Source organism: Canis lupus, chromosome 34 (genome assembly GCF_003254725.2).
Source record: "Canis lupus dingo isolate Sandy chromosome 34, ASM325472v2, whole genome shotgun sequence".
Taxonomy (NCBI): domain Eukaryota; kingdom Metazoa; phylum Chordata; class Mammalia; order Carnivora; family Canidae; genus Canis; species Canis lupus.
In genome coordinates, this window is record NC_064276.1 from 19,237,481 (window position 1) to 19,378,305 (window position 140,825).

A 140,825-nucleotide genomic window follows, 5' to 3' on the forward strand; every position below is an offset into this window, starting at 1 on the left:
CTGTATATAACATGTATATGTGCATAGAAGAAAGTCTAGAAAGATATCTATCAACTATTAACATGCAGTGGCATATTGTCATCTTTTTCACTTTCTGTCTTTTTTATTTTTCTATAATGCACATGAATTGCTTTCATCATATTCTTTAAATGAGAAAAAAGTTTAACCCGCAGTGAGTTCTCTAAGCCCTTCACCCAACACCGTTAATAGGCATAAATGCTTTTGAGTCAAAAAGAAAAAGAAGGAGGTGGAGGAAAATATTACCAAGTACTAAGACTTAAAATCGACAGAACATGCATCACATGCATGATCTCATTTTGTCCTAGAAAACATACATATTGTCCCCATTTTTATTGAAGAGAACTGAGTGTTGGAGAAAATAAATTCTCCTGTGCCTGAAATCACACAGCTAGTGACAGATTGCATTCAACAGGCCTATCCAACTAGAAGTCTTGGGCCTTTCTACTTACTCGCCAGCACAGCAGAGGCCCTGAGGCCAGTGCCCGCACTGAGAAGGGTAGAAACAAATTAGCTCCTGAGGTCATTGTCCTCTGATGTAAGCCTACAGAGGCCAGGGACCCTTGCAGTAGTAGAAATTGGTTCAAAGCTATGGGGGTGTATATTGGTTTTTCCCTGTAGTTAATGTATTATTATTTGTCTATCTATCTGAGTATTTACGTAGCCAGATCCATGATAAAGGAGAACAACAAACACTACCCACTCACTGAGGAAAGCACTGGTGTGGAGGGTTTGGGGTTCAATCCCTGGCTGGATGCATGGTCTTGGGCAAGTCACCTAAGTTCTCAGGATTGTGGTAGATCATTTGAAGAAAGTGAAGGATGGCTTGCTTGATCTCTAAGGACACTTCTATACTGTGATAAAATGTGTATCACACAACATATAGGAAAGGCATCTTCTTGCAGGAAGGAGAACAGGAGCAAACATTTCCAGGGTCTCAAAGACCCTAGTTTCACCAAATCTCAGAGGGGGATTTTCCAATTCTTATTTTCTTCTTTTTCCTAAGATTTATTAATTTATTAGAGAGAGCATGCGCATGCTCCCCAAGTGGGGAAAGGGCAGAAGGAGCAGGGGCTGGCGGGGAGAGAAAGAAAGAGAGAGAGAGAGAGAGAGAGAGTGAAAGTAGACTCCCCTCTAAGCATAGAGCCCAACTCAGGGCTCCATCTCATGACCCTGATATCATGGCCTGAGCTGAAGCCCAGAGTTCGACATTTAATCAACTGAGCCACCCAAATGCTCCCCCTATTCTTATTTTCAAGATGAGAAAACTGGTTCTTTAAAAAGTTACAGGGACAATTTCTCAAGCTTTTGAGCATCTTCCCCTATAGAACTTCATACTCTTTCTTCCTCCCTCCACCCTTCCTTTTTCTTTTTAAGAATCTCTGATTGTGACAACTTCCAAGTGTTCTAGAAAATGTGAAGGACAAGTTAACACTTTTGCCAACAAGTAGCGAAGGGCCGACACATCTTTTTCCTCTAATGGTCCCATGAAGTCTCTGCCGAGCCCAGCAACACATCCTTTGGCCTGGCTCAGGGCATGCAAGACCAAATCTTCAAAGAGACACTCCTCAAAGCTGATTTATCATTTATTTATTTATTTCCCAGAAATAAACTCTGAGTGCTGCAGACTATTGTCTCCACCCAGGAATATCTAACAGCCTCATTTTCTCTGAATGCTTTGAGGACCTGGATCCCAGGAACTCACATCCAGTACCACCAATGGCACAGCTCAGAATCTCCCAAGACTTTATGACTGCATTTTGAAGGTGAAGGAAATTTAACAAAGTTTTTGAACACTAAACCGTGGCAAGGTAACGCTCATAACTCAGAGAAAAGAAAATGATTTCAGAACTTTTGTCTGTTCACTTCCTTTTTTAAAAAACAAGATTTTATTTATTTATTCATGAGAGACACACAGAGAGAGGCAGAGACACAGGCAGAGGGAGAAGCAGGGTCCCTGGGGGGAGCCCCATATGTGACTCCATCCCAGGACCCTGGGATCACAACTTGAGCCAAAGGCAGACACTCAACCACTGAGCCACCCAGGTGCCCCCTCTGTTCACTTCCTAACTGGAAGATACTGGGGCGGTGGGAAAGGGGCAGGAAATGCAGAAAGTTCACCCACTGTCTCCAGATCCAGGGTCGGAGTTTTCAGTCTTCCCTCCTCTGCTAGCCCACCCTTGTATTCTCATCCCTCTTCACACTTCTCCACTCTCTCCCTCCACCCCCTTACTCTTCCAGCACCAACAGGAACTGCTCAGTTCAGCAAGTACAGGCTAATTACCAGCAACAGGCATAACTGACGTGTTCCATCCTGGAGGACATAACCCTCCTCCTGCCTCCAAAGCAGTGCAGACAGGGTTTACTGCCTTCTCTCCTCTGTGCTCCCATAACATTGTGTCAGTGTGTGTGTGTGTGTGTGTGTGTGTGTGTGTGTGTGTGAGAGAGAGAGACAGAGACAGAGAGAGTGAGAGTGAGAAAGGGAGTCTTCATTAGCTGAGGATTTTGTATTTGTGAGTTCACCTACTTGCTCATACTCCTTTGTAACCCCCAAATCCATATCCTTATTATTTTTGCAGTCATTCCTAGACGTGTGCACATGGCCAACGTGTTGAGTCCCCTGAGGCAGCCTGAGTTCCCAGCTGAAGTCAAACCAGGTGACCTGCTCCTTGGTTCAACTCTCATGCTATAAGCAAGTGTACTTTTCACCGTCTGTTTAGTGCCACATTTTTCACAGTTTTGTGCTTGTTGTTGATTTTGCTGCTTGAAATGCCCCCCTGCCAAGCACTGTGCCAAAGTGCTGTGTAGTGTTTCTAAGAACAAGAAGGCTGAAAATGTGTGTGTTTAGAGACGTGCCATTCGGACGTGAGTTACAGTGTCGGTGAGTAAGTGTTAAAGAACTAATGGTGTAGATTAAATATATCTTTGAATAGAAACATAAAACAAGGTTATGTATTATTGATCAGTTGATGAAAATGTGACCAGATTGGTCACACACACACACACTCACACACACATATAACAAGGTACCATCTTTTCTCCCTACAAATACCTCTTCTGTTTAAGAGAGTCAGGCCTCTGTCTTATTCACATCTCAACCACCCCTGCAACTTAGTAGTGGTACTTAGAGGTCTGCAGGAGGAGTTTGAGGAGTGAAGCATGAATGACCATCTTCTAAGGCCCTTCAAACCACACCGGAAAATCCCCAGTTCCCTGAACACTTCCCACAGGCCTGACTCCCCATGTGGATAGTTTCCTCAAGGTGATTAGTGTGGGAGGTGTCTAGAGAAAGTCATTTGTAATGACATGGACTGAATAAAACCAAAGGCAGCTTCATTGCTTTAATGTTATTCCCTGTGCACTGCCATAAAACATACTAGTTATAATATGACAAAGCCCTGGGTCTCTTGGGCTTACTGGTCCTGGGAGATAGATGATAGATGATTGATAGATAGATAATAATAATAATAATAATAATAATAATGATGATGATGATAGATATAGATATGATGGAAAGGCATATTGTAAAGGACACGTCCATCTTACAAAAGAATGAGTCTTTTTCCTTAGAAAATTACGGAAATGTATAGAACTCTGACATCCAGTCTGGAAAATCCAGACAAGGGTAGTACAAAAATTTTGTCCTTGACTCTTTCCCTAAACTCTGCCCTGGTAGCCTTATCGATCCTTGTGGCTTCTACTATTAACTCCAAGGGGTTATCTTTCAGCCCTCCCACTCGGTCTGCAAACACCGAGCAGCTGCTGTCTGGTAAACATCACCTGGATATCCTGCTGCAATATTTAACCCAATACTTATTCCAAAATTCAGCTCCTCATTGCTTTCCTGTCTTTCCCACCGAGCTATTTATTCCCGCTCTGGTACATCTCTTCCATGGTACTCCTTCCCTATGTTCTCTCCAGATCTCAACTCTGCAGCCATTTCTGGCCCTTCTCTCTTGTTCCCCATCGGCTGCTTGCCGAGGCCCTTCCCAGGCCCCGAGTGCTGAATGAATGCACAAACTAATGAGATCAGTGACTCAGTCCTGGGTGCAAACTGTTGAAACGTTTCCTCCTTGATGGTATCAGTATCTAAAGAGCATTAGGCAGAGAAGATCAGATGTAGTGGTAAGGAAGGAGGCTCAGGGCTTCCTGATCCAGGGCTCCAGGGACGGTGTGGGATCCTCTGTTCAGTGAGTCTCTTTGTAGAAACGTGGATGCATGAACACATGCAGTGCTGGTGGGAGTGGGAATTGGGCACTTTGGGAAGCCATGTGTAATGCTGTTGGAAATTTTGTCTCAAGGGATAAGACTATATCTTCCCTTTGGGAGACCACTTGGGTTTCCTGCTATTTAGTGCTTAGTCAACTAGGGTTGCTAGAACAAATATCATAGACTCACTGTCTTAAACAGTGGGAATTCATTTCTTACAGTCCTACATGCTACAGGTCCAAGATCAGTGTGCCAATATGGTTGGATTCTTTTTTTTAATTTAAATTCAATTAGCCAACATATTCCATCATTGGTTTCATATGTAGTGTTCAATAATTCATCAGTTGCATATAACACCCAGTGCTAATCACATCGCTGTCCTCCTTAATGCATAGTTGGATTCTTGATGAGGACTCTCCGTGGCTTGTAGACAGTCACCTCTATGTTGCATCCTCCCATAACTGAGAGAGTGAGAGAGCTCTAGTCTCTTAATCCTTTAGAAGGGCACCAATCCCATCTTGAGGGCTCTACCCAATGTCATCCAAACCCAATCACCTCCACAGTTCCTATCTCCAAATATCAACACATCAAGGATTATGGTCACAGGATATGGATTTTGAAGGACATACACCTTCAGTCCATAGCATTTGGGGATTTATGGTAAATAATTACATTAATAATTTCCTGCTTCTTTTTTTTTTAATTTCCTGCTTCTTAATCAATACTTGGTATTTACGTAACTAGCACATTTTAATCTTTATAGTATTCCCAATTTTTTATTTTGGTTATCTTCAAAACTGCAGAAGAGTTACAAAGAACCATATGCCCTTTGTCCAGATTCACCAACTATTGATATTTTGTTACTTTGATATTTTCTGATTTCTCTCTCTCCCTCCCTGCCTACACACACACACACACACACACACACACACACAATCTTAAAACCTCATGTCTGTTTCATAAGAACAAACACAGTTTCTCACATAAGCACATTGTAGTTCTCAAATTCAGAAAACTTAACTCATGTGGTATGATATAATTTACATTTCATATGAAAAATTTGCTGTCTCAATGGAGTTCTATAAAGCAATCTTTCCTCCTTATTCCATGATCCAGTCCAGAGTCACATTGGAATCACACATTGCATTTCATTATAAATTCTTTTTATTACTATTTTAAAATTTTTTTATTAAGTAACCTCTATGCCTAACATGGGGCTTGAACTCATGACCCTAAGATCAAGAGTTTCATGCTCCACCAACTGAGCCAGACAGGCACTCCAGTTATAAGTTCTTTTTAATGTCCTTTAGAACAGTTCTTGAGGCTTTCTTTGTCTTTCACAAATCTCCATTTTGGAAGAGTGTTAAATTAGTTGTTCTATAGAATGCCCTTCTAATTTGGGTTTGTCTAATCTTTGCTCATGATAGATTTAGTTCATGTTTTCCGCCTTCCCCCAGGAATACCACAGAAGAGACATTGTGTCCTCAGTGTATCACATCATGGAAACACTTGGTATCTGTTTGTCCCATTATTGGGGATGTCAATTCTAATCCCTTAGTTAAGGTGATGTCTTCCAGGTTTCTCTGCTATATAATTTCCCCCTTATAATTAATAAGTGGCTTATGTTAATTAGTTACAATTAATTATTAAGTAGTCTGTAGAGAGATACTTTAAGAGTATACAGATAACCTATTCCATATAAAATTTTCACTCACTAGTTAATATACATTGATGATTCTTGCCTCAGTTCATTATTACAACAATGGTTACAAGGTTGGTTTTCTATTGTTTCATCTATATTCTTAGTCATTGGCATTTTATTGTGTGAAAAGTTTTGCCTTTTTCCTTCTTTAGTTAGTACTAGTATGGGATCTCTATTTTATTCAACAGATGGTAATTCACTACTCTCATTATTTGTTGTAATGCCCAGGTTGTGCCAGATTTCCAAATGGCTTTTTTTGGCAGCCGCTCATCATTCTTTGAGTGACACAAGGTCATGTTGTACTTCCCTATCCTTGGGATCAACCATTTCTTCCAGGAGCTCTGGTTGCTTGTAGGAGGGAATACTACCTAGAAAGTGAGACCTGGGTGCTAGATGAGCTAAGAGCTCTCTGGCCTCTAAGCCTCCACAGTGGACGAAGTTGGAAAGAATAGTCATTTCACGTGGCCCCACTCTCATTCCTGCCATCTATGTAAAATTACGAATTCATACTGCTCCCTCAAACACCAATCCAAAGTCAGAATTTTCCTTGTCTTTCCCTGTTCCCATTCTCCTCCTTGGTGAGAACCCTGGTTCCCAAAGGACAATACAACAGTATCATTTGTTCAATATTGCAACGCAAAAATAGTTTCAGGACTGCTGCATCCATTCCACTACAAAAAAACAAACCTAGTAGGTAGAGTTCAACATTTGTTTGTGTTTCTTTTTTCTTTAGGCTGAGGCTATACAATCAAAAAATTGTATTCAAAAATTACTTGGATTAGCCCACTTTTCCCCCTTTCACTGTGTCTGATATTCATTTAGAAATACAGGCTCATTTGTTTCTGTAATCAATTTTCATTTTCTTTCCCCAGCTTTATTGAATTAATTTTATTGTTCTGAATAATTATAACATTAACATGATTCCAAAAGTCAAAATTCTATAAGAAGGATGATTTAGAAAATAGTACTGGCAATTTTGAGTAATTTATTTGCCTCTTATTTATATTTAAAATTCTCTTTTAATTATTACCAATTATGTCTCCTTTCTTTTATATATATATATATATATATATATATATATATATATATATATATATAATGTCTCCTTTCAATAGGATTTAGTGAGAGATTCCCCTTTGAACATGCCTCCTCCTTGCTCCATTCAGCCTTGGCTGTCCCATATCTCTTTTCTTTCCAGCTTTATGGAAATATAATGACATGTAACATTATGTAAGTTTAAGGTGTACAGTGTGATGACTTGATACTCATATATATTTAGAAATAATTACCACAATAAGGTTAGTTAACACACTCATCACCTCACATACTTACCATTTATTTCCTTTTTGGGGAGGCAGGCATTGTGTTGGTGAGAACATTCTAGATCTACCCTCTTTATTTGGAAGTATACAATTCAGTATTGTTGGCTGTAGTCACCATGCTGTACATTAGATCCTCAGACTTTACTCATCTTACAGCTGCAAGTTTGTACCCTTTGACCACCATCACCCATCTGGCCCACCCTCAAGGCCATCTCCTTTTATTTCTTCATCAGTATCTCCTTAACCTCCAACAATGAAGCCAAATCCAGAAGAGGAGTAACTGAATCATAGCTGGGCTTCCACTAAAAGAAAATGTGCCAGAGATGCCAGCCCTCCATGAGAATGTGTCCTGCAGTCAAGTTCTGTGAATCTGCCAGAAGTTAGCACACATGGGGTATTGGAAAGGGCACATGCTTTGGGATGACATAGTCATCAGATAGGGGTGAAAACACCTTCCAACAAAGTCTGAGGCCTGAGTGTAAGACCTTCCACTTGGCAGTGCTGGCATGCAGTAGGCACTCAGTAGTGTACTTACCCTTCCCTTCTTTGGTCAGTGTGTGGGCAGCCTGGGTGAGCGTGGAATACTGCAATAGAGCCATCCCCTGGGAGTGATGGCCACAAGCACCAGCGCTTCTGGGCCAATGGAGCTATTTGCAGAGCAGCACCCTCCAAGTTGGCTTGTACAGGTGTGAGTGAGGTAACTTGGGAAGTCCCGGGTCTGAGCAAGGTGCTGGGCGGATCCTCAGAAAGAAACTGCACCTAATGAAAGATTAGCCTTCTGCCACCAGCTCTAATTTGGAAACCAGTGGAAACCAGCTAGTGAAGGCTGCAGCTCAGCCAAGTGCATTGTTGCCTGGCATTCTAAAGTGACAATACAGTCTGTTTGCAGGATATAAAAGGGTGCTCAGAGGGGAAGAACTTGTCAGTATTTGTCCAGCCTGCTGGGGAGATGCTGGCATCCCGCTCCAGTGTAAATTAACCAGCAGGATTCCAGGTTATACATCATTTGCTTGTGTATAGGGTCACCGTGAGTCAGCCCCCCAGGGCTCAGTGATTCTGTGTCCTTAGGAAAGCCTGAATGTATGACCTGCACAGCTGACACAGGCTTGACATCTCTCCATAGACCAGCACTTCTCCCTCCAACCTCATTCACAACGGTGAGTAGGAGATGTGGGTTTGGAGATTCTAATCCCTTTTCCTTAGGGTGCCTTCTTACCCTTTAGAATCTCTTTGGTGAGGTATTGAGGGAAAGCTGTGTGCCAGGCCCTTTATTTGTGTGTGGGAACCCACCTGACCCTCACATCCAACCGTGGATTAATTGCAGCCTCAGTTTATCAATGAGGAAGCTAAGATTCAGAGAGGGTGAGGACCCATCTTTGGTCACACAACTGATGAATGGTAGAGCTGGAATTCCGACCCAGGCTTGTTCGAGCCCAGAGTCTGTTCTCTTGGCTACGACACCATAGGGGTTCTTAGAAGAAATCCCACTCGTGATACTGTCAGGGAGTTTTGCCCTAAGAATTTTTGACACTGAAAAATATGCCCTAAACCTTCTGAATTTTCTCAAACATTGCCTAAATATGATTGATAAAAGTAAGGGAGAGAAAAGGGCTCCAGATGTAGGGTACTTTAGGAGATAGACTGTCAAAGGTAACCCGAACCCAGTGGGTAGGACAAACACCATTCAGTTTATAGAGAAGACAGCTTGAAGGACATGGAAGACAAACTATGTAATTCACATTTTTAAATGTTTACTGATTCCTGCTCCCACTTCCTTGGGCTTGTCTATCAGGAATACTTCTACTCATCCTTCAAGCTCCAGGCATAATGTCACCTCCTCCGAGGAGCCTTTCTTGACTTCCCCAGCAGAGCTAGTTTCTCCTCTGGTGGCTTTCCTAGTACCCACTGAAGAGGGCCTTCCTTTCTGACACCATATAGGCTAGATGCAAACCCCAGCTGTAAGACTTCAGGCAACATACTTCACCTCTCTGTTCCTCAGTTTCCCTTGTCTGGACAATGAAGATAATAGTAGCACCTACAGCCCTGGGTTGGTTGTGGACTTTAAATGAGAAAAGGAACACGCAGCCTTTAGCACAGGGCTGGACACATACTAGGAACTCCTTAGAGTTGTTTATTATTTATAATGCTGGGCGTTGGCAGCATATGAAATAAATGCTCATTCAGTATTTGTGGAAGGAAGAAAATATACAAGGAAGGAAAGAGAAGAGAGAGAAGAGACCAAGCAGCCACAGAGGCTCTCTTCAACCAGGGTTGTGCCAGCCTGGCATTTGGAGCTGCAAGTGCCACCTAATTCCTCTCTGTATGCACCCTACCCTCGCAGGTCAAAATTTGGTACCTGCATCTCTAACTCCCCAGAGACCTAATCCCATGCACTGCGCCTCTCCCAGCTTTGCAGCAACAGTGCCTCACCTGTCTGACCAGTTCCTACTCTATCTAGAACAATCACCAATCACACCTGTGTTGCGGTGGGCAGACGGGAAGGCCTGGGACCAGCCCCTCTGGCTCAGGGAAAACCAGCCTTGTTTCTCCTAACCTGGCTCACCTGTTTCTTCTAACTCCACCTACTTGGTGGTGACTGCATTCAAGTGGACCTGGAAAAGGTGACCAGCAGAGTGGCACGAGATCTGCAGTATTTGTGACAAGGTGAGAACCACAAGGAACAGCACAGCACTAACAGCAGACACTGTCTCTGTGCTTCCGATGCACCAGGGCTGTGCCAAGCACCCTGCGAGCACTGCCCCTGCATCCGGTCCTGACCACGGCCTCAGGAGGTGGGTGCTCCTGCCACCTTCCTTTGCCAGGGAGAAGCCCAAACGGCCTAGTCAAGCGGCCACATCTGACCGTTGAGCACCTTAACCGAAGTCTGCTGCAATGTGAAACAGAGTGGAAACGTGCCCATTCCCAGCTTCTAGATGAATCACAGATTGAAATGATAGTGTTTTGAGTACATTGGGCTGACCAAAATATTACGATAAATTGCATCTGTTCCTTTTTACTTTTTAAATGTGGCTACTAGAAAATGGAGGCATGTGAGTGGCGTTGTGTCTTCGAGGAAGCACCGGGTTAGGTGATTACCCTAAGCCAAGGCCAAGATGCCAACCCAGGTTGAATGTTTCCACAGCCTCGCTCTTCACTCTGATGCTGAAGCCAAACTTCTACGTGACACACACATCGTCCCCACATGTGATGGGGACCAAACAGAAGTGTACCTGGGGTGTGGCTCCTGAGGAGATGAAATACATTCATTCCTCTCTTCCCCCAAGCTGGTGTACGTGTGTGTGTGCGTGTGCGTGCGCTGCTGTTTCATGGAGAAAGCAGGGAAATGCTGGGGCACACCCACGGCCTCTCAGGCCCTCAGCCGTGCAAACAGCAGAAGCAGAATCTGTCTACTTCCAGGTCTGTCTGCTTCTAGAAACTGGCCTCCTCCCTGCAGCCTCTCCCAGGCCTCCTCTACTCCACAACCTAGAAGGAGGCCAGGCCCAGGTTGTTTGATACAGGGTTGAAACCCAGATGCCGTGGAAATGGAACGATGTCGGGTAAAGAGAAAGGCAGAGAGGCCTTCACGCAGCTGGAAGGGCTCTAGGAAATTGTGTGGCCCCAAACCCAATGTCACAGATGAGGAGACCGGGCTTCAGGAAGCTGTGCCCTCCGTCTTGGTCACACAGCTGAGGTCCGAACCAGGACATCTGGGTCAGAGTCTGCTTTACTCTCTGGCAGTATGTCATTAGATTTTAATCTGGTTTGCAGAGCCCTGCCTTTCATTCCGGGTGCAGTAACGGCCTTCAGCTGTGCACAGGGCTGCACTTCCTCAGGCCACACACTGCCTCCTCCTGTCCTACGTCCTCAGTCCTTCCCAACCTCTTTCCACACATTGCTCAAGCCCTGTGAATATTCACTCGCTGACCATAAACCTTTGTTGGACCCCAGAACTTGAGTATCTAGTTTCCATGCCCATTTTCTGGCTTCCGTGCCCATTTTCCTAGTGTTGCTCCTATTTGAAAACAATGCCCAATGCCCATCTCTAAGGAGCTGGGATCCTTAGATTTGGGTTTGTAAATCAAGCCTCAGAAACTTTACTTGCTTGCAGAAATCAGCTAGGGGCTGTATTTTATTAATCTAATTAGTCTGATTAACCCTTGATTCCAGAAAGCCTACCACAGTCCCTGGCATTATAGAGGTGCTCAATAAGGGTTTGTGGAATTTCAAGTAATTATCATGATTATAGTGACAGCAATAGCTACCACTGTGTGCCAAGTCTGGGTCTAGCCCATTTCATAGATTTGGCTACTGAGGCTAATAGTGGTTAATTGGCTTTTCAAGAACTTATTAAACTCAACAGCAAAGAAACAAACAATCCAATCATGAAATGGGCAAAAGACATGAACAGAAATCTCACAGAGGATGACATAGACATGGCCAACATGCACATGAGAAAATGCTCCGCGTCACTTGCCATCAGGGAAATATAAATCAACACCACAATGAGATACCACCTCACACCAGTGAGAATGGGGAAAATTAACAAGGCAGGAAACCACAAATGTTGGAGAGGATGTGGAGAAAAGGGAACCCTCTTGCACTGTTGGTGGGAATGTGAACTGGTGCAGCCACTCTGGAAAACTGTGTGGAGGCTCCTCAAAGAGTTAAAAATAGACCTGCCCTACGACCCAGCAATTGCACTGCTGGGGATTTACCCCAAAGATACAGATGCAGTGAAACGCCGGGACACCTGCACCCCGATGTTTCTAGCAGCAATGTCCACAATAGCCAAACTGTGGAAGGAGCCTCGGTGTCCATCGACAGATGAATGGATAAAGAAGCTGTGGTCTATGTATACAGTGGAATATTCCTCAGCCATTAGAAACGACAAATGCCCACCATTTGCTTCAACGTGGATGGAACTGGAGGGTATTATGCAATTGGAGAAGGACAAACTTTATCTGGTCTCATTCGCTTGGGGAATATAAAAAATAGTGAAAGGGATAAAAGGGGAAAGGAGAGAAAATGAGTGAAAATATCAGTGAGAGTGACAAAACAGTGAGAGTTTCCCATAACTCTGGGAAACGAACAAAGGGTAGTGGAAAGGGAGGTGGGCAGGGGTTTGGGGTGACTGGGTGATGGGCACTGAGGGGGGCACTTGATGGGATGAGCACTGGGTGTTATTGTTATGCAATATGTTGGCAAATTGAACTCCAATTAAAAAATTTATTTAGGGGATCCCTGGGTGGCGCAGCGGTTTGGCGCCTGCCTTTGGCCCAGGGCGCGGTCCTGGAGACCCGGGATCGAATCCCACGTCGGGCTCCCGGTGCATGGAGCCTGCTTCTCCCTCTGCCTGTGTCTCTGCCTCTCTCTCTCTCTCACTGTGTGCCTATCATAAATAAATAAAAGTTTAAAAAAAAAATTTATTTAGTTGATAATCAAAAGAGTTACATTAGACTATTGCTATATTTGGTATGATGAAAAGGATTCTAAACTAGAAGGTTTCTTACTGGTTCTACCACCAATTCGTTTATGATTTTTCTTTCGGCACTCCACCTTCCTAATCCTCAGTTGTCTCACCTGAGAAACATGCTGGTTAGATTCACTCAATTTCCGTTAGGGGCACTTTTCAATGAGGCTGTACACTACCACCAGGTGACCTACAGTGCCATGATTTAGCTAAAAGCATGGTTATCAAATAAGAAAAAAAAAACTAGTTTCTACTCAACTTTTAAATAAACATTTAGATTTTTATCACAATAGCTAATTTTTACAATAATCTTAACCAGCAACACAAATCATATTTAAGATTTGTGTGAAATTAAACCTAGATCATGTTAAATGCCTTGCTCACATTTAGTTTGCTGTTATCAGCCATGACTGACCATATCCTGAATTTTGGTTCAGGTCAGAGGGACATTCTATCAATCCATTTGATATATCTCCCCTTCCACTCGAAATCTTCACACCTCTCACCAGTTTCTTATCAGAAAACCTCAGAGATAGCTATTCTTACCACTCGTACAGCAATTCCAAAAGTATTTTTTTGTGACTTAATACTAAAGACTACAAATACCTCTCTTCTAGTCATGTAAGTATAGGAAATTGTGGTATAAATACGTTTCTACTTTGGAGAGGTTTTCACAGTTCAATGTGTGTTGAGACCCTACAAGATTGAGCTGCTGTGGATGTAGCGGTTCCTAAAGATGTCTGAGCACAGAACACTGAGGACAAGGGTCAGGGGTGGGGACACATTTCACAGGGACTAGCGAACTACGGAATAGCTTCTTGTGAAATCCTAATCTAGAAGCTTCCTTCCAGTCTTTCCTATTTTCTCCTAGAGCAAACTACCTCTGATGTGCATGGTAGGTTTTTCTAATGGAAAGTTTAAAATGATATTTGTGTTTTGTACAGTTTCAATCAGTAGAACCTTCCTGAACTTCCTGAACCCCAAGCAGAAGCTGCAAGAAACAAAATAAGAAACAGAGTATTACTGGCTTTCTAGCCCATCTATCAATCACTAGCTTTCTCTTTTTTATTGTTTTATGCTTGTACACATAAGTTTATTTTTTTCATTTATTTGGTTTTTATTTTAATTCCAGTTAGTTGACATACAGTGTTATATTAGTTTTAGGTGTACAGTATAGTGATTCAATAATTCCGTACATCACCTAGTGCTCATCCGGACAAGTGCACTCCTTAATCCTTGTCCCATTTCACCCATCCCCTGATCCACATCCCCTCTGGGAACCACCAGTTTGTTCTCTGTAATTAAGAGTCTGTTTCTTGGTTGATCTCTGTCTCTTATTTTTTCCCCCATTGCTTGTTTGTTTTGTTTCTTAAGTTCCACATGTGAATGAAATCATATGGTATTTGTCTTTCTCTGACTGACTTATTTCACTTAGCATTATATTATATACCTCCATCCATGTTGCAAATGGCAAGATTTCATTCTTTTTTATGGCTGAATAATATTCCACTGTGTGTGCATATATACATATAATATTTTTCCTTTTTTTAAGATTTATTTATTTATTTATGATAGAGAGGCAGAGACACAGGCAGAGGGAGACGCAAGCTCCATGCAGGGAGCCCGACGCAGGACTCGATCCCAGGACTCCAGGATCGTGCCCTGGGCCAAAGGCAGGCGCCAAACTGCTGAGCCACCCAGGGATCCCCTCCTTTTATATATATATATATATATACACACACACACATATATAATATTTTTCCATTCAGTAGTCCATGGACACTTAGGCTGCTTCCATATCTTGTCTGGCTGTAAATAATGCTGCTATAAACACAGTGGAGCATGTATTTCTTTGAATTAGTGTTCTTGTATTCCAGTAGTGTGATTGCTGGGTCACAAGGTACTTCTACTATTAACTTTTTTTTTAATATTTTATTTATTTATTCATGAGAGACAGAGAGTGAAAGCAGGAGACATAGGCAGAGGGAGAAGCAGACTCCCCGCAGGAGCCTGTTGTGGGACTTGATCCCGGAACTCCAGGATCACACCATGGGCCAAAGGCAGATGCTCAACCGCTGAGCCACCCAGGCGTCCCTACTATTAACTTTTTGAGGAAGCTCCACACTGCTTTCCACAGTAGCTGCACAAGTTTGCATTCCCAGCAACAGTGCAAGAGGGTTCCTTTTGCTCCACAGCCTCGCCAACACCTGTTGTTTCTTGTGTTATTGATTTTAGCCATTCTGACAGATGTGAGATGATGTGTCATTGTAGTTTTGATTTGCATTTCCCTGGTGATAAGTGATATTGAGCATCTTTTCATGAGTCTGCTAGCCCTCCATATGTCTTCTTTGGAGAAATGTCTGTTCGTGTCTTCTGCCTGCTTTTTAATTGGATTATTTTTTGGGTGTTGAGTTTTTTAAGCTCTTTATTTTGGATACTTAGCCTTCATTATCCAATGATACTGTTATGTCATTGCAAATATCTCCCCCCACACTGTAGGTTGCCTTTTAGTTTTGTTGATTATTTCCTTTGCCCTGCAGAAGCTTTGTATTTTGATGAAGGTTCAATAGCTTAGTTATGCTTTTGTTTCCCTTGCCTCAGGAGACAAATGTAGAAAGAAGTTGCTATGGCCGGTGTCAAAGAAGTTACTGCCTCTGCTCTCCTCTAGGATTTTTATGGTTTCAGGTGTCACATTTAGGTCTTCCATCCATTTTGAATTTATGTTTGCATGTAGTGTAATAAAGTTGTCTAGTTTCATTCTTTTGCACATTGTTGTCCAGTTTTCCCAACACCATTTGTTGAAGAGGTTGTCCTTTTCTCATTAAATATTCTTTCCTGATTTTTTGAAGATTAATTGACCATATAATTGTGGGTTTGTTTCTAGGTTTTCTATTCTGCTCCATTGATCTGTGTCTATTTTTGTGCCAGTATCCTACTGTTTTGATTGCTACAGTTTTAGCTTTGTAATAGAACTTGAAGTCCAGAATTGTGATGCCTCCAGCCTCACTTTTCTTTTTCAAGATTGCTTTGACTGTTCAGTCTTTTGTGGTTCCATACAAATTTCAGGATTGTTCTAGCTCTGTGAAAAATGTTGTTGGTATTTTAACAGAGATTGCATTAAATGTGTAGATTGGTGTGAGTGGTATGGAAATTTTAACAATATTTTTCTCTTCCAATCCAGAAACCAGTGAAATAGAAACCAAAAGAACAGTAGAACAGATCAGCAAGTGATGCCTGGGTGGCTCAGTGGTTGAGCATCTACCTTCAGCTCAGGGCTTGATCCCGGCATCTGGGATTGAGTCCCACATCAGATTCCCCACAGGGAACCTGCTTCTCTCTCTGCCTGTGTCTCTGCCTTTGTCTCTGTGTCTCTCATGAATAAATAAAACTTTTTTAAAAAAGAACAGATCAACAAAACTAAGAGCTGGTTCTTTGAAAGAATTAAGAGTGATAAAGCCCTAGCCGGACTTACCAAAAAGAAAAGAGAAAGGACCCAAATAAATAAAATCATGAATGAAAGAGGAGAGATCACAACCAACACCAAAGAAATACAATTATAAAAACGTATTATGAGCAACTATATGCCAACAAATTAGGCAATCTGGAAAATATCCCTAAAGATGTATAAACTACCAATACTGAAGCAGGAAGAAATAGAAAATCTGAACAGACCCATAATCAGCAAGGAAACTGAAGCAGTAATTAAAAATCTCCCAACAAACAAGAGTCTGAGGCCTGATAGCTTCACAGGGGAATTCTATCGAACATGTAAAGAATTAATACTTATTCTTCTGAAGCTGTTTCAAAAAATAGAATGGAAGGAAAACTTCCAAACCCCTCCAAGAGGCCAGTATTACCTTGATCCCAAAACCAGACAAAGACACCACCAAAAAGGAGAATTACGGACCAATATCCCTGATGAACATGGATGCCAAAATTCTCACCTAACGACTAGCCAATAGGATCAAACAGTACACTAAAACATTATTCACCATGACCACGTGGGATTTATTCCTGGGCTGTAAGGGTAGTTCAACATCTACAAATCAATCAACATGATACACTACATTAATAAAAGAAAGGACAAGAACCATATGATCCTCTCAATAGATGCAGAAAAGGCATTTAACACTTTCTTGATTAAAACTCTTCGCAGTATAGGATAGAGGGACCATATCCTGATATCATAGAAGCATTCTAGAAAAATCCCATAGCAAATATCATTCTCAATGGGGAAAAACTGAGAGCTTTTCCCCTCAGGTCAGGAACACAGGGATGTCCACTATCACCACTGCTTTCAACTTAGTACCAGAAGTCCTAGCCTCAGCAATCAGAAAACAAAAAGAAACAAAAGGCATTCAGTCGGCAAAGAAGTCAAACTCTCACTCTTTGCAGATGACATGATCCTCTATATGGAAAACCCAAAAGACTCAACCCCACAATTGCTAGACCTCATACAGGAATTCAGCAAAGTGGCAGGATATAAAATCCATACACAGACATCAGTTGCAGTTCTATACACTAACAATGAGACAGAAGAAAGAGAAATTAGGGACTCGATCCCATTTATAATTCCACCCAAAACCATAAGATACCTAGGAATAAGCCTAACCAAAGACGTAAAGGATCTGTAGTCAGAAAGCTAAAGAACACTCATGAAAGAAATTGAGGAAACACAAAGAAATGGAAAAATATTCCATGCTCATGGATTGGAAGAACAAACATTGTTAAAACGTCTATGCTACCTAGAGCAATCTATACATTCAATGCAATCCCTATCAAAATACCATCAACTTATTTCAGAGTTGGAACAAATAATCCTAAAGTTTGTATGGAACCAGAAAAGACCCCCAAATAGCTAAAGGATCATTGAAAAAGGAAACCAAAACTGGTGACATCATAATTCCAGACTTCAAGCTCTATTACAAAGCTGTAATCATCAAGACAATATGATACCAGCAATGTCCACAATAGCCAAGCTATGGAAAGAGCCCAGATGTCCATCAACAGATGAATGGATAAGGAAGATGTAACATATATATATATACAACGAACTACTATTCAGCTATCAAAAAAATGAAATCTTGCCATTTGCAACAAAGTAGATGGAACCAGAGGATATTATGCTAAGTGAAATAAGTCAGAGAAAGACAATTATCATATGATCTCACTCATATGTGGAATTTAAGAAACAAAACAGAGGATCATAGGGAAATAGAGGAAAAAATAAAACAAAACAAAATCAGAGAGGGAGACAAACCATAAGAGACTCTTAATCATAGGAAACAAACTGAGGGTCGTTGGAGGGGAGGGGTTGGGGGCAGATGGGGTAACTGGGTGATGGACATTATGGAGGGCACCTGATGTAATGAGCACTGGGTATTATATAAGACTGATGAATCACTGAGCTCTACCTCTGAAATCAATAATATATTACATGTTAACTGAATTTAAATAAAAATTTTTAAAATAAGAAATAAGGTCCATTTTATCTAATGTCAGTATTGCTACCCCAGCTTTGACAGACATCTATTTGCATGATAAATGTTTCTCCATCCCCTCACTTTCATCCTGCATGTCTTTAGTTCTAAAATGAGTCTGTTAGGCATCATATAGATGGGTCTTGTTTTTTTAATCCATTCTGTCATCCAATTTCTTTTGATTAGAGCATTTAACACATTTACATTAAAACTATTATTGATAGATATGTATTTATTGCCATTTTATTCCTTGTTTTGTGGTTGTTTCTGAAGATTTTTACTGATCCCTTCTTGTCTTTCTCTCACATCTTGCTGATTTTATTTAGTGATGTATTTGGATTTCATTCTCTCTATTTTTGCGTGTTTATTGGTAGTTTTTAATATGTGGTTACCATTACGTTTGTATATAATCTCTTCTGCAAATAGTAGTATATATTAAGTTGATGGTTGTTCAAGTTTAAACCCATTCTTTTCTCCCCCTCAATTTTAGACATACATTATTATATTTTATATCCTTTTTGTAGTGTGAGTTCTTTGATTTTTTTTACAGAAATACTCATTTTACTGCTTTTGTGTTTCCTACTTTTATACTGTCATTTTTAAGCTCTCCTTTCCACTCAAAGGGTCCCCTTTAATATTTCTTCCAGGGGATCCCTGGGTGGCTCAGTGGTTTAGCGCCTGCTTTCGGCCCAGGGTGTGATCCTGGAGTCCTGGGATCGAGTCCCGCATCAGGCTCCCTGCATGGAGCCTGCTTCTCCCTCTGCCTGTGTCTCTCATGAATAAATAAAATCTTTAAAAAATAAAATAAAATCCGCAGTGGTTTAGCGCCTGCCTTTGGCCCAGGGCGCGATCCTGGAGACCCGGGATCGAATCCCATGTCAGGCTCCCAGTGCATGGAGCCTGCTTCTCCCTCTGCCTGTGTCTCTGCCTCTCTCTCTCTCTCTCTGTGACTATCATAAATAAATAAAAAAAAAAAAAAAAAAAAAAAAATAAAATAAAATAAAATCTTAAAAAAAATATTTCTTTCAGGGCTGGTTTAGTGGTCACGAACTCCTTCAGTTTTGTTTTTTCTTTTTTTTTTTTTGTCTGAGAAACCCTTTTTCTCTCCTATTCTGCATGATTAGCTTTCTTAACCATAGTGTTTAATGAGTTTGCTTCCATATAGATCCACAGAAAGAGAGATAGACTTGAAGTATGATGCAAGAACTATTGATGTACCATTCACTTCTTTTTTTTTTCTTTTTTTCTTTATTTAAATGATGTCTTAGTTTTAAGAAACTTAAATAAGGCTAAATAAACACTTTCTAGCCACATCCCAAAGTGTGTTAGGCATGACACTGGTGCTTTATGTAGGTAATATGGGTGGGGATAGAGCCATTTTCCTGATCTAACAAGAATGGTAAACACGGGAGGTCAGGCAGGAAATCTGAACTCACTGAGCACCATTGGGACTGAACCCGGGGTTCCATGCCTGGAATAACTATTTGTGTGGACCAGGACATCGACTGGAGGTCGGGTGCCAGGGGAGAAGGGAGAAAGTGACAGCCCACATATTCTGATTCAAGTGGAGCCCTGGACATGAACCAGAATCCAGTCATGACCTGCTAGGAACCTTGACCCAGTGTTTATTATGGTTTCTTAGGAAAAGGTTAGGAAACAAATTTGTTTGCATGACACATGAATATAAGATCGCTCAGGGGTCCAAGGTTAGAAACATTTGCAAATCCCATCCAAAGTACTGACCTTGGGAAATCCACACTTAGAATTCAAGGAGCTAAAATGGGACATTGTATTTCAAATCCTGGTTACTGTTTAGATTGTGATTGCAAAACTGCTCAAACTGGCTTTACAGAGAGAATGCTTTAAGCAGCCCCATCCTTGTAGCTCTACATCCTGACCCATCCTGGGCCTTGTTCCTCACAGAATGGATCTGCTCCTATCCCTCGTGCTCTGCACGCTGGCGGCATGCTGCTGGGCTACATCTGTACCCATGCCAGTCCTCCCCTTACCTGTCCTCTCCCGTGACTGCAATAACTCGGGTATTCTGGAAGTCGCAGGCTTTGCCCTGCAGGACATTAACAGAGACCGAAAGGATGGCTATGTACTGAGCCTCAACCGAGTGAGCGATGTCCGTGAACACAGACAGGCAAGTAATGGTCCCCTATCCAGGACAGGTGCTTGCTGAAGTTGAGGAGGCCAACCAGGGGATGGGAACCCAAAGACACATGTTGGCAGGTGCTTTCCAAATCGGAAACCCTGCTAAGAACGTTCCTCTATTCTCTGCCAGTGTGTTCTATGTGTTTTTACTGTTTTTTGTGCTAATAGTTCTCCTACTCTGACACTTGTCTAGTATCCCACAGGTTATCAGAAATCTTCACAAACATCACAGAGTTTGGCTTTGTCATAAAAGAGAGACTTTTTGGCCAGTCTTTAAGGGTTTCTGCTTCATGTGGGATGCGATGCATTTCTCAACCCCCTTCCACAGGTTGCTATGGGATCTCTGTTCTATCTCACACTGGATGTGTTAGAGACTGATTGCCATGTACTCAGCAGGAAGCCGTGGAAGGACTGTGGGGTGAGGCACCTACATGAATCGGTAAGTGCTTATGTCTAGGTGCTCCAGAAAAGCTAGGTGTGTTCTGGGTTGGGTGAGGATTGCTCAATATGTGTCATTTCTTTAATGTCCTTCATTATAATCTCGGCCCAGGTGGTTATTCCAATGCTGTAGGTCAGAGTTTAATCCAAGGAGTTTCTGAGAGTCCCACTGGGAGTCATAACCCCAGAAGTGAAAAGTTGCTCCCAAATTATTTCCTACCTTTAAGACCCTCTTGTAGGCTCTGAGCTAGTGTTTGAATTATGAGAAAAAAAGATTTGAGATGTAATGCTCTTGTTGTGTATCTAAGGAAGACTGTAGAAGCAATGGAGGGAGAGCTGCTTTATTGGTTTTATTTTGCCTTATTTTGTTTCAGTGAACACTGATATGAGATGCGAGGTTGGGGAGAAGGTAGGCTTACAGTATGGGAGCTCCCAGAGGTGCCATGGAAGGATTTCCTGGAATCGTAGAACCTAAGGGGCCTCAGCATTCAACATTTTAAAGGCAACTATTAAAGAAGCTTGAAAAAAAAAATGAAAAAAAAAATAAAGAAGCTTGAAAATAACCTAGCTTTCTTTTGCATCTCAATTATCCTGAGGTTATTTCCATTAATTGATATGCAACTTTATATTTTGAGTGCAGGACTATGTTTAGAAGTAAAGTATTTGATTAAGATATCTTTTCTAATCATTTAACTGAATTTGTCAAATTGCACCTATCTAGTTTTGAAGAGCAAAGAATGTTCTTACCCTGTTGTGAATTATATTTGTTAAGGTGATACTAGCTGCGATAATACATACCCTAAAAAGTGTTTACTAATTCCAACGTGGTAGAAGTTTATTTAAAGTTCAAAAGAGAAATTCCAATCAAGAGGGGGGTTTCTTCCAGGAGTGACTTAGAGACCCAATTCCTTCCATGCTGTGGTTTTAGACTCTGTCCCCTTCAAGCCATGGTGTCTATGACTACCGTGCTCATCTGCATCAGGCTATGGAAAGAGAAAAAGCATGGTAGACAGGTGACATGTGGGAGAACTTCATGGGCCACATGGAAATGGTTCCAATCACTTCTCACATTCCTGTGGTTGCAATTCAATTATACACAGTCACATCTGATCTGGAAGGAGGCTGAGAAATGTAGACTAGCTGGGTCTCAGAAGAAAGTTGAACTGTTTAATTTGCTTGCAATTTCTCACACCCCAAACTGCCAAAATTGGCCTTAGCTTTTCATTATTTAAAAATAAAATGTCTAGTCTAACTTCGGGGGTATTTTTAAAAGCCAGAGTTGGTTCCATCCTTTCATAAAATGTGTGTTTCTTCCAGGTTTATGGTCAATGCAAAGCACTATTTTATGTTAATAAGCCAGGAAGAGTTCTCTATCTACCTGCTTATAATTGTACTCTTCGCCCAGGTAAGAAGGCACTCTGATTTTGTTTCTTTTAATAAAAGATGGAAAAAAAATAAAAAATAAAAGATGGAAAAAGAGCATTAAATAGGGCTATGCCTAGAGTATGCAGTGTTCTCCCATCCTATTCATACCAAGGCCATGTTCTTATATCTAGTATTTGCCTCTCCTGTGAAGTTTAACTTGCACCATTCCTTTTCCCCACAAGGAATCTTCTTAAATCACTTCTTAAATCATTTATGATAGAGGGTTGCATTAAATCCTAAATTTTCAGTCTGATAGAAATTGCTTAATCTCTGGTCCCTAGGCTCCCTTTCTAGCTCTCTCTAACATTATTTTCCTGACTATACTAACACTCCACTTCCTACAACTGGATGGATATTTCACTATTTTCCAGACACACATTGCACTTTCCAATCTCCACATCTACTTGTGTGCCTCCTTCTCCACTGAGAATGCCCTCACCTGACACCCTCTGCCCTTAGAACTTACATTCCTTGAGGACCCCCCCAATGCTGCTGTTTCTACCATGTTCTCTATTCCAGAAAGGAAAGGTGCTCTCCCGTGCTCATCCCTATAAAGCTTAAGCCTAACCACTCATGGAACAACAGAGACAATATGCTGCCTTGATTTGGGTCTCCTATCTTATATCATGTAGAACATATATTCCTTCCTCCCTGTCAAAAGCCCTCCTTCCGTTCCTATTAAGTGTAAGGAGGCCATAGTATTGTTGAATAAGTGAACTAAGAATGCACTGAAACTAATGACACTTCAAATATGCACATGTATTTGTTCTGGATCCTTCTTTGGAAAGCAAGCATCCAAGGCATGGGGAAACAGGATATGGCTACTTGTCAAACTATTATGTGCATGTGACTCCCCTAGTGGAACTTGTTCAAGTGCAGATTCTGAATCTAGAGGTGTGGGGTTTGGCCTAAAAGTCTGCATATCTAATAAGCTTCAGGAGATAACAATGCTTTGGGAGATAAAGCAACAGAGCAAGTATTTTATTAGCCACAGTTTAAGCTTCCTGGTTGTGAAGATGAGTCTTACTTAAAAAATCAGAGAACAACCAACAAGACAGACTGGGATTGTTGTTAGTGGTACCAGAGTTATAGAAGGCCAGGAAGTGACCCTTGGGGGCAACGGTGCAGGAGTGACAACCTATGGAAACTGCCTCATGATATGCCCAAATTTGTGCAAATAGACATGCAGTTGATCAAAACAATGCATTTGCTCTATAAAAAGAACCTCTGGGGATCCCTGGGTGGCGCAGCGGTTTGGCGCCTGCCTTTGGCCCAGGGCGCGATCCTGGAGACGCGGGATCGAATCCCACATCAGGCTCCCAGTGCATGGAGCCTGCTTCTCCCTCTGCCTGTGTCTCTGCCTCTCTCTCTCTCTCTCTGTGTGACTATCATAAATAAATAAAAATTAAAAAAAACATTCAAAAAAAAAATAATAATAAAAATAAAAATAAAAAGAACCTCTGGAAATGCTCCCTGGCCTGACGTTCACACAAGTTTTGCCACCCCCAGCTCCTCCCAATCAGAAATTCTCGCTATATATTTGGCATAATTATTCTATCCAGTAACACAGTGATTTGACCAATATTTGTTTTCTGGCTCACTTATATGGTGTGCAATGACCTTCCATAGGTCATTCACACATCCGTCATTCACACATCTGTTCACTCAACAAGCATTTGCTAAGCACTTATAATGCATTAGACATTATATTAGGTGTTGGGGGCTAAAAGGTGAATAAGACACGACACTAATGAAATCCCAACATTTTAAGACATTCAGTCTGCCTGACAGAGGCAATGATGGTGAAAAGTATTGAGCTAACTGGGAAAAAGTTTTTTATATCAATATAAACACACATATTATGTATTTTTGAGCAAAATTCCTCTGGTAAATAACTTTGTGTGAGGTATAACAAAAATCTTGCTTTTTTGGATTATGAAAATAGTACACACTCACTGCAGAAAGCTTGCTGCTGACAGTTTTCTTTCCAGATAATGCCTTTTTCACTCCATCCTTGCTGAAATGATTTTTTAAAAATTTCTGCCTCTGCTGTGGTCATATGATTTATGGGATTAAAAATCATTAAGGAGTTTTATTTTTAAACTTCTCTCTTTGGTGTCAACAGTTTCTCGAAGAAGGATTCACAATAGGTGCCCTGATTGCCCCAGCCCCAGAGCCACTGACTTGTCAGATCCCAGGGTTCTAGAAGCTGCCCTGGAATCTCTCGCAAAATACAACAGTGAGAGCACCTCAAAGCAGTATTCTCTCGTCCAAGTCACCAGGGCTTCTAGTCAGGTGAGGCTGAAGTGTCGTTACACCAACAATGTGTCTCATAACTGTTACTGTCAATTCCTAAGCTGAGAGGAGTTTTGATTCCAGCTGAAAAGCCTTTTCTTTGTTCCCTACTCGGGTAGACCTCATGTACATTCAATCATGTTTCAGTTTCTGAGTTATGCCATGGGATTTCCATCAGAGTTGTGGGACTCCATTTTACTTCATTGGCCTTAAGGTGAGAAGGGAACTAGACTCATAGTCTCCTTGGTTATTCTACTTAGGTTCACTATTTGCTGCTACAGTCTCATATTTGATTGACCATGGATCATTTAGCAAGCCAATTTCTGCTTCATCTTAAGGTGTGGAGTAGATTAGAGAGGTTTACAGATTAGGGAAAATGGAGGCTCACTTTTATTTGGATTATGTTGAATCTATTTATATAGAGAAAGACTAAGCTAAAAACAAATCTGCAGGAGAAAAAAGCAGCTCACCCAAGGGAAGGTTTTTAGAGCTCTTTCAAATCCTTAAGAGGGGAAGAAAAGTATGATGATTATATTTTTAAATAACAGAATCACAATATATGCTTTGATCTTGGGGGAGTACAGGGACAGCAGGAGACCTGTGTTGACAATGACTCTGAGGACATTTGGTTCTCGAAAATAAAATGCTGTCAAACCTGAATCATTTCTCCACATGGTAAGATTTAATTTTTATTTCTCAACTTCCCTCTCATACCAGTGGGTGTATGGCCCTGCGTACTTCGTGGAATACTTAATCAAAGAGTCACCATGTACCAAATCCCAGGTCAGCAGCTGTGCACTTCAGCCCCCTGACTCTGAGGTAAGTATTCCTGAATGTCTTCATAATTTAAGATTTGGGTTCACGAGTCATCTATACATACTTATGATCATAAATTATTACATGAGGTGTTATAATGCATGAGATGCTTTTCTTCCCCTCAAGGAACAACTAAGTAGAGATTGTGTTGGCTCAGATGCAATAATAAAGGATTTTATTTTATTGTAATTGCAATTTTCATCAGCAATATGATGCCTTCACATACACAAAAAAAATTGATCATAGGGCACTATAAAACACAGACAGATTTTCTCAGTGGTTTGTGATAGTCCTGCTTCTATCTAAATAAATCCAGTTATATTTGGAATACAGCATGGTGCTCCTTTCCTTGGACCACTCCGTAAGAAGGAAAAGAAGTCAAATAGGGTTTCTTTCAAAGAATGTGGCCAAGATAGGCAGGGCACCTTGAAACCATCTGAAACATACCTGGTGAGAAATGTTGATTGACACAATGTGTTATAGCACAATTGGGTAAAATGAGTCAAAAGGCTTTTTCCTCCTTATTTACTTATACTAACAACTTTATTACGATATAATTTACACATCATAAAATTCACCCTTTAAGGTATATTCACAGAGTTGTGCCACTATCACTACTATCTAATATTAAAATATTTTCATCATCCCATAAAGAAACCCCATACCCATTAGCAACTGTTTCCTCACCCCAGCCCCTGGAGATTGCTTGGCTACTTGTTATCTCTATGACTTAGTCTTTTTCTGAACATTTTGTATAATGGTATCATGTTGCGTATGACCTTTGGTGTCTGCTTTTTTTCACTTAACATAATGTTTTCAAGGTTTATCTGTGTTGTAGCATGTATCAGCACTTCATCCCTTTTTATGACCAAATAACATTTCATTGCATGGATGCACCATGTACTGTTTATTCATTCATTAGTCTGGATATTTGGGTTGCTTCCCCATTTGAGCTATTATAAGTAATGATGCTATGAGCCTTTGTATACCAGTTTTCACGCATACTATGTTTTGTTTCTCCTGAGTATGTAGTTTGAAGTGGGATTGCTGGGTCACACTTTATGTTTCACCTTTTGACTAACTGCTGAACTGTTTTCCAAGGTGACTGCACCAGTTTCACAATCCCATCTGCAATGTATGAGGGATACAATTTCTCCATATATTTGCTCATACTAATCATTACCTGTCTTTTTAATTGTAGCTATCTTATTGAGTATGAAGTGATATCTCATTTTGGTTGTTACTTGCATTTTCCTCATGGCTAATGATATTAAGCATCTTTTAATGTACTTATTGGCCATTATTATATATATGTTCTTTGGACATCTCTCCAATTTAAAATTGGATTCTTTATTTTCTTATTGATGAATTGTAATAGTTTTTTACATATTCTAGATACAATCCCTTTATCACATACATGATTTCAAATATTTTCACTCATTCTCTGGGTTGTCTATTCATTTTTTTAAAGATTTCATTTATTTATTCACAAGAGACACAGAGAGAGGCAGAGACATAGGCAGAGGGAGAAGCAGGCTCCCTGCGGGGAGCCCAATGTGGGACTTGATCCCAGGGCCCCGGGATCATGCCTGAGCCAAAGGCAGACACTCAACCACTGAGACACCCAGGTGTCCTGGTTTTCTTGATGATATTCTTTGAAGTGCAAAAGTTTTTAATTTCCATGAAGTCCTATTTATTTATTTTTATTGTCATTGAACGTTCTTTTGGAGTCATCTTTAAGAAATCATTGCCTGATCCAAGATCACTAAAATTTACTCCTTTGCATTTTTCAAAAATTCTTGTAGTCTTAGTTCTGATGTATAGGTTTGTGACCCATATTAAGTTAATTTTTGTATATTGCGTAAGGTAGGTGATTCAACTTCATTCTTTTGCATGCCAATGTCCATTTGTCCTAGAATTTTTGTTGAATAGACAATCATTTCCTCCCATTTAAGTGTCTTGGCATACTTCTTGAAAATCACTTGGCCATCAATGTCAAGGTTTATTTCTGCACTCTCAATTTTATTCTATGGATCTATATAGCAATCCTTATACCAGTGCCTCACTATCTTGAATACGATAGCTTTGTAGCAAATTTTGAAATTGAGAAGTGTGAGTCCTCCTATTTTGTTCTTCTTATTCAAGATTACTTGGGTATGCCAGATCCCTTGCATTTTCATAATAATTTTAGGATCAGCTTGTCATTTTCTATTTTAAAAAGGCAATTAGAATTGTGATTAGAATTGCCCTGAATCTGTAGACCAATATAGGACATACTGTCATCTTAACAATATTAAGTCTTTCAAGCCGTGATTATGGATTGTCCTTCCTTTTGTTTAGGACTCATTTGATTTCCTTCAACAGTGTTTTATAGTTTTCAATGTTTGATACTTACTTATTTGTATATCTAAATATTTTATTCTCGTTGATGCTAACATAATGTATTTGTTTCTTTAATTTTGTTTTTGAATTGTTTACTGCAAGTAAATAGAAATACAATTGATTTGGGTATACTCACCTTGTATTCTGTAACCTTGCTGGATTCATTTAGTAGTTTAATAGTGATCTAGTAGATTCGTTAGGATTTTCTACATGCAAGATCATGTCATTTGCACTTAGAGATAGCTTTACTTCTTTCTTTCCAATGTGTGTGCTTTTTAATTCCTTTTCTTACCTAATTTCTCTGGCTAGAACTTCCAGTACAAGTCAGACAGAAATGGGAAGAGTAGACATTCTTATCTTATTCCTGTGGAAAGTATTCAGTATTTTATCATTGAATATGATGTTAACTCTAGTTTTTTCATGCATGTCCCCTATTAAATTGAAAAAGCTCTATTCCTAACTTCTAAATATTTTTTCTTAATAAAGAAAAGCAGTATTAGAGTTTATTAAATGTTTTCTCTGAGTTAATGAGATAATCATGGGGTTTTTTTCTCCTTTAATCTATCATTATTGTATGTAACAATGACTATTGTATGTTAAAACAATTTTACACTTAAGGGATGAATTCCAATTGATCATGATATTTAATCCTTTTTATGTTTTGCTAAATACAGTTTGCCAGTAATTTTTTTACAAGTTTTCCACTTATAAGCATAAGAGTATTAATCTCTAGTTTCCTTGGATTGTCTCTGCCTGATTTTCATGGGTTTAACATTAGCCTCACAGAATGAGTTGGGAAAAATTCCCTCTTCTTCTATCTTATTTTGAAAGAGTTTGTTAAGGATTGGTGTTCAGTCTTCTTTAAATGTTTGGTAGAATTCACCAGTAGGCCTGAGCATTTCTTTGTGAGAAGTTTGGGGCTTTTTTTTTTTTTTACTATTATTAATAATTCAACCTCTTTACTTGTTAGAGGTCTATTCAGATTTTCTATTTCTTCTTGGGTAACTTTTGGTAGTTTGTGTCTTCCTAGGAATCTGTGTATTTCATCCAAGTTAACCTAATTTCTCAGCACATAGGAAAATGTTCATAGTATTCCCTTATTTCTGAAAGATTGGAAGTAATGTTCCCTCTTTAATTCCAGAGTTAGTAATTTGAGTTATTTTTTCTTGGTTAGTCTACCTGAAGTTTTATCAATTTTGTTGATCTTTTCAAATAATCAACCTTCAGTTTTATTTTTCTGGGTTTTTAAAATCATCTAGTTCATTTATTTTCTCTCTGTTCTTTATTATGGCCTTCTTTTTGATTGCTTTGGGATGAGTTCTTTTTTTTCCCTAGGTTATATAAACAATTTGCTATCCTTTTTTTTTTCTTTTAAAGGTTTTATTTATTTGAGAGAGAGTGTGTGTGAGTGAGAGAGAGCACAAGCAGGGGGAGGGGAAGGAGGAGAAGGAGAAGCAGACTCCTCACTGCATGGAGCCCCAATTTGGAGCTCGATCCCAGAATCCTGGGATCACTACCTGAGCCAAAAGCAGATGCTTAACTGACTGAGTCACCTAGATGCCCCACCTCTTTTTCTCCTTTAACAATAGTGTTTACATCTACAGATTTCCTTCTAAGCAATGTTTTAGCTGCATCTCATAAGTTGTGCATGTTTTGTTTTGGTTTCCATTCATCTCAAAATATTTTCTAATTTTCTTTGTGATTTTTTTCTTTGACCAATTGGTTATATAGGCATATGTCATCTAATATTTGCAGAATTCCCCAATTTTTTCTCTTATCCATTTCTAATTTCATTCTATTGTGATTGGACGATATGTTCCATATTATCTCAATTCTTTTAAATTTATTGAAGTTTGTTTTATAATTTAACATAATGTTCTATGCACACTTGAGAAGATTGTGTATTCTACTGTCTTTAGGTGGAGTGTTCTGTAATGATTCGTTTATAGTGTTAAGTCTTGTATTTCCTTGATGTTTTGCATAGTTGTTCTAACCATTACTGAAAGTGAGGTTTCCATCTATTATTGTTGACTTGTCTTTATTTTCCTCAAATTCTGTCAGTTTTGCTTATGTTCTTTGGGGCTCTGTTGTTAAGTACATATATATTTATAGTTGTTGTGTCTTCCTAATAAATTGAACTTTTTATCATTATAAAGTGTTTTCCTTGTCTCTACTAACAATTTTTGTCTTGAAGTCAACTTTGTTTCATATCTGTTTCATTGCAGCTCTCTTTTGGTTATGTGTATATAAATGTGTATATAAATATATAATATTTTTACTTTTAGCCTCTGTGTGTCTTTGGATCTAAAGTGTGTGTCTCAAAAACCTTGTATAATTAGTCAAGTGAATTTTCTCAAGGAATAATTGGAATACATTTTCATCCTATTCTGTAGGATCACTCCTCACTTCTCAATAACATCTTGGGCAGATCCATAGCTTTCTGGTCATTTTCAATAATAAGCTCAACTTCACTTAGGTAATTAAGATTCACTTGCAGGTCTGAAAAAATTATACTCAATCAATTCTGAAACAACACTTCTATCTTAGATCCAATGCAAAGCTTTTCTTTCTCTCTGTAGCTTCGGCCTGACTCAGAGCTTAGGGCCTGCTGTGAGAAAGGAAGTCAAGGTCTATTCTTTCATTTTTTTTCTCTCCTTTCTGTAATTTTTTGTTTAATTCTGGCTCTTCCAAGTTCCAAGAAGAATGAGAGCGGGGAAGAGTGAACAGTACAAAGTCTTTTTTATATAACTGCAGTTGTAGTTTTCTCTTGCTCTACACTAGCCCTCCATAAGACAGGTTCCAGTACTGGTTCTCTAGAGTAATACCGGTGTGGATTCATCCAGAGATCCTTTCCTGGCAGTATGATGTATTCTCTAGTTGACTCCTTGGAGCCACTCCTCCTTAGATTCAGCCCTCACAGATTTTTACTATCATATGCCCCTTGTCTGGAAGATTGTCCCTTCAGTAGATACTTTCAAAAAAGACCTACCAATGGCATTTGCTTGTCCCATGGAAATCACACATTTTTACTCTTCCAAACAATTGAAACAGTCTTCCCTTTCCTGCCCTTTCTCCTTACCCTACCATAGCAGGCTGCTTTAGCCAAGATCCTGCTTTCAGAATGCTCTGAAAGAAAAGCTAATACAAATCTTCATAGCCCATATGTCCTCACACTTCACATGTTAAGCATGACCACAAACTCGCTCTTTGTGGTTCACTCTAGATTCATCAGGAAGTAGAGTAGCTCAGCAAATCCTACTCAGAATAGGAGTAGACAGGCTCTACTTGGTACAGGTAACTGCAGTGTCTCCAGAAGGTTCTCTTAAAGAGTGTCTCCTATATGATTTGGTGATGAATTGGAGAAGGAAAGAGACTAAAGCACCATTCTCCAAGGACTTTCTACATTAATTAATTTTCCCATCCTAAGGAATTTCTAATCTTCTCTTTCTATAGTCTGGACATGGGTGATCAAGTTATATTCAGGCAATCCATTTAGACACATTTTAGTAAATTCCATGTGAATATTCTTAAGCATTCTTCTTTAGAAATTGAGGCAATATTTTTTTTGCAATATTTCATTACAACATTCTATTTGTACTTGGATATATGTATACTCTATGACTCTAAAATTCCTCTTCTAGGAATTTACCCTGAGAAAGTAACTAAGAACTTATTAAATAATGCAGAGGAATATTAGCTAGTGGTTATAAAGAAGATCACAGAAAACTATTTAATGCCATTAGAGGATTTTCACAATATATTATTAAGTGACAGGAGAGACTTATAAAATAATATATGTAACAATCCTATTTATCTAGAAGAAAAATATATATGCATAGGAAAAAGAGTTACAGGAAAAGAAATCAGATCATTGTGGGAAACAGGTACCTTTCATGCAGTTACAGGTCTTTTTATTTCTTTTTGTTTATTCATATTCTAAATAAGTATTTATTATATTTGTATTAAGAAAAAAATTACTTTATGTCTAAATAAAGAGATGTTGAAGGAGCTGAGAAGGATTTTGTCTGAGGAAACACAGGTGGAATATATATAAAAGGCACTACTATGTGAGAGATGAGAACAGGTTTTCAAAATGACCCAAAGATAGAAGTAAGACCAAGAGGTAGATATCCTGTAGAGACAGATTTCTACTCAATACAAAGAATTTTCTAACGGTTTGTCCTCAAGAAATCCTGGGTTTAGAAACACCTGGGTGGCTCAGTCGGTTAAGCATCTGACTCTTGATCTCAGCTCAGGTCTTGATCTCAGGGTCATGAGTTGAAGCCTCTCATGCTTGGCATGGAGCCTACTTTTTACAAAAAGGAAAGGGGGGGCTGTGCCTGAGTGGCTCAGCTGGTTAAGCACCCAACTCTTGATCTCAGCTCAGGTCTTGATTTCATAGTCATCAGTGGAGCCTACTTAAAAAAAATAAAATAAATTTAAAAAATAATTCCTGAGTTTCACATCATTGGAGGATATGTAGCCTAGTTTGGGTGATTATTTGGTAAAAATGATCTAGAGAGAATTGACTCAGAGCCTGCCCATAACATTAGGAACGTAAAAATGTCGATTGGTTGTGTGTATACAAAAGCAGAAAGCAAGTTGATTTCTATTTATAATCATTGATAATCATTAATACTCACAGGACATTGTGTTTTCTCTTTCTTTAGCCTGTTGGTATTTGCAAAGGTTCTCTGGGTCAAAGAGAATTAGAAAAGTTCGTCTCCGTGACTTGTCACTTCTTTGAACCACAGGTATTTTTCAATCTAATTGTTTGTCTTCTTGTGAAGAAGAGAACAGATAAGCTAAATTCTAACTGCCCCCACCCCACCCTCTCCTTTTTATTTCCTAAAATCCATGATCATCACTTTATTCAGCCTGGCCCAAGGTCATACCCACAGCATGGCAGGTTAAAGACCAGTCAGTCATATTTTGTTTACTATGAGGGAAAGAACTATAGTTGAGAGGGTGACTGAGACAGGCCACCCTGTCCCATTGTGACTCTGGGAACATTCTTCCCTCTCTGAGTCTTGGTTGCCTTGTCTGTAGAATGGGATTGCAACATCCACCTGGTTCAGATCCCTGTGGGAAACAAAGAGAGGAATTAGATGAAGAGCCCTGTATTGGGCCTGGCAATGAATAAGCAATCAATAAAAGTAGCTGTGGCTGCACTACTGCAAACAGGGTGACAGTTCCCCGGGGGACTTGAAAGAAGCCATTTAACCTCTCCAAACCACTGTTCAGCTCTGAATTTGTAAGATTTGCAGTCAAGCTTCTGTTGTCTGGTTTTGCTTTATAACCCTTTAACCAGAGGTTCATCCCTCTAATTGGTCTCCCTTTGAAACATTACATCGGAAAGTCCCAGAACAGCTTAGCTTGGTACTAGCCATGACAGGCAGAAGTTTTTCCTGGGAATGTTCCCTTATTTGAAAATTTGAAAATGTTCATATTTCAGGTTCCTGCACCTGGAGAGGAAAATGCTTCTGCTAGCCAGGGACCTGTGGACCTCCCTGGGGTGGGAGAGTTCCAGCAGAAAAACACAGCTCCTACCAACTCACCCTCCAAAGCTGTGCCTAAGGGATCTGTCCAACATCTCCCTGACTTAGATGATGAGAAGAAGCCTGAGGGTGCTCAGGAAAACAGCCCTGTCGAGGCCTTCCCTGTGAAGCTAGATCTCACCACAGATCCTCAGGGAGAAAGCCTGGATGTTTCCTTCCTTTTCCTGGGACCTATGGAGCGGAAGCTGGTTGTTCTGCCTTTCCCCAACAAAGAACAACGCTCTGCTGAGTGCCCAGGACCAGCGCAGCAGGGCAACCTTCTTATTCTCCCACCATGAGAACCATATAGAGGATTCCATGGGGGTACAGTGCCTTGTGGGAGAAGGGAGGTGCTGGAGAATGGGGACAGGGAGACAGAGAACTCAAATGTAGAAAGTGACTAATAAAGTGTATCATTTGACTCTTTGTGGTCTCATCATGTCATCTGGAAGTGTAAATAATGAGACTACACCGTTGACTTATACACAGGGCTGCATCCCTTCTGAACCATCCAAGGCCTCACACACCATGGACAGATGCCTCTCTGCCTCTCCTGTCTTCAGCCTCTCCCTCTGTAATCTTACTGCCTGTTAGCTAAGTCTCTGACATAGGGACTGCCATATTCAGAAATGTCCTCTTCTTTCTGGGCAAAAGCACATTGTGAGTCTTTTGATCAAAATAAGATTAAAATGGAAGGATATCAAGAAACTGGGGAGATGCCTGGGTGGCTCAGCGATTGAGCATCTGCCTTTGGCTCAGAGCATTATCCTGGATTCCTGGGTTCAAGTCCCACATCAGGTTCCTTGCATGGAACCTGCTTCTCCTTCTCTCTGTGTCTCTGCTTCTCTTTCTGTGTCTCTCATGAATAAACAAAATCTTTAAAAAAAAAAAAAAAAGAAACTGGGATTCATTGGAGTGTCATTCTACCTATATTCCATAATTATTTAAACAGCAAGTATTGGTCAAATGTTATTTGCACAGCTTTCAACCTAAAGGTGGAATTTTGTTTTTTTATGACCTGTATGAATAGTCTCCGAGCCCCAGAACTTGATAAACTCATCTGTCAATAGGAGTAATTGGAAGCGACAGGTGCCTGTGGCCTGCGATTGAGCCTGGGGAGAACCAAACAATGCTCCAAGTTGGAGAGCTTTTTGACACCTATAATAGTTTTGCTTAGAATAGAAATTAATGTTCTGGTGACATTCATTCCCAATGTTTTCACTTAATAATATATATGTATATAATACAGTATATTATGTGTGTATATATTTATCCAAATATATGTAATAGCTGCATATACATATACACACATATCTTTTGAAATCTGACAGGTGTTAGGGGTTGAATTGTTTCCCCAAAATTCATATACTGAAGTCCTAACCCCCAGTACCTCAGAATCTGGTTGTATTTGCATATAGGTCTTTAAAAATGTAATTAAGTTAGAATGAGATCATTAGCGTGGGCCCTAATCCAACATGACTGGCATCCTTATAGGAAGAGATCAGGACACAGATTAGCACAGAAGCAAGGCCATGTGGGGACACAGAGAAAAGGTGGCCAAGGAAAGAGGCCTCAGAAGAAACTCACCTGCCAACACCTTAATCTTGGACTTGTAGCCACCAGGATTGTAGGCAATCACTTTCTGCCATTTCAACCACTCAGTTTATGGTACTTTTTTATGGCAGCCCTAACAAGCTAATACGACAGGGAAATCACTGGTGTAACAATTGTCCTCCAACCTAGTAGCCGTCTCTTAAAAGAAGCACATAGGCCTTGATAGCATTTGTTTAAAAGCAGTTAACAATAGCCATGTGCTGTTAACTCTTAGCTGCTTCCTTTAGGAAGGAAAAATGATGAAGTAGGGGCATCATGCAGAGTCTCGGGGCCTGTCGCAATCCAGGTCTAGCAAGAAACACAATGCATCACTAGGACTGTATTGGCCTTGAGGGTTCAGTGAAGGAAGGGGAGGAGAATGCATGAGCACATCCAAATCTCAGCCAAACTGTAGGAAAAGGTTATCCTCATCCTGGGAGCCTTTCCATCCCCTGCCTTTCCCTCCACCAGCCTTTAGCTCCCTCAAAGGCACTCTGTATTGGGTGTGGCCAGTAGAGCAAGAATAGAAGGCGTAATTAAGGAGCTCAGCTCATCAAAACATAGTAAGTTTTCATGTTCATCTGTAGTTTTCTCCCTGCCTCTCCTCAGGTTAGAGCCCATTAGTGACATCTTGGCCAGATTCATACATACTACTCCTGTCATTCTAAATTTCATTAAAGAGGTCCCGTTTCGCTAAGCAAAAGCTAGTGTCGTTAACACTACAGGTTCAATATCGAGCATAATTCAAAACATGTGTCTTCCATGTTTAGCACTTGCTAAGCCAGCCTGTGACTCTGGGAAGTGGGGCCTGCTTTTCATATACCCTCCCCTTTCCCTCTCTCTTCCAACAATATCCCTCCCTTCAGAGTCTGTTTAGAGTCCAGTGGTTCTCAACTATGAATGTACATTGGAATCACCTGTAGGTTTTCAAAGTACCAAGACCTAGGTCCACCCTCAGAGATCCTTATTGCTCTGGGAAGAGGCCTAGACAAGGATTTTTAGAAGTCCCTCAGGTGATTCTAGAATGAGAACCACTCAGACACTCACTGCAGAGAGAACAGGAAGTGGGGAGCTGCTATTTAAGGGACCTGTCAGGGTCCCAGGAGGGAACCTGGGCAGATTCCTTCAGGAAAAATACAGGCAGGTAGGTTGTTTCTCTAGAAGGGTGGGGGTGGGGTATCAGCCTAATGCCAGGCCTGCCACCCAGGTCAAGCCCTTCCTAGGTATAATGTTCCTAACTCCTTCTCTGGGATGGGCATCAAATTGCTTGATTCCTACCCTCACAACCATTCTCATCCATATAAAGCAATTCTCTTTAGTGCACTTTAGGGGCCACAGAGAACCAGATGATAAGAGGTGCCAACTTCTCAGAAACATTAGTGATAATAATAACAAAATACATCGCATCATTTACTCAATACCCAAATCTGTGCCAAGAATTATACTAGTTACTTTATATGTTTCCAATTTAAGTATCACACAATCCTACCAAGAGGTATGAATCTCCATTTTATAAATCAGAAAATTAAGAATCAGAGAAGTTTAATGGCTTACCCGGCATCACACTGTAAGAGAACAGGGCAGGTTTGAAATTCGGATCTGACTCCCAAGTAACAGCTTTTTAATCCTTCTCTTTAACTCAGAACTCAGTTCCTTTTATGGTGTTAACCATTTAACATGTTACCTCCCTTATATAATGCAATTACTTTTCTTTTTTGTTCTTTGTTCTTGTTTCTTTTGTTCTTTTTTTTTTAAGATTTTATTTATTTATTCATGAGACACACAGAGAGAGGCAGAGACACAGGCAGAGGGAGAAGCAGGCTCCCCATGGGGAATCAGATATGGGACTCAGTCCCAGGACCCCGGGATCACACCCCGAGCCGAAGGCAGACACTCAACCACTGAGCCTCCCAGGCGTCCCTGTAATGCAGCTACCTTCTGCTGAGGATGTTGAATGCCATAATCCAGAGCAGGGAGTGATGGTGGAGCTTTCTGGCAGAAACAGGGAGGCAGATGGAGGGAAACTGCTTCACTTCTAACCCCACCCCACACACCAATGTGGGCAGTGCTTGTGGTCAAAAACATACACTGGATCTGCTACTACTAGAAAAATCCAGATTTTGTGCAGATCACGGGTCTACCACTCACCAGCGGCATGCCTTGACTTTCTGTCCCCAGGACCCACTAATCATTTACAGCATGTTGATAGATATTTTAACCAGGGTTCAAGGTGACTCTCCCCGGTTACACAACAGAAATGTATAAAGACTGTGTTTAATCAATTATGCATGTGTGTATGTGTGTGTGTGTGTGTGTGTGTTTTAGAAAGTCTTTATAAAATTCCCTGCTGTGATGTACTATAGCAAGGGTTGGTTTTCCCATTTTCACAAAATGAGAGCCTTCCCTGCAGCACTGCTTCTCCTCCCTTTAGTCGCGCTGCCGAGCTCCTGTGCTGTGATTCCCACAGACTGCGATGCTACTGAATCCTTTGCTGAGAAAGCCCTAGACTTGATCAATAAGGGACGGCGGCATGGTTACCTTTTCCAGTTGCTGCAGGTCGCTGATGCCCATGTGGACGAATCGGTGAGGAATCAGCAGCTCTAGAGCTGAGCTGGGCACTGTGGCTCCGGCCTGTAGGCTTACTGCTTTGCACGATGCAATGGCTTAGGCTAGGGCTTCCAGTTTAGATTCTGCTGCTGCTCTACACTGTTCTTTTTTCCTTCAGACTAACATTTGCTATTCAGAGCGCTTAATTATGAATCAATCTCTAAGTACTTATAAGCGTGTATGCTGAGCCAAGTCCAATAGTGAGCACTGTCAGAGAAGAATTAGAATCAGCCGTAGGCAGGGACCTCAAGGAAATAATCATTGGCTCACATACAGGCACAGGCACACTGTGTAAGCTGGGACACATTCCCAGAGCCAAGTGAGCGGTATAGACGCTGAAGCAACCCCAGGAAAGGGAATCTATTAAAATTGGATGGGAGAAGGATGTGAGTAGGGAATCAGGAAGGAGGGTATCAGGGAGTAATTTAACATAAGCAGAGGGGTGGGGGTGGGGGTTCCAGAAGTTTTATATGGGCTTTGGAGCAGCTATCAGGTTGGAAGAGAGACTGTAGGCTTATCTTGAAGCAGGGAGAGCCTACCGCTTTCATTTAATGATAAGATTATATGCTTGTTTGGCGTGGATTTGAGGGCTTGATAGAGATTATGGAAGGAAGCCTCCCTCCACGCCCCACTCCCCAAATAACCTACCCTTTGGTGGAACCACTGAAATCAAGGAGGCCAGACCATGGAGCACCACAGAAGACAAGCAGAGTAATTCCTACTTGTTACAACTATTAGAGACAGAGGCACTGCAGGTTGCAGAAAGCAAGAGGGATTGCAGGAATTTGGGATTCGGCCAGCAATTTAGTGATCGTTAGTGTCATTCCTGGCTGTTGGCCACATGTGTAGGGCACAGTGCTACCTCTGAGTGGTGACAAGAGGGTATGTGGGTGGGTGAGGCAGGGGCACAGGGTGTCTGGGGAGATGGAGGCAGGTGAGGTGAACTAGGAAGCTATTTCCTGCATTCAAGAGGAAGGAAATGAGGACCAGCCCCAGGCAGTGGGGATTAGAGCAGGGAGGATGAGGAACAGACACGAGATATTTCAAAGGAAGGCCATGGAAAGCCTGGCTTCTGGATAGTAAAAGCAAAGGAAAGAAACCACTGTTGACCTTCCGATTCTAAGCCGGAGACTAAGACGACAAATAATTAATGATGCCTCCCACAAAAGACAAGGGAGGTTGAGAGAGAGCTGGTTTGTAAGAGAAGAAAGCGGTTTCAGCTTTGGGCCAGTTGAAATCAAGGCAAGCAATCCAAGTTCAGGAATAGAGCTGGATGAGAGGACACAACTGCACGTACAGATTGGAGGCTGTCATCACTCATAATTCTGGGCTTGCACCTCCGACACCTCCGCCCAAACCCGCGCTGCTATTCAATGCTTGCTTTTTAAAGCTTGTGGGCGGAAGCAACATCATGACCGGTTAAAAAGAACATTTGGAAGTAACTCTTTGAAGCTATGTATTCAAAATAAGTAGATCAAATGACACAAAGGTAGGACATCTGTGATGCTTTGGAGAGGAGCAGGAATTCTGTTTCAGAAATAAAGAGCCTGCTTTTACTGAAAAAGCACTAGGCTCCCACAAGCTATTCACCTGTTGCTCTTTTGGCATTCCTCAGGAGTCTGTGGCTGTCTATTATTTAGTCTTGGATGTGAAAGAATCGGACTGTTCAGTCCTATCCAGGAAACACTGGAATGACTGCAAGCCAGCTCTTTCTGCACGTTTATCCGATATAGTAAGTAAGCAGGGTACCATCCTCTTCCTTTTATCTGCCTTGACCTCTGTTTACTCTGCTTACTCAGGGTGGCTGCCTGCCTGTGCTCATGCAGTGAAAAAGGAAGAGCAGATTTTGCCTCTTGACTCATGAAGACTATGTGGACCTTAAGTAATAGTCTCCTGAGAGCCATACCTGGAATCCCAGTTCAAGATGAGTCCATGGGGATTGCGGTCCCATGAGATAACATGCCCAGCTGTGAGACTTGGGGCAAATTACCTAAGTTGCTAGACTTTTCCTCCTCAACTGTAAAATAACAGAAGGGGTTTAGGGTAGCTGGACTCTAAGATCCACTCAGGCTGACAGTCTATGGGCCTAAGAACCTATGAATTTGTGACTGTGTCCTACGAAGCCTGGCCCCATTGGCAGGAATAGCCAAAGGGATTAACGCAGTTACCTTGAGAACTAGGGTCTTGTTCTACATTGCATGTGGGCACTCAGATGGCAGACCCTCCACCACAGGAAAAGAACACAAAGGTCAATAAGCACATATATAAGATTTCAGTTCTAGAGAATAAGACATTTACATACCTAGGAGTCTTAGCACTTTTTTCCCTCAAAAATGTTTGGGATATGGTCATGATCTGTTTAAACCATTTCTCCCCGGCTCTCATGAGGCTTTTGGATGCCTATAGTACCCAGCTCACGGGAACAGACTAAGAAAATACAGGTTTTGAGAGACGACTGGGTGAGAAAAAACAAAAATGAATTCTCAATGGATAGTAAGAGTATGTGACATCACTTTTTGTCCCCTCCCCACATTCAACCCGAGGAAAGCAGTATGCAATGACATGAACCCTTTTCTCTTACAGGTGATCGGACAGTGTAAGGTAATAGCTACAAAGTGTTTGAATGAATCTCAGTATCTTAGAGTGAACGACTTTAACTGTACCACAAGTTCTGGTAAGGTCATCTGTTAAAATGCTAATTAATTCTAGATTAATGTAGAATTCAGTCGTACTGTGGTATCCATCATTTGATGCTAAGATATACATATCAGAAATGGTCCCTGCCTTCATGGATTCAATTATTTGATCTCTTCAGAAGAAAAGGGGGAGAGTTTCCTTCTGTTACAGATATACCTTCCTTTAAAGAAATTCAAGATACAAGAATAGAAATCTATGAGAGGCAGTACAGCATAATTGTAGAGAATGTAGGCTCGGAGGTCAGATAAGTGATGAATTACAACTTCATCACTTATTAGTTGTATAGTCTTGAGGGCAACTTACTTAACCTCTTTAAACTTTCCTCCTTTGTAAAAGAAGGATAATCATAGTATTAGCCTTCTGGATCCTTCTTAGAATTAAGTAAGGCGCTCTATGTAGTACACTTTGCAGAAGTGTACTACTCAGCCCTCAATTATTGATTTCAACATCTGTTAGCTATAACTGTATAGTTCACAAAGCGGTTACACAGATGTTATCCCATTTCATCTTACAAGACTACGTGAGGTAAACATTATGATACTTTCTATTTTAGAGATGAAATAACTGAAGCTCAAAGAGGTTCAATGACTTGGCCTTGGGAACACAGCCAAAATGTAATAAAGACATGATCCTATCACACCAGTGTTGACTCTAAATGCCATGCTCATTTTATTTCTTTTTTCAAAAAGAATTACCACAAAATTCCTTTTAAAAATGTCCATTTCAACATGATTCAATATATAAAAATTCAGCAACCAAGCAACTCCTTCAAGAAGTCACCTTGAAAAAAGGTTGACCTGTATCTTCTCTCTCTGGGCGAAACTGTATTAATGATGCCTCTCCCTCCTTGGAGAGACAGGAGTCCCTTGGAGGGACTGTCTCCCTCCTTGGAGAGACAGAGTGAAATAGTAACACTTTGTGAGTGACAGGAGGAGGGGTGTCTAAATGGGGTTATAGCAGAAACATAAGCATTGGAAGGATCTGTGTTTAAGTTTAGCTCTGCTGCTGATTGGCTGATTTGATCTCAGACAATTTATTTAACTCCTCCATCCCTCAATTTGAAAAACGGAAGCTATCATTACTCTTGCCACCATGCTTATGTATATTAAGTCCCGACATGGACAATGCTGGTTCCAACCTGGTACTACAAAGATGACATCTTCTTTCTCCAGTCTCTTCAGCACTGGCCAATACTAAAGACAGTTCCATCCTATTTGACTTCTTCGAAGATACTCAGCCTTACAGAACACAAGCTGACAAAGCCCTTGAGAAGTACAAACAGGAGAATGGAGATTTTGCCTCTTTCAAAGTGGACCGGTTGGAGAGAGTTGTCAGAGCGGTGAGTCACTACTCACATCAGCTAGTGTCTGAGGGCCCAGCTCCAACCTGGCAGGTGCAGAACCCATGGCACTGGCCCTCTCCACTGGCCTCACACGTCCAGCTCCTTTCAAACTGAGGGCCCTGTTGCAGCCTCAATAGAATAAGGCTGCTTTACTGCAGTTTTCTAATTTTTGGAATTGTGGGGAGTATAAATATCCACTGAAGAAGAGGGAAAACCCAAAAAGAAAAGAGGGAAAGACAGAAGAGCATATTACGGTTATGTGAGTCATTATAAATCATCTAGTCCTAATCTCCTTGTATTATGATAGAAAACAGAGGCACCAGAGAAACCGTCTTGGCACACCCAGTGGTGTGGCTGAAGCCAGACAGTGCCCCTGCCTTCCAATCCAGGGGCCCAAGTGCCTCCCCTGCCAGAGTAGTCTTGCAAAGCAGCTCTTGGATGTCTGTCTTGCATTTTGCAAATGCCAAGTTAAATAAATTATGGTGTGTACAACTCATGGAATGAACACAGCGCAATCACTAAAGAGAATGTTTTGGGAGAGATTCCTAGGGGGAAAAGCAGGTTGGTGAACAATACTTAGACTCTGAGCCCATTTATGTTAATTAGATATACGTGTATATGGGCAACATATTTAGGAAAAGGCTAGGAGAAACAATCAAATAGGTGGTAGTGATACATCTGGGACAAAGAGATTGGGTGCAGGAAGGGTGATTTTTCACACTGTGCTGACTTAGGTCTATATTATTTGACATTTTCAGTGAAATAGTATTTACCTTATCACTTATGTGATAAATTTTTAAAAGGCAGTGGCCATAAGAAAAAGGGCACATATTGGTGATTTTGAATCCCTGTGTTGCTTTACAGCATATTGGATAGTAGGTATCTACTGTCAATTTTTTTTTACTCTTTATGTTCCTGAAACTGCTTTGATCCAATTTGTTCTAGAGAGGAGGGGAAAGAACCAATTACTATGTGGACTTCTCTGTAAGGAACTGCTCCGTCAGCCACCATTTTCACAGGCACCATAATGTGAGTATAATAAACATCTATGAAGAACTAGGCAACATTTAGAGACCACCCACCATGTGTCAGGCACCCTTCCAAGTGCTTTACACATATGTTATTAACCCCACCACCTACGAGGTAGATATTATTATTCTCTCTCTTATGGATGGAGAAACTGAGGCACAGAGATGTTAAATGAATCATAAGAGTACGATTTTAGAATAAGCACAGTAACTACCTAAACTTAAGCCTGAGGTCTTTTCTAACCCACTAGGATTAAAGACTTAGCTAAAACTAATAACTGGCTTGTGTTAAGAGCCTTCGTTCACTTCATCTCTTTTACTCCTCACAGTGACCCTGTGTGACAATAACAGAGGACCCGTAAAGTAAGGACCTAGCCCAATGCTCATAACCAAGCTGAGATTAGAATCCAATTCTCTTGATGCTCAGTCCCATGGGATTTATCCCCTAATCATTTATAAGTGGATACTCATGTACCTGCAGAAAGATTGTATTAACAATATTCAACATTTGTAGGGTGACTTACAGTAACAAAACACCTCCATGTGTATTATTGCCTCATTGTATCCCTCTGACAACTGTGCTGAGAAGCAAATGTCTGCCCCATTTCCCTGAGACAGAAGGGCCTGGATGTTTAACCAGTTGCCTAAGGACAGTTAGCTAGAAAGTGTTAAGGCATAGGATCTTCACAGTGGCCTTCTGATTTCAAGTCCAGGATAATGGTGAGGTTTAACAATACATTCTCCAAGGCCAGAAGAGAGGAAGCATTCATTAGTTCCTGGCTGGTCAGTGTTCCCACCTGAAGCAATTCTAGAATCCTGCTTAGTGGCTGCTAGAAGAGATATCTCCCTCTCCTACTCCCTTCTTCAACAAATCCTTCACCACCTTGGTGTGGGTAATGCAAACCCAGTGTAGAAACATGGCAGCTGGAGAACAGGGGCCTCAGTGTTAAGTGTTTTTGTAGCATTATCTCATTTAATTAAGCCCTCCTGCGACCTGAAGGTAGTTAGGAATTTTATGTAACTTGCCTAAACTCACACAACTAGTAAATGGTGAAGCCAGAATTCACATACTTCTGTCTGACTCCAAAACTGATCTCAGAACCTCAGTGCTTAACTGTCTCTTTTAGGAAAGCATTTTCTTCTTGTCCTAGTCTAACTTTGACTGCTGGGTTTAGGAGCCTTTGGGACATAGGAATGCCAGCCAGTAGTAGCCTCTGTACTTAGGGTAGGGCCAGCAGATGGTCACTTTCCCAGGGTCCAACAAATCCATCTTCATACTGGTTCCCTCCTTTCCAACACTTTCCTTCAAGAAACTGAGTGAAACACCATTTGCTTCAACGTGGATGGAACTGGAGGGTATTGTACTGAGTGAAATAAGTCAATTGGAGGACAGGCATTGTATGGTCTCATTCATTTGGGGAATATGAAAATTAGTGAAAGGGAATAAAGGGGAAAAGAGAGAAAATGAGTGGGAAATATCAGAAAGGGAGACAGCACATGAGAGACTCCTAACTCTGGGAAACGAACAAGGGGTGGTGGAAAGCAAGGTGGGTGGGGGGTGGGGGTGACTGGGTGGCAGGCACTAAGGGGAACACTTGAGCACTGGGTGTTATGCTATATGCTGGCAAATTGAACTCCAATAAAAAAAAAGAAAAAATTTCATTTAAAATTATAAAAAATAAAAGGGGGGGGGGGCTGGGTAAAGTTGTACAAATCCCACTGCTACACCACTCTTCATTCTCACTAGGCACAGGGAACTTGGGTCTTCATTGCAGAAGGCTTGGCCTAAAGACAAGGCATCAATGACGTGCTGCTCCTCACGACTTCCAGTGGGGAAGCCCAGTGCTAGTGAGCACTCATGGAAGGGAAGCACAGCAACTTAGGGTGAACCACTTTGGAACTTGCACTTTCTCCAAGTATTGACTAGGAAAGATTGCTAAATAACTAGCGGAGATATTTGATAATATCACCCTGGTTTTTCTAAAGCTCATCTTCTTTCCCAAATGTCTAAAAGTTTACAAGTCTAGCTGTGCACCTTCATACCACCTGCACACACACACAAATACATGCATACACACACTAATGGGCTTTTCTTTCTTTATAGGCCTTTGGATTCTGCAGAGCAGATTTGTCCTATGATATAGAAGTCTCTGACTTAGAAAGTCCAAAAGACATTGCCATAAACTGTGAAGTCTTCAACTTTGCGGTGGGTTGCTTAAGTAGTCTTTGTGATGAGCAGTGCCAGACTAAGAAATATTTTCACACACATAGTGTGTTTTGTTCCTATGGCTCTGGGGGGTGGTGGGAGACAGAGGCAGAGAGATGAGAGGGGGGAGACGAAATACAGAGAGAATAGGCCCCTGGAGAAAGGGGTGCAATTGCTGATATGACACAAAAAGCATAAAAAAATTCCAATTGGGGAAATATCCAAATTGGGTAAGATTTGTAAAGTAAAATCATAACCGATTCAATCAACCTTTAATGAATTTGAAAATGGCCCTTGTGGGAATCCCTGGGTGGCTCAGCGGTTTAGCACCTGCTTTTGGCCCAGGGCGCAACCCTGGGGTCCCGGGATCGAGTCCCACGTCAGGCTCCCGGCATGGAGCCTGCTTCTCCCTCCTCCTGTGTCTTTGCCTCTCTCTCTCTCTATGTCTATCATAAATAAGTAAATAAGTAAATAAATAAATCTTAAAAAAAAAAAAAGGAAAAGAAAATGGCCCTTGTAGTGAAGGTTCCAGTGCCGAGACTCAGTTCCTAGCTTTTATTATTAAGCATAGAACCTAAGGTGAATGAATTAACCTCAAACATATTATATAAAGGTACATAAAATAAGGCACAAAGCAATATTTCACATCTGTATCAGAAAGCTTTTCTCTACCAAGACATTCGTCACAGTATTTTCACATCAGCAAAAACTGAAAATAATCCAAATGTCCATGTGCCAAACTATAAAACAAAGTGGGGAGGGGCAGGGCAGGTTTGTCACCATGAACCTGGCTCCACAGATTTTTTTTTTAACTAAAATCCGAACAAGAAGGAGGGTGAAGAGGTAAAATGCTTATCCTTTAAAGAGATGCTTATACCATAAGGCCTCAGAACTCTGTTAAAGATGTACATTATAAGGCACTAGTTTTCCAAATGTTGGTCTACAGAAAAGCACCATTCTATAATATAATTTCACCATTTTATGTTGAAATGGGAAAAATAAGAGTAATATGTATTTCATAATACAACATTTGTTCCATATAAAGAACCACCCTTTACTCTAAGGCATTTTTCTGACTCTTGTGTTATCGAAATATTATTCCAATTATGAAATAATGATGGTGGTAGATGCTAGTTTTTGTTTGTATTTTTTAAAGATTTACTTATTTATTTTAAAGAGAGAGGGCTCAAGTCGGGGGAGAGGCAGAGGGAGAGAAAGAATCCTAAACAGATTCCATGCTGTATTCAGAACCTGACGCAGGGCTTGATCTCACAATCCTGAGATTACAACCTGAGCTGAAACCAAGACTCAGACACTTAGCTGACTGAGCCACCCAGATGCCCCACTGTTTGCATTTTAAATGTCCATTTGGCTGGGTAAGAGTTTGAGAACACTTTTTTGCTATCCCATTTTTAAAATTGATTTGTGAAATCCAAAAGTCTGGGAGCCATTGAGCTAAATTGAGTTGCACACCTAACTTCTCCTTTTGTGTAATGGAATAATCACTTTTCTGTATCCTTTACCAGGAACATAGAAATTTCAGTGGTAAACACCACCATTTTGGCCATCCCCATGGACCTCCTCCTCATGGACCTCCTCCTCATGGACCTCCTCCTCATGGGCATCATCCCCATGGACCCTGTCCCCATGGACGCCCTCCCTTTGGGCCCCCTCCCCATGGACACCCTCCCCATGGACACTATCCCCATGGACACCCTCCTCATGGGCACCATCCCCATGGACCCCCTCCCCATAAACACCATCCCCATGGACACCATCCCCATGGACACCCTCCCCATGAACACCATCCCCATGGACACCCTCCTCATGGACCCCCTCCCCATGGACCCCCTCCCCATGAACACCATCCCCATGGACACCCTCCTCATGGACACCCTCCTCATGGACCCCCTCCCCATGGACCCCCTCCCCATGAACACCATCCCCATGGACACCCTCCTCATGGACCCCCTCCCCATGGACCCCCTCCCCATGAACACCATCCCCATGGACACCATCCCCATAAGCATCATCCCCATGACCACGATTTCCTTGACCATGGGCCTTGTGACCTACCACCCCATAGCCAGAGTCCCCAAGATCACCATCGCCAGGGCCAGGGCCCACCACCTCAGCACTCAGAAGAAAGAGGTCCAGGTAAAAAGCACTTTCCCTTCCACCGGAGACAAATCGGATATGTTTACCGACTCCCTCCACTAAAGAAAGATGAAGTTCTTCCTCTTCCCGAAGCCAATTTCCCCAGCTTCTCATTGCCAGACCACAGCCATCCTCTAAAGCCAGAGATCCAGCCCTTCCCTGAATCAGTTTCTGAATCATGTCCAGGGGTATTTAAGAATGACTTTTCAAATATCTCAAAATTTTTTGCATACTCACTTCCAAAATAAAAATTGATTTTCTCGATGGGGAAAAATTAATGTTCTGACTTAGAGCCATAAATAAAATACAACCAATAATGAATGCAAAATTCAAGTATTTTTACCTTATTTTTATATTCAGAGTAAGCAAACGTGGGTGGGGGAGGAGATGGCATGAGAAGAGAGAGACGAATGAAGAGGAAATATGTCAGTGCTGCAAGTCAGTGACGGATCACTAAATCCTTGCCGCAGATCTCTGACCCTCTTTCTTTCATGGATTTAACTCTAATTCTAGAGTCTTTCCTCACTGAGTACTTTCACTGTAGCTGGGCATACCAAGAAGGCATGTTTTAGCAGTCAAAGGACTATTCTTCTAACACAAAATTCAAATTCTCGGGATCCCTGGGTGGCTCAGTGGTTGAGTGCCTGCCTTTGGCTCAGGGTGTGATCCTAGAGTCCCCGGATCGAGTCCCAGGTTGGGCTCCCTGCATGGAGCCTGCTTCTCCCTCTGCCTGTCTCCCTCTCTGTGTGTGTGTGTGTCTCTCATGAATAAATAAATAAATAAAATCTTTTAAAAAATATTCAAATTCTCTCTTATTATTTCTAGATCTCTAAATTTCCTTTTGAAAAAAAAAATAAGTTCCAAATTCAATTATGAGGCAATAAAGGCTTGGGCTATGAATTGCAAGGAATACCGCAGGTATGAATCGTGACGATAATTTCAGGTGCACAAGAAATATCACTCTATTTTCAGAAAAAAAAAATTAGTTTCCATTTCAGGTTGCCATCCTAGTAGGTTAATAGGAGACTTAACCTCAGTCCTTGGAGCTCCCTCACCTGCTACTCCCCGTGAAAAGTTGTGCCACCATTCTAGAATTTCATGTCGTGCCAAGTGTTTGGGTGGTGGGCATGAAGGGGAGGTCTGACTCTTCATCACTGGTCCACTAGCTCTCTCCTGCTGGGAGATGCTTACAACCCCATGCACGTCCTTCTTTGGGTCTAGTTTATCAGCTACTCCTGAGTCACAGTGAAGCTATCAGAGCCTCTGCAAGGCCACTAATGAACATGTCTGCCCTGGCTATTCTCTCCGTGAGATCTTGCTGCCTTCCTGGCTACGTGGCCAGAAAGCAGGGTAGAGGTGTTCTCTGCTTGAGGCCTCCCAGAGACCTCTGCTCTTCTCAGATCTTCCCTCCAGGCTAAGGGGTAACTTCTCTTTATTCAGTTTTTGTGCCAAATGTCTTTTTCCACCATTAAATGCTCTTTCTTTTCCCTTTTTCCCAAATCAGGGCTCAAGCATTTAGACAAGGGCTAATAAGACTTTGGGCTCACTACCTGACTTACCGAAGCAGTTGCAGGTACATAGTGATGGCAGAAAGTAGAAGTGTGTGTTTGTGTGTGTGTGTGTGTGTATCCAGGCCAGGGGATGGGGCAGTAGATAGGGGGAAAAAACAAAGGCCAAGAAAGATATGGGTAAATTGTTAGGCTGGGGAAAAAGAGGGGCCCCCAAAGAGACAGAAGCTAAAGCTGGGAGAGAAGGAAATGTGTAGCAGTGTGCAGTACAGGAGGAGCTAGAATCAGAACTTGGGGTTTATCAGAAAGGCTCCTTAGGCTTGGTGAGTAGACACCCAAATCCATCACATCAGAAACAAGAAGCAAGGATGGGGGACACTGGGCTTCACTCAAATCATCTCTTCTTATGCTTCTCTCCTGTCTCCTTCTCCCTGGGGAGCATTTTCTTTTCTAAAATCAATACAATTGAGTGGAGAGAGGCTGACTTGACCAGAGACCATATAGGATGCCCATATTTTAACTTTAGTTGCACCAGTGTCCTGGTGTGGGACTCCTACCATGCACTATGTCCCTGTGCGTGGGCTCCGCAGGCATGCCATGCAATTGGTAGCAGCCCGTTTTTTCTGCAGCTAGATATCTTGCAAAGAAATGATTGAAAGGTATCTGTACGTTGTACTCATTGTTGTCCCATGTAGTGACCTTCATAAAGGGCTTTGGGAAAGTCACTTGGGAAAGGGAATAACAGGTGATTGCTGGTTTTTCCTCCTCCTTTATTAGTTTCTGTTCTGATTTGTTATACAGCATTGTGCAATCACCTGGAAATGTGCCCTGTGCTCCCACGTGCTTCTTGAATGCAAACAAGCAGGTCAACAACCCTGGTGTTGTAATGTCTCCACCTGAAATCTGCTTGGATAACCCAACAGAGCCTTTGGAAATAGGGCAAATAGTGTATGGCAGCAGGAACCCACCAGGATCCGGAGCACTGAGGCAGAGAGATAAGAGTACAGAGGAGATAAAGGGCTGGAAATTGCTAAAATCAGCATTCAAGTTGGCACCAGATTCTTGGTGAAACCCTTCCTCAGCTCCTGGAAGGAGACCGCTAAACCATGAAACTACTTGCTATGCTTTTTCTTTGCTCCAGGCTGCTACCAAGTTTAACCCAGGAGTCCCTCTCAGAAGAAATCGACTGCAATGATGAGGATCTATTTAAGGCTGTGGACACTGCGCTAAAGAAATATAACAGTAGAAACCAAAGTGGCAACCAGTTTGTGTTGTATCGTGTAACAGAAGGCACCAGGACGGTGAGTGAGCTGTGTTTTACCCTGAGACCATTCAAGATACATGCTGTCACGCGGAGCCCAGTCCCCCTCGCCCCCCTCAGCAATCACCAAAGAACTGAGAAGCAAAGGTAGAAGCTTATAGCGCATAGAAAAGATCAACACCACTCTTTGCCCCAGGGGTGCGGGGCAGGGTATGATTAGACCTTGGGCGACCAAGCTCGGCTTCCTGGGTGATCAGAAAAGCAAGGTACAGTGAAACAAAGGTAGATGGGGTCATTTGAAAGAAACTATGCAGAGTAGGAGAATCAAGGAACTCAACTGGACCGCAGCAAAAGGACTTACTGGGTGACCAGCGGTAGACCACAATATGAAGACCTCTAGACTTCAGAGGGGAGGGGCTGCTCACGTCGAAGAAATACTATATGATCATGTTTACATATGGAATCTAAAAAAGCCCAACTCACCCAAGCAGAAAGTAGAATGGGGTTGCCAGGGGCTCAGGCTGGGGGAAATGGAGGACGCTGGTCAAAGTATACAAACTTCGAGTTATAAGATGAGTAGGTCCTGGGGATCTAATATATGGCATGGTGATTAGAGTTAATTATACTGTCTGTGTGGCTCAATGCATCAAGAGTAACAGCGATGTTCTAGATGGCTTTTAATATTTTTTATAACTAATTGATGCACTCATGTTGGAGACAAATCCTGACTGTGTGATTTCAAAAAATACAAATCTTACAGTAGTTTGTTTAAATGAATTTCACTCTAAAATTCTGTACCTATGATAGTTGGTAGCTGTTACTTTGGCAGAGGAGAAATGTCCAGTCATTTGATATGATCAGGGTAAAGGAAAAAGCCCACTGAATATAATTTTTTTTTCCTGAAAGTAAAATTGAGCCATTCTGTTTCACAAACTAGTGCAATGATGTAGACATTTGGTCCTGGTCCTTTCAAGTAACAGTTGATTGATGGTCTCTTTATTGGCTGACATCCATGACAAATGTAGTTTTTTGTTCTAAAACATCCATAGAATTACGCTTTACCTTTGCTTTGCCATACGGGCACCATCTATACCTCCACTGCCTAGTTCTTGAACAAAATCTGAGACCTGGAAGAAACTTGGGAGATTATCTTGATGATCATCCCAGATACAAATAATGTGATGCTAGTAGGCTCTGAGAGTCAGGAGACTTGGGATACGGGGCCAGCTCTGCCTTTCCAAAATGCGGGGGGCTGCCTCAGCCCTGCCCATCTACTCGGGGCCTCCTTTCTCTCAACTACAAAGTGAAGGAAGGGCTAGACGTCTTCACCTCTCTGGTCCCTTGCTGTTTGACATGTCAGGATTTTATATCTGGAAGGCTCACCTAACTTACCACCTTTGCACTTTTTTTTTTTTTTTTTTTTTGGAAAAAAGTATAGTTGTAGTTGACACAGAGTATTACAGGTTATAGTTCAGGTATACAACACAGAAATTTGACAAGTCTATATATTATGCTGTGCTCACAAGTGTAGCTACCATCTGTCACCATACAACACTACTACAGTTATCATTGACTCTATTCCCTGTGCTATGCCTCTCAATCCCATGACTTGCTCGTTCCATACCTGGAGGCCTGTATCTCCCATGCCCCTTCACCCATTTTACTCATCCCCCCACCCTCCTCTGCGCTGGCAACTATAGTTTTTTCTCTGTATTTAGGAGTCTGTTTCTGCTTTTTGTTTGTTTATTTATCTCATTTTTTTAGATTCCACATATAAGTGAAATGATATTGTATTTGTCTTTCCCTGTCTGGTTTATTTTCCTTAGCATAATACCCTCTAAGTCCATCCATGTTGTCATAAATGGCAAGATCTCATTCTTTTGTATGGCTATGTAATATCCCATTATACATACCATATGTGTGTGTGTGTGTATAGATAGATAGATAGATAGATATGTGTGTGTGTGGATATATATATGTGTGTGTGTGTGTATGGATATATATATGTGTGTGTGGACATATATATGTGTGTGTGTATGGATATATATATGTGTGTGTAGATATATATGTGTGTGTGTGTGGATATATATATGTGTGTGTATATATATGTGTGTGTGTATATATATATGTGTGTGTGTGTTTATATATATATATATATATATATATATATATATATATGTATAACCCTGGCTATATCAAACTGCACAAGATCCGGGCATCCCAGAACATCTCTAAGACGATCGCTACATCACAGAACCATATCTATCTCACTGCTGACAACCTCATCTTGAACCTACAGGATGAAAGTTATATATACATATATATAAATGTACATATATATATATATATATATATATATCTTCTTTATCCATCCATCTATTGATGGATGTTGGAGTTGCTTCCATATCTTGGCTATTGTAAATAATGCTGCAATAAACATATGGATGCATGTATCTTTTCACATTACGTTTTTGTTCTCTTTGGGCAAATACCCAATAGTAGATTGCTGGATCATATGGTATTTCTATTTTTAATTTTTAAAAGATTTTAAAAGAGAGAGAGGGCACAAGCAGGGGAAGCTCCAGAGGGAGAGGGAGAAGCAGGCTCTCCATTGAGCGAGGAGCCCCGACATGGGGCTCAATCCCAGGATCCCTGGACCATGACCCAAGCCATAAGCAGACACTTAACCTACTGAGCCACCCAGGCACCCCTATTTTTAATTTTTTAAGGAAACTTCATACTGTTTTTTTATGGTGGCTGCACCAATTTATATTCCCACTCACAGAGCAAGAGGGTTCCTTTTCCTCCATGTCCTCATCAACATTTCTTATTTCTTGTCTTTTTGATTCTAGTCATTCTGACAGGTGTTAGGTGATATCTCATTGTAGTCTTGCATTGCATTTCCCTGATTATTAGTGATATTGAGCATCTTTTCAAGTGTCTGTTGGCCATCTATATGTCATCTTTAGAAAAATGTCTATCCGGGTCCTCTGCTTATTTTTTAATTGGATTGTTTGTTTTATTTGGCATTGAGTTATATATGTTCTTTATATATTTTGGATGCTAACCGTTTATCAGATATATAATTTGCAAGTATCTTCTCCAATTCAGTAGGTTGCCTTTTCATTTTGTTGATGGTTTTCTTTGCTGTGCAAAAGCTTTTTATTTTAGTGTGGTCCTAATAATTTATTTTTGCTTTTGTTCCCCTTGCCTGAGAATACATATCTAGAAAGATGTTGCCAAGGTCAATGTCAGAGAAATTACTATGTTTTCTCCTAGGAGTTTTATATTTTCAGATCTCAAAGTCTTTAAAGTGCCTTTGCACTTTAAAAGTTTTATTTATTATCTCATTCATGCTAGAAAAAATAGAAAAACTAAGGCAAATAAAAATACTAAAGTTACCAAAAATTGATCCACCATCTAGAGATAAATACTAACATTTTTTAATGAAAAGCGGCCTCCTGTGTTTTCTTACTGTAAAAGAAATATATTTTATTTTTTAAAAAGACAACTCACAAACATTTGTTTGAAGTGAGACAGCCATACTCCCACCACTGAAAGACATTTTAATAGCTTTGCTTCATAACTTTCCAGACTTTTAAAAGTCACATATGTACCAAAAATTGGTTTCTATAAAAATGGGCTAATACTATGGATACCACTTTGTAACTTACAAATATCTAGGTGTAAATATATTATGAACATTCTTCCAAGTTAATATTTATAACTTTCAGCATTTTTAATAAATGTTTTGCTCTCTTTGAATTAAGTCAAGATCAAACATTCATACCTGCATTGGAGCCCACTCAAATTATTTGCTGTTGGGTCAGTGATGTGTTGCTTTTTTTCAGGACGACCCTGACACATTTTATTCCTTCAAGTACCAGATCAGGGAAGGAAATTGTTCTGTTCAAAGTGGCAAAACCTGGCAGGATTGTGACTACAAAGAATCTACACAAGCTGTAAGTGGGTTGACGGTTCCTGAGCCCCCGGTGTTCTCTGTTGAGACTGGCAGAATTTTTTTTTTTTTTTTTTTTTTTTTTTACTAGAGCTGAAGATGGTTAGTATAGTTAGGCTCTTTGTAAGGGATGCATATAAACCCTCAAATGTGTAGAAAAGGCAAGTGTTTGTTGTCTGTGTTCTCGGGCTCTGTGTCAGAGCACAAAGCCCAGCAGTTAAATACAGAGAAAGTCCTCCCATGAGAAGGGGACTCTATCGACCAACTGGGGCAGTAGACCAGGCCCCAAAGAGACAACAGATCAACATTTGGGCCAAGATCCAGGGCTGGTGAAGGGACAGCATGGGTGCTTTATTTGCATGGGCTCTGCCTCCAACTAGCAGACCCCGGAGAGCCTGTGTGCTGCCTCCTAAAGGGGAGCTAACAACGGCCTCATCGGATTGTTGGAGGATGAAATGAGACACAGTATGCCAAGAAGCTTCTTTTGATAACAATGGCTATCGACGTGCCTGGCACAGCGCAGCTGGTTGTTTTGCCTTAATGAGGGGGGCGTGGGGACAGTGTCTGCTCAGAAGCAGGCGGCTCTTTCCACAGTCCGGGGTCCGCCCCCAGCATGTCACAGCGCTGGCCTCCTGCACGCGGTTTCAACACCGAAATGGGAGGTCAATCAAGAGGAGAGTTTAACGGGCCGGCTCTAAGGCGCTGCATCATTTTGGTGAAAAGGAAACTTGCTTTAAAACCTCACCTTTTGGGCAGCCCGGATGGCTCAGCGGTTTAGGGCCGCCTTCAGCCCATGGTGATGACCTTGGAGACCCGGGATCGAGTCCCACGTTGGGCTCCCTGCGTGGAGCCTACTTTTTCCTCTCCCTGTGTCTCTGCCTCTACGTCTCTCATGCATAAGTGAATAAAATCTTTAAGATAAGGAAAACCTCGCCTTTTGTACTGCTTCCCCTCCAACGGCTCGTGGAGGTCAGTGGCTTGTAAGAATAATCCTTAGGCTACAAAAACTCATTCTTGGGCCTCAAAACTGTTTTTTAAAAAAAATCTTGGCAAGTTTAAAAGAAAGGCAAAGCTATATTGAGCCACAGTACGAGGTGGATTTCCCGCCTGAAAGGTGGAGATAAATGGCCTCTCTCTCTTTTTGTTCTTTGCAGGCCACGGGAGAATGCTCCGCGACCGTGGGGAAGAGAGGGAAAACGAAGTTCTCCGTGGCTACGCAGACCTGCCAAATCACTCCCGGTGGGTCTTTCCGGTGGCAGAGCAGCGCCGGGCTCCTGCCGGTGTTGGGGCCGCACACTCGGGGAGAGCCCCCAGGAGGCGCCCGGACTCCCCAGGGCCCCCCCTCCCTGCGGCCTGAGCTTCCGACCCGCGGGTTCGGGCTCTGGGCTGGGAACCTTCCTTGGTAACTGCAGACGGACGTTCCTCGTCGAGCACGTGACGTCGGCTTCTCGCCCGTCAGTGCCCCCCGCCCCGTTCTTACAGCCCGCCTCCTCCGGCCTCGGACGGCCCCGAAATAACGGGGAGAGCGCCTCAGACGCGTCTTCCCGAGGGAGCCCGGGCCCCGGCCTCCACGCCGGCTAGAGACCCGCAGCAGAGGACTCTGCGACCACACGCACCGGGCCACCCCTCTCTGCCTCCTGCTCTAAGCTCGGCCGAAACGGACATATACCGTGTTCCACACCACTGGCCCGGACTCAGCCTGCTTTCTCGGAGCCGTCCTTCTCCTCCCGCCCCCTGGCTCCTCCTCCCGCCTCCTGGCTCCTCCTCACGACCCCTGACTCCTCCTCACACCTCCTGACTCCTCCTCAGGCCCCCTGGCTCCTCCTCACATCTCCTGGCTCCTCCTCACACCTCCTGGCTCCTCCTCCCGCCTCCTGGCTCCTCCTCCCGCCTCCTGGCTCCTCCTCAGGCCTCCTAGCTCCTCCTCACATCTCCTGACTCCTCCTCCGGCCTCCTAGCTCCTCCTCACACCTCCTGGCTCCTCCTCACACCTCCTGGCTCCTCCTCCCGCCTCCTGGCTCCTCCTCCCGCCTCCTGGCTCCTCCTCCCGCCTCCTGGCTCCTCCTCAGGCCTCCTAGCTCCTCCTCACATCTCCTGGCTCCTCCTCCGGCCTCCTAGCTCCTCCTCACATCTCCTGGCTCCTCCTCCGGCCTCCTAGCTCCTCCTCACATCTCCTGACTCCTCCTCCGGCCTCCTAGCTCCTCCTCACACCTCCTGGCTCCTCCTCACACCTCCTGGCTCCTCCTCCCGCCTCCTGGCTCCTCCTCCCGCCTCCTGGCTCCTCCTCAGGCCTCCTAGCTCCTCCTCACATCTCCTGGCTCCTCCTCCGGCCTCCTAGCTCCTCCTCACATCTCCTGGCTCCTCCTCACACCTCCTGGCTCCTCCTCCCGCCTCCTGGCTCCTCCTCACACCTCCTGACTCCTCCTCCGGCCTCCTAGCTCCTCCTCACACCTCCTGGCTCCTCCTCAGGCCTCCTAGCTCCTCCTCACATCTCCTGGCTCCTCCTCCGGCCTCCTAGCTCCTCCTCCCACCTCCTGCCTGGCTCCTCCTCACATCTCCTATCTCCTCCTCCCTCCTCCTGGCTCCTCCTCCCACCTCCTGGCTTCTCCTCACATCTCCTAGCTCCTCCTCACACCTCCCGGCTCCTCCTCCAGCATCCTAGCTCCTCCTCACGCCTCATAGCTCTTGTCGCCTGGTTGACCTTGACTACTGTTCACCCTTCTTAGCTCAGGTCTGTTCTCCTCAGGAAAGTTTTCCCTGAGCTCGCTCTGGGCTCCTGATTTTCCAAGCTCCTGCCGAATTATACTGAGATGATCCGTCTGCAGTTCTGTCTCTCTCACTTGACTTTACTCAACTGCTTCACACCAGTGACCATCACTAGCGAATTAATGTACCCACAGCCTAGCTCAGCACCTGGCTCATTACAGCAGTTGCAAAACATGTTTGTTGGGTCGAAGTGATACAGAATGCTATACCCTGAACTGGGCTTCAAGGAGCTTTAATTAATGCTAAAAATAATAAATAATAATGTATCTGTTATGTTTTATTTTTCTAAAGAAAAACATTTATTTTAGAGAGGGTGCGAGAGTGCAGGGGTGGAGGGGTGGGGCGTGGAGGGACAGAAGGAGAGAGATTCTCAGACTCCCCACTGAGCATGAAGCCCCACATGACAGGGGGCACCGTCTTACGATGGATCCTGAAATCATGACCTGAGCGGATATCAAGAGTAGAACACTTAATGGATTGAGCCAGCCAGGTGCCCCAGTGTTTTGCTTTTTATAAGAGGATAAACCCATGTTGCTTCTATAATTTAAAATTACTTTTAAGTAAGATTTTAAAACATTTTATTTATTCATGAGAGACACAGAGACATAGGCAGAGGGAGAAGCAGACTCCCTGTGGGGAGCCTGACGTGGGCCTCGATTCCAGGACCCCAGGATCACGACCTGGGCAGAAGGCAGAGGCTCAACCCCTGAGCCACCCAGGCATCCCACTTTTAAATAATTTTAAAATAACTGTGCACAAAATTATGCACATAAGGTGTTCCTAAGCAAATGAGAGGTTTATTGTGCTGACTAGAAAGCAATCTTGCATCCTCTTTTTTTTTTTTTTTTCTCACATAGTAGGATTTACTGGAAAGTTTATGAGGGCCTTCTAAGTTATCTTACGTATTTAGGGCAACGTATCTAAATGCAGGTTTCACTCATTAATGCTGCCCTTTTGCCTGCTCTTTGTCAAGCCGAGGGTCCTGTGGTGACAGCCCAGTATGACTGCCTTGGCTGTGTGCACCCCATCTCAATTGCAAGCCCTGAGCTGGAACCCGTCCTAAGACACGCCATCGAACATTTTAACAACAACACGGATCGCTCCCACCTCTTTGCTCTCAGAGAAGTGAAAAAGGCCCACAGACAGGTTTGTTCTTTAACTTCATTTCGCACAGGAGTCAGTATTACATGTTCTTTGTAGAAACAGCGAAATGGAAAAAGTTACTCTGTCCTTCGGGTTTCAAGAAAACTGTATCATCACCCAGCTGTCGTAAGTCAAACACGGCTCTAAAAATTAAATTTTACCTAAAAAGTTGGCACAGCTTTCTGGATATCCTCTAAATTCTAGGTTCACTGGGGGGATAAAAAAGTAAATACTTGTAAATCTGGTCTTTTCATTGCCTCAGTTCACTGAGCCTTTACTGATAGTTGACTGGGCCCCTTGTATTTCAGCCTCCAATTACAAAGGACTCACTTGGGTCGGTAACATACCCTGCTTTTTTTTTTTCTTTTTTCTTTTTCTTTTTCTTTTTTTACATACCCTGCTTTTAATAGACCTTCCAGCTCGTTTTCATGCGACACCTGGGCTCTGCCCAGTTAAGTCCCTATCCAGCCGTGTCAGGGCGCAACTAGCCCAGGATGAACCAGGAGAAATCTTATTGCCTAGCAGTCTGGGAACCTGAGGTCCTACCAGTAAAGGCCACCCAAGCTCCAAAGTTTTCTTTAGCCATCTAGAATAGCACTATTAATATTTCACAGATTCAATGGAAGCTTTCCTTCCTGCTGCCTAGAGAAGAAACACTGCTAGGTCTTCCTTAGGGAAACGGAATGACTCCACGTGTATATTGTGTTCCATTGTTAGATGTGTAGGAGTGTGTGTGTGGGGGGGGGGCTGTGTGGAGGGAGTGAGACTCATAAAGTGTTTGCTAGTTCCTGAGAAATGACTTCTGCCTAGAAGGATCATCGTTCATATTCTTGAGTACGTATGATAGGCCATGCAGCATTCTCTGTTCCTCATGATGCTGTCAATGGTGTTTAAGCTGCCTTTTAAATATTTGATCCAAAATTGTTTCAGGTGGTGACCGGATGGAACTATGAAATTACTTACTCAATTGAGCAAACGAATTGTTCCAAGGAGAATTATCTATTCTTAACTCCAGACTGCAAGTCCCTTCTGAATGGTGTAAGTAGGCAACAATCTAATTATAAAGTTCTTAGCATTTTGTGTCTGGTCTTTCCAGGTGTGGGAACCCTCAGCTATGTAGAAAGTCTCGGTCGCTAAAATGTTAGATGGTATTTACCGATTCACATTCCCTTGGGAACTCCGAAGCTCTCGTACTGATCAAGCTGCCTTACCCACCTAGTCAAAGAGTCTACACACCCTAGCAGAGCACTTACAGATGTCAGCAGGGACTATGAGAGCCTGAAACAAAAAGATGCCATGATCAAGTTGTCTTTTCATGCCTTCCCTTTCCTGTCTCCGTTTCTTCTCCATGTGCCCGATGTCCTTACTCCCAAGCTCTACTCAGAACAGTCCCTCACCTCCAACTTGTCTCTGCTTGCTTTCTTACCTTTCCTCCCCTGCCTTTATCTCTAATAAACAGATCCCAAGTCTCTATCCCTCAGTGACCCTTTCTGGGATGCTATCCTGTTGTCTGAACCAAAATTATGTTCAAAGAGAGGATCTCAAGGTAATGGTCATTAGTGCATATTAAGATGGCTAAGGCCTGATACTTCCCCAGAAATAATAGAAATATTGGTCTATTAGCAGAAGACACTGTTTAAGCAATGGATTGGTGCAAGCCCTTTAACTTAGAAATTTGAATTCTAGAATTATATGTGAAGAAAATGAGAAATCCTGGGGCACCTGGGTGGCTCAATCAGTTAAATACCTGCCTTCAGCTCGGGTCATGATCTCAGGGTCCTGGGATCGAGCCCCACATCAGGCTCCCTGCTCAGTGGGAAGTCTGCTTCTTTCCCTCTGCCCCTCCCCCTGCTCATGCTCTCTCTCTCTCTCTCTCAAATAAATACAAATCTTTAAAAAAAATAAAGAAAATGAGAAATCCAGACAGCAATAATTTCAGCATTATTATTAATAGAGAAACATTGGAAGTGGCTTATATCTTCAACGGTAGGGAATGAATGGTTAAGTAAATTGCAGTATATCTGTAGAGTAGGATATATGCAGCCATTAAAATTACATTTCTAGTTTTTAGTGACGGTAAAATGGTCATAATCTGTTAAGTAAAAAACAAAAAAGTAGGGTACAAAAGTATACATACACAATCATTCAAATATATAAAGTAAATGTAACTATAAGTGGTGAGAAACTAATATGCCAAAACATAAAATATAGTTAACTTTCAGTTGGAAATACAGGTGCTTTTTCTAATTCTTCATACTTTTTGGAACTCTTCAATACTTTTCAGTGTCTCTGGTGAAGTATACATTTATTTCATAATTGGGGGGAAAGTTAAAAGGGTTAAAAGAGTAAAAAGACAACCCGCAGAGTGGGAGACAATATTTGCAAATCCCTTCTTTGGTAAGAGTTTAGTATGAAGAACATATTTAAAAACCCCTATACTGCAACAACAAAAAGACAACCCAATTTTAAAATGGGCAATGGAAAAATAAATAAATAAATAAATAAATAGATAGATAGATAGATAGATAGATAGATAGATAGATAGATAATTCAAGCCACAGGATGGTTTTAAGTTTTATAATTGGAAAATAATAGGTGTTGGGGAGGACGTGGAGAAACTGGAACTTTTGTATATTGCTGGTGGGAATGTAAAAATGATGCAGCCGCTGTGGAAAACAGTTTGGCAGCTCCCCTAAAAGATAAACAGAGAATTACCATACAACCCAACAAATGCATGCCTAGGTGTATATACCCAAACAAATTGAAAACAGATACTTGTATGCCAACATTCATTGCAGTATTATTCACAATAGTCCAAAAGTGGAAACAACCCAAAGTCTCGTCAACAGATGAATGAGTACACAAAATGGGATATATGTATAAAACAATGGAAAATTCTTTAGCCAAAGAAAGAAATACTGACACATGCTACAACATGACTAAAACTTGAAAACATTACACTAAATGAAAGAAACCAGACACGAAAGGATGAATGTTGCATGATTCCAGTTATATGAAATATCGAAAATATGCAAATTCATAGAGACAAAAAGTAGATTAGAGTTTACCAGGGGCTGGAGGAGGGAGAATGGGAATTTATTGTTTAATGAGTACAGAATTTGCATTTGGGGTGATGAACACTTGGAAATGGATAGTGGTGATGGCAGCACACCACTGGGAATGTAACTAATGCCACTGAATTATGCATTTTTTAATGGTTAAAATAGCAAATTTTACATTGTATGTATTTTACCATAATAAGAAATAGTAAAAAGAGAGAGGAATTGGGATCCCTGAGTGGCGCAGCGGTTTAGCGCCTGCCTTTGGCCCAGGGCGTGATCCTGGAGACCCGGGATCGAATCCCACATCGGGCTCCCGGTTAATGGAGCCTGCTTCTCCCTCTGCCTGTGTCTCTGCCTCTCTCTCTCTCTCTCTCTGTGTGTGACTATCATAAATAAATAAAAATTAAAAAAAAAAAAGAGAGAGAGGAATTCTCCAGAAACGTATGCTCTCACTACTATTTCACTTTGTCAGTTTGATTCAAGTCTGGTCATTGAAGCATCTGGCTATTCACAATAGCCAAGATTTTGAAGAGACGAAAGTGTCCATCGATAGATAAGTGTATAAATAAATCTTGGTGAATATTACTCAGCCATGAAAAATGAAATCTTGCCATTTGTCACAACATGGATGGAACTAGAGGATATTATGCTAAGTGAAATAAGTCAGAGAAAGACACTACTGTATGATTTTACTTATGTGGATTCTAAAAAACAAAAGAAGGGTGCCTGGGTGGCTCAGTGGTTGAGCATCTGCCTTTGGCTCAGGGCGTGATCCCAGGGTCCTCAGATCGAGTCCCACGTCGGGCTCCCCACATGGAGCCTGCTTCTCCCTCTGCCTGTGTCTCTGCCTCTCTCCCTATGTCTCTCATGAATAAATAAATAAAATCTTAAAAATTAAAAAAATTAAAAACAAAGCAAATAACAGAAGCAGACATACAGATACAGGAAACAAACTATTGATTGCCAGAAGGGAGAGGGTTTGGGCAGCAGGTGAAATAGATGTGAAGGGGGGTAAAAAGTACAAACCTCCAGTTATAAAGCAATTAAGTCATGGGGCTGTATGTAGTGTACAGAATAGAGAAGATAGTCAATAATATTGTAATAACTTTGTATGGCAACAGATGGTAACTAGACTTATGGGGATCGTTTTGTAAAGTATAAAATTGTTGAATCGGGGGCACCCGGGTGGCTCAGTTAAGCATCTGGCTCTTGGTTTCAGCTCAGGTTGTGACCTCAGGATCCTGAGATCAAGCCCTCTGTGGAGAGTGGGCTTTCCCTCTCCCTCTTCTGCCCCTTCCCCCTGCTTGAGCTCTCCCTCTCTCTCTCTCTCTCTCAAATAAATAAATAAATCTTTTTAAAAATATTTAATCACTGTGATGTACACCTGAAACTAATATCAATTATACTTCAGTTTTTTTCAAAAAGCTCTTAAAACTCTTTATATAGGTTAACTGTATGCTGAATGTATCAGTTTCTATTCTATCAGCAATGCATACCCCAGATAGAATTCAGTATCAAAAAAAAAAAAAAAAAAAAAACTCTTAGGGGCACCTGGCTGGCTCAGTTGTCAGAGCATGCAACTCTTGATCTTGGGGTCATGAGTTCAAGTCCCACCTTAAGGATAGAGTTTACTTTTTAGAAAATGAATTAGAAAGTCATGAAGATTAAAAAAAAAAACTTAGCTAATTTCATAGACAAAAACCTTTCTAGTTTTCATTTTATCAGTCAACAGTGTGGTTAATATGCACTTATTTAACCACTATATTTTCATACATTTGTTAGAAATTTATGAGTTGAATTTATAAATTGTCTTCTGTATTCCTTAACCATTTCTTTTTTGGAATAAATCTTAAAGATTTGGAAAACAGTATTTCTATAGTAAAGGTATCAGTGCTTTGTCATAGTTTCTGTTGTTTACTTTTTAGTTTTCATTATGGTATTTCTGGACTTACAAATAGTTTTTGTTTATAGGTTGCAAAATTTACCAATATTTTCATTTTGAATTTTTCTACCATTTGCTCAGCAGTCACCTCATTTTTGTTTCTCCTAGTTTGTCTACAGTCAGTATTTTATCATGTAACTTTTGATCCTATCTGGAATTAATTTTAATGTATCTTGTAATTTTTTCAATTTTTTAAAGAGAATAACCAGATATCTCAACAATCTTCCCTTCTACATAAATTCGTGACAATCTTCATTCCATAATTGTCTCTTCCAAAAAATTTCTTCTCTGTTTCTGTACCAATACCACCACCCATAGCTTCACAGAAAGTTTAAATATGTGATTTATTATCTAGTGTTTATATCTTCAAAAGCAACCTTAGAATAAGTTTGTGAGAAAAACTTACATTGCCACATAGATTGGAATTGGATTACATGCCTAAATTAATTTGAGGAGAACTGGCATATATGCTCTTTAATCTTTTTAGTCAAGAATTTGGTATACATCTCTGTTTAGACAAGATTCATTTTATAATTCTAAAGTGGTGGGATATTTAAAATATATATACCTAGAATATTGCTCACTAATGATATTTCTAGGTTTTGTTTTCTTTTGTTTTTGGTTATTGTCATCAGAAATTAAACCCTTTTGTTTTTATTTTCTTCTATTATTGGAAACAAATGTATACATTTTTATGCATTTTTCTTACATCCAGCAACTTCACTGAATTCTTATTAGCTCTAACAGCTTTTCATTGATTCTTTGATTGTTGTATGTATACAATAATATCTTATGCAAAAAATGTTTTTTCTTTTCTGAAACTCATTTTTTTGTTCCATGTCTTAATGAATTGACCCAAATAGACAGACATAATTTCTTAAATACCAGTGATCACACACCATCATGTTTTATTCCTGATTTTATTGGGAAAGCCTCTAGAATTTTGTCATTATGTATAATACTTGCTGTGGGTTCCAGTAGACGTTCTTTATCATGTTAAGGAAGCCTCCTAACATTCCTGTTCTTTAAAGAATTTTGTTCTATTTGTTTTCTTCTTAAATAAGGAATTGATATTGAATTCAGCAAATGGTTTAGAATAGACTTTAAAATATCATACTATGTTTTCCTAATTTAATCTGTTAGGTTGTTTTAACAACTTTCCTAAAGTAATCTTTAGGTCCCTAAATTAAATTCTGTTTGTTTGGTGTTAATTATTCTTTAGATATGCATTTGGATTCTATTTCTAGCTTAGGAATTCTACATCTATATTTATTTATTTATTTATTTATTTATTTTAATTTTATTTATGATAGTCACACACAGAGAGAGAGAGAGAGAGAGGCAGAGACACAGGCAGAGGGAGAAGCAGGCTCCATGCACCGGGAACCCGATGTGGGATTCGATCCCGGGTCTCCAGGATCACGCCCTGGGCCAAAGGCAGGCGCCAAACCGCTGCGCCACCCAGGGATCCCTACATCTATACTTAGAAGTGAAAGGAGTTTGGCAGTTTTCTGGGTGTGTGTTTGTATATTCATTCTATTTTTTCAAGTTTAGATGTCGGGGTTATAATTTTACAGAATGAAAATAGTTTGCCATTATTTTAATTTCCTAAGTTAATTTTTTTAGTCATCTCTACACTCAACGTGGCTCAAACCAACAACCCTGAGATCAAGTCACATGCTCTATCTAGTAAGCCAACCATGCACCTCCACCACTCTTTTCTATATTCAGAAACAGTTTATACAACAGGGAAATATATATACTTCTTTAATTTTTAAAAGTATTCATCCATAAAATATCTACATTGTTTGGAGGTGAGAAGTGGAATGTAAGTTTAGAGTAGGAGTAGCATTCTTTTCTTTTCTAATCATTGGTCCATTCAGGTTTTCTTCTTGTTTTTAAGTCAGTTGGTTATTTATAGGGTTCCAGAAAATTATCTATTTCTTTGGAATTTAAATTATCATACACTTGTTCATGATATTCTCTAGTATTTTTATACTTCCCTGTATACTTTGCTATGTTGCCTTTTTTATGTGCTTGATTTTTCCCTACCTCAAGAGTGATCTTTTGAATTTATTATTTAATGCTAGTGCTTTCTGTTTTCAAACTTCTCAGTCTTTCCTTTACCTTCATTGTTTTCTCATTTTCCCAAAGCCTGTTCATTATTATTTTTCTTTAACTTTTGATATAAACACCTAGACTTTGGATTGTTTTGTTTTGTTCTTGCCTCTCCCCTTAAATTATGAAAGAATATAAAACCACGAGTTAATGCTAAATGGTGCTCTGGCAACATGATGTGGAATTTGTTTTGTCTTTTATTTTTTCCTTATCCAAGGAATCCTAACTATTTAAGTAAATGTGTCTATATTTCCAAGCAGCTAGTCTTTATTTGTTTATTTGTTTAAACTTACATTATTAATTTTCAGGGAGTTTTCTTTTTCTTTTTGGTGCTGAAGCCAAAGAACATGGCCATGTTATTTCTGATTTGCTAAATTTATTGAGCCTTTTTTGTGAACTAGTGTGGAAGTGATTAAAAATTTTGTACCACACTTATGAAAGAGTCATTTTAAATCCTGTGCATCATATGAAAGTATGATTGAAATATATCTTTATTACGTTATTCAAGCCTTCTATGACCTTATTTATTTTTTTAATCCATCTGGCCTGTCTTAGATTTATGGTGTACATTAATTTTTCCCACCACAACGATTTTTATCCATTTCTATTCCTATATGTTTTCTGCTTTATTTATCCTGATTCTGGGCTTCTATACTACGTGTTTTATAAAAATAAAATAATCAGGACGCCTGGGTGGCTCAGCGGTTGAGTGTCTGCCTTTTACTCAGGGCGTGATCCCAGAGTCCTGGGATCGAGTCCCGCATCGGGCTCTCTGCATGGAGCCTGCCTCTCTGTGTTTCTCATAAATAAATAAAATCTTTAAAAGAAATAAAATAAAATAATCTTTCTTGCTATCTTTGTGAGTTTTTCATTATCTTGAATTTTACTTTTTCCAGTATTAATGATGCTTTAGCTCTTATTTTGTCATATTTGCCTCCTATAGCTTTGCTCATCCAATATATTTAAATTTGATCTTTTTTATTATAAGATATTATACTTGAAGATGTAATACATTAATTTTGTTTTTAGCTTAATCTAAAAGTCTTGCCTTTTTAAAAGGCATATCTGTTCACTTATATGGTTATTATTTCTCTACTAGGTATTCTTGTCATCTTGATTCACGTTCCTATGGGCTTGCCACTGTGTTTGTTGTTGATACTGTTAACTAATTGTTTTTTATTTTCACTTTGCAATCAGACTATATTTTGTTTTCATTTTCTATGTGATGATTTGTAAGGCCAACATCCTATTTTGAGTTATGCAAGTTGTTTATGTTAAAGGTTCTTAAAAATGTTTTTTTACTTTTTGTATTTATATATATTTTTAAAACCAGGATATCGGTGAATGTACAGATCATGCACACATGGATCTTCAGCTAAGAATTGCTTCTTTCTCGCAGAAGTGTGAACTCTTTCCAGGTATGAGGTGATACATATTAATGCTCTACTACTGCCTGTTGGTCACTGACAGCTGGCAAAGTCTTTCCCCAGGAGTTGTGCTTTGGTTTCCATGTCATGCCACAAAGTCTAGCTGATTGGCAGACCTTTCCAAGAACACCTGACCCCATCTCTGCCCACCTGTGCTGCAGCAGGATGCAGCTGACACTGCTCTGCAAGTAGCCAGGAGGGATTATGGTGAACACAAGGCGAAATGGCCGGCTGCTGGGTACAACACCAGCTGATCTTCCTTGTGTGCAACATGTCCCTATGTCAGGTGCTGTAAATTGGGAAAGCTGCATCTCATTTTTAACCACTTAGAGTAAAATCTTTTCAATGAAAGATTTTTTTTTTTAACCTACATGTTTTAATGGAGGGGAAGGGAAATACTGCAAGATTATATAAGGTCAAGTCCTCATTTCTTATACCAAGAGTTGGCTTTTCTCATTCCTGAGAGATAGTTGGATGCATTCCATGATGAGAAGCACTACTGAAGCTGCCTCCTCACCAGAATCATAGGACTTAAAATTTTCCCACTAGAGAGTCATTCCTTTAAGTAAGATTTGCTCTTTACAAGTTCTATCAAAGATACAAAAACTTAGGAAAAGTACAGTGTATTGATTGAGCCACTAACATCTACTGATTAAATGTTTCCCTGAACACACTTGGCTCTGAGAAGAGGGAAAGAGGAGAGGCCATAAGGTAAAAGTCAGACAGACAACCTCTACACACTCACTACTGAGCCTTGGGCTGTCCCATGACCCCCTTAAATGAATGTCAGATCACGTGCAGGGGAGCTACTGGGCTAGACTTTTCCTTCCCCTGCACATGCTAACTTAAAACCTGTTTCTTTCAGGGGAAGATTTTGTACAACCACCTTCCAGGATTTGCCTTGGCTGCCCCAAAAAAATACCTGTTGACAGCCCAGAGCTGGAGGTGCCTCTGACTCATTCCATTGCAAAGCTTAACGCAGAGAATAATGGAACTTTCTATTTCAAGATTGACAGTGTGCAAAATGCAACAGTACAGGTCTGTAAATTATGCTACAAAAGTAGTGATGTTATAGCCTATGTGCAAATTGCTGACTCGTTTTGCCATTGTCCTTGGCTCTGCACAGAGAACCAGCATACCTGGGGAATAGGTTTTGGGAGATTTGAATTTCAAGTGCCAGCCTCGCTGCATTCTTTGTGTGTGATCTCGGGAAAGTCACTTCAAACATGTTATTCCATTTTCTATCTGTAAACAATAGGGGTGAGGATCAAATAAGAACATATAATGTCAAAAAAAAAGAACATATAATGTCAATCATTTTTCAAACTCCAAAGTGCTCTGTAATTACTAGCCACTATTATATAATTAACAAAATTCAGTGCTAGGAGAAGCAAGACTTACTCTCTACCTTTCTAGACTCATTCTCATAGTAGTATTGCTTAGTGCCTTGGGCTTGGCCTCATTGGTCTGTCATTGTCCAGACTCTTCACATTCTCACCTGCATGTCATTTCTACCCTGCCTTGAGTGCCCTTCCCTCCTACAGATGTACCCTCTGGGAATTCATCTCTCTCTCTCCATGTCCTGTCAATAGAGGCTAAAGAGTGTCCTATTCCGGGGGTCAGGAGACCCAGCTCTACCAAAATACCACCACCATCCTGAGTGATCTTGGAGCCACTCGGACTCACTCAACTCTTGTGGTGCCATCTGAAAAATGAGTGGCTGGATTACTAGACCCAAGTTCATTCCACTCCAGCAGCCTATAACCAATGTTTTTATGGACAAAGTCGCATGATAGATCTCACAACTGGCTTCCCTAAATACCAGCTAAAGAAAAGTAATCAAAATAGAACCACACTTTTACACCAAAATAACATAATCTTTATAAACTGGTGAAAGAAGTATCACTAAAAAAAAAATCATGCTTTTGGCTCAATATTGAATTTGTAGAAATATAAACTAGAAGGAGTCCTGGGCTGTCTGGGTGGCTCAGTGCTTGAGAGTCTCTGCCTTTGGCTCAGGTTGTGATCTCGGGGTCCTGGGATCAGGTCCCACATCAGGCTCACAGCAAGGAGCCTGCTTCTCCCTCTGCCTATGTCTCTGCCTCTCTCACGGTCTCTCATGAATAAATAAATAAAATCTTTAAATAAATAAACTAGGAGTCCTTATATACAGTGATATTCATTGCAGCTTTAACTATAACCCCCCCCCAAAAAAAGATAAACTATCAAAATGATCAATAATCTAGAAATGATGAGCTCTATCTGACATATCCTTACAAAGGAGTATTAAGCAGCAATTTGAAAGCATCTTTGTGAGGCTCTTGGTGTGGTCAGTGACTTGTGTTAAAATATGCAGTGAAAAACAAGAGGCCATAAAGCTGAGCATGTCTTCTGTCCTCAATTGTGTCATTAAAAAGCACAGAGGACAATACTGAAAAGAAACAAATGCCTTAGACTATTCACAGTGCTGGTTTTTAGGTGATGGCACAATGGGCTCTTTATGTTCCTCTTTCTAGTTTCCTGTTTTAGTTTTATAACTGGAAGAAGCCCTCTAAACAAACAGTATCCAAGGAAATCAAACCTGACACTGTGTCTCCTACTCGGGCCCTTACTCCTGTTCCCGATGCCAGCACCCTCTCCCTGGTCTCCTGGCATGTGACCCACATCGGGTTCCCTCAAGGAGGCTACTAATCCATGCTCCTCCTGTCTGTCCACTCTTCTCCTCACTTTACCTCTCTGCTTTCCTGTGCCTTATTCTTCATGATGCAGGAGTATGTGGTCCTCTGCCATTTAGTGCAGGTCAGAGATCTGCCATCAGGAAGAGAACCTCTCATGCCCAAGCATGAATATCTAGTCATCTTGCTGGTTCGAGCTCTGTGAATTAGCTAATCAACACTCTCGTGTGTGTGTGTGTGTCTGTGTGTGTGTGTACACGTTAGTGTGCGTGAAGGATGCCAGGGAACAGCAGTAGGTAATGCTGTGAATTGAAGGGAACTGACATCCCTTCTGTTGCCAGATCATCCTGAAATCTTGTGAAAATTTCAAACTTACTCTCAAGAGGTGAATCGGTCTTCACTATGTTTGCATTTAAAGAGAGCAACTTGGGACGCCTGGGTGGCTCAGCGGTTGAGCTCAGGGCCTGAATCCCGGGGTCCTGGGATCGAGTCCCACATCAGGCTTCCCATAGGGAGCCTGCTTCTCCCTCTGCCTGTGTCTCTACCTCTCTCTGTGTGTCTCTCATGAATAAATAAATAAAATCTTTAAAAAAAAAATAAATAAAGAGAGCAACTTGACTGCTCGGACTTAGATATTCAAGGCAGCCTGGGTAGAAGCAGCCCATTTACTAAAAACTCAATGCATCAGGAGATGATTTGCTAAGAGCCAAGCTCTGAGTGACCAATCTGCCAAATGGTGGCTAAAGATTTGTTTTACAATCATAGATACACATAGTTGAGCACCATTTTAAGAAATATGGCATCATCAAAATAATTGAGGGCAGAGAGGATAATATTGTTTGGAAACTGTTGCAGAAAATTTTCTGAATATGAAGAAGTTTTAGAAATACCTTAACAATTTGTTTTGCTTTTGTTTTTCCTTTTATATATATATATCCAAGTATGATATTTGATTTACATCTAAATAAGTATAAAAGAGCTTTTGAAAGATTAAAAAAAACACATTGTGTCATAGTTCAAAGTCTTTTTCTTTTTTGCTCTCTTTTCTTGGTGATTTTTAAATAATGCTATGTTTTAGAACTGACAGGGTCTTAAATTACATGAAATGCCATAGTTTCCTTCCTGGAAAATTTATTGCACAGTAAAACAGTGCAAACATATTTTGTTTTTACATGTAAAATGATGTTAAATTCGAGGCTCAGATAAATAAATATAAGTGGCTTTCCCTCTCTGGAGTGGGACAATTTTGTTGTTGTTGAGGACTTACTGTCGGTATATAGCATTCCTGACACTACCTAATAAAAGCCAATAACATTCTTTATAATAACAAAAAAAAAAAGATTTGTTTTACAGTTTTAGTTTTGCCTTGGCCTTGCATGTTTAGTCCTGTGTGAATGCATATCTATTTCAAGCTAGTTTTGTATTTCAGAAACCAAGAACTTCTTAAATCCTCCTTGTCTCACACACATGAATGGTTCTGATTTCTATCACACGGTGCTTGTCTTGCTTGCCCCTCCCCCACTGCTGCTGTCCCCCCACCTCACCCCCATCTGTCAGTGTTCCTCCCTGCCTCTGCTCGGATGAATATGCTTCAAGGATCTGTGTGTGCAGGCTGAGGAGCTTCTCCTTTGACAAAGCCCTAGAAATGTCCAGGAGTATGTATGTGTCTAAGACTTGATACAAATGGCCAAATTACAAAGTTCTTTGCAATTATGCCGAAATACATTCACACCAACTGGGTATAAGACACTGACTGAGGATCATGAATTATATTCCTACCAGCAGTGATGGAGGCTGCACGCTCCCCATACCTGGCCAACAGCAGGCATCATCACTAGCTTCCATCTTTGCCAACATGGAAGATTAAACACAATGTTGCATTGCCTTTTGAACGTGCATATCCTTGGTTATTAATGAAGTAAACATTTTTTTTTCCAGGATAGATGATCATTTTAACTTCTTTTCTGAAATGCCTATTCATGCCCTTTGCACATTTGCTTTGGCATTTGGGCTTTTTATTGATCCTACATCATATTTTTCCCAAATTGCCTTGCTACTTTGCCTGGTGTGATTTTTGAGAATCAGTTTTCATTTTTGTCTAGTCAAATTTAGATATTTTCCCCTTCCTTTAGGTTTCCATCCTCTGCTCTTCACCTAAGAAAAGCCTTCCTCATCCTAAGATCTGATGAATAGTTATTTATATCTGTCTGGCTTATTAATTTAAATTTGTAAATGCCTTTGGAACTTATATTGCTATATAGCGTTCTCCATTTTAAAAACAAAACTTGAGGGAGATTCCTGGGTGGCTCCATGGTTTGGCGCCTGCCTTCGGCCCAGGGTGTGATCCTGGAGTCCCTGGATCGAGTCCTATGTCAGGCTCCCTACAGGGAGCCTGCTTCTCCCTCTGCCTGTGTCTCTGACTCTCTCTGTGTCTCTCATGAATAAATAAATAAAATCTTTAAAAATAAAAACAAAACTTGAACAGGATGGATTTAAGCAGGGAAGACTTCTGATAAGAATAACACCTGATGATGATAGTGATGTGGATGTGACCTTCGAGGCCCTCAAATGGAAGATGGTATTAGGTCTCTTTCATTCCTCTCCTCCGGACCCTGAATACAACGGAGTCTACAGCTGTGGTTCGCATTATATGTTGTCAGCTTTCTTAGGCAATATCATATTGATCAGTTAACTCTAAGGCCAAAAAATTTGATGAAAGTATATCCTGAAATGAGCAAGAAAACTTTGATGACCAAAGTATAGACTCTAAAACCCTCTTAGAAACTTCCTTCCTACTTACATGTACACTTGGAGTTTTAAAAGTTAATTATCATATTTCTCTTAAAATTTTAACCATGCTTACCCAGCAAGACAATACCAAGAATGAGAGAAGAGGAGCTTAGTTCTTCCTATAACTCTGCTTTCCTCGCTGGCCTTCCATCATGCTTTCCCCATGTTTTTCCAAAGTATAAAGATATAAGGAAGACTGCTAAGGTTTGTTTTTCTAAAAATGGGATTGTAGTATCACCCTGTAACTTCATTTTTTTCAATAATGGTCATCCTTCTAGGTCAACAGATATACTTGATGTATTTTCTTGACAACTACATAATCTCTCTCTCTCTCTCTCTCTCTCCTTACACACACACACCACACACACACAGAGTTTGTTTAGACTACGATAGCAAAATATCAAAGATTGGGTGATTTAAACAAAAGGAGTTTATTTCTCACAGTGCAAGAGGCTTAGAAGTCTAAAAGCCAGCCAATTAGGGCCCCTGGTGAGGGCTCTCTTCCTGGCTTGCAGATGGCCACCTTCTTGCTGTGTCTTCAACTTGAGAGAGAGAGAGAGAGAGAGAGCGCGCACACTCTGGTCTTATAAGACCCTTCTAAAGAAACTTCTTATAAGGATACTAACTCCATTATGAGGGCCCTACCCACATGACCTCATCTAAATCTAATTGTCTCCCAAAGGCTCCATCTTCCAATACCATCACACTGGAGGTTAGGGCTTCAATATATGAATTTGGTGGGAGACACAGTCCATGACATACACACACACACATATACACACACATATCCTAGAATTAAATACCAAATAACTTGGTCTAGAAACCACATCAAGTTTTTAACAATTAATTTTAAAATATTTTTGTCAAGTGTCTTTCTCAGGGTATAAGGAATATAAGATATGGCATTTTATTTTATTTTTAAAAAACATTTTATTTATTTATTCATGAGAGACACAGAGAGAGAGAGAGAGAGAGAGAGAGAGAGAGAGGCAGAGATACAGGCAGAGGGAGAAGCAGGCTCCATGCAGGGCACCTGATGTGGGACCCGATCCTGGGACTCCATGATCAAGCCCTCAGCCAAAGGCGGCGCTAAACCGCTGAGCCACCCAGGGGTCCCCCAAGATATGGCATTTTAAAATGACTTAAAAAGTCATACTTGGGATTTTGTTGAAGTCAGAGTAGTTTAAAAACACGATTTTCATTTTTTAAATAAATAAATAGGATGTGCCTCTTCTAGACAAAAAAAAGGGGGGGCTATAAATTGCTTAATGGAAAACAGCACTGTATAATGATTAAAGCTGGATATTAAAACATATTATTTTTTAAGAATTTTTATTATTTATTTACTTGAGAGAACAAGAGAGTGAGCATGAGCAGGAGGAGGGGCAGAAGGAGAAGGAGAAGCAGACTCCTGAGCTGAAGCAGAATCAGCTGAGCAGGGAGCTGGATTTGGGGCTTGATCCCAGGATCCCAGGACCTTAACCTCAGCAGAAGGCAGACACTGAACCAACTGAGCCACCCAGGTGTCCCTAAAACATTCTTAATATAAAAAAGAAAGAAAAGCAAATTCGAAAATCCAAATAATTTGTCTAATCACGTAATTTCTATAGTGGTACTAACTCAGCATTTCTCTGATTTAAGATTTGGCAGGATGATAAGGCATTTCAAAGAAAATATTTAAGTTTTCCTTCCTACTTTTCTTAGATTCTATTACAACGTGAGTCCTTGAATTATTCGTGAATTTTGCAGCTGTTAAACAATAAAACTCAAGAAAACATTAAAAAAAATTATAGCTTGCTTCCTCCCCCATTTAGAAAAGGAAATGAGACCAACCATTAGCCAAAGATTTTTCACGTGCATACAAGTTGAAGGTTTTGTTGTCAAACATTTGTACTTTTCTGTGTAACTCTCATTTGTTCAGTATACAATTAAAATGTCAATATTCTCCCCCCAAAGTTCAAGTATTAATTAAGTTCCTACTTTGTGCTAATTAATTATCCAGGTGGTGGCTGGAGAGAAATTTTTTATCCAGTTTGTAGCCAGGGAAACCATGTGTTCCAAGGAAAGTAATGAAGAATTGGCGGAAAGTTGCCAGATCAATAAATACGGAGTGAGTAGTAACACAACTGTGTACTTGTTCTCTGGAAAACTTTTTGATGTTTTATACTTGTTTAAGCATCTCATGAATAACACTGGTCTCTCTTTTGGCTTCTGTTTTCCTGGATAGGAACAGCTAAAATGTGAAGCCGAAGTGTATGTGATCCCTTGGGAGAAAAAAATTTACCCTACTGTCAACTGTCAGCCACTGGCAAAGGTATGATTCTAATTACTGTCAGCCCAGGACAATTTTGTTCATTCTGAAAAGTCATGTTTGGGATTGAAAATGAACCATTATTTAAATGAATTAGGAAACTATCTTTTTTTTTAATTTTTTTATTTATTTATGATAGTCACAGAGAGAGAGAGAGAGAGAGAGAGGCAGAGACATAGGCAGAGGGAGAAGCAGGCTCCATGCACCAGGAGCCCGATGTGGGATTCAATCCTGGGTCTCCAGGATTGTGCCCTGGGCCAAAGGCAGGCGCCAAACCGCTGCGCCACCCAGGGATCCCAGAAACTATCTTTTTAAAATGAGGGAGAACTTCCACATTTCTGTGCTGACCTCTTTATGGCTAGACATGGGAGCAGCGGTCCTCATAATTTTTGTCACATCTTGTCAGCGTGCCATGGTCAGGGGGCCCTCTCCTGGTGAAGTGCAGGCCCTGCCGTGGAGGGCTGATGCTAACTGTACCCACAAGGATGCCTGCGGTAGGGCACAGCTCTCCCATGCCCACCGCTCAGGGCCAAGGACCTCTGGAGAAATGCCTATCTCAGCCCCCAACTCCGCATTTATTGACTCAAAATCTGCATTTTAAGATGATCGCTAGGAACTCATACCCATGTTCAAGTCTGGGAAGCATTAGTTTGCATCATTTTTTTTTAATTTTTAAAAGGTCCCTGGGAGGTAAAACTTACCCCATTGTCAAGGATGACATAGTAAATATTACAAAGATGCTGAGGTCTAGGGTGAATAATAACATTACCAAGTGCATTCTCTGTCCCAGGCACTGTACTGAGAGCTTCATACGTATTTCATTCCTGACACTTCTGTGAGGCAGGTGCTGTTATTATCCTCTTTACAGATGAGAAAAGTGAAGCCATGATGCTCAGATTCAAATCAGAGCCCATCCTATTTGCTATGATGCTGATTATTAGTAGGGTCTGACTGGTTTGACTCCCCAAGCCAAGCTCTTTGTACTACTAAATACTGCCTCTGAACATCACATTCTCACAGGTAGTGAAAGCGTAGGTGGAAATAACCCACAAGTCCATATCTTCAGTGCAATTTGCCTCTTCTTACTTTTTTCTTATTTTTTCTTACTTTTTTGCCATGTGTTGATGTGTATATTGTCTAACAAACATTAAATAAAGACTGCGTTTCAAGCTGGTGAACATGTCCTAATGTGTTTCAATCCAACAAAGTAGTTGTGGATATATGCTCCCTAGATATTCAGCTCATAAAGCCACTTAGGGCCTTTTAAGACAAAAACAGTTAATTATGCTAATAGAAATAGTATCAATGAATAAATAATATGTTGTGATTTTTATATAATCATAGATGTGGAAGGTACCCTAGAGATTATGTAGTACCACCACCCAATTTTTCCAAACGAAGGAAAAACTCCCCAGCTTAGAGTATTAAGAACAATAATCAAAGGGCTGTGGAAGGGGAGGTGGGTGTGGGTAACTTGGTGACGGGCACTAAGGAGGGGTAACTTGGTGTAACTTGGTAACTTGGTGACGGGCACTAAGGAGGGCACTGATGGGATGAGCACTGGGTGTTATACGATATGATGGCAAATTGAATTTAAATAAAAAAATAAATAAAACTAAAAAAAACCCCAATACCTACAAATTATAAAATCAATAAAAAACACTTTCATCTCCTCTGGAATATAAATATAATATTTTTTAAGATTTTATTTTTTTATTCATGAGAAACACAGAGCGAGAGGCAGAGACACAGGTAGAGGGAGAAGCAGGCTCCTTGTAGGGAGCCCAACATGGGACTTGATCTTGGGACTCCAGGATCACATCCTGGGTCAAAGGCTGGCGCTAAACTGCTGAGCCACCCAGGGATCCCCTAATATAGTATTTAAAATCTGATAGATTTGCCCTATTATAAACCAAGGTAGCATTGCCAGGACTCAGTCCCTCCTTTCTTCTTTGATAGTATGGTTTTCACAGATGAATGCATTCATCTTAATATTCCCTATTTAGGTCATATTGATGAGAAGGCCTCCAGGTTTTTCACCTTTCCGATCCTCATTCATGGAGAAAACAGAAAAAGGAACAACTGTAAGTTCACCCCACAATTCCATGGTACCTGTACAAGATGAAGAGTGGGATTCAGGAAAAGAACAAGGACCCACTCATGGGCATGGCAGGGGCCATGAAAAGCAAATAAAACATGGCCATAAATATAAGCATGACCAAGGCTATGGCCACAACAGGGGACATGGCCTTGGCCATGGACATCAAAAGCAACATGGCCTTGGTCATGGAGGTCAACGGGAACTTGACTTTGATCTTGAACACCAAAGGAGACATGGCCTTGGCCATGGACATCAAAGGGGACATGGCTTAGCCCATGGACATAAATATGAGCATGGTCATGGCCATGAAAAATATAAAAATAAAAGAAAAGACAATGGAAAGAACAATGGTCGGAAAACAGAGAATTTGGCAGGTTCTCCTGAAGATAGTACTACCTCTTCTGCACAGACACAAGAGAAGACACAAGGGCCAACAACCCTCCCTTCCCTAGCCCAGCCAGGTATTGCAGTTACCATGCCTGACTTTCAGGACTCAGATCTCTTTGCAGCTGTGATGCCTAACATACCACCAACTGCCACAGAGAGTGATGATGATTGGATCCCTGACATCCAGATAAAGCCAAACAGCCTTTCATTTAACCTGATATCTGACTTCCCAGAACAAACCTCCCCCAAATGTCCTGGACGCCCCTGGAAGCCAGTTCATGGAATGAATCCAACTGTGGAAGTGAAAGAATTTCATGATTTCGATCTCTCTGATGCTTTGTATTAATTTATGCAGCCACGATTCTTTCTTTAACACTTCATTGTTCCTTCTCCCCATTGTCTAAATGTCCTAATATAACACACCAAAAGCCATCAAGCTTCAAAACAGCCTAGAGAGAAGGGGTGAGACCCCCAATGGGGACACTGTCAATCTCAATGGAGGACATAAAACTGTGCGCAGTATTCTAAATCCCCTCTGGGTCTTCCTCACAAGTTTTCTTAACTAGCACAGAAAATGGACAAACTCATGTGCCTTATGGCCTACTGCAATTTGCTTTTCTGATAACAAATATGTACCTCAAGATGTATGTCATCAACTTTCATACAAAGATTCTTTTTTTTTTTCATACAAAGATTCTTGACATTCTGAATAAACTATGGCATGTGGTCCCTGAACACATGTAAAAATAAGGGAAGTCAAGAGACTGAATGATGAATCTCTTGCTGGGAAAAAAATAATAATGGAACCTCCAGAGGTTAAGGAGGGACAACAAGGAAGCAAGACAGAGCAGCCTAAGAGAGGACAGGAGGAAGTAAATTAATTGACTTTCGGTTTCCAGAATGACTAGTATACCAAATAGTTACTCCCACTGGACAAAGCTGTCCTGATAATTCTCTTTCTGGGTGAGAGGGTTTCTTATGCATCAATAATTTACATTTACTCAGTGAGTGCCCTTTGCAGCAAGACTTCCAAATAGGAGTTTTCTGCTTGCTCATTCTTGCCCAGGCTGCATTGAGTGATCCTTAGCTTATCACTGACTTTAGTGATAAGGATGGAAAGCCAAGAAAGTAATGTAGAGACAGTCTTGCCAAGGAAAACATTCTTTAAATAATTGACAAGGGAATATCATGAGACGTGATGCAAATTTCATTCAAAAATTTTATGAGGAAATTCCTCTCTAGCCTCACTTTATGATCATATCATCTTTTTGCAATAACGTTGAACAGCACTGATTTTTTTTTTTTTGCAGAAGAAAATAATACGATTGTCTTTAATTGCCTTATAAAATGAGGGAAGGATATATTTTACAACCCTTGCTGTCGTTTTGCCTAGGGAAACAAGATAGAGCTTTAAACAGCTACATTTACCTGTGGATGAATGCATCACTGCTACTTCAATTTCTGGGATGTATTTGAACCTCTGAGTTTTTATTTAATTTCAAATATTATCTGTACTTTTAAATAAAGAACAAATGATGTAGGAAAAAAGTCTCATCTTGTCAAATGGTTGCTTCGCTCTTCTTTTATTGAATGATCACAACAGATTAACAGAGTTTTGCTATACTTACAGAGGCGCCTAAGGCTCTGCGAGTACAAGGGTCGACCTCAGGAGGCAGGGGCAGAGCCAGAGCCAGCACCTGAGAGTGAGGTCTCTTGACCAGTGGGCAGAATCGTCACGCCTGACACAGTAGCTCCAACAACCTCTATCATCAGCCCCGCATGGAAGGACAAGAAGATGGGATAAAATTTAAAGAGAAAAATGCCACCTACTATTCTGTTGCTGGGTGAAATAAAGTTCAGTCTTGGTGCATTCCTGGTGAATTTATGATGGTCTTCTTTTGGCCACACCCATCCTACAGCAAAGCCCAATAGATAAGAGAGCCAGTATCATGGCTCTATCGTGAAAACTCCTAGCCCAACTCTAGAGTGCTCTCGCTAGCCAAGGCAGGAGTCCCTTAGGTGAGACTACCTTACCACCAAGACCTCATCATGGGTGCTAAGTTTAGTGTTAGTGAGTCATGTTTCTACTAGAAACCTAAGGACTCTCTACCTTCCCTTCTTCCTCCTCTCAATTGTCCCACTAAACTTAAGACTAATTTGTCTTATTATAGTTTTTTATGATCCAGATGATTACCAACAAGAAAAAAAAAGCTTTTGTTAATGTGATGTCTACCAACTTCTCGTTATTAGAAAACATCTAACCACAAAAAAAAAAAAAACAAAACATTTTTAAAAATCTTTTAAATTATCTTTCTGAACTGGGTAAAGAAGAAAATAGAAATCCAGTAGAAGAAAAAGTATAAAGATTTTAAATTTTCTGTAGTAAAACACATGTATTGAATGCCTATGATAGCCATTTACTATGCTAGACAATTTCCTTTTGGGGTGTAACTTAATCCTCACAACCACTCAGAGGTCCCCATCATCATTTTTTTTTACAATGAGGAAACTGTAGATCTCAGTACCCTGCCCGGGGTCACACAGTTAATATGTGACAGAGCTGGCATTCAAACCCAGACCTCTTGAACTACACTATGCCATGTTATAATGAGGCTTTCTTATCAACATTGTCATCACAGAAAACACATCAGGATAATTTCTGATTCCAAGATGATCATTATCTCAATCCAAAAACCCTTATTAAATAGCTCATTGAGGCTGGTGCTGTCCTGGGTACTACTCAGGATATCCTATAATTGAGTCAGGTTAACAGGATTGACTCTTTTCCATTTAGTTAACACAAGGTCTTGAGAAGAAGAGGAATTTTTAAAGACGTAAATCCTTTCCCTCAAAAAACTCGCAACCACATCAGGCAATGTGACTAAAGCACATAGAACAGACATTTAATCCAAGCCACGGTCACTTGTGGAGCCGTGAGCAAGCCTGACTCGATAGGAAGTTGTGAAGAGGTGGAGGGACCAATGTGGAGAGAGAAAATGAAGCCCAATTGGGAATTCAGATCAGAGTAAACCATGGAGTGCCTTTTACATTTCTTGAGCTAAGATGTACTGAAAGAGTGTTTAAGGTCCATTATTCAAAAGATTCTGGGGAGCACAGGTCAGAGTGAGACCAACTAGACTCGAGGCAGTATCCCAGGCATCTCTCATCCGGCGCATCCTAACAGAAGAATGACCACTTGGGCTGGCATGTAGAGCCTCCAGTTCTCACTTTACTCAATAACTTGAAGCATTTCCACTTCAGACCTTTTTAGGGTAAAATAATGACAAGTTTCCTGTGATCCAGCACCCACCTTTTACTTTTTTTTTTTTAAGACTTTATTTATTTATGAGAGATACAGAGAGAAAGAGGCAGAGAAAGAGGCAGAGACACAGGCAGAGGGAGAAGCAGGCTCCATGCAGGGAGCCTGACATGGGACTCGATCCGGGGTCTCCAGGATCACGCCCTGGGCTGAAGGCAGGTGCCAAACTGCTGAGCCACCCAGGTGTCCCCTCTTTTTAAAATATGTGCACCCTACCCCCACCTCTGAGCCAAAGGCACATCCATGTTTTTTATTTGGTTCTAGAACCACACACTTCATCCCTTCATGCTTCTCTTCAGCCTGAGAATTTCCTCTTGCCCACTCCAACTGACATTCCTCTCGTTGTCTAGGCCAGGCACCTCAAGCAGGATGCCCTTCTCGACTTTTTATCCCATCTTCCATTTCCTGCCTCTCAGCCTGGTTCCAAAAGACTTGAGGCTTGCTGGTCTCATCTGGGTACATCTTGCACCCAGTGCTGCTCTCTGCTGCTGCCTGTGCACTGGCCTTGTGGGAGAGGCCAGACCTCCCCAAATCCCCTGTGAGAAAACACCAGAGTATCCAGCGGACTTGATACCAACCCACCTTTTGGGAAGTCTCAATGTCTTTCCTATAATGAGTCCATCAGAAAGCAAAATATTCTATCAACACGGTGCACAAATGCTTCTGTTAAATTACTTTCCTTCAGCCTTTTACAAGAACCTCCACTTGAACACCATTCTGTCTTTTTTTTTAATTTTTATTTATTTATGATAGTCACAGAGAGAGAGAGAGAGAGAGAGAGAGAGAGGCAGAGACACAGGCAGAGGGAGAAGCAGGCTCCATGCACCGGGAGCCCGACGTGGGATTCGATCCCGGGTCTCCAGGATCGCGCCCTGGGCCAAAGGCAGGTGCCAAACCGCTGCGCCACCCAGGGATCCCACCATTCTGTCTTTTGCACAACTTTAACTGGAGGTATTGCCTAGTGTATTCACATCAGAGACAGTACAGGAAGTGGTCAAGGATCGGGTTCTACAGTTAGTCCAAAAGCTGCAATTTATTTTCTCAGGACCTCAGTTTCCTCATCTGAAATATTAGGATAGTAATACACTCACATCATAGATGCGTTGTGAGACTTAAAACAGCTAATTCCTTCAAATGGCATAATGCTTAGCACTTGGCAAACAGTCAGTAATAGGTAGCCATCAGGATCACCTGGCTGTCGCAGTCGATAGAGCCTATGACTCTTCATCTCAGGGTTATGAGTTCAAGCCCCACATTGGGTATAGACATTACTATAAAAAATAAATGGTAGCTATTATTGCATTATTACAACATACACAATATATTAGTTTTAGAGTTTAGCTCTGGGGAAAAATGTTTTGGGGGCCCATGAGAGGTGTTGAACACAGCATGCATCCCTGTTGAACACAGCCATACTCAGGATTAAAAAGTTGTAATCAGCTCATAGCAAGTGGCTGGTAATATCTACTCCTACATGTCCAATTCCACAGGTTCTGAACCTTGGCCACACATTAGAATCACCTAGGGAGCTCTAAACAATATGAATCCGAGTCCCCCAAGTATCACTATTTATCATAAGTCCTCCATTATTTGTAACACATCCAACAGTAATAACAATTGATTTAGGCCCTCTCTGTTTCTTTTTAATCTTAATTATCCAGTTTTGCATTGTTCTGCTTTATTAGCAGAACACGGCAGAGGGAGAAGCAGGTTCCATGCAGGGAGCCCGACGTGGGACTCGATCCCGGGTCTCCAGGATCAGGCCCTGGGCTGAATGCGGTGCTAAACCGCTGAGCCACCCAGGCTGCCCTATTAACTCTTAAATCTTTTTGCCAACAGGATGGTTACGAATCTCACAAGGGATGGATAGATGGATGGACAGGTGACTAAGTTTTTTATGTGCTAGGATTGTCACAGTAAGAACGGAGAGTACAAGATGGGTATAAATGGCATTTCAAAGACTTATAAACAAATTACTACATTTGAAGGATGAAGGACAGGAACAGGTCAAAAATGACAAAAAGTTTTCCAGTCTAGAGTGCCTAAAGGGATGGGTTGACACAAGCAAGGAAATGGGGACCTAGTCTGTGATTTACAGTGACTCACAAAGAGACAAACTGACCCAAACTGCACATAATTCAAGATGTTTCAATAGCTAAATGAACATATTAAATCAATGTGCAAGTGGAGTATAGAACCTTCTTACGTCCCACCTCAGATTATTTTGTTTATTCTGATATCTGTGGCCCCTGCCATGTACACAGGGGAGTATCATTAGCTACTCCTGGAATAAACTTGAGGAAACTGTCATCACAGGACTCCTAGCAAAAAGAACAGAAAGGAAAGAAACTTTTCTCTGCAAGTAATCTAAACTTCTATTTCTACTAGTGAACCAGAAGCCCAAATCTAGCAAGAGATCTTTGTTACAAAAGCTTTCCTGTCTTTTGTCTTCTTTATCTGGCATGTGGCATCATATTGTGTGGAAATCACACTATCTTATCATGGGTATTAAAAATAATGAAATAGGGGCAGCTGGGTGGCTCAGTCAGTTAAATGTCTGACTCTTGGTTTCGGCTCAGGTCATGATCTCAGGGTCTTTTTTTTTTTTTTTAATTTTTATTTATTTATTTATTTTTTATCTCATGGTCTTGAGATCCAGCCCTGCATTGGGCTCTGTGCTCAACAGAGAGTCGGCTTGAGAATTCTATCATCTATCTATCTATCTATCATCTATCTATCATCTCTCCCCCCTCCTCTCTCTCCCTCTCTTTCTGTCCCTCCCCCTGTTCAATCCCTCTCTCAAATAAGTGAATTAATTAAAAAAATAGATGAAATAAGTGCGCCTATCATGATAAGCACTGAGTAATGTACAGAATTGTTGAGTCATTCCATTGCACACATGAAACTAATAAAACATTATATGTTAACTATACTGGAGTTAAAATTTAAAAACTTAATAAAAAAATAAAATTAAAAACCAAGATCCTGCCACTCCCACACTTACAGCTTTGTGGCAGTTTTAGTTCACTGAAAATGATACTAAAACCCTGTATAGTTGCCTACAAAAACCCCTGTAACAACCTTTTACCCATGTCTCCATCCTTGGCCCCAGCCACTCCTTTCTTTATTCACAGCGCTCTAGTCACAAAGATCTTTCGACAATTCTCAAGTATGACAAGCTCTTTCACACTGTAGGTCCTTTATACTTCCTGTCCCTTCTCACTGAATGTGTGTCCCCTGGCTTTAAGCAAGGCGCCTTCCCTCCCATTCTTGAAGTCTTAGTTATAATATCAGAGAGATTTTTCTCTGACCATCCTATTCACGACCCCCCACAGTTATTTTGTTTTTAAACACAACACCCCACACTATTTTTTCCTTCAGAGCACTTACAACTATTTATTATTTTGGGGATCCCTGGGTGGCGCAGTGGTTTGGCGCCTGCCTTTGGCCCAGAGCACGATCCTGGAGATCCGGGATTGAATCCCACGTCGGGCTCCCGGTGCATGGAGCCTGCTTCTCCCTCTGCCTATGTCTCTGCCTCTCTCTCTCTCTCTATCTGTGACTATCATAAATAAATTTTAAAAAATTATTTATTATTTTGCTTCTTTATTCCGTATAACTGTTAGTATTTGATTGATTGATTGATTTCATTTTTCAAAAAATTTGAATGCCTACCACGTTATTTTGTTCTAGGTTCTAAGAGGATAGCAACACATGGCCTCATGAATCTTATTTTCTAGCAGGAAAGATGGGAAATACAGCAGAGTAAAAGAATGTACAGTTGGGAGAAGGTTTGGGCGACTAGGATGGGATTTTCTGAAGAAGAGATACTTAAACTTAGACTTGAATGACATAAAGAAAAAATTTGCGAGCTATGAAGGAAAAGAACCCCATGCCACAGATTAAGAGTTTGGGTCCTGTATGTATAATATGCCTATAAATAGGCATATTTATGCCTATTTAATTTATTTATGCCATATAAATATATTTATTTATATTTATATGCCGAGTGGAAACATGAATAGGTAGTTGAGTGTACACGTCATGCCTACTAGGAGATAGAGAGGAGTGGTAGGTCTTTGAGTACAGAAGCAGCATAGTCACAGAAGCTGAGTGTAACTTGCCCAAAGATAATGCTCTAGTATGACGTAGGATTTTCAGGGAGAGATGTAGATAAGGTTTTCTTGTTTGTGTATTGCAGAAAGGTTAGAGAGCAACTGGCGAGTACTTTTTGTATTAATCAATAACTTCTTTTGTGTTTTGACTTCAAGTCTCTGGCTCTTATGGTTCTCACTAAATGGAACCCTACAGTTCATTACCAAAACTGCCAAGGATAGATATCAAGAAATTGTTATTCAAGTATTTATCGCTTTGTTTTCCTTCCAGAATGACCATCTTCTTGCTTTCATTCTTACATTTGTAAGACCCACAACCTCCGATTGTGCTCTGCTTTATGCCAATCCCATGGTTTTTCCTTAAGAAACTTGCCAGGCATTTAACATGGGCCACCTTGGAAGGCACGTATATGAACAGTCTTGAAAACCGTTATTATTCTAAGTAGGTGATAACTATTAGCTGATATTTTATAGCTAAGGTGGTGGGGAGATGGAGGTGAATGATATTATTAAAATCGAGTGTTGAGGGGGGAAATGGATGAAATATTAGTTCGTGGGGGGGGGAATGTAAGTTGCAGCTTTTTGGGTAAGTACTATTTACCACCTGGGTGATTTAGTACCTTAGTACCATGTCAACTTGGCTAAGCAGTTGTTTGTCTTGAATTTTGTTTCAAGAAGCCCCTTTCTGGGTACCCGGGTGGCTCAATGGCTGAGCATCTACCTTTGGCTCAGGTGGTGATTACGGGTCCTGGGATCAAGTCCCACATTGGGCTCCCCACAGGGACCCTGCTTCTCCCTCTGCCTGTGTCTCTGCCTCTGTGTGTGTGTGTGGTGTGTGTCTCATGAATAAATAAATAAAATCTTAAAAAAAAAAAAAGCCTCTTCCTTATATGGTTCTAGGTTAGAGTTGCTCAAAAGAGAAATTCATGTGTGATGAAGAAGATGGAGGGAGGCAGAGCCACTGCTCTCTGATGCCATCAGGTAAGATGCATGAGTGAGTACACAGGGGTGCTGAGGGGCTCCAGCTTGTCCTCCTCCTCCCCTGCTTTGCACGCAGATCCCTTCCCACTGCTGACAGGTTGACCTACAGCCTTATGAGGCCACCAGAACAAAAGCCTTCTGTGGATTTTTCACTAACTCCCCTTTACAGGCCCTCCGAGGCCAGATATGCTCTTCTAGATATCTCTAAGAGCTCTGATTTGTCCAACAGCACAATACTTGAGGAAGCCTGGAACTTTTTTCTGATCCTCCAACTTCTTTTCCCTAAATCTTACTTCCCTAGCCCCTCCCTCAACAGTGTAAATCTAATCCTTAAGATAAAACCAATATACCATAATACTCACGATGGTTCTGCTTCCCTGATCAAACCTTGCAAGACAAACCGACCTTTATTCTCCTATCATTTTGCATTAGGGGAACACATTCCGTTGCTTTTGAATGGTGACCCAGGCCCAGCAATGCAACTGCTTTTGAGCATCTCCTAAGACAATGAGTAAAGGCTGCTCCTGCCCTAAGGAGATCAGTTTAGTGGGGGACACAGATGTATAAAAATATATATCAATCAGTATAAAGATTACAATGGTAAGAGTTCTGCTTAAGGGACAGTGAGAACCAGAGAGAAGAGTCAAGTCTGAGACTTTAGTAAGCAAGCTGTAGGGCAAGGCCCTGTCTCGTACAGCATCATATTCCCAGAGCCACGGTGCAACACTCAATGAACAGAAAATTGGTGCTCAATGAACAGTTCCTGAATTGAATTGAACTAAACTGAACTGAATTGGTGTGTAGCACTGAACAAGACAAACACAGCCCATGCCTTTAACTTACAGTCTAATGTAGTGATTCCCAAATGTTAGCGTGCACCTGAATCTCCTGGAGAGCTTGTTAAAACTCAGATTTCTGGGGTTCATTTCCAGTTTCTTGTTCCATAGTCTGTGATGGGGACCTGGAGTTTCTAACAGGTTCCTAGGTAATATTCAGAACTGCTATTCTCAACCTGGCTCCACATCAGAATCACTTGGACAAGTGTTAAAAATACCGTGCTAAGAATATCATCTCAGACCTATTAAATCATGTTCTGAGAGTTCTGCAGGTGATTTTAACATGTAGGTCAGGATTGAAACCACTGATGTGACAAATAGTAGTAGCTGCCATTTATAACCTGTTTGCTGTGTGCTAACATTTGAAGATCCCATATACATTCTCACATCTATGAGCCTATTTTACAGGTAAGAAAACAGGTTTAGAGGTGAGATAAGCTGGCTGAGACCACAAACCAAGTGTCAGAAGGAGAGGCAGGATTGAACCCAGGTCTCTCTGACCACAGAGTCCACGCTCATAGCCACCAATGACTGTGAAAGAAACAGAGCACCTGACTTGAATATTCAATGATGAGTAGAAGTTCTGGGGCAGACAAAGGGGAAGAGCATTTCAGGCAGAAGAAATGACGTAGAGACTGGAGGTCAGAGGTATTCAGGGAAAAGACGACAGCTGTGACACATCCTCCTCCAAGAGTCTAGAATTATGTGATAAGGCAAATCTAGAACCTTGTGGATCAAGAGGAGGAGAAAGGTATGGGCAATAATTTGCTCAGAGCTGCCCTAAAAAAATATTTAGCAGATGCCTCTTTAGTCTATTTAATCTATTTTGAACATCTACTGCTGCTCAGTTCTGAAAACTTATCCACCCCAAAACAACTTTATGTTCCATATACGTGCAAGATAAATATTTAATAAGTAAAAGCCAAGATATATGACAGGAAAATATAGGGCTAAGATTGAGACTATTTATATTTAAATATTTACTTAAATGTTGAAATTCCCTATTAATGTTTCTCTCAGTTTCTTAGTATGTGCATTTTCTTTTTTTTTTAAGAAGCACTTTTTAAAAAAAGATTTATTTTTTAAGATTTATTTATTTATTCATGAGAGACACAGAGAGAGGCAGAGACATAGACAGAGGGAGAAGCAGGCTCCCTGTGGGGAGCCCGATGCAGGACTTCATCCCAGATCCCAGGATCATGCCCTGAGCCCAAGGCGGATGCTCAACCAGCCAAGGCACCCAAGTGTCCCACATTTTATTTTATTTTTATAGAGAGGGAAAGAGAGAATTTCATTCAGGCTCTGCACCCAGCACAGAGCCTGACATGGGGCTCAATCTCACCACCCTGAGATCATGACTTAAGCTGAAATCAAGAGTCAGATGCTCAACCAACTGAGCCATCTAGGCACCCCAAGATTTATCTACTTATCTGAGGGGGCAGGGGCAGAAGGAGAGGGAGAGAGAGAATCTCAAGCGGACTCCCTGCTGAGCGCAGAGACAGACATTTCTATCCCACAACCTTGAGGCCATGACCTGAGCTGAAATTAAGAGTCAGACACTCAACCAACTGAGACGCTCAACCAACTGAGACATCCAGGCATCCCTGTGTTCTTTCTTTTTATATGTATTTATAATACAAAATACTTTAATGTTTTGTTTGGGAAATTTAGAAATTACAGAATAATGTAAAGCAGAAACTAAAAGCTATTGTAATCTCACTAGCCAAATGAAACTACTGTGGAAATTTTGGCTATAACTTTCTAGAAATGTTTTCTTCAAATGTCTGTAGGTGTGTGTATGCCAAAAAGGGAATCATGCTGTATATGTAGTATATAATCTCTATTTTTTCCTCAACAAAAATCATGACCATTTTTATGTCCTTAGATTTGATTCCCATAATTATAATAAATACATGAATACCTTTTCAAGATTTTTTTATTTTTAAGTAATCTCTACACCCAACGTGGGGTTCGAATGCACAATCCCAAGATCAAGAGTCACATGCCCCACCCACTGAGCCAGCCAGACATCCCAAATATATGAATACCTTTTTTGTTTGTTTTTTGTTTTTGAAGAAGTCTCCACACCCAGCATGGAACCTAATGTGGGGCTCAAATGCAGGATCCTAAGATCTGAGCTGAAATCAAGAGTCAGAGGCTTAACCCATTCAGCAACCCACTTGCCCCCATGGGGCAATGTATTAAAAATACATTTTAATTGTGATACACTGCTAAAAAAAATTGCAGTTGGTAAGAAAATTCAGTAAGTATGGTATTTGTTGTTGCTGTTACTGTACTGTCCTGTGGCTGATAACACAAAAGGTGAATTCATAAAATGGGTGGAGATCCATCTACTAGTAGCTGACTCAGAAGCAGAATCAACAGTCTTTAATTTTTGAATACATGTTTCTACACTTGAGAGGTGATTCAGCTTAAATCTTATTCCAGTGAGTGAGGATTCTTTGTGAGATTCCAACCCCATAGGAAGCAAGCTTTCCCTCACTAAAATGAGAAATGGAATGAATGAGGGCAAGAGGCCAAGCTCCTTTTCCAAGGTTATCTCTGCTCCTTTACAGGCAACTGCTGCCCCCCTGAGGATAAATGCATAGGTGAAGGCCTAAGGAAACTCAAGGCGACTAGGAGAAAATGATTTCTTTCTTTCTTTTTTTTTTTTTTAAGATTTATTTATTTATGAGAGAGAGAGCGTGTGCGCACATGCACACTGGGGGTGGCGAGGGGAGGGGGCAGAGGCAGAGAATCTTCAAGCAGACTCCCCACTGAGCGCAGAACCCCAAAGCAGGGCTCCATCTCACCACCCATAAGATCACCACTTAGGAGATCACAACCTGAGCCTAAACCAGGAACCCACTGACCAACCAACCGAACCACCCAGGGACCTCACTTTCTCTCCTTAATAAATACATTTCCATCCTTTTTTTTCCCCCTTGTTCTTATGGAGTCACTATACAATTTCTATTTGCCTGAGGGTTTACTAATTCCCTTTGTTATCTGGCTGTGGGTTTTTTTCCTCCATGTGAAAGTCCTTAAGTATCCAGGAGGATATGGGACTCACAAAAGAACACTTTCTGAAAGCCTTTGGCAGGAAAAGCTTTCTGTTCCTGGAGGATTAGTGTGGATCTGCCACAAGCACCAGAGAACAAGAGCCTCCCTTGGCAGAAGCCTTTGAATTATATAGGATAACTTGGCCATGGAGGGAATTAAAAAATAAAGTCCAGTAAACTATCTTAAATTTAATGGGGCTCCTACAGCTGGTTTCAAAAGACCACTAAGGCTTTACATGAATCTAAGAGAAGGGACCATAAAGTTTCTCAAGAAAAGTGAGACATTAAACCTGACGATAAATTAATGAAGGAGAGCTGTTTCATTTGTAAAATGACACAGCTTCCTATTGAAGAGACTCTGAGAAACCCTTTTAGGGGCATCTGGGTAGGTTGAGCATCCAACTCTTGGTTTTGACTCAGATTGGATCCCAGGGTCCTGAGACTGAGCCCCTGTTGGGCTCTGAGCTCAGTGAGGAATTTGCTTAAGATTCCGTCCCCCTCTCTCTATGCCCCTCCTCCCCACTAAAATAAATAAATAAATATTTTTTAAAAAAGAAATCTTTTAATCACGATTTCTAGGGTTTTCATATTGCTTTTAAAATATATGAATAAAAAGTAAATTTAAGCCAAGTTTACATAATACTGCTCAAATACTTTGATAAATCATTTTATATATTCTGGCTGTGAAAAATCACTATATGTTTTGTTCCTTTTGCCATTTAAGAAATAAAAATTCAAAGACATAAGATATAATTTCTCAATTTCATGTGAGAAATTTAGCATTTTACAGAAATTAGATGCAAGCTTCAAGATTCTAAATCCTTGGCTTATAAAGCAGTATTACTTATACTAATATTTTAAAGTATATAAACATGAATGTGGGCATATGACTGGATTTAGATTTACTTGAATAACAGGTGTCATTGGAACCAGTCTCATAAACCTCAGACAACAATGCAACTTACGAGAACCTCCAGAGTCCTTCCATTTACCAGGTGTGTAAACTTAGAAGAGGTAAGATCCCTGCGAAAAAAAACAGTGAAAAACAGTATGATACTGAATTTAAATGCAATATTTTTTTAATCCACGATTGTCATTGGAACTTTGAACTAATAGATTATTGAGAAACTTAGTTAATAATCAACATTTGCTTGGGGACTTTTAAAAATGTTAAAGTTTAGAGTGGCAGGAACTGTGAATAATCTCACATTTTACTCTAGTTTTAAGCTAACAAGTTAGCCCCCCGCCCCCCTGCCCCAGTTTCATGATCCTGGCAGACGATACAAGACACCTGAGTCTGAGACATTCCACATGGCAATCCCGGCGTTTCACAGGGTGACACAGGAGGGGTCAGCTGATACCTGCATCACACACAGAGTGGGTTGCATAGCAGGAGAGGAACCCCAAGTTTTAAGAAAACAAATATTTTATAATAAGCAGTAAGCCTGCCTGACCTTTGTGCTATAAGGAGACATTATCTTTATTATAATGGACAGTAAATAAAATTGCCCTTTGGTCAGGAAGCAGACACAATTCTAGTCCCAGGGCTGTTCATTGTACAAATATCCTTGAAAGATAGTCCAGAATAGGGCACCTGGGTGGCTCAGTGGTTGAACTTCTGCGTTTGGCTCAAGTCGTGATCTCAGGTCCCTGGGATCAAGTCCTTCATTGGGCTCCCCACAGGGAGCCTGCTTCTTTCTCTGCCTGTGTCTCTGCCTCTCTCTCTCTCTCTCTCTCTCTCTCTCTCATGAATAAATAAATAAAATCTCTAGAAAGAAAGAGAGAGAGAGGGAAAGAAGGGAAAGAAAGGAAAGAAAGAAAGAAAGAAAGAAAGAAAGAAAGAAAGAAAGAAAGAAAGAAGAAAGAAAGAAAAGAAAGAAAGAAAGAAAGAAGAAAGAAAGAAAGAAAGAAAGAAAGAAAGAAAGAAAGAAAGAAAGAAAAGAAAAGAAAGAAAGAAAAGAAAATCCAGAATAAAGTTAGCTATTGCCTCTGCTCTTAAGATGTGCAGAATTATGAGAAACTCATGGAGGCTTATCTCCCAACACAGAAAGAGAAATAAAAAATAAAATATATAGCTCCTACACAACACCTAAGCACGTTTTCATATATTTCATACTCTTATTTATGCATGAATACTTTTTTCCTTCAGAATACTCAATTAAGACAAAATAAATATAAACATAAAATTATGATATACTTGATAAAGCTGTTTTAAAACTTAGAGTTTTAGGGACGCCTCAGTGGCTCAGCGGCTGAGCATCTGCCTTCAGCTCAGGGCATGATCCCAGGGTCTAGGATCAAGTCCCACATCTGGCTCCCTGCATGGAGCCTGCTTCTCCCTCTGCCTGTGTCTCTGCCTTTCTCTCTCTCTCTCTCTCTCTGTCTCTCATGAATAAACAAATAAAATCTTAAAAAATAATAAAATAAAACTTAGAGTTTTAAAGCTTTAAGTATAATGATGAGAATCCCATCATTTAATTTTATATGACTATATAAGTGTATATTCGCACATGTACATTTCAGAGCTATATCAAGGTCAATGAATTTTTTAATATGTATATATAACAGAGGATAGATGACTTGCAATTTGGGAAAAGAGAAATTGGTCTCTGCATATGTCATCTGTTGCCAACATGAAGCAGGTAAAAGTTATTTGCCTAAATTATGTTCTGACATGGTAGCAATGATTGTCACAGCTCTGGATGTACACTCTCACTTTTCACGAGTGCGCCAACATTCATCTTGATCCTGTGATGGTTTTGAGAAGTTCATGATTGTACACAAGTGTAAAAACAGCACAAGTCCTTATTGCTAAAATAACTTTTTTCCACTGTTAACCTCTGTGTGGCTGTTATATCCATTTAAAATTTTCAGTCACTGTTTCTATTATTTTTATCAATTGTGCAGTCTCTTAGGGCTACTTTTTCACATATTATCCATTTCTACAATTTGACCCCAAATCCAGAAGCTTTGGGCACTGACAGGACATCCCAATAGCCAAGAATCTTGGGGAAAAATGGATTAAAATGGCCAAAAATACGGCCCATAGCAAAGAAGCAAGTAGCAGTGATTACCTTACCTCTGAGGAGAGGAGCTGGAAGGGAAAGGGGTATGAGAAAGACTTCTTTTTAACCACTTACCCTTTTCTTTTACATTTTGTACAGTGTGTATTACTCCGTATCCGAAAGTACATATAATAAAATAACCCCCTTCTAAATTACAATTTCACTTCCTGACCCTTGAATTGCACGTCATATGGATATCTGCACATGTGCAAATGATGATGGTGCAAAGCTGTTCGGGGCAGTGTTGTGTAATAGCAAAAGGGGAGAACTGTCAAAATATTCATTGAAGGGGATCAGTGAAATGAACTGTGTCACCATTCAGTAGAATGCAATGCAGACCTCAGGAAGGATCCAGATTATGTACTCACATGGAAATGAAATCTCCAAATATATTAAGCAAAAGAGAGAGAGAGGGAAGGACAGAGAGAGGTGCAGAAAAGTTAAGTATCTTTCATTTTCTGTAAATTGGATATGATTTCCTTGCTTGTGCATTAACATATATATATGTGTGTGTGTATATATATATATATATATTTGAAGGATACGGAATGAACTAATATCATTGGCTGATCTGAAGAGAATAATTAGGCTGGCAGTGAAGACAAGATAGAGTGACTCTTCACTGCATATACTTTTGTACTTTTTAAACTTTAATCTTTTCTTTAACGCTTTTATTTATTTATTCAGAGAGAGAGAGAGCATGAGAGTGAGAAGAGGAGCAGAGAGAGAGAGAGAGAGAGAGAATTCCAAGCAGATTCCACTCTGTGTGTGGAACCCGAGGCAGGATTTGATCTCACAATCCTGAGATCATGACCCAAGCTGAAATCAAGAGTTAGATGCTTAACCCACTCGGCCACCCAGGCGCCCGTAAACTTTAAATCTTATAAATATGTTATCTATTCACAAAATAAAAACAAAAATTTTTAGAAGAGGAAGATAATATTGAAATGTAACGGATTTCAAAAAACCTCATCAGTATGCATTGTCTACACCTCCACCGAAGTTCAGTTGGCATCCCAATGAAGTCCATTCAGACTGTCCCAGAAAGCATCCTGAGATTAGGTGAAGTAGAAAAAACATGGCAGGGATGCCTGGCTGGCTCAGCAGTTGAGTGTCTGCCTTCGGCTCAAGGCCTGGTACAGGTCCAGGGATCGAGTCCCACATGGGGCTCCCTGTTAGGAGCTGGCTTCTCCCTCTATGTCTCTGCCTCTCTCTGTGTGTCTCTCATGAATAAATAAATAAAATCAAGAAAGAAAGAAAGAAAGAAAGAAAGAAAGAAAGAAAGAAAGAAAGAAAGAAAGAAAGAAAGAAAGAGAAAGAAAGAAAGAAGAAAGAAAGAGAGAGAGAGAAAGAAAGAAAAAAGAAAGAAAGAAAGAAAGAAAGAAAGAAAGAAAGAAAGAGAAAGGCAACTAACTACTCTTTAAAGACAAATGAGGAAAAAAAAGACAAATGAGGAAACTCACGTAGCTTTTCATAGATACAAACTTTTTTTAATGTATAAGTACCCATTCATCAGAGTGCTCTTCTTCCAATGAGATTTCCAAACTTTTAAAATTGTGACATGATTTTAGACTGACAAGAGTTGTAAAAATAGTGATAGTTCTTTTATACCACCTTTCACTTGGCTTTCCTAATGTCAACATCTTACATAATAACACTACAATTATCAAAACAAAGAAGTTAACACTGTACAGTAAAACACAATAGTAGACATAATATGCTATAATGCAATATAACACATAGTGTAATACTATTGTTGCAGGATTCCAGGGTTCTTATCTCAGAGTGGAAGAATGAATTAATCTGATGGACAAAAAAGAGTGAAGTGAAGTGAAAGTTTATGAAGTGAAGGTAAGAACAGAAAAGGAAAGCACTCCAGAACAAGAGGGTCCAAAATTGGTTGCCAATGAGGGCTTTTATGGTTGATTTTTATAGGAAACTGATCCAGAAACTTGGTAAATTTCTTGTCAGTACCATGGAAGATTTGTGAATATATATATATATATATATATAATTTAGAACAAACATGATGGACTTGTAACTATCATGAGAGCAAACAAGGTGTTCTTGGAAATATCATATTTATTTCTCCACATCTGGAATTTCTAGAAACCTGGTTACATAGGCCCCTGCCTCACTCTCTTCTCCTCTTGTGGCCCCATACCGTCTCTCCCCACCTAGCTTCCCCTGTACCTCACTCACCATTAACTACACTATAACATTATTCTGACTTCCTGTAGGCTTTTAAATGATGTTTCAAAACCTACTTGATTGTGAAAGCAAGCCATTAGTAGGAACATGAACATATTGTTTCTTTCTGTTCACAGCAAAAATTTGGTCCCTTTCTTTTTTTTTTTTTTAATTTTTATTTATTTATGATAGTCACACAGAGAGAGAGAGAGAGAGAAGCAGAGACACAGGCGGAGGGAGAAGCAGGCTCCATGCACCGGGAGCCCGACGTGGGATTCGATCCCGGGTCTCCAGGATCACGCCCTGGGCCAAAGGCAGGCGCCAAACCGCTGCGCCACCCAGGGATCCCCCCTTTCTTTTTTTTATTTTGTCTTCAGGTCTTAACTTTTTGTCACATATCTTTTTGCATAGTATTCTGAAGATTTTAAAAAATTTTATATGTATGTACAGGAGCACACATTTATATTTGTAATGGAAAAAGTGGGATGTTATATATAGAATTGTGGATCTGCCTTAAGGGACTGCCTAAATTCTGGCCTGAGGGAGCTGTTTATCTGTTTCATCACTTGATCACAATGTTTTACTAGTCAAGAACTTTAATTATCCAGTTAAAACAATTTCAATTCCATTCCTGAGTCTACCATCAAAAGGAGTGGTTCTGGGGCACGTGGGTGGCTCAGTGGTTGAGTGTTTGCCTTCGGCTCAGGGTGTGATCCTGGGGTCCTGGGATTGAGTCCGGTATGGGGCTCCTACAGGGAGCCTGCTTCTCCCCTTGCCTATGTCTCTGCCTCTCTCTGTGTGTCTCTCATGAATAAATAAATAAACTCTTTAAAAAAAAAAAACTTCTATATTGATAACCTCTTCTATCAGAAACTAATTTGATCATTTTCTGGACACAAAATGAGTCCCAGCAATGCTTATTTGGCATGGTTCTGATACATACAAATCTCAAATCTCAGTGACAGCAGTCTAGTTAAATGAAGACCAGTCCCCCAACAATGCAGTGCCAATTTCAGTTACCACAGTGTATTACTTGTAAGTATAGTACAAATCTCACAGTCCTGGAAACACTAGGGAAATAACAGATTTACATCCGGATTAGGGGCCAATCACGTTGATTCCTTCGAAGTCTGTTGATGAGTCAGCGCTGTGCATCTGTTATTCAGATCCCCCAACCTGCCAGGTATGTAGTTGCTACAGAGTCTGCTTTAGCCAACCACCTTGAGCAATGGAAACCTGAGTAAGGAAGAAGGGCGCCGAGTGACTCCCAATCCCCCCCAACCCCAATGGAGTACAAACAGGCCCATTAGGTGACCCACCTCAAAATATCCATAAGCCCTAGCTGACCAATGGGTTGCTTACACTCAGACCAAAATTCCATATGTTCCCATACCGTCTCACCTTCCTCACTGAACTACCTCACTCCCCCACCCCCACCTTGCCGCAGACAGTCTTTCCTTTTCTGTCCTGCCCTGGGCTCCTCTGCAGTGGATTCAATGCACTCCTATCTCCTTTGTTCTGCCTTGGGTGAATCAGTTCACTGCCCACACTGCTAGCTTCCACCTCATGAGGGTCCCCACATTTGGTGGCCCCCATCTAGTCTGGAGACACCACAGTTGACACTCTGTCTCCCCGTAATAAACCCACATGACATTTTCCAAAAATGTATGATGGAAAGAGAATTGTCCAGCAAAGATGAAAGTGCCCCAAAGAAAGGAAAAGTGATACCGCTGGAAGAGAAATGGGATGTGATGAGAAGCTCCTAACCGGGAACGTTGATAAAGCTGCCAATCTCTAGACTCCAGGTGTACAGCCAGAGGAATTTCGTGAAGGTGAGCTCACTGATATAAACACAGAGCTCAATGTGACACAGGAATGAAGATGTCCCAGGGGAAGTGAGCCTTGCAAGCCCTTTGCAGCAGAGCACCCTTCAAGGTGTTTCATAACATGGAAAGCACGAAGGCTTGGATCTTGTAAGCAAAAGGAAGTTGTCAAATCCCATACACCCTGAGAGCTGGGGCCTGTAAAATTGCACTGGCTGCTTGGGGAATTAAAGGCTGGAAAACTGTATAACGAATTGGAAACACAGCAGCTCAGAGACTATTGCTGTGTCTCGTTTAAGTTCCTTTTAGCCTCTAACCTTTGGTTTCTCGCTGGCTGTCATTCTTAGCAAGGTACTGGTCTGATAATATTTAAATATTGTCTCTCTTTTTCTGAAAGATACCCATACTTGTGAATATTCCTTGTTAAGCTCCAGTAGGATTTTTGGCTCCAGTCCCTCCTTTATGGTGGTTACAAGAAGGAAAGAGGGGAGGAGGCAAGAAAGGGAGACAAGAGCAATGGCTGGAGAAAGGAGGAGGAGCTCTGTTCTCCACCCACCCAGCCCCTTCTGAAATTGTTCTCCCTCCTCCGCTGTCTCATTCTTTTCTCAGGGATTCAAGTCCTGTAGGTCTTAGTCATTTTAAATTGTTCTTATTTCAGGTTGTCTTTCAGATAACCTTTCTATCATCTGAAGTTCACAGCCACTGAATCCTACTGTTTGTTGTAAGTACTGAATCTCTTGCATGGTTCCTTGCTTCCATGTGTCCATATTTTCTTCTAAGATTTTATTTATTCATTCATGACAGATGCAGAGACACAGGCAGAGGGAGAAACAGGCTCCATGCAGGGAGCTCAATGCAGGAATCGATCCCGGGACCCCAGGATGATGCCCTGGGCTGAAGGCGGTGCTAAACTGATGAGCCACCTGGGCTGCCCACTCAGACACATTCTTTTTTTTTTTTTAATTTTTTTTAATTTTTAAAAATTTATTTATGATAGTCACACACACAGAGAGAGAGAGGCATAGACATAGGCAGAGGGAGAAGCAGGCTCCATGCACCAGGAGCCCGACGTGAGATTCGATCCCGGGTCTCCAGGATCGCGCTCTGGGCCAAAGGCAGGCGCCAAACCGCTGCGCCACCCAGGGATCCCTCAGACACATTCTTATGTTAAGTTCTCACTTTGGGGTTTGGAGGACTTTATTAGTAAAAGAAATTCAAACTCCAAACCTCTCTGGGGAGCTGGACTCCCAAGATGTTAACCATGAGGGAAACTGGGTGAGGGGTACGTACAGGAACCCTGTGTACTATCTTTGCAACTTCTCAGCAAACCCCAAATTATTCCAAAATAAAAAGGTAATGTTTTAAAAATGAAGCCCCTGGGTTACTGAACTAGTTAAACCCATAGGTAGCTGTGGAGTCAGCTTGTATGTTTACTGGTCTCATTTTCACCTCCTTCTTCCTCATGGCCATCTGCAATACCCCTTCTTCCTTGCAAGTTCAGCTATGAATTTATTTTTTTTTAATTTTACTTATTTATTCATGAGAGATACAGAGAGAGAGAGAGAGAGAGGCAGAGAAGGAAGCAGGCTCCATGCAGGGAGCCTGATGTGGGACTCGATCCCAGGACTTCAGGATTACGCTGTGGGCTGAAGGCAGGTGCGCAGGCGCTAAACTGCTGAGCCACCCAGGGATCCCCTCAGCTATGAATTTAAAATAGCTATTTTGAATTTAAAGAATTATAACATTCTATGTTATAATTTATGTAGCATTTCTGGGAGTTATTGTAGACAGATTTTGAGATCCCACCAACCTCACTACTTATGGAATCTTAACTCCTCACTTTCTCTTTAATCCACACAAATCAAGCTTCTATCCTCACGGCTGAAACTGCTCTGGTCAACCTCACCAGTAGCACTCATCCTGCAAACCAGTGGTTGATGCTTAATCGTGGACTTGATCTTTCATTAGCGTTTGAACAGTTGCACATGGCTTCCTTGAAATCCTGTATTACCTTGGTTTGTCACTTATTTCACTGGCCTCTCCTCAGACTTCTTGGTGGACTCTGGGTCCTTTGCTGAACTTTCAATGTTTGGTTTATTTTTCTAAAGATTTTTATTTATTTATTCATGAGAGACACAGAGAGAGAGAGAGAGAGAGATACAGGCAGAGGGAAAAGCAGGCTCCATGCAGGGAGCCTGATGTGGGACTCAATCCCAGGACTCCGGAATCACACCCTGGGCCAAAGGCAGGCACTAAACCACTGAGCCACCCAGGCGTCCCATCCGACCTTTCAATGTTGAGTGCCTCAGGACTCAATCTGCCACCCGGTCTCATATAATTTTACATCCCTCCCTAACTGATTCTGTTCAGTCCAATGATTGAAATGTCATATGTATACTAATGACTCTCAAATTGAGGTCTTAAGACCTGATTTCTTCTGTGCCCACCCCTGGCTCCCCAGACTCATGTAGTCAACATCCCTACCTGAATATTAAACTTAATATGACCCAAACTGAACTCTGGATTTGGTTCTAAGAGTAACAGAATAGGTTGTCCACCATATGCCTGTGGTAGGCCTGGGCCAGGCCTGGTGATGTGGCAGCAAAGAGAACAGAAAAATAAATCCCTAGGGCAATGCAAAGCCTTCTCTGTGGGGTAGCAGGTAGACCTTTCAGTGTGAGCTTGGCCCTTTCCCAAGTCTAACAGATGAGACAGTAAAACCAGAGTTCTCTGCATTAACCACGAAATTTCTGGCATACCTCACGAAGACCCTCAATCCAGAAACCTACTACTTCACTATGTTTGGAGAATAAACCTCTAGAGGAGCCAGCATGAAGGAGGGAAAGTTGCCTACCTACCTTGGATCAGGGGAAGAATTCCTGACATCTTTTTCTTTCTTTCTTTTGTCTTCATTTAATGTCATATTTTTTCTCATCGCATTGGGCTGGGAAAGGAAAGAATCATGAACCATTATCTTCCAGACAGAAATGGAATCCAGGTTCCGATTTTCTTTAATTTCAGGATCTGAATCAGAGTCAGAGGAGGCTGATCCTTGTTGGGACCTGGGGGCTGCTAAGAGAAAGGTAGGAAACAGGAAATGAATGTACTTGATTTTGGAGGTTGCATGTCCCAGGGCTCCCATTCAGGTACCTGAGGACCCTCCGGGTAGATCACATGTGGAATACGGATGGTGCAGGCCTGAGGCTGGTCTCAGGAGGTGCGAAGTCAGCCGCATGTGCAGAGGAAGGACCTGAGAAGCCACTGTCCCCTCACCTGTACCCCAGGATCCTGAGAAGGGCTTCTTGATAAGGACAGGATCAGGTTTGCTCCTCGGCCTCTGGTTGGCCTCATAAATAGTAGAGAGTAAATCCTGCAAATGTATGAGCATCTGGGGACGTGGCTGCCATTTTTCTTCACGCCCCTGTGCCTGAGACCCTGGCCAGTTGCTTTTGACCATATATGATTCTTCCTCACTTCTTCACATTCAAGGAGTTCTCATTCTTGTGGGACACTCTGGATTTCCTAGTCACTCTAAGTCTAATTAAGAGGCCTATGGGCTTTTTCTGATCCCCGGGTTTCTTTTTCCTCCTTTACTTCCTGGAGGTTTCTAGCAATTTCAGCCTGATGTGTCACTTGGTCTGTTTTTACTCCTGTGTTTTCTTTTATTTTTTTTAAAGACTTTATTTATTTATTTATGAGAGACACAGAGAGGCAGAGACACAGGCAGAGGGAGAAGCAGGCTCCATGCAGGAAGCCCTACATGGGACTTGATCCCAGGACCCCAGGATCATGCCCTGGGCTGAAGGCGGCGCTAAACCGCTGAGCCACTTGGGCTGCCCATACTCCTGTGTTTTCTCTGCAGCCACAGGGTTATAATCCAGGGTGGGGAGAGGGCTGGCCCTTACTGGCCGATGCTACAATTCAGCAAGCTGGAGGTGCCCCAGTGCAGAAATGTGCCTGCTCCTCTCTGCTCTGGAGATTTCTAACTGCTTTTGCAAAGGATTTTCAACCCATGTTCATGGGTTCATGTCTCCCATCCCGTGTCCAAAGGAACCTGATGCTTCCAATTCCTGAGGCTTCCGCTTGTTCTGCAGCGTAACTGGGTTGCTCATCGGCTTTCCCCACTCCCCATTTAGGACTAAGCTTTCTCCCATCTGTCAATTTTGTCATCATTTCCCCTTTTGCTTTCCAATTTAAGAAGCGTTGTGGGCTGTTGTCTCTTTTCCAATTTTCTTGAGTGTCTAAGTCTTTTTAACCAGACTTTTTACCATTATTTTAGTTAGCTTGTATCATCTTCCAACTTGAGCCCCAAATCTGGAGATTTAATACAGAGAGATAAAAAGCCCCTCTTGAAGGCAGAGGTCAGGATGGAGCAAAGGTGAGGATGTTAATGCCTCTAGGGGCCAAAGGAATCTACCTACAAACTGAATTATTTGGAGTTCCCTGGGAAGCTTTGAGACCTCAGTTCATACTTGTTGACCTAAGAGATTGCCCAGGGAACTCTCCCTCCACTCAAGCAAAGCATTCATATGCAAACATTCTGAGATAAATCATTTATTCTCTGTACCATCCAACCCCCTCCACAGTTTTTACCTCTAGGAAGCAGGGTCCCTGCAAAGAAGGAAGGCCACCAAAGTTGGAACAAAGGCTCCCCAGAAGAAAATTTAGTAATTATGCTTCAATCTGTACCCCCGTGAGAGCTGATCCCTCAGTGATTTCCTGCTGTACCACAAGCATACTTCTCTCTTATCAGATAGCCTCTGATCTGATTAAGCTAAATTCATATGGAAATGCATTCCCTGACTCTACTTTTTAACCTGAGAATCTCATGTAGTTAATTTGGTAGATTTTCCATTCATTTTCTGCTTCAGTGAGTCCAACAGATTCAGCAATTAACCCCAATTTAGAGATAGACAGGGAAGACAGGAAGATTCCTGCTGGAGGTCCCAAAGGATCAGCTGGCTGCCTTTCACTTCTTTTGGGTTGTCGAGGAGTCCATCCAGAGCAGCCCCTTTGCCTCTGAAGGCAGTTTTGCCAGCTGAGTGCACTACCGCCTCACCTTGTCCAGGGTCCAGGTTTTGGGAAATATTTAGATGTACATTTATTGGAATTACTATTTTATTTTACTTGCACAGTCAATAAGAAGACAGTAGACACAAGGTCTGAGGTTTCCTAATTGACTAACAGAGGGACATCAGGTTATGTAAAAAGATCAGTCTTGTTAAATCAAGGCTATCAAAGTTCAACTCCAATTTAAGTGAATAAATTCCATTTTCTACTGCAAACATATTCTTGATTAAAGAAACACTGCAAAGTTGTATTTGCTTTGCAATAGACAGGGGATCAAATGATGACTGATGGGGATCCCTGGGTGGCGTAGCGGTTTGGCGCCTGCCTTTGGCCCAGGGCGCGATCCTGGAGACCCGGGATCGAATCCCACGTCGGGCTCCCGGTGCATGGAGCCTGCTTCTCCCTCTGCCTATGTCTCTGCCTCTCTCTCTCTCTCTCTCTCTGTATGACTATCATAAATAAATAAAAAATTAAAAAAAACAACAACAACAAAAAAACAAATGATGACTGATGGATGAGTGAAGGAAACACGTGAGTAGTATTAGATACTCAGGAAAAGTGTTGGTATTTCTTACTGACCATAAGAGATAGAGCCTTATAAATTACAATTAAATAAGTCCTTTTCTCCACCTATCTACTCCCGTTATTTCTGAGATAACCAGATTGCCAAGTTGTACGTGTGTGTGTATGTGTGTGTGTGTGTGTGTGTGTGTGTGTGTGTCTAGCTTGAAATCCAACATGGGGCTTGATCTCACAACCCTGGAGATCATGACCTGAGCCAAAATCAAGAGTCGGATACTTAACCAACTGAGCCACCTAGGTGCCCCTGGATTGTACATATTCTTGATCCTTGATTTCTTAACTTACTGTGGAGGATAATGACCAGCCTAGTACTTTGAAAATTTCAAGTTCTTGACATTATAGGTCATGGTCATAATAGATCATAATGGATCGCTTCCCTCAAAGCTTATTATTATTTTTTTAGTTTTTAAAAAATTTATGTAAGTAATCTCCACACCCTATCTTGGGCTGGAGCTCACAACCCCACGATCAAGAGTCACATGTTCTTCTACCTAAGCCAGCCAGGCGCCCCACTCCAAAGCTTATTAAATGACATTATAACCTATATAATTTTTAGAAATTGAGATCAAGTGTAAGTATAAAATTTTAAAGTTACTTTTCCAAAGAATGTTAAAGGAAAATAAAAATAAGCCTCCACCAAGAGGACACTACTCCTTGACTGTCTTCTCTCTTCAAAAGAGACTAGAAGACCTTCTGGGGGGCACCTGGCTGGCTCACGCGGTAGAGTCTGCAACTCTTGATCTTGGGGTTGTGGGTTTGACCCCCATGTTGGATGTAGAGAGTACTTTAAAAAAGGAGACCTTCCTGGATCCCTGGGTGGCTCAGTGGTTTAGTGCTTGCCTTCGGCCCAGGGCATGATCCTGGAGTCCCGGGATCGTGTCCTGCATCGGGCTCCCTGCATGGAGCCTGCTTCTCCTTCTGCCTGTGTCTCTGCCTCTATCTGTGTGTCTCTCATGAATAAATAAATAAAATCTTAAAAAAAAAAAAAAAAAAGACCTTCCCAAACAGAGACAGTGTCAGAGAGCACCAGTTATGTTTTGCCTCAGCCTTTAAATAGGAGTAAAAAAGACAGCAGAATGCAATTCTAGAAGGTTTTTGTTTTGTTTTGCTTTTTTTTGCCGAAGTTCCATTGATATAATCAAAAGTAATTTTCACCAAGAACAACGGACAAATATTTAGCTAAATATTTAGCTAGCTAGTCACAGACTTCAGCAGGCTTCTCATTCAGAATTCAACACTGGAAACCAAGATCTAATTGACCTCTGCCTAATGACTACAGATTTTTGTAGGCCTAAAGTCTTTCTGTACCAGTGTACCCCCAAACAGTCAGAAAGCTTCAGATGGACTATATTGACATACATTTATTTTGATAGTTATGAAATTATTTTAATCAATATTAGGAAAATGCAACAAGTTAAACCTATGATTTCACTCAAGTGAAGTAAATGTGAGTCAACTTGTAAAAATATCAGTAAATAGTGATACTTAGATGGCACTCAAGTATAGCAAAAATCCTGAAGCCTGGATAATTGAATGGCTAGATTTATACCAAAGCAATGAGGTCTGTAAACTGCTTCCCTTCTACATCTACTGCACCCTAGATTCAGATGTAAGGACTAGATCTAAGGGTCACCACCACCCAGCCTGTGCTCCAGGCCCAGCCTCCGCTTTGGGCAGATTCCCCATACAAATAACATTGACAGAAGTGACAGTACTGGAGCGGCTAATGTGGCAGGGAATAGGAGGAAATGTTCTGCTGCACTAGGCCTTTGTTCCTTTGTTCCCTGATGAAGTAGCGTGAGGAGAAATTTTACTATTTATTTATTTATTAAATATTTTATTTATTTATTCATGAGAGAGAGAGAGAGGCAGAGACACAGGCAGAGGGAGAAGCAGGCTCCATGCAGGGAGCCTGACGTGGGACTCGATCCCCCGTCTCCAGGATCAGGTCCTGGGCTGACGGCGGTGCTAAACTGCTGAACCACCTGGGCTGCCCGAAATTTTAGTTTTTAAATGTCGTTTATTATTTTTAAAGTATCATTTGTACCATAAAAAAGTAAGATTAAGAAATGGCAAGTAGAACTGCAATTTGTTTTACAGTCTAGATAGTTTAAAACAGCTCCTTGTTGAAAACTTTTATGTAGGAGCGCCTGGGTGGCTCAGTTGGTTAAGCATCTTCCTTCAGCTCAGGTCATGATCCCGGGGTCCTGGGATTGAGCCCCATGTTGGGCTCCCTGCTTGGTCGGCAGCCTGCTTTTCCTTCTCCCTCTACAGCCCCTCCTGCTTGTGTTTGTTCTCTCTCTGTCAAATAACTAAATTAAATCTTAAAAGTAAAAAAGGCTTTATGTAAATTTATTTACATAAGTTTGCCTTTATGTAAATTATCACCATTTCAATAAGTAAATGAAGTCTAGGGGATAAAAATTGGCATAGAAGCTGGAGAGCGGGCAGCCCCAGTGGCTCAGTGGTTTAGCACATTTGGCCCAGGGGCGGATCCCGGAGATGGGGGATCAAGTCCCACGTTGGCTCCCTGTATGGAGCCTGCTTCTCCCTCTGCCTGCATCTCTGCCTCTCTCTCTCTCTCTCTCTGTCTCTCATAAATAAATAAATAAAATCTTAAAAAAAAAAGCTGGAGAGAACATCAGATATGCTCTTTTTGAATGTGAATAGTACTCCATATGAGGAGTAACATATACTGTCTAAAAGAAATCAATTAGAATATCAACATTAGAAATCACCGTAGGAAATAGATAATATTCCTCCATCTGTGAGTCCTACTATTCAATTTTCTAGTTATTCACTCATTCATCCAAAAAATGATGGAGTGCTTATTATGTGTGTAAGGAATTGCTGCCAGCAATGAAAAATTCTTCTAATCAGTTTGCTTGACCTATGAATCAAGAAGCAAAAAAATCATTTTGCCATTTTTGAATCAAAATTCATAACTTCTCAGAAGTTTTTTTGGATCAATTCCATTCTATTCTAATAATTCGTTTGCTGTCTCCTCTCAGTACATATTTTATACACTATTCCACCAGTTGGTTGGCTGTTGTAGCAGACAAAATAATTGCCCGCTCCAAAGATGTCCACATCCTAACTCCCAAACCAGAATGATGTGGCCAGGAGCCAAGGAGTGTGGGTGGCCTCGAGAGGCTGGAAACACAAGGAACAGATTCTTCCCAGAGCCTCCCAAGGGTCACAGCTCTGCTGACCCCCTGATTTTAGCCTTGTAAGGCCCATTTCAGTTTCCTGAACTGAAAAAAAAAAATAAAATAAATGTTTTGTTGGTTTAAGCCATTAAGTTTGTAGTAATGAGCTACAACAGCAGTAGAAACTAATGCAAGCATCAAAGCATTGGGCTTCCTGTTGTGGGAGATGCAAAGATGAATAAGATACAATCCTTCCTCTCAGGACACTACTTACTGTTTAGAAGAGATGAGACACATGTACTAAACTATGAGCTAGACCATGATGACTGTCCTAAGGGAGGTACTGCATAACAGCTATTGAAATTCATGGCTAAGGAAGTGACTTCATTTTGAAGATGATTAAGAGGAGGCTTTTGAGCTGGCCCTAAGAGGGTAAGTAAATTTCAAGAGATAAAAGTGATGGAGAAAGTGGCATAACTCTTACAAATTAAGTCACATAATAAATTATTTCTATATATACCTATTGTTAGTCCTCTGATAAAGAAAATGCATGCCTATATTTTTTATAAAATCGTGCCCTAACACATCTTTGCTATTAAGCAGGACATGATTAGATCTGCTTGAATGTGAAGAATGACATCCATGAGTCTGCTAGAGCTGACATGGTCAGATGCTACAGACCGGGTAGCTTAAACAACACAAGTTTATTTTCTCACATTTCAAGAGACTGGACCTACAAGATCAAGTTGTCTACAGGTTTGATTTCTCCTGAGGCCTCTCTCTTTGGCTTGCAGATTGATGCGGTCTCTCTGTGTGTGCTTGGCCTCAGTGTCTTCCTCTTCTTACAAAGATACTAGCTCTTTCAGATGAGAGCCCCACCTTTGTGACCTCATTTAACCTTAACTACCTCTGGCCCCATATCCTGATCTAGTCCCTGTAGGGCTTAGGGCTTCGACATATGCTGAAGGCAGACGCTCAACCACTGAGCCACCCAGGGATCCCCTGGGCTTCAACATATGAACTTGGGGGAGCACAGGTCCATCCGTATCATATTGTAATTATTGTTTTAAAGATTATAGTAATATATGCCAAAGGTACAAAAGACACAAACTGAACAACAGCATGTCAAGTAAAAAGCAAAACATTTTCTTCTCTCTCATTTATAAACTTCCCCTGGAAGGAATCAGTTTCCTTCTGGAAAAGTTTGATTGAAACAATTATAGGTAAGACGCCAGAGAGTTTGTTTCCTCTCTCTTTAGAGAAACAAATGCATCTAGGGAAGGCCGTGTGAGGACCCAGTGAAGAGGCTGCCATCTGCCACCCAAAGAGAGAGCTCTCACTCGATGCGGACCCTGCCAGCATCTTGATCTTGAACTTCTAGTCTCCAGAACTGTGAGATAATAAATTTCTGTTTCTAAGCTCCCCAGGCTCTGGGACTTTGTTGTGGCAGCCCAAACAGACTAAGATAGCACGGTTCTCTGCATAAAACTATGATATATATCTATCCATTTTGAACACAAATAGGATCTTGCTAAATATAATGTTCTTCAATGAGCTTTTTCCATTTACAGTACATCTTGAACATCTTCCCATACTGGCACACACAGATCTAGTGACCTCGTTTTGTTCTTTTCCACTGTCACTTTATTATATCAGTAACCAACCTGGAAGACCAGGATACATTTGGCAATTGTTCGCTTTATTTTTTAATTAAACTCTCCTTTTTATCTTGAGATAATGTAGATTCACAAGCAGGTGTAAGAAATAACACATGTACTCTTTGCCCAGCTTCCTCCGATGGTAAGGAATATCTTGGAAAAGTATAGAACAGTATCACAACCAGGATGCTGACAGTGAGGCAGTCAAGATATGAACACTTCTATCACCACAAGGATCTCTCCTGTGGCCCTTTTATAGCCATACCCACTTCTCTCCTGCCCGCTCTTTTTTTTTTTTAAGATTTATTTATTTATTCATGAGAAACACACACATACACACAGAGGCAGAGACACAGGCAGAGAGAGAAGCAGGCTCCATGCAGGGAGCCCGATGTGGGACTCGATCCTGAGTCTCCAGGATCACATCCTGGGCTGCAGGTGGCGCTAAACCGCTGCGCCACCGGGGCCGCCCCTGTCCGCTCTTTATCCCCCAATGACTAACCTGCTCTCCATTCCTATAATTTTCTCTTTTCAAGAATGTGATATAGATGGAATCACACAGTGTGTAGCCTTTTGACATTGGGTATTTTCGCTCAGTCTGTCTAGAGACTCTTTCAGGTTGTATGTGCATCAATGAATACATCTTTCCTCTTTAGTAGTGAGTAGTATTCCGTGGCTAGATGTAGTGCCATTTAACTGTTCCCCAATTGAAAGAAGTGTGAATTGTTTCCAGCTTATGACTATTGTAAATAAAGCTGCTATGATCATTCATGCACAAGTCTTTGTGTGACATAAGTATTTCTCTCTGGTAAATGTCTAGGAGTAACAGTTGCTGCATCATATGATAGTTGCACATTTAGTTTTGTAAGAAACTGCCAAACTTTTCCAGAGGAGCTGTACCATTCTACATTCCCATCAGCAATGTAGGAGAGATGCAGTGTTCCTGCATCCTTGCCAGAATTTGGTGTTATTGGTTTTTTATTTTAGCCAACTCTATTTTTTTTTTTTTTTTTTTTTGGTGGGAAGGGGCAGAGGGAGAGGGAGAGAGAAAGAATTTTAAGCAGGCTCCATGCCCAGCACAGAGTTCAACATGGGGTTTGGTATCTCAACCGTGAGATCATGACCTGAGCTGAGATCAAGAATCAGATTCTTGGGATCCCTGGGTGGCGCAGCGGTTTAGTGCCTGCCTTTGGCCCAGGGCGCGATCCTGGAGACCCGGGATCGAATCCCACGTCGGGCTCCCGGTGCATGGAGCCTGCTTCTCCCTCTGCCTGTGTCTCTGCCTCTCTCTCTCTCTCTCTCTCTGTGACTATCATAAATAAAAAATTTATTTATCAGAATCAGATTCTTTTTTTTTTTTTTAAAGATTTTCTTTATTTATTCATGAGCGACATAGAAAGAGAGAAAGGCAGAGACATAGGCAGAGGGAGAAGCAGGCTCCATGTAGGGAGCCCAACGTGGGACTTGATCCTAGGTCCCCAGGATCACACCCTGGGCTGCAGGTGGCACTAAACCGCTGCGCCACTGGGGCTGCCCCAAGGTTCGGATTCTTAACTGACTGAGCCACCCAGGCGCCCCTCATGGTGGTTTCTATTCACATTTCTGAAATGGCTAATAATGTTAAATGTCTTTGCACATGTGTATTTGCCATCTATTCATCCTCTTCAGTGAAATGTCTTTTCATATCTTTCTCATGTTTTAATAGGATTGCTTGTTTTTTTTCTATCAAGTTTTTGAGTTCTACTATATCTAGATACTGGTTAGATACTAGTACATGTGATCCTTGAACAACACAGGAGTTAGGGGCACTGATTCCCTATTAAATCAAAAACCCATACATAATTTTTGACTCCCCCCAAAACTTTACTAATAGCCTAATGTTGACCACAAGCCTTACCGATGACATAAATGGTCAATTAATAGGGTGCCTGGCTGGCTCAGTGGGAAGAGCGTGTGATTCTTGATCTCAGGGCCATGAGTTTGAGCCCTGCATTGGGTGTAGAGATCAGTAAAAATTAAATAATAATAACATTTAAAAAATAGTCAATTAATACATATTTTGTACATTATATGTTATTATATACGGTATTCTTATAAAGTGAGCTAGAGAGAAGAAAATGTTATTAAGAAAGTTATGAGGAGGAGCCCCTGGGTGGCTCATTCAGTTAAGTGTCTGACTTCCGCTCAGGTCATGGTCTCAGGGTCCTGGGATGGAGCCCGGTGGCAAGGCCCCGTGGCAGGCTGTGTACTCACAGGGAGTCTGCTTCTCCCTCCCTCTCCCTCTGCCCCTCCCCCTGCTCCTGTGCACCTGTGTGCAAGTGCGCGCTCTTTCTTAAATAAATAAAATCTTTTTTTTAAAGAATCATAAGGACCGTACTGTATTTTACAATACTGTACTGTATTTATTGAAAAACAAAGTCTGCGTATAAGTGGCCCCATAAAACTCCAGCCCGTGTTGTTCAGGGGACAACGGTACTTTGTCAGACGTGTGCTTCGCAAATCCTTCCTCCCATGCTGTCGCTCGTGTTTTCATCCCTCGAACAGAGAACTCCAGAGAGCAAAGGTTTGTCCTCGCAGGAGGTGGAGTCGGGGCGGGGCTGGGCGGGGCGGCGGCCGGGCTCCCTGCAGCCCCCTCCCGAGCCCCGCGGGACCTCTCTGTGTCTCATGAATAAATAAAATCTTAAAAAAAAAAAAAAAAAAAACTATAAAATAAGAAAAAAGAAAAAGTTGCTGTAGGAGAGAAGGTCACTGGAGGAAACCAAGGCACGAATTCTTTTTTTTTTAAGATCTTATTAAAAAAAAAAAGATCTTATTTATTTATTAGAGAGAGAGAGAGAGAGAGAGAGAGAGAGAGAGGCAGAGGCGCAGGCAGAGGCAGAAGCAGGCTCCACGCAGGGAGCCCGACGCGGGACTCGATCCCGGGCCTCCAGGGTCACGCCCTGGGCCGCAGGCGGCGCTAAACCGCTGAGCGCCCCGGGCTTCTAAACTTGCCAAGAGAAGCGGCCGGCCCGGAGGGGAAGCGCCCGCTCCTCCCGCGGCCCCAGACAAGGGGGTTTCTCCCGGAGGCAGAAGCACGGAGGCCGGAGGAGCAGGGCGCGCCGAGCCCTCTGCCGCGGGCTGCGACCTGGGCTGCGACCTGGGCTGCGACCTGGGCTGCGACCTCCGCGGCACCCCCGCCGCGCGCCGGGCCCCCGGAGCTCGCCTACCCCCGGAGCACGTGGGGGAGCACGTGGGGGACCCCAGAAGGGACCCCAGGGCACCCGCGAGGCCAGGCCCGGGCGGTGCTGCGGGGACGGCCCAGGCCCCACGCGACGAAGGGCGGCCGGGCCCGGCCTCCAGGCCTCCTCCTCTCGGGCTCTTGTGTCCGCTTTGTACCCAGTGTCCAGGCCTCGAGCTGTACTTCGCAGGACGAATAGGGCGAAGCGTGTGTCTGCTCCATCTTCCTACAAGTGGAAGTGGACTTGATTGTTCTTAATGGCTAATAGGCAAGGCATAGAATTTCTTCGCCAGTCTCCTTTTGGTAGACATTTAGGTCATTTCTAAAAGGGTTTTTTTGTTTTTGTTTTTGTTTTTTTTTTTTTGCTATTAGAATAATGACAAAAGGAATGGGCGTTCTGGGACGCCTGGGTGGCTCAGCGGTTAAGCATCTGCCTTCAGCCTAGGGCAGGATCCTGGAGTCCAGGGATCCAGTCCCACATCCGGCTCCCTGCAGGGAGCCTGCTTCTCCCTCTGTGTCTCTGCCTCTCTCTATGTCTCTCCTGAATAAAAAAATAAAATCTTAAAAAAAAAAAAAAAAAGGAATGGGCGTTCTTGTTCTTTGAGGGGGTGGGAGTAGGCAATGGGGAGAGAGGCGGAAGACAGGGCTGGGCAGAGTTCTGGGTTCTGATGCTATTTATATGCATAGGATAAAATTCCCAGCTGGAATTGTTGGGTCAGAGGACATGTGCATTTTAATTCATCATATTGTCAAAGTATCCTCAAAAAATGTGACATGAATTTAAACTTCCATCAACAGAAGAATGTGTTTTTCCATAGAATATTATCAAAGTTTCTGATCTTTGGTCACCTGATTGAGAAATACTCTCTTGTTTTTATGCACTTATTTTCCTTTCTCTGTTAGATCCAAAGTGGGAATTGTGCCTCTTTCTTTCTTTGTTTTTTCTTTTTTTGATGTCTGCAAGGCCCCAGCACCATGCTACATATCATAATAATTATCTGTTTATCGCTGATAGTTTTAGCACTTCCAATAAAGGATTAGAGCTGGTCATACAGAATTCTGGCGAAGTTTCATGACTTCAAATAAAACATGCAAGTTCAAAAGGTTTTACAAGCAGGTGTTTTTCAAAATGTCTGTAAATTAAATGGAATCAGAATCACTGGGTGTAATGGGAAATTTAACACTATGTGCCTCCTAATATGATGGCTTAAAGAGGGTGCTTCACCACCTAGATGTAATATTCTTGCCAAAGATGTTGGCATTGAATCTAATGATGCAGGAACAATCACAGAAATTTAAAGCGTGGAACATTCTATAACAAAGAAATAAAATCAAACTGATCTGGAATTTTCAAAATTTGAATGTCCTAGAAGACAGGAAAAACAAACTAGATCAATGAGGTCACAGAAAATGCAAGCATACACCACACACACATATTTACATTATACACTTATATGTGTAAGAATTTCTAATGAGAAAATCCCTTCCCTAATTGGGGTACTGTCCTAAATTAAAAGAGACAGGCTCACTAAATATAATGTGTTACCTTTGTTTGGGTCCTAGATTTTATTTTTAAGGCTATAAAGTACATTATTGGGACATTTGAGAAATGCTGAACACCGACAGTTTTGTAGATACTATTCTAATAGTAAACTTGGGGGGGATATAATGATATTTCTGTGGTTTCATGGAGGAGAATATCTTTATTTTAGGATGCAGTGCTGAAGTATTAGGAGTTAAGTGTCACTACATGTCTGTGAATTTCAGAAAGGTCAGAAAAAAAGTCAGAAATATGAGAGAGAACAAATGTAATAAACTGTTAACAACTGATAAATGTGACAAAGATTTGATGTTCATTATTTTATTCTTGTAACTCTTCCTTAGGTTTTGAGTTTTTCAAAATAAAAAGCGGGCCCCACCTCAGAACCGATCTCTTGAATCTTGGTGGGAGGGCAGAGCATACTTGTATCTGCATTTCAAGATCTTCCCATTGATTTTTATGCATAGTACAGTTTTGCATGTACTGATTTGAAGTACAATAATGTATTTTTATTTTAGTCTTTACGAAGGTAGAGCTGAAAAAAAAAAAAAAACCAACAACCCTCCATATCTTGGTTATACAATAGAATGTAAGAACGTTGGGTTAACAGGTTTAAACCCAGTCCTTACAGTTTCCACAGTCCCTTCTGTGGTCCTCCTCAATTTTCTCCATTTTTTTCAACTCTCTTAATCGTTACTTATCTTTATGCACATAGTTTTCAAAGTTATTGTGAAGAATGTGTCAGTGAGGGCTGCCCTCCAAATTGCTTCAGTGGACACCGCCTACGTTTAGGCAGAAGCTAACTTCTTATTTCCTCCAGCAACGGAAAGGAATGATAAAGAGCTAAGTAGCACTACTGTCCCTATCCAGCTCAAGGCAATTCTTTTTTTTTTTTTTTTTTAAAGATTTTATTTATTCAGGATAGATATAGAGAGAAAGAGAAAGAGAGAGAGGCAGAGACAGAAGCAGGCTCCATGCCAGGAGCCGATCCTGGGACTCCAGGACGGTGCCCTGGGCCAAAGGCAGGTGCTAAACCGCTGAACCACCCAGAGATCCCCCTCAAGGTAATTCTTAAACACTTAAATAACAGATGTAGGGACAAGCATGTATTATATTGTGTTTACTAAAGAATAAATGACATTAATAAGTAATGAGTTAAAGATCCAAAACACATACCTTTTAAAAATTATTTATTTATTCACGAGAGACACAAAAAGCAGCAGAGATGTAGGCAGAGGGAGAAGCAGGCTCCCTGCAGGGAGCCGGATCCCAGGACCCCAGGATCAAGACCTGAACCAAAGGCAGATGCTCAATCACTGAGTCACCCAGGCATCCCCAAAACGCAAACCTTAACCAACATGCATATCAATAGCCTCCTGCTTTAAACGCGTAACTATCACTTAAGATCTGATAGACTTGAAATAATGTAAGAACCTCAAAAGAATACATGTACTTTCTTTAAGAAGCCATCGCTTTCAACATAAAGCATATTGTTTTTAAGGTTTTGTTGCATACTGACATATTCGTACTAATTCCTTGGTTCCTCTGGTGAACAATGGCTTACAATTGCTAGCTGGGTTTAGATTGTCAGCTGAGGCTTTCCAAGAGTATAAATGGCCTCACGTGATCCAGGTTAGCAAAGAAGCACTTGCAGTTGACTTTGAGAAAGCTCTAACTTTAGATCTCAGGAAAGTAGAAAGTTTATTTTAACCATAGAAGAATATGCTCTCTGACATGCACACTTTGTTAATAAGTGTATTTTGGATCTACAATTCATTTATTACCTCATGGTGTTTAGTAAGCACAGGCAAATGTGGTAAACACAGCGTTTATTAGAAATACATTGTAGGGTTGCAGGCACTGTGAGTCTGGATTTTGACTCTGAATTTTTTTAAAGATTTTATTTATTTTTTTCATGAAAGACAGAGAGAGAGAGAGAGAGAGAGAGAGGCAGAGACACAGGCAGAGAGAGAAGCAGGCTCCCTGCAGGGGGCCGATGTGGGACTAGATCCTGGGACTCCAGGATCACACCCTGGGCCAAAGGCTCAACTGCTGAGCCAGCCAGGCGTCCCTGGATTTTTGATTAGAAAGATTTTTTACCTGGAAACCCCTTCAACTGTGACCTAAACCAGAATTTAGCCCTTATTTCCTTTTAAGAGATTCTGGAAATGTAACAGTAGTGCTAAACCTAAAGAAAACTCAACAATTTAGGTGTTGATTGATGACTGATTTCACCTTGTGATTGATTGGTTTCACCCTAAAGACTCCAGTGAGACTAAATGGTTGGTCATTTTTCTGATTTAGTATTTCCTTTGGTTTCTCAGATCCCTGGAGAGTTTTAGTAGGTTTATTGAGACAATAAAGATCTTTGACCTCCATTTGCAGAACATATCCCGCATTATCTCAAATCTGAATTTGAACATTATTACAGGGGGATTAATTAGGAGCAGCATCCCTAAACTGAGACCTACGCCTACTTTGTCATCTCGGTATTAGTTTTTCTCAGAGTTCTTGGCACAATAATTTTTTTTTTTGAAAGCAATGTATTTAGAATCAACCATCATACGCAGACGTAGAAAATTATGTCAGTTTTTCCAGGTAGCAGATCTTCGGTGGCCTTCTGAATTAACGAGAAAAATGTTTCCCTGATGATATCTCGCAGTGTGGGTAGTATTTTTAAAATGAAATGACTAAATGCATTGGGCCTACCCCAGGCCTGGGTCAGGGCTACAGTCGGAAACCTCCGCGGCTTCAAGAATCGTGCAGTTTATTTAAGCAGCAGGGGTTGTATCGCTCTCAATTTCCACTAAATCAACATGCATTCGGTATGAAGCAATTAAAGTTCAAAGCCTTTTGGGGGAAAAAAGAAAAGAGCAACATAGACCCGAATCAAAAAAAAAAAAAAAAATCTATCTAGTCCCAAAGGGGGCACGGAGCTCTATCTGCCGGAAGCGTCCATTTAAATTCCTACGTTGTAAGGAAAACCAGTCCTTAGCTGTTAACCATTTGCAAAAGTTCAGGATGATTTTGTCGGGCATTCATTCCCCACGCGTTAGGGCGGTCAGCGTTGTTTTTTAAGAGCGAGCGAGCGAGAGGAGACCGGGGGCAACCTGAGAGCAGCGTCGGCTGCCGCGGGGACCCCTGCAAAGGGCACTGCACGCTTTTGCCTCGCTTGGCACAGTGCCCTGCGGTGCGCCGGGGGCACCGGGCTTCGGGGACCTGCTCGGAGGCCGACATTTTCCCGAGCAGGAAGTTTTCACACTTTCAGGCTCTGGATGGGTGTTAAGCGCCCCGCCGAAGGCCAGGCGGCTCTTCCCCGGAGAATTAAGCCGCGGGGGGAGCCGGCGGGGCAGCCCCAGGTGCCCCCGTGCAGCGCGAGGCCGCGCCCCCGTCCCCGTCCCCGCCGCCGCCCCCACCCCCACCCCCGGGCGCCGGACCGCAAGCTCGCCCCGCCGCCCGCGGGGAGAGGCCGGCCGCCGCGCACGCAGCCGCCCCGGGCTTCCGCCTCCCGGCCGCTCGCTCCCCCGGCCGCCTCTGCTTCGGGGCCGCGGAAACCCCGTAGGAGCGGGGCGGGCCGGGAGCGCGGTTTGGCCACCGCTTGCTGCAATATTCTTCCGCCGCGAGGCAAAGAGTCCCAGCCGCCCCCAAGGCCCCGGCATGTCCCGCGGCCCCGTAATATCGAGAAATAACCAAATTTGGGTTTTCCCACCCACTTGCTTGGGCTATTCTCCGAGGTAAGGACCCCAGGATCACAATTTGGTGGGCGACCGGAGAGCGACGAGAAAATTCCTCCGCGAGAAAACGGGTTCCGGCCGCGAGCCTATAAAAAACGGGTGGCGCGGCGCCGCTGTCTTTCCAGTCGGGCGCTGAGTGGCTCTTCGGATCATGTCTGGTGGCTCCGCGGACTATAACAGGTACGGCGCTGCCGCGGGGCCGGGGGTCGCGGCGGGTCGTGGCGGGTCGTGCGACGCCGGCGGAGGTGCTGGCGGTCGGCGAGCAGCCTGGGGGCTGTGGGTTCGCGGGCGTTTCCTGGAGGCTCAGCGCCTCTCTGCCCTTCGAGAAGCTTCCATGATGGGTAGGGCCTGGCCTGCGGGGAGACGAGGGTACAAAAACGGACTGGTTGGAGGGGCTTTTTTTCCCCCCCGTCCCCTCCCGAAGACGCCCTGGCATCCCGGACGCGTCCCCCGCCCGCCGGCGCACGTTTTAGTTGAGCGGTGGCGCAGTCCGCAGTCGACACCGTGTAGCGGGGGGGGAGCTCTACCGGCGGCGGAAGGCGCGAGTTGCAGGCTCGGCTTTGGGCGGGGGGAGGGGACGGCGGCGCCCGCCCGCTCGCCGGCCGCGGCCTTGCGGGCGGATGGGGCCGCGCCGGCAACCGGGTCCCCGCGAACCGTTGGCACCGCTCTCGCCGGGCCGCGGCCCGCGTCAATCACCGCGGCTTGCGCAGTGTGAGGGGCGGAGCTCAGCGCGTGGAGCTCTCGCGAGACCGGCTGGCGCCGAGACGGGAGCGCCTGGCGCTCGGGCTGGGGGAAGGGCCGGCGGCCGTGGGCCTTTCCTGGGCGTCCCCTGTGGTCGGCCTTGGGGCGGGCGCGCACGGAACGTGACGGGCGCTGCGCCGCCGGCTCCCCGGACTGCAGGCGCGGGTGGTGCGCACGTGTGGGGAGAGTGGCCGGCCTAGCCTAGGCCGTCCCCGGGCCGTGCAGGTAAGAGGGCTGGGGAGAGGGACGTTCTCTAACTGCGGTGTTCTTGTCGGCAGAGAACATGGAGGCCCAGAGGGAATGGACCCCGATGGTGTCATCGAGGTAAGACCTCTGTGTTGGATTCTGGAACGTGGGCAAGGTGAGGTGTTCATCCGACTTACTCAGGCGTCCTTTTGTGTGTGATTTACAGAGCAACTGGAATGAGATTGTTGATAACTTTGACGATATGAATTTAAAGGAGTCTCTTCTTCGGGGCATCTATGCTTACGGTTTTGAGAAGCCTTCAGCTATTCAACAGAGAGCTATTATTCCTTGTATTAAAGGTAAACCAGCTAGCTAGCCCTTTTTGAAACATGCATTAACTGTTCTACATAACTGACCTGGACCATAAAAGGGAAAGTAACTTCTGGGGGAATAGCACCTGTTTGTATTCCTTAAAGTGAAATGATGGCAATCATCTTTCGGGACTGACCTGAAATGAAGAGAATACTCATTGCTGATCACTTGATTATTTGGGCATAATTAATGTTCCAAACGGAATACATGGTGTGAACTAGAAGTGGCGGTTTGATGTGGGATCGGTAAATATGTATCCTACTTTTTTTAGGGTATGATGTGATTGCTCAAGCTCAGTCAGGTACTGGCAAGACAGCCACATTTGCTATTTCCATCCTGCAACAGTTGGAGATTGAGTTCAAGGAGACCCAAGCACTAGTATTGGCCCCCACCAGAGAACTGGCTCAACAGGTATTGATAGTGTAGTTCAAAAAAACTGCTTGCGTGTTGCATAGGTTTCAGGTTTCACAACTGTGAAGAATTTAAAACTTAGTATAAATTGGTCCTATCGATAGGAGCCCTCCTAATTGTCCATGCATGCAGGGAGTTTTTGTTGAGTTAAAAATAGGAACTGGGTGTGCAGGTATGGTTTGCAGGGTTGTGTAACAGATTTGAGAAACCAAAGTGTTTTCAGGGTGGACTACATCTGTTCCCATTTTTAAGTTTGAATGCAGTTGTGCAACATGAAAACTGCAGTGACATGTTATTTGACTGTCTCAGTAGTTTGTGATGCATCTGTTGCATGCTATGTTTTCAAAGCTCACTGCTATATTGGCTTTGAAGTAAGACCTTGCTAATAAAACTAGGTTTTATTAAGGTCGAAAGGACGTAAGCTCCAGTACTTTGGGAAAGACTAAAGTTACCAACAAGTTGTCCCTAGATGTGCTTACAGAGTTTGTTCCATTATTTACACCTTCCTACACAATGAAAAGCAATGTAGGAAATGATGTAACTAAAATCATTTAATTAACTTAGGTGGTATCTGGGGTAACAGGATCCCAAGTTTGACAAGGCACAAGGAAGACACGTTAAGGGACTTTTGTCATGAAACAGATCAGTCTGCATTTTAAGCTTGGAAGTAGTTAAGTGCTGTGCATGCATAGAAGCTATTTGCAGACCAGTTATTTGCTGTTATGCTTTGGAAGTTTAGTCACAGCCTGTAATTCTGCTGTGTAATAATAAAGGGTTTTGGCTTTTAGATCCAAAAGGTAATTCTGGCACTTGGAGACTATATGGGAGCAACTTGTCATGCCTGCATTGGTGGAACCAATGTTCGGAATGAAATGCAAAAACTGCAGGCTGAAGCACCACACATTGTTGTTGGTACACCAGGGAGAGTATTTGATATGTTAAACAGAAGATATCTTTGTAAGTATTGCTGTCTCTGGAGTATAGTTTATTTTAAATTAAAAGTTTGAATAGTATCCCTGTGGATTTAGAGCTGATAGTATGTTTGGCTTTCTTGGTCAGCTCCAAAATGGATCAAAATGTTTGTTTTGGATGAAGCAGATGAAATGTTGAGCCGAGGGTTTAAGGATCAAATCTATGAGATTTTCCAAAAATTAAATACAAGTATTCAGGTGAGCTTTCGTTTTTACTCTTTCATATAGTAGCTGGGGGCTTAGGTTTAATGGAAGTTAAAGTACAACTGAAGTCTTTGTCCCGCTCCCTTCTTAAAGCTATTGGCACATAACTATGACACTTGGTTATAGTTTTATTGTGAAAGTTGGCTATTTGTGTGACAAGATAATCATTGTCTTTTTAAGGTTGTGTTGCTTTCTGCCACAATGCCAACTGATGTGTTGGAAGTGACCAAAAAATTCATGAGAGATCCAATTCGAATTCTGGTGAAGAAGGAAGAATTGACCCTTGAAGGAATCAAACAGTTTTATATTAATGTTGAAAGAGAGGTAATTTGTCTAATTACTATTAAATTTTGGTTTTTTATTTAACCTTCTTGTATAAGCACTGTGCTAAAATTGCAGAAACTAGGATTGCCTTAGTTTTTGTAATAATGCTAGCAGAGTACACACAAGAAGAAAAGTAACTGCACTGGATTGTAGAGACTGGGGTGGACCTCTTTCTTAATGTCCAGTGTCCTTTGTCTTAAGATTTGGTGCAATATGTTTTAGAATGGCCTAACAATGAATTCTAATGAACATGAATTGGAGACTAGATTTTAATGACTGTTAACTTTGAAAAATTGTAGGAATGGAAGTTGGATACTCTTTGTGACTTGTACGAGACACTGACGATTACTCAGGCTGTTATTTTTCTCAATACAAGGCGCAAGGTGGACTGGCTCACTGAGAAAATGCATGCCAGGGACTTCACAGTTTCTGCCCTGGTAAGAGGTGTCCTAGTAGTGATAATTATGCTCCCCGACCCCCCATTAAAGCAGGATTTAGACTACAATATAGCTGTTAAGTGCTGTGTTGTCGTTCCCCCTGCTCAAAATAAAGCTGTTTCTTAACTATACCTGTCTGCTATACCCCTGTAGCAGCCAGGGACGCTTGGTCTCATACATGTCAGTAAAATTAAATAATTGATTTGACTGGTGATTCTTGAATTAAGGTTTGTTGATTTGCAGCATGGTGACATGGACCAGAAGGAAAGAGATGTTATCATGAGGGAATTCCGATCAGGGTCAAGCCGTGTTTTGATCACTACTGACTTGTTGGTAAGTCTCTTGCTGATTTTTTTAATCTACCAAAAGTTTGTTTTGGGGGGAAGGTTTTTTAATAACCTTTACCAGATTGGGCTGTTTGGGAGATTAAAGAAAAGACCACACTCCACAGTGGGCTATATCACTTAACGTATAGTTCACTACTATTTTGTGGCCTACATTATGTATCTGTGTACAGTTTTAAATTAGAATTTGAACATATACCATTGTATTGCAGGCTCGTGGGATTGATGTGCAACAAGTGTCATTGGTTATAAACTATGATCTACCTACCAATCGTGAAAACTATATTCACAGGTGAGTAGGTGGCATCTTGTTACTATATCGGTGAAATAAATTCATGTGTGACTTTTCTACAGACTGATTTGTTTGAAAGGCAACTTCATTATCAGGGAAGTAAAGACGTAGTAACTTGGTTAAGATGTCAACTAAATTTGTATTTGGGAAGATTGGTCATCTGCAGTGGGAAAACAGTCGTAAATGTTGCCCAAACTGTGGATCAGGTTGTTTAGATTTGTTGGTCTCAGCTTATTTTTGAGTTTTTAGTGATCTCGTGTCCATGTGCTTTCTTGGTGATTGTAGTTGGGATTTTCTTGGTGTTGTCTGGTAGCAATTTGAGCAGTCCCTGGTTTTTAGTTATAGTGGCTTTATCCCTAAGTAAATTGAACTGTACTTTGTTATATGATGTAAAAAAAGACTTTTTAAAAAATACAGGAGTCGATAGCAGCAGTTGATGACGAGATGGCGCTCAGAAACGGCGTTGACGTAATTTAGGACGTGGAATCATAAGCGAAACAGCACACTGTTTGAATAAAGAGCGAGTCGGTATTTATATTTGTTTTTCTTTTGTCATGATTATTTGATATTTTTAAGTTGCTCCAGCCAAGGCATTTTGTATGTTAGTTTTATTAGGTGGTTTGTGTTGTCTGGTTTCCATGAGGAAGGTAGAAAGCTGCTTTGGAGGTAAACACGTTTGAGTAATTTGAGTTACAACGTGTAAAACTGAGCAAAAAAGCAGTGATAAGTTTGGGTTACCATACCAAATACTCGTTTTCCCACTGGAAAAAGTTGTAAGTTTTAGACAATAGTTAACCTTGCAGCATTTGTATTTACAGTTTACAGTTCCAGATGTGCGTCGAAATGTATTACATAACTGTTCTTCTTGTTTTATTCCTGGTGTTTACATCTGTCCCAGGCTGACCTCTGCTCTTGGCTGGCCCACTTTGGTATGGGCTTTAATTTCACTACCCCAAACACAATACTGTCATCTGCTTTAAAAGTAATGCTCAAGACACCGGATAAAATCTCATTTTGCAGCCAGACAAGCCTTGAATCCTTTTGGCACTAACTGCAAAGGAAGATTTTTTTCTCTAGATATTGATTAGCAGCTAGTGCGCTCCAGTTAGAAGCACGAACTGTAACCTTATTAAGTAAACAGCAGCTGATGGTTAACAAGTGGATCATCATGTTCAGTAGTTCCCATTGGAGAAGTAACATTCTAATTGCTATGTTTCTTTCTCTACACAGAATTGGCAGAGGGGGTCGATTTGGGAGGAAAGGTGTGGCTATAAACTTTGTTACTGAAGAAGACAAGAGGATTCTTCGTGACATTGAGACTTTCTACAATACTACAGTGGAGGAAATGCCAATGAATGTGGCTGACCTTATTTAATTCCTGGGATGAGATAGTTTTGAATGCAGTGCTCGCTGTTGCTGAATAGGCGATCACAACGTGCATTGTGCTTCTTTCTTTGGGAATATTTGAATTTTGTCTCAATGCTCATAACGGATCAGAAATACAGATTTTGATAGCAAAGCGACTTTAGTCGTGAGCTCTTGTGAGGAAAGGCATTGGCTTTATCCTCTTTAGAGTTAGACTGTTGGGGTTGGGTGTAAAAGATGGGGTCTGTAAAATCTTTCTTTCTTAGAAATTTATTTCCTAGTTCTGTAGAAATGGTTGTATTAGATGTTCTCTATCATTTAATAATATACTTGTGGACTAAAAGATATAAGTGCTGTATAAAATCAGCCAATTATGTTAAACTAGCATACCTGCCTTTATTGTGTTTGTCATTAGCCTGAATAGAAAGGCCTTTAAAATTGATTTTTTTTTTTTTAGAAAGCATTTGAATGCATTTTGTTTGGTATTGTATTTATTCAATAAAGTATTTAATTAGTGCTAAGTGTGAACTGGACCCTGTTGCTAAGCCCCAGCAAGCAATCATATCTTAGATAGGGTTAAACTCCCAGTAAAATTGCCATATTGCACATGTCTTAATGAAGTTTGAATGTTAAATAAATTGTATATTCACTTTAAAGGTGCTTTGGTGATTTTTATTTAGAAAAAAAAAACCAAGTATCCTACAAAATTTTAACAATTCTGTGTTAATTGCTGCATCACTGTAGCACAGAGGCTGATCAGTTGTAGATGTTCATCGGCACCATCTGCTAAGCATTTATCTGCTTCCTACAAGAAAACCAGAAGTTAATAAAGTTTGCCCTTGGAGTTCTATTAAACATTGTGCTGAAATGTGCAAAAATGCCTACTTACAGCAAGTTTTTCTGTGATGATGGATTTCTGTTTATCAGAAAGATTATCGTTCTCTACAACCACATCATGAAATTGACTTACAAGCTGAGTTGCTGCATGACCCTCATCTATTAAGTCCTGTAACAGAAAGTTGTATTTGGTATGATCATTTAAGTTTCCCTTACCTGGAAGTGAGCAGTAAAGGGACTTACCTTTACCACAGCTTCCAGTTTGTCAAAAGAGCCACTCTGACATGCAGCAAATATTCCATCAATAGTCCCAGCTGGTATTACCTAGAAAGTTGTTTAAAGATAAGCCTTTATCTCCAGCCTGGGTAGAGTTCACTGTGTAAAGCTGTTTTTGTAACACTAAATCGACACCCTTGGAAAGGCAAAGGAAGAGAACTTGGGGAAGAGCCTTATACTCCTCTACCATGAGCTCAAGAAAGCTAACCTTCTACCCTGCCTAGGACCATCTTTATTTTTTTTTTTAATTTATTTTTATTTATTTATGATAGTCACACAGAGAGAGAGAGGCAGAGACATAGGCAGAGGGAGAAGCAGGCTCCGTGCACCGGAGCCCGACGTGGGATTCGATCCTGGGTCTCCAGGATCACGCCCTGGGCCAAAGGCAGGCGCTAAACCACTGCGCCACCCAGGGATCCCTGCCTAGGACCATCTTTAAATTAGATCAGTCACTATTCTGTAACCAGGGTGGTCTTTTCTTTGCTTCTAATAGTTTCTGGTTTGGGTGCATGATGGAACAAGAATAGCTGATCTGGTCAGTGGGAGAACAGCTAAAAATTCTGGGTGGCTGGTACCCAAGTGGTTCTATTCCTCTACAGCGGCTAAAGTCAGTCAAGTTTAAAGAGGGAATTTAAGGGAAGGTGCCTCCTTTCCTAACATACCACTAATAGACTGCTTTTAGAAAGCCTATAATTCCCCCAAAATTAAAGGGGACAAATGCTATAGATTTCATCATGGTATGAAAAATATCTTTGGGAATCCCTGGGTGGCTCCATGGTTTAGCGCCTGCCTTTGGCCCAGGGTGTGATCCTGGAGCCCCAGGATCAAATCCCATGTCGGGCTCCCTGCATGGAGCCTGCTTCTCCCTCTGCCTGCATCTCTGTCTCTCATGAATAAATAAAATCTTAAAAAAAAAAAAAAAAAAGGAATCGCATGATCTACTAGTAGCCAGTCAGGTGCCCCCATCCATTTCATTGGGATGCCTGAGTGGCTCAGTGTCTTAGCACCTGCCTTCAGCCCAGGGCGTGATCCTGAAGACCCAAGATCAGAGTCCCACATCGGGCCCCTGCATGGAGCCTGTTTTTTCCCCTCTGCCTGTGTCTCTGACTCTCTCTCTCTCTGTGTCTCTCATGGATAAGTAAAATCTTAAAAAACAAGGTTTTGAAAGTAGTAGTGATCCTACTAGTAGTAGAGATGAACTCTGGCATTATTTCCCTAAGTGGGATATTGCTCCCTCTATATATGACCCTTTGTCAGAATGTATCTGTAAGAACAGGGATATTAAATTTTTTTAAAATATTTTATTTATCAAAAGAGAGAGGCAGAAGGAGAAGCAGGTTCCACGCAGAGAGCCCAACATTAAATTTCTCTTAACTCCCATATCCCTGAAGTGTTCTTGATGGTTCCAGGTTATTCCCTTATTAGACTGTTTCTAGCATACTACTTGGCACATACTATAGACCAAATATGCCCCTCAAGATTCAGATCTTAGACTGCCCAGCCTCTGGAACTCTGAAATTTGTTTATAAGCCACTAAAGCCTATGGTACTTTGTTAAAGCTGCCTGAATGGATTAAACCAGCACATAATAAACATTCTGCATACATCTTGTCAATGAAAATTTTTTAAGAGCCACAAGCCCACTAAAAATTTTAGAATATTTAGTGCCCTTACCCCAGCAATGTCTGTGATCACCTTCTCTGTGATCTCCTTTCCACCTGTTAATCGAGTAGCACTTTGAAGAAATGTAATGGCTTTTCTTAAATCTCCTTCTGACACTTTAACAAGATAAGCTATTCCCTGAAAAGAAAAAAAAATTTTTTTTTACCCGTGATGGATGGCCAATGAAGACTTCTTGATTTTAATAAAAGTGAAAAAACACTATGTTTTGGCCTAAAGTTAGTGGGAGAAAAAATTCATTTTCAGTTTTAAGGGAATGTTATTAGTCCTAAAATGGAAAAATTCACACAGCATCAGTACAAGGGAAGGCTAGAGATCTCTTGCCTTTGGAAGAAATTTGCAGAGAAAAATGTTCCATAGTTCTATTTTCTTGAATATATAAAAAGATTTAAATTATGATTAAATTCTGTTATAATGAATAAGGCCTATATATCCTCTTTCTATACCAAAATTTCACCACCAAATTTGTTCAAGTGATATATTAGCTAGGACACTAAAAAATCTTATTATGCAGAGATTTGTTACTGCAGAGTATGTATCGTGTATGAAATCTGTCCTAGTTCTGGCTCTGTGAAATACTGATAATAAACTTCTAAGAGTAACAAGAAGGTTGAACCTATAAATCCTACATATTCCAACTGTTGCTCTTTTAGCTTAACTTTGCCTGAAGGTGTAAGAAATTAAAGCAGTATGTTTGTTTTTAGGACCTCTTATGAGTTCATCAAAGGCATTTGTAACTGCAATATTTGTAATACTTAGTAATTACCTCATTGCTAACTTTGACATGTTCTTTATCGGCAATGTCTAGTAATCGCTGCTGTTGAATTTTATCGGACAGTGGTTTGAATCGGAACTTAGAACATCTAGACGTCAGAGGTTCAATTATTCTGTAAAATATTGGGGAAAAAAGTCAGCGTCTGAAGATGATTTTCCCCCAAAGAACTCCTTTTTATCAAGAATAAATCAAGATCTGATGGAAAAGAAATTACCATAGCCTTGAAACATTGACATTTTTTTCTCTCCCTAGCTGGGGTCATCAACATGAGGCTGCCCCACATGCACCTTCAGGGCAACGTACATACCGGCTGACGTAGTTGCAGATGAGACAGAAACGGGTGGTTTTAGACTCCTTCTCCATGGTACGCCGCAAAGCTGCCTGAGCAGCTGAGGTCATAGAATCTGCCTCATCCAAAATCACAATCTTAAAAGGGGGACACGGCTTCCCACTGATACAGAGAAACAGGACTTATAATTCATGTATCACCACCAAAGTCTAATTTTAGAACATTCTTATGGTCCCAAAAAGAAATCCCAGGCCCTCTAGGAGTAACGCTTCCCGAGTATCCCAGCTGTAGGCAGTCATGAATCTCTCCCTTCTGTCTCCACAGGGCTGCCTACCCTGCACATTTCATGTAAATGCAGTCATACACTGTCTTTTGTGATTGGCTTCTTTCACTCAGCATCCTTTCAAGGTTCATCCATGTTGCAGGACATCACTACTCCATTCTGTTTTTACTGCTAAATATGGCAAAGAGATATACCACATTTCTTTCATTCATTCATTCATTCATTCATTCATTCATTCATTCATTCATAGGCTGATGGCTGTTTGGGTTGTTTTCATGTTTTGACTACTATGACTAATATTCTTAAGAACATTTTTGAAAAAAAATTTTTTTGAACATCTTTTGAATAGACCTATGTTTTCATTTCTCGTGGTTATACCTCGGACTTAAGGTTGGAATTGCTGGGTTGTCTAGTAATTCTCTATGTTTAACTTTTAGAGGTCCTGCCAATTTATTTTCAAAATGTCTGTAGAAAGTAGAAGAGTTCTAATTTCTCCACATTCTTGCCAGTATGTTGTCTTTTTGCTAAGAACCATCCTAGTATGTGTAAAGTGGTATCTCATCATGGTTTTGATTTGCATTTCTCTATGGCTAATGATGTTGATGAGCATGTTTTCATGCCCTTGCAGGCCGTTTGTATAGTAGTCCCCCTTATCCACAAGGAATGCATTCCAAGACCCCAGGAGATGTCTGAAGCCCTGGATAGTACCGAACAGCATATAAATATACATAACATATTTCTCCTATACACACATACCTATTATAAATTTCAATTTATAAATCCAGCAAAGTAAGAGATTAACAACAATAGCATTAACAGTAATAAACAATTTTAATGATATATGTAATACAAGTTACATGACTGTGGTCTCAGAATAGTTTATTGGACTGTACTCCCTCTTCTTGTGATGTGAGATGCCAGGATGCCTGCTTGATGAGGTGAAGTGAGGTATGACATAGGTACTATGACGTTAGGCTACTAACGACCTCCTGATGATAACATCAGAAGGTGGGTCATTTGCTCTGGACTTCAGCAGAGCAACTGGTGAGTACAGGCAACTGAAACTATGGAAACTGAAACCATGGATAAAGGGTGACTATCTTCTGTGGTGTAAGGTCTACTCAGTTCCTTTCCTTTTATATTGGGTTTTCTCTTGACTATTAAAATGTAGTTCATTTTTTAAAAAAGATTGTATTTATTTATTTATGAGAGACACAGAGAAGAGGCAGAGACATAGGCAGAGGGAGAAGCAGACTCCCTGTGGGGAGCCCGATGTGGGACTCGATCCCAAGACTCCAGGAACATACCCTGAGCCAAAGGCAGATGCTCAACCACTGAGCCATCCAGGCGTCCCAGTAGGAGTTTTTTATATATTCTTGATCTGAGTCCCTTATCAAATACAGGATATATTTTTTTATTGTTTTAGATTTTTTATTTATTTATTCATGAGAGACACAGAGAGAAGCAGAGACATAGGCAGAGGGAGAAGTAGGCTCCCTACGGGGAGCCTGATGTGGGACTTAATCCCAGGACCCCAGGATCATGACCTGAGCCAAAGGCAGAGACTCTCAACCACTGAGCCACCCAGGTGTCCCCAAATAGAGGATTTATATGCATTGTCAATCCGAGGTAGATTATCAAAAATCATTCACTTCCTATAAATTCTTAAAAGTGTGCTCTGATATGAATTAAATATATGCCAGGTTCCAAAACTTTAATGTTAGAACTCTGTCACCTAAAGATTATAAGTAGCTGATTAAACATCTCTGTTTAACTCAGGGCAGTCCTATTTAAATTATTAATAATACCTCATCTTTTATTCTAAAAGTGTCCCAGTATGGACAATAACTTAAATGGAAATATGTATTAGGAAATATAGGAAAGGGATCCCTGGGTGGCGCAGCGGTTTGGCGCCTGCCTTTGGCCCAGGGTGCGATCCTGGAGACCCAGGATCGAATCCCACATCCGGCTCCCGGTGCATGGAGCCTGCTTCTCCCTCTGCCTGTGTCTCTGCCTCTCTCTCTCTCACTCTGTGTGTGACTATCATAAATAAATAAAAAAAAAATTAAAAAAAAAAAAAAAAAAAGGAAATATAGGAAATATATACTGAAGCTTAAGCTGACAGAAGATTTTTTTAATAACATAATTAACAAATATCAGGATTTTTCACTAGCAGTATACCAACCAAACTACCAAATTTGATTACTAAATAAATACTCCTGAGACATAACATCAGTTAAAAACCCTTGACAGCTCAACAATTTAAAATTAGTTACTATAATGGGAAGGTCATTTCTGGGTTTAAATAATTTAGATAAAGGGGCACCTGGCTGGCTCAGTCAGTAGAGCATGCAATTCTTAATCCTGAGGTTGTAAATGGGAGCCCTATGTGAGATTACATTAAAAAAAATAAAATCTTAAAAAGAAATATGATCCAACATGAAAAAGGAGTTGGGACATTTGGCAGAAATATGTTTTTGTTTTTGTTTTTTAAGATTTTATTTATTTATTCATGAGAGACACAGAGAGAGAGAGAGAGAGAGGCAGAGACATAGGCAGAGGGAGAAGCAGGTCCATGCAGGGAGCCTGACGTGGGACTCGATCCAGGGACTCCAGGATTACACCCTGGGCCAAAGGCAGGCGCTAAACCACCGAGCCACCCAGGGATCCCAGAAACATGTATTTTAAATAATGCAATGACATGGTATGAAGAAGGAAAAGTGAGCTTTACTTACTCTGAGCGACTTCCTGACACAGTTAATTGAGCAAAATTCTTCACTTTTTCTCTAACTACTTGTATTCCACGTTCATCAGATGCATTTAACTCAAGAACTCTTAATCGAAAAAGTTCAGGCCTATGTCAAAATGAAACAAATATGAAACATCATAAAGCATGTAATAACTGAGTTTAAACCACATTTTAAAAAAATTTTTATTTTATTTTATTTATTTATGATAGGCACACAGTGAGAGAGAGAGAGGCAGAGACACAGGCAGAGGGAGAAGCAGGCTCCATGCACCGGGAGCCTGACGTGGGATCCGATCCTGGGTCTCCAGGATCGCGCCCTGGGCCAAAGGCAGGCGCTAAACCACTGCGGCACCCAGGGATCCCCTAAACCACATTTTAACCATACACATTCTGTAGTACTAAATCCACCTAGTAAACACTAGATAGAAGGCATGCGATCACTTTCATATTTTTTATATTGCAGAGACATGCAGTTTTTTTCATGTAGTTTAAAAAACAAATGATACATAATTTGTAAAATTTTAAATTTAGTTAGAATTATATCATAAACATCTTGCCATGTTATAAGAACCACTGTAAATAACATTTTAATAACTTATATGACATTCTATCCAATAAGCATACCATCATTCATTTAATATTCTTCTATTGTTAGGTATTTAGTTTTAATACATTACAATTTTAAATAATGCTGCAATACAGCATATTTTCAATTATTTCTATAAGGTCGCTTGCTAGGGACTAATACCGGATCAAAACATAAACAAACAAAAAAATTTTTTTTGAGTTAAAAAAAAAAAACTATTAAAAATAGCTCACCATAGGGTCACTGAGAAATCAAAAGAAGATGAAAACAACTGGCACGCCCTTCCAAGCCACTGTTTTGAAAACTTCCTCCTACTTTACTATACATAAATATATTTTTTAATTAAAAAAACAAGAGCTGGAACTTAGTTTTGTCTTTAGTTTTCCTAAACAGCATGATATCCTAAGCATTTTTTATGGGCATAAACATCCATAAGCTCTGTGCATATATTTTCTATTTTAAAATGACATATATTATGAAATGCAGAATTCATAATTAAGTTCTTTTAGTTCTATAAGAACAAATGTTATTTTTAACAGGATATTTAAAAAATTATATAATTTGGACTGACCTACTCTGAAAAAACTAACAAACTACCTAAGTTTCATTATGACTACATTGCTAAGGCTGGTTTAGATTGGATCTGAGTTGTGGAATAATTTAAAAAAACCCTCTTTTATAATTTCTTTGAGAAATAAAAATTGCTGTCAAATAAAATAAAATATTAGGTTCACAGCACCTTCCCTCTTTTTCTTCCTTTACGTTTCAATAGAACTAATTATCTGTACATATTTGATGGTTTTAGAGGAACCTATTTTCACATGTAGGATTTCAGATGTACCCTTTGCTATATGCCTGATATAAAATTTCTGGATAAATTCAAGATAGCCTTTGGTACACTTGATCTTAGCAAAAAGGCCAAGAAGAACTAGACAGACTTCTCTATGTCAGTGCATGTTTTAGGGATATCATACATACCCAGGCTGATATGTATCTTTTAACTCTAGTTAAAAGGCTCCTTTACAATGGTTGGCTAAGCCAAGACAGTCAATCCTGGGGGAAGAAACTAAGAAAATGGCTCACATAGATTTCCTGGTGTACCTGGAGTTCTACTGGGGCAACTACTACATACTTTGCTCACACTCAAGATACCTGAGGGCTAGCAGCTTGCCTAGCCACTCCAGAGGCAGGGTCTGGAAAGGCCAGAGCAAGAAAAAACTCTAGAAGGGGTGGTATCGGTCAGTATCATGAGACATAGCAGATCCTATCACACAAAGACATACATGGGAACACAACCATTTAGAGAGCAATGAAAGTATTGGCATGACTAAAAATAGGATGGGTCCTCTGGGCTCCAAAATCAAAATGGAAAAGTTAAAGTGATGAAAAAATCTTGAGGCTTCCTATTGTTGTAGTATATTCAAACATTTGAATAAGGTTCAGAATGAAGATTATAAAAGATGTAAGCAAGCTTATTTACTGGAGGGGAGGAACTGGAAATGGGCCCACTAAATAAATAAAAAATACAGAAACAATAACCTTACAGAGATCAAATACAAATTTTTAGATAAAGAAAGGCAGAGATTTTTGGTGTCAAGTTTAAAAAAAAAAAAAAAAAAAGAGAGATGTTTCAACTTACCCAAAGAGTTCCCTAGCCGCTGCCAAAATAGTAGATGTTTTTCCAGTTCCAGGTGGCCCATAAAACAAGAGATTAGGGAGCTGTGGAAGTTAAAGTTTATTTTTTAAAAATTATATTCTGGTATATGAAATGATGGTGGAAAATGTGTATAGAACAGTGCAACAGCTTCCCTAACAGGGCACATATCTGAATACAATATTTCTTAATATAACAAGTATTACACTGTTAGCAGTTGTAAATCCTGCTTTTTCACATAATTCTATACTCCCTCCCCCCAAATGTCTTTTCTGATATCTAAGTTGAATCAATATTTATGATTGTTCTATACAAAATATATTTAGGTGAAGTTTTCAAAGCAGGAATCGGAAACCTTCCTTTTAAAAGATTTTATTTTTTATGTAATCTCTACACCAAACATGGGGCTTGAAATCACAACCCAGAGATCAAGAGTGCACCACTCCATTGACCAAGCCAGCTAGGCACCTCAAAACCTTTCTTTTGAAGGGAATCTCGGGCTTCTGTGAATTCTTATCCCACCTCTCTGCTCAAGATTAGGCAAGATTTGATATTTTAAAAAGATGTCCATTGCTTCAAAGGGGAAACAGACCAAAGAACTTTAATTTGGCTAATACCGAGGAAAAAAAGAAAGAAAAATACTTATCAAGACTCTGGATGAGCTGATGTTCCAAGAACAGGGGGAAAAAAAAGAGCATTTATTAGGTGCCAGGCAATACTATATGCCATGATTATATACCCTGTAGGGATGCCCACATACATCAGGAGAATTAATTAGAAGAAGGGGTAAGGCTAAATCACTAGTTCTTCTTTTATATTTTAAATCTCACTAGCTTGGCTCCTATCAAGCATACAACTAATCTGGGGTAGACTGATAAATGTACTAAATTCCATGAGCTGTCATAAAACTGCACTCTTTAGTATGTCCTTTCACGTACAGAAATCACTGTACATAGGAAACTAGGCAGCACGGTTTATTTGCTTCCATTCTCGCCTAACCCTTGACCTTCCTATCCATTCTTCACCCAAATCAGCTGCCACTCTTGCTTGCTACTTGAAACTATTCACTGGCTTCATACTCCACCTAGAAAAACAAAACCAAACCAAAAACCAACCTGTACATCCATGGATGTCCATGATCTGCTCACCAACTCTCTCACTTTCCAGGCTCCAATTTACAATGAATCCTAACAACCAAGCACTGTATGACCTTATCTTGTCCCCCATGAGCTAGGGTCTGACTGCTTTTTTCCTGGTTAGCCAACTTCTACTGCATCACAAGTCAGAAGCCTTCCCTAACCACCCAATCTAAAATAGAACTCCTCGGGGATCCCTGGGTGGCTCAGCAGTTTAGCGCCTGCCTTTGGCCCAGGGCGTGATCCTGGGGTCCGGGGATCGAGTCCCATGTCAGGATCCCTACATGGAGCCTGCTTCTCCCTCTGCCTGTGTCTCTGCCTCTCTCTCTCTAGGTCTCTCATGAATAAATAAATAAAATCTTAAAAAAAATAATAAATAAAACAGAACTCCTCTGTTAGTCTTTGTTGCACTTACTTCAACTTGCACTTATTTATATATATACAGTAATTTGCAACTATTGTTATTTATTTAGTGATTTGGTTTAATTGTAAAATACCTGTCTACTTCACTATACCGAAAGCTTAAGGTCAAGAATCTTAGGTGCTCTATTCACATCTGTATTCTCAGCATCCTGCACAGTGCTCAACATATGTCCAGTAAATAAAACAATGTAGAAATATATTAATTGAAGATGATTACATTGGTAGCACATAGCTTAAGATACAAGTTATGAGTTTCACTACTTAAAAACAAACACCAAAAAACTCCTAAGCTTTTTGACTGGTTTTGGTATCAAGGTAATGTTGGCCTCACAGAACGAATTTGGAAGTTTTCCTTCCTCTTTCTATTTTTGGGATAGTTTGAGAAGAATAGGTGTTTAACGTCTTTAAATGTTTAGTTGAATTCATATGAAGCCATCTGGTCCTGGACTTTTGTCTGCTGGGAGATTTTTGATTACCAATTTCATGACTAGTAATCAGTCTATTCAAATTTTCTATTTCTTCCCAATTCAGTTTTGGAAGATTCTATGTTTCTAGGGATTTATCCATTTCTTCTAGGTTGTGCAATTTGTTAGTATATATTTTTCCATTGTAATATTCTCTTACAATTCTTTGTCTTTCTGTAGTGTCATTTGCTATTTCTCCTCCTTCATTTCTAATTTTGAGTCTTCTCTTTTTCTTGAGAAGTCTGGGTAAAGGTCTATCAATTTTATCTTTTCAAAGAACCAGGTGTTGGCTTCACTGATCTTTTATATATTTTTTTTTTCCCTTAGTCTCTATTTCACTTTTTCTACTCTAATCTTTATTATTTCCTTCCCTCCAGTAGCTATGGGCTTGTCAGTTTGAGTATAAAAAACATTCCTAGGCTTCATCTTTAACTATTATTTTGATTCATACATACCTCAATATTTGTAACAATTAATCCATGTAACTATTACATAAAGTAACTTGAATTTTTAAAAGCATGGTAAAATTACTATACCTTACAATTTTATATATCTATATCTATATAGTGTATTCAACAACTACATGTAAAATATTAGTTCTTAAATTGATTTCTGATGATCATCTATTGTAAAATCTATAATACTTTAATGTAAATGATGGAGTGAGTGCTCAGTTTTGGCAGCACATACACTAAAGTAAATGAAGGAATGAATTCTTTTTCTCTACTCTGTGGAATTTAAAATTACTTCATCTTTAAGTTTCACAGAACTTAGTCTGAAAAGAAACAAAATATTAAATAAGAGTTTTAAAGAAGTAAGTTCTTAATTCAGTCTTCTAAGATAAATGGCAGAAAGTCAAGAACTGGGTCATAATCCCACTACATTTGCCTCAAGGAATGAGAATACTACCAATCAAAATTTATCTTGTTCTACAATCTGTGTAATTATTACTATACAATTAAAATTGTATACTGTAAAATTAAAAGGTAAAGGTATTTGGATCAAATCAAAACAAAAACTGGCAAAGATTTTTAATAGTTTGATAAATATAACTTCTTTCAAATTATATACTGTTATAGTGTAATTCTGGGAAGAGAATGGCAGCAAAAGCCAAAAGAACCTCTAATTCAAAGTAACCAGTTTGAGAGGAAGGAGGCAAATCTTACTTGGAAATAAAGGAAAACACCACATCCCACTTTTATCTGCAACTTTTCTCCTTCTTTCACTAAGCTCTTACAACACTTCATCATATATAATTTTAAACTGCTAATTCTTCTAATGGGCCTATCTTGTCTCTGAATCATCTAAAGTGTAAGTCATTCAAGAATTTCTTTTATCCCATATATGACAGCAGGAGACACAATGCTATAGGCAGAATTAAATACTCATTTTTTGTATTGTAGTTCAAACCAAATTCTAACATTAGGTAAGCAATTATACTTTCAAAGAGTCTCAGACTCTTCTTTACAGCACATATTATCTATAATTCTCTTGCTTATTTGGCTTACACATTTATTCTCCATCTCTCCCCACAAAAAAAAAAAAAAAAAAAGCCATGAGAAAAGGGACCCAGTATGTCTTGTTCAATGGTCTCTACTTAAGTACGTACCGTGTAACAATGCCAAGATAGAACAGGAGATGCTTAATAAATATTTGTTGAACTCATCATCCATTATACAAATAATTATCAAGGGCCTACTGTACATACAGCTACTATTTAAGGGGGGCAGGTGATTATAAAAGGAAGGAAAAGGATGAATAAATGAAATCTTGAATCTCCCAATGACATGAAACATCATCTGCTACTCACATCAGCTCCCTCTAAAGACTTTTTCAGCACTGCAACCACTTCTTCCTGGAAAGCAACTTCGTCCACACATTTTGGGCGACTGGGGAAAAAAAAAACAAACCAGAGAGATTATTTAGTATATTACAGTAGCCACAGAAATGTCTTAAGTGTTCCTTTAGCTAAAATACCAATGATAATTCTCATATCCTGGCAATAAAATAGGAAACTTTCATTATTAGAAGTAGGTGGAAACCCCATTTGTATTTACCTTAAGTAAATACAAACTGAAAGAGTGAAGTTACTTTTCCCTTTATAGATGCACTGTTTGTATCTATAATACTTAGAAAAATTAAGCAAAAAGATTTTATTACACCACTTGTTAAAAATTTAAAGTGAACACTTGCTTAGAAAGTAATATATTTTGACAAGATCATAAGATCATGCACTTAAGCTGAAAAGAGAGAACTCTTTCCTCAGGAGAGGAAATTATTTTGGTTAATATAGCTAATTAATACCAATTTCCTCCATCACCTAACTCCACAAAAAATTCCTAGCTAGTCACTTGATTGAGGGCTAAATAACAAATTTAACCAAAATGAAGTATAACAACATTTAATTTTCATCCTGCATCATTAATTGATGATTTTAAAAGAAGCTGGACAAAGTTATACTCCTAACCCCAAGGTTAGGTATTGTGCTTAATTAGCTAGCTGAAAGCTCTTCTTTGATTTATACATTTCAAATTAATCAGGTAAATGCCAAGTAGGAATTTTATGACAGAAAATGTTTTCTAGGGAAACCAACATTAAATTATAAACTAGGGTTTCATGTTCAAATACCTGTAGGGGCCAGGAAGAAAACAAGAGTAAATAAGGCACAGTGTAAGGCAAGAGAAAACAGAAGGACATATGACCTCTCCAGAATGAGAAGCAGCACTCAGGTCCATTTAACCACTGTCAAATGATAATTTTTATCTAGTTCTGCTTAATCTCTTGAAAAACTGAACATCTCTAGACTTTTTTCCCCCCTCTGCATAATTTTTTATTTAAAAATCTAGGCTTTTATGTGAAATTTCCCACTTTAAAAACCACTGTTGGTGCCAAACAAAACATGAGGGTCTTACATGATCTATAAGTAATCCGCAAGCTTTTAATAATAATTGAGGCTACACCAGGAGTTACAACTATTGTCATAATATGACTTAGCTGATTGAAATTTAAGAGCCACTTCAAGTGTTGTTTTTGACAAAATGTATGAACAAAAAACTCAATTATTTCCCCCTGTCCGTAATGGAAGGTGGAAGAGATTATTTGGATTTAAGGAGAACTCCTGACCCAAGAGCTTATGACTACCTTCTAGCAATTGTTTTCTCTTATTGTGTATCAATCTCTAAAACCACAGTCCCGAGTTACAAAAAGTCCTTAGTTCATCTATAAAGTAATTAAACTAGATCATTTGATGGCACTTTCAGTTGCAAGGCTCTAGGACTTACATATTTGGATGATTTTCAAGCACATCTACACCAAGCAAATCATCTCCTTCTTAAGTAGCAGTTAACAACAACAAAAAAGTGACTAAACTGGTTAGAGAAGTAATTTATTAACTATGTCAAGAAAAATAGAAGCATTCTTACTATTTTTCCACCCATGGAACAGGTTTGGTTTTCTTGTTCTCTCCACTGCTTCCAGCTGTGGCAGCTATTCCTCGATCCTTCAGTGGTGGTTTAGTACTGACAGATGTGCCTTTTAGAAAAGCCTGCATGGTTACTGCAACCTGACCAGATGTAAGACAGAAAAGGAAAAGCTCTTCTGAAATCATTACAAGAAAGAACAGCAAGAAAGCACATTTAACCTCGTGCAAAATATTCCAACAATTACCTACCATATAAAGGACATCACCTCATAACCTAGCATCCTCTAAATGTACTCTACTGAGAACTAGAGGGACCATATAAGAGGCCAAAGTGCTTAAGGAACTTATTAGACTCTATAGTGAGAGTTACAGATCAAAGCTAAATCTAATGACTGAAACATTTTTAAGAGTTTTTGACAAATTTGTCATTAATGGCCAAACTGCATGGGCTTCTACAGTCTCATCCAGTCCAGTCATGGGCCTAGCTCTAGCTCAGGCCCTGAAATGCACTTAGCGATGAGGAGTGCTGGGACCACAATGAGAACTTCTATTTCTTTTCTTGGGCCTAGAGCTCCACTCAAGGGCTTTTGCTGGAAGAACCAATGATTGCCTTCAGAAGCTGTTTTGTAGGAGGGTTGGGGTGAGGACTATGTTGTTAAAATGGAAACAGCTTGGGATGCCTGGGTGGCTCAGTGGTTGAGCGCCTGCCTTTGGCCCAGGACATGATCTTGGAGTCCCAGAATCGAGTCCCAGATCGAGTCCCATGGAGCCTGCTTCTCCCTCTGCCTGTGTCTCTGCCTCTCTCTCTCTCTCTCTGTGTCTCTTATGAATGAATAAATAAATAAATAAAACCTTTAAAAAATCTCACCCAGAAAATAACTACTATTAACATTCAGGCAAACTTTCTTCCAGGCAGTAGAAGGCTGTTTTAGGGATAGAAAACCATCAGCAGGGTATCCCTGGGTGGCTCAGCGGTTTAGCGCCTGCCTTGGGCTCAGGGGCATGATCCTGGAGTTCTGGGATTGAGTCCTGCATGGGGCTCCCTGCATGGAGCCTGCTTCTCTCTCTGCCTCTCTCTCTCTCTCTCTCTGTGTCTCTCATGAATAAATAAATAAAATCTTAAAAAAAGAAAAAAAAGAAAAAAAAAGAAAAGCATCAGTAGCTTGCCTGAAATTCCCCAGCATTACTGGCAATACTACTTTCTTCACTGCTTTTCCCCAGGGCCTAGGGGTACATGGGGGTACATGACAGATGCCCCATAGTATTTGGGGGCTGAATTACTACCATTTATGAGGCTTGGCTTCCCCTTCTGTAAAAGGAGCTAAGGCCTATTCCATAAGGTAGTTAATAAAATAAATAAATAAATAAATAAATAAAAAAGAAATAGAATTTTGAAAGCCCTCATGTACTGTTGGTGGGAATGTAAATTGGTGCACACACTATGAAAGAATTTCCTCAAAATATTAGAAACAAGAGTTACCATATGATCCAGCAATTCCACTACTGGGTATCCATACGGAAAAAGAAAAAGATCACTAACTCAAAAAGATATATGCACCCCTATGCTCAATGCAGCACTATTTACAACAGCCAAGACACGGAAAGATCTAAGTTTGTTCATCAGTGGATGAATGGATAAAGATGTGATACGCACATGTAATGTTACTCAGCCCTAAGGAAGAATAAAACCTTGCCACTGTGGCAACGTGGGTGGACCTTGCGAGTATTATGTTAACTGAGACAGGCCGGTCACAAAGACAAATACTGCATGATTTCACTTACGTGTGGAATCTAAAAAAAAAAAATAAAATAAAATAAAACGAAAACAAAACAAATGAAAACCTAGACTCAGATACACAGAGCATCAGAAGGGAAGGGGGCAAAAGAGGGGAGGCGATTAAGGCGTACAGACTAACAGTTACTCGGGGAGTCCTGGGATGCACCGCCCGGCGTAGGAGATGCGGTCGGTAAGTGTGCAAAGCGTGCAAAACGTCTCATCACTGTTGTGCCCCTGAAACTAACACTGAATGTCAACTGGACTTAGACCTCAGTTTACTTCTTTTTTAAAAAAAGAAAGGGCCCCCAGGGAAAGCATCCTCCTGCATCCACACCTTTCCTGGCACTTGGGTGTACTCCGTCGGCAGACGGTTTAACCACCGTAAGCAGCCAAGCTTCTCGACGCTACCGGACACTCCGTCCCGGCCCCCGGGGGCAGTGACTACTGCACGCTCCGACAGCCCGAAGCAGGGCTCCGGAAGATGCGGCTCTCGGCCACCGCTTCGCAAACGGGTGCGCGCGGGGGAAGGCGGGGAAGGCGGGGGAAGGCGGGGGAAGGCGGGGAAGGCGGGGAAGGCCGGGGAAGGCCACCCTCACAACCCCCCGGGCCGGTCACCTGTTGTCCCCGGCACGGCCTGGGCCCTTCAGCCGCTCGGCTCCGGAGGGTGCACGCGGCCGGCTCGTCCCTGGGGCTTCCGGTCGCAGAGTCCTCGCTCCGTCCGCCGGGGCGAGAGCATCAGGCCTGGGAAACCCCGAGCCGCCACACGGAGCGGCACTCGCCGTCCCCGCCCTCAGCACCGCGGCCCCGGTTCCCGCCACCGAACGCGGGGCGGGACTACGCGGGCACGCAGCGCGTCACTTCCGGCCCGCCGCGCGCACGCGCGCTCCTCCTCCACGGAGCCTCCGGGTCGTGCGCCGTTCTGCTTGCGCAGGTGCCACGCCGGCTTTTAGGGGACCCCCCGCCTCGGAGTGGAGCGAGGATGGCTTAGGAGGCGTAAACAAAGCTCCACCTGTTCTCGTGCGTTCTTCCGAGTGGAGGCCGCGGCGGAGGCTGAGGGCGGCGGGCCCGGCGAGCTTAGCGGACGCGGGCGGGGAGGGGTCTCGCCGGCGCCGCCGCGGGGTGGGGGCGGGGCCCGCGGTTCGCGGTTCGCGGTTCGCGGTTCGCGGCTCGCGGCTCGCGGCCGGCCTCGGAGCCCGCTGTGTCTGCCGTGCGGGTCTGCCCGCCCCGTGCGGCGCCGTGAGCCTCCCTGGGCGTGCTGCGGCCTCTCGCACACTTCTCTGCGGCGACACCGCTCGGCCGCCTCCGGAGGAGGACGAGGCTTGGGGAGGCTGCGGTCGGCCCCTCGCTGCGGAGGGCGCTCTGCCGTCCTGCCCTCTCCGCCCCCTTCGTCGGCGCGCGGCCCGCTCGGTGCTTTCCTGGGAGACACGTCTGAAGACGAGGCCTTCGCCCTTTTGAGCGCGCATGGCTTACGACCTGTATTACTGCTTCTGCCCGTTGGTGAGAGGGAGCACCTTGGCATGCAGCTAACGGTCATCTAATCCCAGAGCACTGCCCAGAAATACGGGGAAGCACACGCCCAATAACAATTAAAAGATTGAAATAAGGGCAGCCCCGGTGGCTCAGCGGTTCAGGGCCGCCTTCAGCCCAGGGCGTGACCCTGGAGACGCGGGATCGAGTCCTGCATGGAGCCTGCTTCTCCCTCTGTCTCCAATAAATAAAATAAAAATCTTAAATAAAAGATTGAAATAATGTTTAACCCCACCATGATACACGTCCCGGGGGCTCCAGGCAAGTCTGAGGACTCCCTTTTCAAGTTTACCTTTTTTTTTTTTTTTAAGCTCTGAGATTTTCCTACCTCTTAGCTGAAATCTGTCCCATTTGAAATGCTGCTTTTGCTGTGGGGCTTTTCCAACCATAAGGTTGATCTGGGTCTTCTCCAAAGGGTTGACTATAAATTTTGTTTGGTGCAAGCTCAACATGATATTCTTGTTAATTGTACATGTTTTTTCATTTGTCTTTTTTTTTCTTTTTTGTCTTTTAACTAAAGCTTGTGACACCAAGGTCAAGGTCCTCATTAGAAAAAAAAAAAAGGGATATTGAGACTTGAAATAGGGTTATCTGGGTTGATGCATTTGAAAACCTTAAATCTACGTTTCCTTGAATGCTGTTGATGACAGAAGTAGGCCATTCTTCCCTGTTAAATTAGGCTGATGCTTTTCTTCCCTGTTAAATTAGAACTTGATGTAGATCTGCCTTCTAACATATCCCTCCTTACCCCCACAACAGTCTACCCCTCTCTCCATTCCCGGCCACCAGAGCTATAGCGAGTATGAAGAAATGCTGGGCTGGCTGGCTAATCGTAGAAAAGGACTACTTGCTGAGAGATCTACAGGACTGGGTGACAACCTGACTGACCAAGCAGGAGCATATATGGGACTGCACTGGATGAAAAAGGGAGAAAAACCTGTGACATGGGATTTAATATCTTGGCAGAGTCCAGGTGATAGTATTTGGTTGTCCCTTAGAAACTTGGGAAAAGCAACAACCCACACTAAGTAGAAATGCCCCGCAGTCACAAGCACTGAGGGAAGAAAGCAAGACACTCGATTAGGGTATACTGCGCAAGACTAAAAAGCTACTAACCTCCTCTGTTCTTAGGATACAGTGTTCTTGTCCAAAGTGACAAGGAATGTGCTGATGGGGGTGCTCCAATATTCTTAATAAACTCAGTGGTGGGTGGTCATCTATAGGCCAAGGCCACTGGTAGGAGATGTTAGGATGGAAAAGGGTTTTCTAGTAGTTGTGGGGACAACAGAATTCCAGAATAGTAGCCAGATGGCAATACTTAACTCTCAAAAGCAAGGCAGGTATAATTATCATGAGTGGCAATGTCAGAGAGGTCGGACTCACAGAGAGCTAGGGAGGTGGTTAATACAGCATGGCATCCTGAGAGACATGACAGATGAACAGCAAATGAGAGTATTGCTCAATCTACAGAACCAAAGTAAATCCAAGATGGATGACCAAGATACTGACCACAGACCTGACAATAAAAAGTCTTGGTCACTTTCTCAGTTTTCAGACCTGTGCCAGTTTTCCAACCTAAATCCCACTGACTGACAGAAAAGCTCATGAAAAAGAACCCTGCAAACACCGTGGCAAAAAAAAAAAAAAAAAAAATAAGGTAGTGATTTCCTTAGTCCTTCTCCAAAGCCTTTTACTCATAAAACTGTACTCTGAAGGAAAGAGAAATACAAAACCTTTCAAGGACTGTTGGATACACGGTCTGAGTTGAGATATCCAGGGATCCAAAGCATCCTCATATCTTCTCTCTCAGGAGCGGGTGCATAAGGGATAGGGTAGTAAATGGAGTTCTGACTCAGGTGTGGTTTATGGTAGGACCCACTCCTCTGCTGGTAATTTCCCTGGTTCCCAAAGGAATAATGGAATGGCCAAGCTTAGGTACTGGCAGAAGCCACATTGGTTCCTTGACCTATGGGGTCAGGCTGTCATAGTGGAGAATGCCAAGAAGGATCTTGTGAAATCATTCTGCCCTTTTCAGTGAAGACAGTAAATAAACAACAGTATCATATGAAGAGATAGGGCAGATACTAGTGCTACCCTTAAATACGTAGGCAGGAATGGTGGTCCTCATCATAGGCCCATTCCATTAATCAGTATGAAGTTAAATGCTAAGTGTATCCTGGAGGATAACAGTGGGTTACCATACACTAACCAAGTAGTCGCCCCCCAACTGCAGTTATGAGCCAGATATAGTATCTTTGCTAGATCACATTAAAATGGCCTTGGATACAAAGTATACAATATCAATCTCATAAGTATATTCTTTTCAAATCTCATTAGGAAGGGTGATCAGAGCAGTTTACATTTGCATGGCTTAGGGCACAGTATACATTCACAGTGTTGCCTTTGAGCTATGTTAAATATGCCCTCTCCTACAATATAGTCTTAAGGACCTGGACCATCTGGACATCATGCAAAAAAAAAAAAAAAAAAACAAAAAAACTACATTCCTCTATTATATTAATGATGAGATGAGCAAAAAGTGGCAAATATACTGGAGGACTGGGTAAGACATGCAAGGGAGAGGACAGAGAAAAGGCTACATGACACTTCAGGGGCTCACCACATCAGGGA

General features: G+C 41.3%; 5 protein-coding genes, 1 long non-coding RNA gene and 4 other non-coding genes across 15 annotated transcripts; 8 read left to right on the forward strand and 2 right to left on the reverse strand.

The window, feature by feature from the left end:
* The first annotated feature begins 2,604 nt into the window (after nt 1–2,604).
* FETUB (fetuin B) lies at nt 2,605–33,677 on the forward strand. 2 transcript variants are annotated; one of them, XM_025451351.3, is made up of 8 exons: nt 8,199–8,408; nt 20,125–20,347; nt 20,687–20,797; nt 22,114–22,201; nt 24,347–24,516; nt 25,234–25,335; nt 32,385–32,468; nt 33,170–33,677. In XM_025451351.3, the coding sequence occupies exons 2-8, from the start codon at nt 20,126–20,128 to the stop codon at nt 33,548–33,550; spliced, it is 1,158 nt and encodes a 385-aa protein (XP_025307136.1). In that variant the 5' UTR covers nt 8,199–8,408; nt 20,125; the 3' UTR covers nt 33,551–33,677. The 2 variants fall into 2 exon arrangements, with proteins under 2 accessions (XP_048961736.1, XP_025307136.1); XM_049105779.1 differs by lacking the exons at nt 8,199–8,408; nt 20,125–20,347 and adding an exon at nt 2,605–2,675.
* Nucleotides 32,569–37,633, reverse strand: LOC125754317 (uncharacterized). The gene is made up of 2 exons (XR_007408231.1): nt 37,383–37,633; nt 32,569–32,796 (listed from the first exon to the last, which is right to left on the reverse strand). It is a non-coding gene; the product is annotated as an uncharacterized LOC125754317 (long non-coding RNA).
* HRG (histidine rich glycoprotein) lies at nt 37,166–47,217 on the forward strand. The gene is made up of 7 exons (XM_025451385.3): nt 37,166–37,427; nt 39,067–39,183; nt 40,035–40,125; nt 41,321–41,487; nt 42,436–42,519; nt 44,623–44,724; nt 46,251–47,217. The coding sequence occupies exons 1-7, from the start codon at nt 37,197–37,199 to the stop codon at nt 47,127–47,129; spliced, it is 1,671 nt and encodes a 556-aa protein (XP_025307170.1). The 5' UTR covers nt 37,166–37,196; the 3' UTR covers nt 47,130–47,217.
* A 2,050-nt stretch (nt 47,218–49,267) lies between these two features.
* On the forward strand, nt 49,268–78,200 carry KNG1 (kininogen 1). The gene is made up of 11 exons (XM_025451319.3): nt 49,268–49,690; nt 53,502–53,612; nt 54,763–54,847; nt 57,348–57,520; nt 58,448–58,555; nt 65,973–66,057; nt 66,932–67,104; nt 73,534–73,641; nt 73,759–73,845; nt 75,849–75,926; nt 77,961–78,200. Exons 1-11 carry the CDS (start codon nt 49,496–49,498, stop codon nt 78,045–78,047), a joined length of 1,290 nt encoding a protein of 429 aa, XP_025307104.1. The 5' UTR covers nt 49,268–49,495; the 3' UTR covers nt 78,048–78,200.
* A 36,358-nt stretch (nt 78,201–114,558) lies between these two features.
* On the forward strand, nt 114,559–120,974 carry EIF4A2 (eukaryotic translation initiation factor 4A2). 3 transcript variants are annotated; one of them, XR_003138731.3, is made up of 12 exons: nt 114,737–114,851; nt 115,691–115,736; nt 115,825–115,957; nt 116,242–116,381; nt 117,170–117,338; nt 117,441–117,550; nt 117,737–117,880; nt 118,180–118,317; nt 118,561–118,650; nt 118,874–118,953; nt 119,371–119,477; nt 120,184–120,325. XR_003138731.3 is itself a non-coding variant. In XM_025451194.3 (11 exons), the coding sequence occupies exons 1-11, from the start codon at nt 114,823–114,825 to the stop codon at nt 120,326–120,328; spliced, it is 1,224 nt and encodes a 407-aa protein (XP_025306979.1). In that variant the 5' UTR covers nt 114,559–114,822; the 3' UTR covers nt 120,329–120,974. The 3 variants fall into 3 exon arrangements, 2 of the variants coding, with proteins under 2 accessions (XP_025306979.1, XP_048961797.1); XM_025451194.3 differs by lacking the exon at nt 119,371–119,477 and having other exon boundaries at nt 114,559–114,851; nt 120,184–120,974; XM_049105840.1 differs by lacking the exon at nt 120,184–120,325 and having other exon boundaries at nt 119,371–119,481.
* LOC112662936 (small nucleolar RNA SNORD2) lies at nt 116,072–116,140 on the forward strand. Its single transcript, XR_003138962.1, has one exon. It is a non-coding gene; the product is annotated as a small nucleolar RNA SNORD2 (small nucleolar RNA).
* LOC112662932 (small nucleolar RNA SNORA81) lies at nt 117,922–118,097 on the forward strand. The gene has a single exon (XR_003138959.1). It is a non-coding gene; the product is annotated as a small nucleolar RNA SNORA81 (small nucleolar RNA).
* Nucleotides 118,366–118,497, forward strand: LOC112662920 (small nucleolar RNA SNORA63). Its single transcript, XR_003138950.1, has one exon. It is a non-coding gene; the product is annotated as a small nucleolar RNA SNORA63 (small nucleolar RNA).
* Nucleotides 118,677–118,818, forward strand: LOC112662925 (small nucleolar RNA SNORA4). The gene has a single exon (XR_003138953.1). It is a non-coding gene; the product is annotated as a small nucleolar RNA SNORA4 (small nucleolar RNA).
* Nucleotides 120,969–137,422, reverse strand: RFC4 (replication factor C subunit 4). Of its 3 annotated transcripts, none has more exons than XM_025451195.3 (11): nt 137,283–137,422; nt 134,892–135,031; nt 133,280–133,358; nt 129,432–129,511; nt 127,193–127,312; nt 124,193–124,336; nt 123,877–123,997; nt 123,105–123,230; nt 121,399–121,479; nt 121,208–121,324; nt 120,969–121,123 (listed from the first exon to the last, which is right to left on the reverse strand). In XM_025451195.3, the coding sequence occupies exons 2-11, from the start codon at nt 135,017–135,019 to the stop codon at nt 121,028–121,030; spliced, it is 1,092 nt and encodes a 363-aa protein (XP_025306980.1). In that variant the 5' UTR covers nt 135,020–135,031; nt 137,283–137,422; the 3' UTR covers nt 120,969–121,027. The 3 variants fall into 3 exon arrangements, with proteins under 3 accessions (XP_025306980.1, XP_025306982.1, XP_025306983.1); XM_025451197.3 differs by lacking the exon at nt 137,283–137,422 and adding an exon at nt 137,002–137,133; XM_025451198.3 differs by lacking the exon at nt 124,193–124,336.
* Nucleotides 137,423–140,825: the final 3,403 nt, after the last annotated feature.

Coding starts and splice junctions, on each gene's coding strand:
- FETUB (XM_025451351.3), top strand. CDS start 20,126: ATGGATCTGCTCCTATCCCTCGTGCTCTGCACGCTGGCGGCATGCTGC. Junction 20,798..22,113: donor TGAGGCACCTACATGAATCG/GTAAGTGCTTAT, acceptor TGTTTCTTCCAG/GTTTATGGTCAATGCAAAGC. Junction 32,469..33,169: donor GTCACTTCTTTGAACCACAG/GTATTTTTCAAT, acceptor TTCATATTTCAG/GTTCCTGCACCTGGAGAGGA.
- HRG (XM_025451385.3), top strand. CDS start 37,197: ATGTACTATAGCAAGGGTTGGTTTTCCCATTTTCACAAAATGAGAGCC. Junction 37,428..39,066: donor ATGCCCATGTGGACGAATCG/GTGAGGAATCAG, acceptor GGCATTCCTCAG/GAGTCTGTGGCTGTCTATTA. Junction 44,725..46,250: donor GTGAAGTCTTCAACTTTGCG/GTGGGTTGCTTA, acceptor ATCCTTTACCAG/GAACATAGAAATTTCAGTGG.
- KNG1 (XM_025451319.3), top strand. CDS start 49,496: ATGAAACTACTTGCTATGCTTTTTCTTTGCTCCAGGCTGCTACCAAGT. Junction 53,613..54,762: donor ACAAAGAATCTACACAAGCT/GTAAGTGGGTTG, acceptor TGTTCTTTGCAG/GCCACGGGAGAATGCTCCGC. Junction 57,521..58,447: donor TGAAAAAGGCCCACAGACAG/GTTTGTTCTTTA, acceptor AAATTGTTTCAG/GTGGTGACCGGATGGAACTA.
- EIF4A2 (XM_025451194.3), top strand. CDS start 114,823: ATGTCTGGTGGCTCCGCGGACTATAACAG. Junction 114,852..115,690: donor GGCTCCGCGGACTATAACAG/GTACGGCGCTGC, acceptor TCTTGTCGGCAG/AGAACATGGAGGCCCAGAGG. Junction 115,958..116,241: donor TATTATTCCTTGTATTAAAG/GTAAACCAGCTA, acceptor TACTTTTTTTAG/GGTATGATGTGATTGCTCAA.
- RFC4 (XM_025451195.3), bottom strand. CDS start 135,019: ATGCAGGCTTTTCTAAAAGGCACATCTGTCAGTACTAAACCACCACTG. Junction 133,359..134,891: donor GTTCCATGGGTGGAAAAATA/GTAAGAATGCTT, acceptor TTTTTTCCCCAG/TCGCCCAAAATGTGTGGACG. Junction 121,325..121,398: donor AACTGGAAGCTGTGGTAAAG/GTAAGTCCCTTT, acceptor TTTCTGTTACAG/GACTTAATAGATGAGGGTCA.